General features: G+C 35.1%; 13 protein-coding genes and 1 long non-coding RNA gene across 21 annotated transcripts; 8 read left to right on the top strand and 6 right to left on the bottom strand.

Annotated features, from left to right (window-relative positions):
• Positions 1-5,201: 5,201 nt before the first annotated feature.
• On the bottom strand, positions 5,202-12,205 carry nubpl (nucleotide binding protein-like). Its single transcript, XM_051133531.1, has 11 exons — positions 11,902-12,205; positions 11,643-11,790; positions 11,493-11,527; positions 11,291-11,381; positions 11,116-11,155; positions 8,587-8,677; positions 8,225-8,318; positions 7,829-7,914; positions 7,538-7,658; positions 7,269-7,351; positions 5,202-5,905 (listed from the first exon to the last, which is right to left on the bottom strand). Exons 1-11 carry the CDS (start codon positions 12,031-12,033, stop codon positions 5,843-5,845), a joined length of 984 nt encoding a protein of 327 aa, XP_050989488.1. The 5' UTR covers positions 12,034-12,205; the 3' UTR covers positions 5,202-5,842.
• A 16-nt stretch (positions 12,206-12,221) lies between these two features.
• On the top strand, positions 12,222-13,207 carry dtd2 (D-aminoacyl-tRNA deacylase 2). Its single transcript, XM_051133536.1, has 3 exons — positions 12,222-12,476; positions 12,568-12,637; positions 12,739-13,207. Exons 1-3 carry the CDS (start codon positions 12,363-12,365, stop codon positions 13,059-13,061), a joined length of 507 nt encoding a protein of 168 aa, XP_050989493.1. The 5' UTR covers positions 12,222-12,362; the 3' UTR covers positions 13,062-13,207.
• A 3,326-nt stretch (positions 13,208-16,533) lies between these two features.
• Positions 16,534-26,774, top strand: pomt2 (protein-O-mannosyltransferase 2). The gene is made up of 21 exons (XM_051133516.1): positions 16,534-17,035; positions 17,122-17,206; positions 17,329-17,433; positions 18,342-18,450; positions 18,537-18,645; positions 18,741-18,900; positions 19,484-19,590; positions 19,696-19,778; positions 19,881-19,990; positions 21,599-21,665; positions 21,741-21,801; positions 21,884-21,962; positions 22,252-22,403; positions 22,486-22,577; positions 22,678-22,754; positions 22,872-22,943; positions 24,242-24,301; positions 24,383-24,488; positions 24,568-24,708; positions 26,148-26,259; positions 26,466-26,774. Exons 1-21 carry the CDS (start codon positions 16,764-16,766, stop codon positions 26,569-26,571), a joined length of 2,265 nt encoding a protein of 754 aa, XP_050989473.1. The 5' UTR covers positions 16,534-16,763; the 3' UTR covers positions 26,572-26,774.
• A 533-nt stretch (positions 26,775-27,307) lies between these two features.
• Positions 27,308-44,433, top strand: lin52 (lin-52 DREAM MuvB core complex component). 2 transcript variants are annotated; one of them, XM_051133538.1, is made up of 6 exons: positions 27,308-27,378; positions 28,013-28,087; positions 29,224-29,261; positions 29,345-29,411; positions 29,617-29,700; positions 44,052-44,433. In XM_051133538.1, exons 1-6 carry the CDS (start codon positions 27,360-27,362, stop codon positions 44,105-44,107), a joined length of 339 nt encoding a protein of 112 aa, XP_050989495.1. In that variant the 5' UTR covers positions 27,308-27,359; the 3' UTR covers positions 44,108-44,433. The 2 variants fall into 2 exon arrangements, with proteins under 2 accessions (XP_050989495.1, XP_050989496.1); XM_051133539.1 differs by lacking the exon at positions 27,308-27,378 and adding an exon at positions 27,414-27,635.
• Positions 44,434-44,553: 120 nt separating this feature from the next.
• On the top strand, positions 44,554-60,250 carry vsx2 (visual system homeobox 2). Of its 3 annotated transcripts, XM_051133527.1 has the most exons (7): positions 44,554-45,035; positions 51,264-51,321; positions 53,095-53,712; positions 54,081-54,165; positions 54,837-54,960; positions 57,468-57,648; positions 59,261-60,250. In XM_051133527.1, the coding sequence occupies exons 3-7, from the start codon at positions 53,292-53,294 to the stop codon at positions 59,629-59,631; spliced, it is 1,182 nt and encodes a 393-aa protein (XP_050989484.1). In that variant the 5' UTR covers positions 44,554-45,035; positions 51,264-51,321; positions 53,095-53,291; the 3' UTR covers positions 59,632-60,250. The 3 variants fall into 3 exon arrangements, with proteins under 3 accessions (XP_050989484.1, XP_050989486.1, XP_050989483.1); XM_051133529.1 differs by lacking the exons at positions 44,554-45,035; positions 51,264-51,321 and having other exon boundaries at positions 52,435-53,712; positions 59,324-60,250; XM_051133526.1 differs by lacking the exons at positions 44,554-45,035; positions 51,264-51,321 and having other exon boundaries at positions 52,435-53,712.
• A 5,209-nt stretch (positions 60,251-65,459) lies between these two features.
• znf839 (zinc finger protein 839) lies at positions 65,460-74,640 on the top strand. Its single transcript, XM_051133515.1, has 7 exons — positions 65,460-66,534; positions 67,376-68,263; positions 68,357-68,539; positions 70,484-70,576; positions 70,827-70,973; positions 71,061-71,195; positions 73,274-74,640. The coding sequence occupies exons 1-7, from the start codon at positions 65,710-65,712 to the stop codon at positions 73,943-73,945; spliced, it is 2,943 nt and encodes a 980-aa protein (XP_050989472.1). The 5' UTR covers positions 65,460-65,709; the 3' UTR covers positions 73,946-74,640.
• Positions 74,641-74,754: 114 nt separating this feature from the next.
• cinp (cyclin-dependent kinase 2 interacting protein) lies at positions 74,755-77,855 on the bottom strand. The gene is made up of 4 exons (XM_051133535.1): positions 77,426-77,855; positions 77,189-77,321; positions 76,976-77,105; positions 74,755-75,214 (listed from the first exon to the last, which is right to left on the bottom strand). Exons 1-4 carry the CDS (start codon positions 77,590-77,592, stop codon positions 75,012-75,014), a joined length of 633 nt encoding a protein of 210 aa, XP_050989492.1. The 5' UTR covers positions 77,593-77,855; the 3' UTR covers positions 74,755-75,011.
• LOC127179807 (uncharacterized) lies at positions 76,960-80,210 on the top strand. Of its 2 annotated transcripts, none has more exons than XR_007829558.1 (3): positions 76,960-77,095; positions 77,255-77,361; positions 80,075-80,210. It is a non-coding gene; the product is annotated as an uncharacterized LOC127179807 (long non-coding RNA). The 2 variants fall into 2 exon arrangements; XR_007829557.1 differs by having other exon boundaries at positions 77,255-77,339; positions 80,075-80,207.
• A 1,390-nt stretch (positions 80,211-81,600) lies between these two features.
• Positions 81,601-84,067, bottom strand: LOC127179796 (serine/threonine-protein kinase pim-1). The gene is made up of 6 exons (XM_051133522.1): positions 83,639-84,067; positions 82,933-83,148; positions 82,640-82,785; positions 82,154-82,532; positions 81,836-82,012; positions 81,601-81,719 (listed from the first exon to the last, which is right to left on the bottom strand). The coding sequence occupies exons 1-6, from the start codon at positions 83,985-83,987 to the stop codon at positions 81,613-81,615; spliced, it is 1,374 nt and encodes a 457-aa protein (XP_050989479.1). The 5' UTR covers positions 83,988-84,067; the 3' UTR covers positions 81,601-81,612.
• A 401-nt stretch (positions 84,068-84,468) lies between these two features.
• Positions 84,469-89,327, bottom strand: adprs (ADP-ribosylserine hydrolase). The gene is made up of 6 exons (XM_051133530.1): positions 88,845-89,327; positions 88,439-88,535; positions 88,152-88,359; positions 87,126-87,313; positions 86,168-86,268; positions 84,469-85,006 (listed from the first exon to the last, which is right to left on the bottom strand). The coding sequence occupies exons 1-6, from the start codon at positions 89,017-89,019 to the stop codon at positions 84,630-84,632; spliced, it is 1,146 nt and encodes a 381-aa protein (XP_050989487.1). The 5' UTR covers positions 89,020-89,327; the 3' UTR covers positions 84,469-84,629.
• A 363-nt stretch (positions 89,328-89,690) lies between these two features.
• Positions 89,691-92,657, top strand: haus2 (HAUS augmin like complex subunit 2). Its single transcript, XM_051133540.1, has 7 exons — positions 89,691-89,741; positions 90,320-90,425; positions 90,511-90,606; positions 90,931-91,000; positions 91,081-91,213; positions 91,329-91,437; positions 92,222-92,657. The coding sequence occupies exons 2-7, from the start codon at positions 90,339-90,341 to the stop codon at positions 92,336-92,338; spliced, it is 612 nt and encodes a 203-aa protein (XP_050989497.1). The 5' UTR covers positions 89,691-89,741; positions 90,320-90,338; the 3' UTR covers positions 92,339-92,657.
• Positions 92,658-93,155: 498 nt separating this feature from the next.
• Positions 93,156-102,911, bottom strand: heatr4 (HEAT repeat containing 4). 4 transcript variants are annotated; one of them, XM_051133521.1, is made up of 15 exons: positions 102,785-102,911; positions 102,228-102,569; positions 102,034-102,131; positions 101,463-101,635; positions 100,728-100,877; positions 99,085-99,228; positions 98,709-98,885; positions 98,394-98,563; positions 95,760-95,864; positions 95,544-95,662; positions 95,289-95,469; positions 95,121-95,190; positions 94,127-94,316; positions 93,953-94,031; positions 93,156-93,301 (listed from the first exon to the last, which is right to left on the bottom strand). In XM_051133521.1, the coding sequence occupies exons 2-15, from the start codon at positions 102,537-102,539 to the stop codon at positions 93,209-93,211; spliced, it is 2,061 nt and encodes a 686-aa protein (XP_050989478.1). In that variant the 5' UTR covers positions 102,540-102,569; positions 102,785-102,911; the 3' UTR covers positions 93,156-93,208. The 4 variants fall into 4 exon arrangements, with proteins under 4 accessions (XP_050989478.1, XP_050989474.1, XP_050989477.1 ...); XM_051133517.1 differs by having other exon boundaries at positions 102,034-102,569; XM_051133520.1 differs by having other exon boundaries at positions 98,394-98,548; positions 102,034-102,569.
• Positions 102,912-104,087: 1,176 nt separating this feature from the next.
• On the bottom strand, positions 104,088-110,901 carry si:dkey-13p1.4 (transmembrane protein 151B). The gene is made up of 2 exons (XM_051132709.1): positions 110,605-110,901; positions 104,088-107,400 (listed from the first exon to the last, which is right to left on the bottom strand). The coding sequence occupies exons 1-2, from the start codon at positions 110,707-110,709 to the stop codon at positions 105,847-105,849; spliced, it is 1,659 nt and encodes a 552-aa protein (XP_050988666.1). The 5' UTR covers positions 110,710-110,901; the 3' UTR covers positions 104,088-105,846.
• A 1,474-nt stretch (positions 110,902-112,375) lies between these two features.
• On the top strand, positions 112,376-136,738 carry rpap1 (RNA polymerase II associated protein 1). Its single transcript, XM_051134047.1, has 24 exons — positions 112,376-112,879; positions 113,000-113,148; positions 113,231-113,323; positions 113,403-113,589; positions 114,359-114,517; positions 115,923-116,147; positions 116,767-116,882; positions 116,976-117,074; positions 117,246-117,347; positions 120,899-121,066; positions 121,148-121,327; positions 121,407-121,541; positions 123,311-123,481; positions 123,776-123,933; positions 124,076-124,246; positions 126,263-126,458; positions 127,069-127,178; positions 128,360-128,555; positions 128,634-128,780; positions 129,639-129,781; positions 131,955-132,717; positions 134,539-134,715; positions 136,197-136,253; positions 136,387-136,738. Exons 1-24 carry the CDS (start codon positions 112,705-112,707, stop codon positions 136,528-136,530), a joined length of 4,221 nt encoding a protein of 1,406 aa, XP_050990004.1. The 5' UTR covers positions 112,376-112,704; the 3' UTR covers positions 136,531-136,738.
• Positions 136,739-137,299: the final 561 nt, after the last annotated feature.

The raw sequence follows: 137,299 nt of genomic DNA, 5'->3' as shown, positions 1-137,299 counted from the left end.
GCATCGGGCCTCATAATGCGTCTGTCCGTGCCTCCTTTAAATCTCACCCTCTCTCTTTTTTACATCATGAATTATTTACCTTCCCCCCACCCCCAAATCTCCTTCCAACACCCCTCAGATCTGCAGATTCACTGTCAGCTGTGCTCAGAGTCTTGCTGAGAAGCCCTGGTGTCCACACCCTTTGTGTGAAGCCTGATTGTGCAAGATAAGCCTAGTCATCTCTATGAATTTAATGTAATCTAAAATAGCCAAATGCTTAGGTAAATGTTTGATACATAAAGGGTATTCCTTACGTTCTGTTATTTATTTCTTAATATTTTTTAATCACTATCTAAAACATCGTTTTATACAGCTAATATTGCCTAAAGAGGTGTTCCCAAAGTTTATTGTGAAGAATACCAATGCTAGCGAGTTAATGCACCTCATAGACGCCTCCTTGAGCATACATCGCCCCCCTCCCGTTCCCCTGCGCTGCAGTGCAATTGGAACCAGCTGCTGCTGCTATTTACCCTGAGCAGCAGCAGCACAGCTACATTGCCATGGTTATGGATCCACGCTTGGGATTGTGGGAAGGGCTAGGTTTCCGGGTCACTGAAGACGAGGCTTCAGGAGAGAGATATCATGCAAATAACTACAGCCACATGCTTAATATTGTCAGAACATCTCTCTGATCGTAAAGTCTGGAGCTTAAAAATGCTGTTTTTAGCTAGGGTTAAAAAATTAATAAGTGCTGAATGGGTAAGACTCCAGAATTCACGTAAATGCTTCCTATGAGAGTATAGAAATGAACTTCAGTGGGTAGTTATTTTGTTACTTTAGTTAAGCTGACACAAAAAAAATAAATCTATTTATTGAATAAATAAAATCTTGCTATGCAAGAGATATACATATATCTCTTGCATAGCAGTTAATATTTACTGTATTTTTTTTTCTTTTTTATTAGAGCTGTCAGTTTAACATGTTAACTTAATTAGTTATGAAAAAATAACACAATTAAAATATTTTAAAGGAGAAGTCCACTTCCAAAAGAAAAATTCACATATAATGTACTCACCCCCTTGTCATCCAAGATGTTCATCTCTTTCTTTCTTCAGTCGTAAAGAAATTATGTTTTTTGAGGAAAACAGTTCAGGATTTTTCTCCATATAATGGACTGATATGGTGCCCCAACTTTGAACTTCCAAAATGCAGTTTAAATGCAGCTTCGAACGGTCCCAGCCAAAAAAAAATTCTAGCATAACGATCGGTTATCTTCTTCCTCAGCTGGGATCGTTTACAACCGCATTTGGGATCGTTTGAAGCCGCATTTAAACTGCATTTTGGAAGTTCAAACTCGGGGCACCATAGCAGTCCATTATATGGAGAAAAATGCTGAAATGTTTTTCTCAAAAAAACATAATTTCTTTACAACTGAAGAAAGAAAGACATGAACATCTTGGATGACAAGGGGGTGAATAAATTGTTTTGGAAGTGGACTTTAATGCAGTTAATGCATTATACATATGTATATTCAATTTACACTCAGAAATTGCTGGAAACATTCAAGTAAAATTAAAAAATACACAAAATGTTTAAAGTAGAAAGACTGAGTTTATGAAAGATTAGTACTTGTTAATAAGCACTGTTATTTAATATCAGTGAGATACTGTTATAGTTTGTATTAATATTTTGAATGTTATGTTTACATTTTCTGTTTTCCATTTTATTTTAGTTATATCTATATATCTATACCTATCTATCTATCTATCTATCTATCTATCTATATATATATATATATAATAATTTTAAAATGACTTATATCTATCTATCTATCTATCTATATATATATATATAGATAGATAGATATAAGTAATTTTAAAATTAGAGCAATATGCAGTGTTATTTAGTATCATTGAGATACTGTTATAGTTTTTATTAATATTTTAAATGTTTTTACTTTTATTGTTTTTGTCATTTTTAGTACTTTTGTGTGTTTGTGTATATATATATATATATATATATATATATAAATAATAAAATAATAAAGTGTAGTAGTACGTAGTGTTATTTAGTATTGAGATACTGTTATAGTATCAGAGAGATACTATAGTTTTTGTTAATATTGTGAATGTTTTTATTTTATATTTTCTGTTTTTATTTAATTTTAGTTACAGTTTTACTATTTGTGTGTGTGTGTGTGTGTGTATATATATATATATATATATATATATATATATACACACATACATATACGTGCATACACACATTTATCAAGTTAAAATAAATTACAAAAACAAATAGGAAACTAGCTGAAGTAAAACTTTTATTTCAGTTAAAGTTTATTTTATTCAAAGTAATGAAAATGCTTTTATGTTATTTTACTTTTAGTTTCAGTTTTAATTAAGTATAAAACCCTTGGTATTATGTACCATTAAGGTAATGTTAGTGTAAGGTAAGGTAACAAAGGTACAAAATTTAAGGTACTGCCACACTGACAAACTGTCATGCCCCTAAAGGTCCAATTTTTGCATATTTTTTTCTAAAAGTGTTCTGATGTTTCTCAGAATCAGGTCTCAAGATATTGCATTAATGAAGATTTATTATACATGGCAACAGTACACTGTAGCTGCTTTGAAAAACCTTGGCCCCAAAAGGCATGTACCTTACATAATTTTAATCAATTATACATAAATATCTTCTATTATAGATGTGCAGATCACCACTTCAGCCAATTTACAGGCATAACGCCAATACTTAAACCATGAAGACTTCATCATGTACTAAATATAATAAGATGCAGAAATTACAACATATAGTTACATAATTATTTATGTAATTAGCAATAATAATAGCTGATCGTTTGATCAGCATCTGATTGAAAACTGTACTGTTCCATGTTAAACAATGTAACTAGGAAGATTTATTTTTAGAGATAATGATTTCTCACTAAATGTCTTTTGTTTGCACCTCAGCTTTTCTTATTAACACTATCTGCTCATGAATCAAAGATGACAGAAATAAGACTGCCCTCTGTCCTCCTGGGCTGCACAGCTACCCCATTTAATTATTGATTTTTTTTCCATAGCCTTAGGAAGTAGAAGCTATAAGCCACATTTACCACATGGGGCAAAGTCTGCATTTATAATGCCACTGAGAACGCCACAAGGACACTGTTTTAGAAATCTATTTCTGGCCAGGTGGGAATTACCTGAAACGTGCTCAATCATGTTGCTTGATAAGTAATCTGAGTATGCCCATGTTATGCAGTCTCTCACAAGGAGATAAGGTTTTATGAGAGGAAGTCATCTGATCTAGGATTTATGAATGGTCGTCTTCTGACGTTTGTGAAATTCCCTTTCTGGGACAAATATCCCAGGCAGAATTGTGGTGAATTCTACATCTCTATATGAATAGATGTTTATTTTGCTGTTTGCACCTCAATGACACGCTCATGGGAGTCTGAGTCACACCACTGCGCTCAATGACATCAGTCAAGGCACGTTATCGGGATAACGCTTTCTTTATCGTGAAAACAAAGAGAAAATAAATAACACCAAATGCGAAACTGTCCAAATTCAGCTGAGGTCATTGTACAGCTGAAACCCCGGGGTCGGTCTTCTGGGAACAGTTAAGCAATTGAGACTAAAAGAAAGCAAAATAGCTTCATTGCGGTGATGAATCACAGACTGGTCTGTCTGGCCTGTGTTACACTGGGGTGGACTGAATACGGCTGTTTCAGCTGAGTCAAGGGAGCTGTGAAAATATGCAGGAAGTGACCCTGTTTTTCTCATCCCGTGAAAACTTCATCCCGCTTCTCCTATTGGACCGGGACCATTTATCTAAATTAAGTGTAGTTAAGTAACAAAAGAGTCCAATCATGCTGCTGTCAAAAGAGGAAAATTTGTCACCTTTAAGTGAAAGACATCGCTATAAATCAAAGCAAAATAAGATCTATGCAAACATTTGCACTGCCATCAAGTGGGCAATATCTGTAATGAACATCTTTATGTAGGGCCCGTTTTATTTTTCCCCAAAATCCGTTTTTTTCTCTGTTTTAATTTTTCTGGATTCCGTTTTTTTCTGTTTTAATTTGTCTCCACTCCTTTTTAATGGTTCAATTACATTTTATTATTCAAAGAGCATGTCTAATAAATCATGAAACTTATACAATTTCACATCAATAAGGGTTTAACAAAAATTATGTTGTATTTTTTCCTCCCCATATGTTTTATTGTTATCAAATTCTGTATTTTAGCATATCTAATTATTTGAATGCATACTTAATTTATTCAAATTTATTCTTAAAATAGCCTTAAGAAAGGTTTTTCACCCTCAGAAATTCTGTGTTGTGTATTCAAAATGTTCTGGTTATCAAATGAAGGTATAAAACATTAATTTCATTTATCTTTTAATTATTGAAAATTAAGCAAACTTTTTTTTTTGGCAAACAAAGGGGAATTTATTATTAAAATTAAAACATGGAAGAATGATTATACCCTAAAAAATAATGTTTGTTTCATTTTAGTAGTAGTAGTAATAGTAGTAATATATATCTGGCACAATGTCTTTAAGTTAAACCGGACTTTTATTTTTACGGGTTGCCGTGTCTACCTTTCTAATATAATGCTAGTTTTCCTAAAAATGGAACGGTCAAATGTTCATGAAGTGACTCTAAGTAGATATTGTTCATGTATTTATGTCCTCATTTAGACCACAGATGCTGAAATCACTGCAAAACCGCTCGTCTGCTCCATTCATTAAAACAGAGACACGCAGAACATGCAGGATTCACATTTAAATGGTATTTTTGCGGCGTAATATTTACAGACACTAGTCCATATTGCGGTTTGACTTAAGTGTAATGACCTACTTTTGATTAATTCATTCAAACGTTAACAAATTCCGTGACATTCCGCGTTATTCTGTAAATTCCGTTTTTATGACTGTATTCCGCATCGCGGAAATCATAGGGCCCTATTTACGTTGAAAGAAAGAGTTGAAGTGAAATCAATGATATTGACTGAAGCCACACTAAATCTAACCTTTGACCCAGTTCATTTATGGTAAACATCTTGTTGGTCTTTTGTGGTAGGGAAAGATTTACCTTAGGTTACATTAGGCCACTGATAATATGATCAGAATTGCAGTTTCATTATTTCCTAACTTATTTCCTAAATAGCTATGTAATGAAAGACAAACTGTTTAAAATCAGAATGATTTATTAATATTTGTTATTTTAAACTCTAAATAACATGAACAGTATGTCAGTGCATAAATAAAGAACATAAATTATATTACCCTAATGGGTATCTGATACCAGTTTAAATGGGTGAACAAGTTGATTAGGAAACAGCGAAAACAATACTGATATTTTCTTCAGGTCAGCAAAACTACATTAAAGGGATAGTTCACCCAAAATTTGTATTCTGTCATTAATTACTCACCCTCATGTCGTTCCAAGCCCGTAAGACCTTCATCATCTTCAGAACACAAGTTAAGATGCGTTATGGTACTCTTTTAAATGCGCATCGAAGACTGACACAGAAGAGAAGATATTGTTGAATAATGTCGTTTTTTTTCTTCGTGCACAAAAAGCATTCTCATAGCTTCATAAAAATACGGTTGAAAATTATGTCACATGGACTATTTTAACGATATCCTTACTACCTTTCTAGGCCTTGATTGTGGTAGTCATGTTGCTGTCTATGCAGGGTCAGAAGGCTCTTGGATTTCATTAAAAATATCTTAATTTGTGTTTTGAAGATGAACGAAGCTCTTACGGTTTTGGAGCGACATGAAGGTGAGTAATTAATGACAGAATTTTCATTTTTGGGAGAACTATCCCTTTAAATGTGGACATCATCTATTTTGAATGTGCCGCTAGTTGGCGTACTACTGCTGCTGCAACTCTTCTGTAAGCCTCAGCCTGCAAAACAGACAAATATGCATGAGTATATTAGTAAATGATTTCATAAATGTTATTTTAGATCAGTTCTATAAACTTTTGTTAATTGTATTCATCTGAAACTCTGTCTGATTGAAGACTGCATGTCTACATGACTATTTAGAAATAACCAAATTTTAGCATAGCTAGAAAGTCGCAAGGAGCATTTAAATTATAAAATAAAAAATAAAATATATTACAATAAATAAACAATATTTACTTTCCCATTATGTGATATATTATAATCTAATATTATATAAGTGTATAATATACAATACATATAATATATTTTATATTTTAAATTTATCAGCACATGCTACAGAGTGGTTTAAGTAATATAATAACATAAAAATTATATTAAAAGTATATTACAGTATCATATATATATATATATATATATATATATATAAATTAAATATACAATATTTGCATTTCAATTTTGAAATTTATGAACAGATGCTACCAAAGTAATATCACATTTTTGCACCCAAAGATCCTTAAAGGAGAAGTTCACTTCCGAAATGAAAATTTCCTGATAATTTACTCACCCCCATGTCATCCAAGATGTTCATGTCTTTTTTTGTTCAGTCGCAAAGAAATTACATTTTTCCAGGAAAACATTACAGAATTTTTCCCCATATAATGGATTTCAATGGGGACCAATGGGTTGAAGGTCCAAACTGCAGTTTCAATGCAGCTTCAAAGTGCTCTACACGATCCCAGCCAAAGAATAAGGGTCTTATCTAGCGCAACGATCTGTCATTTTCTAAAAAAAACATCCTTTTTAACCATAAATGCTCATCTTGCACTAGCTCAGTGATGCTCATTTGCATCTTCACGAATTACATAATCATGTTGGAAAGGTCAACATTTTTGTAAAGGGCGTTTGACTTTCTTTAAACATTTGTTTGTAAACACTAGGTCGGTACTTCCGCCTACGTCATTATTTTACATAATGCATGAGGTCAAGCTAGTGCAAGATTAGCATTTGTGATTGAAAAGCATCTAAATTTTGTTTTTTTAGAAAAACACAGATTATTTCACTAGATAAGACCCTTATTCCTTGGCTGGGATCATGTAGAGCCCTTTGAAGCAACATTAAAACTGCAATTTGGGCCTTCAATCTGTTGGCTCCCATTATAGTCCATTATATGGAGAAAATTCCTGCAATGTTTTCCTCAAAAACCTTAATTTCGTTTTGATAGTAGACAGAAAGGCATGAACATTTTGGATGACATGGGGGTGAGTAAATTACCAGGAAATTTTCATTCTGGAAGTGAACTAATCTTTTACCATAATGGAAAACAATCAAAAGCAACACAGGAATCCAGCATGATTCACTTACTTCTGGACTATCTGGGGATGACACAACCACGGGCTGTCCCTTATCTGACGTCTCCCTAATGTTGAGATGAAGAGGAATGTCCCCTGGAGTGAGAAAAGAAAAACCTTATGTTCTCACAGATTGTCCGATCCACTTGAATTAAATCTAGTTACATACAGTGTGACTTCATAATATGCATTACATCTGGTAAATATCACATTTTTTTAAAACTGTGCTTAAATACTAAAACAGTCGGTTATAATGTAATACTTCATACAAAATTGCCTTACCGAGCATCTCAACACCAAGGGTCCGAGCCAGCTCTTTAGCCCCATCTGAGCCAAAAATGTGTGTTTGATGACTGCACTTGGGACAATGGAAAACACTCATGTTTTGAACCAGACCCAGCACCTGAAAGAGCAAAAAAAAGTCTTAAATGTATATTTATAAAACAAAAAAGATAGTGATACCAATTAGATAATTTCTGTCAGCAAGAACAGCAAGTAAACTCCGTTATTCTCCACAAAAAAATAATGACAAGTTAGAGCTGGAGCCTTTAAACACAAAAGCAAATGCTTTACCGGAACGTTAACCTTTCTGAACATCTCAGCACCTCTTCGTGCATCTAGCAAGGCAATGTCTTGAGGCGTAGACACGATTACAGCGCCTGAAAGACAAAATGGACATACGTTTAGACATAAGTGGTGTATAAACCTATCAAAAAGTACTTGCGTTATGTTTAAGAGCGGTAAAAAACATTTCATAATGAATGTTTTGAATACTAGGAAATTAATGCATCCAATTCTCTCCCACCTGATACAATAAATGACAATTAAAGCTTAAATGACAATTTGAATTGGAAAAATCCATGGTGCCGTGTTGTGACTGACATTAGGTAGAATGCTTCTTTCAGACTGCAACTGATGCTAAAAAAAGGCAGGCAGACCATAAATCAGCTGTAAAATTTGTTTATTTACCTGCTATAGGAATATTCTGAGTAATAGACAGTTGGACATCTCCAGTTCCAGGTGGCATATCAATCACAAGGTAATCCAGATTCCCCCAATCTACCTGCATGGAAAAAGTCATTATAGTAGTGCAAGAAATGACAATGTTGCGTAAATTGGATTATTTTCTTAGACTGTGGAAAATGACACAATTTTATATGTAATCGGGGTACAGAATAATTTATGCACTACTACTCAAAATGTGCCGGCGGATGGAAATCAAACTTGAACTTGAAGAAATCACATCTATTTGTGTGTGTGACATTTGGGGAAAAATTGATATGTGACAAAATCCTATTATCAACAGCAATTTCCAAATCCAAATTACACACCTGTCTAATAAGTTTCTCAATAGCTGACATCACCATCAGACCCCTCCACACAATAGGTGCAACCTCTTCAACCAGAAAGCCCATTGACATACTGCAGAGGTCAGAGAAGCAAAAAGTAGGACTTTAAAGCATTTAAAAATTCAATTGTATAAAAGAAAAACAAAACTAACATGCAAAAGTTTGAGGTCAGTAAAATTTTTCAAAAGAAATAAACACACTACCAGTCAAAAGTTTATCCAAAGTAGAGTGAAAACAGTAATATTGTAAAATAATTTTACTAGTTAAAATAACTGCTTTCTATTTGAATCCATTATAAAATGTAATTTGTTTCTGTGATCAAAGCTACATTTTCAGCATCATTACTCCAGTCTTCGGTGTCACATGATCCTTCAAAAATTATTCTAATATGCTGATCTGCTGTTCAAGAAACATTTATTATTATTATTATTATTCATTTGTTAAGTCTGATATCATACGTCAGCTCTTCAGTGACTTCCGGGTCCAAACGCTCTATCATATGACACAAGAAAACAACAAACGGTGCTAATTATACACTCACAATGTGATATAATGCTAACAAAAATTAACTCCATACCAAAATCCCAGATAGCCAGATGATGAAAATATAAATATAAATAAATCAAAAAAATAATTTGTGTTGGAGACGCTGTGAGCACGGAGACTGTAGTGTACACAGTACATTTGAAAACGTTTACCTTAAATGTTTAATATGAATAAACAGTGCTCATAAGCGGCTGCTGAGACCCAGAAACAACATTCGTTGTTGTTACGTCACCACTTAACAAGCCCATTGTTATCAATATTTAAAACAGCTGCGTACATTTTTTTTTTCCAGGATTCTTTGCTGAATAGAAAGCTTCAAAGATCAGCATTTATCTGAAATAAAAAGATTTTGTAACATTATACACTGTACCATTCAAAAGCTTGGAGTCAGTATTTGTTTCTATACTTCTATGTAGCAAGGATGGTTTAAATTGATCAAAAGTAATAATAAAGACATTTATAATGTTACAAAGGATTTCTATTTCAGATAAATGATGTTCTTCTGAACTTTATATTCATCAAAGAAACCTGAAAAAATTCTACTCAGCTGTTTTCAACATAATACATTTTTTTTTTGAGCAGCAAATCAGAATATTCAAATGATTTCTGAAGGATCGTGTGACTGGAGTAATGATGCTAAAAATTCAGCTTTGAAATGCACAGGAATAAATTACATTTTACAATATATTCAAATAGAAAGCAGTTACTTTAAATAGTAAAAATATTTCAAAATTTGACTGTTTTGCTGTATTTTGGATTAAATAAATGCAGGCTTGATGAGCAGAAGAGAATTCTTTAAAAAACATTACAAATCTTACTGTTCAAAAACTTTTTTGACTGGTAGTGTACTTTAAAGACATTTGTGTTACAGAAGATTCCTCCTGCAAATAAATGACTTTTTTTGCCTCTTCTGAACTCTTAATTCAAAGACATCCTGACAACATGATAATAAGAAATGTTTCTTGAGCAGGAAATTAACATATTAGAATGATTTCCAGTGTTGGGGGTAATGCATTACAAGTAACACGGGTTACGTAATCTTATTACTTTTTTTAAGTAACTAATAAAGTAACGCATTACTTTTGAATTTCTAAGAAAATATCTGAGTTATTTTTCAAATAAGTAATGCCGGTTACTTTTTCCCCCATTTATTGATTGACAAGTCTCCTGTCAGGAAATTGGGAGTAAACATGATGTTACTGTATTCTAGACTAAATGTGAACATGCATTAATTTATCTCACTCACAAAAAACAGATTCAGTATTCCTCAAAATTAATAAAAACAGTGAAATGCAAACACAGAATATGACGCAACCCTGCAATAATTAAATATGTTAAATAAAACAAATATTATGAACTTAATCCCGTTTTATTAACCAGGGTCTTTACTGCTGACCTTCAATGATGCAATTCAGCCACACTAATAAGCAAAATTTACTTTAGATAAACTAACATTTGTGCTTCATTTTTTATAGCTGAAGAGCGATATCCTGCATAAATGTACTTTTCTTTCAGCCTAAGATGAATTCATTTCACTTTAGGTGTAAAAGGGCTTTTACATTAGAATTGTTTTATATTAAAAAGAAAGAAGCAAGCCCTGCCCAGATATAAAAAGTAACGCAACGCATTACTTTCCATAACAAGTAACGTTATTAGTTACTTTTTCAGGGAGTAACACAAAATTGTAATGCATTATTTTTAGAAGTAACTTTCCCCAACACTGATGACTTCTGAAGGATTATATGTCACTGAAAACTGGAGTAATGATGCTTTACCATAAATCACATGTTAAATTACCGTTTTTCTGTATTTTTGATCAAATACACAGTGCCTTGGTAAGTATAAAAGATTTTTAAATACATTTTGAAAATCTTACCAACCCCAAAACAAAACAAAAACATTAGAACAGCAGACTAAATAAAATAACACTCTTGCACTAGAACTATTAGTCAGGCATGCACTTACCAAGGAATTCCAAAATTCACAAGCGGTTTCATTAAGTTCTCTGAAAATAAAGAAAAAAAAATGATATGACCGACAAACTAATTTTCTTAGAAAATTATATATTAAACATATATTAATTATATATTATAAAAAACATATATTTTGTTTACAAAGCAAATGTGGCCATAAAACGTACTGTCTGTTAATTCAGGGTTTCCTTTTAGATTCATTAACTTTGGAATGGAGGGACCATAGACATCAGCATCTAGAAGACCCACTGATTTACTCTACATGCAACAGTGGTATAAAAAAAGATATTACTGATGACAAATCATCTAATAAGTGAAATAATTAGTGGTTTCAATACAATGTTTGAGATAGGTTTATTTGAATGTCACCTGATCATTAGCCGTAAGTCCAAGAGCAAGATTCACTGTGAAGACATGAGTGTTTCAGACAAATATTGGCAGCTGATCAAAGAATAAAACTGATTGGAGGTTATTGTACCATGAAAAAACAAAGGTCAATGAATGCAAAAGACAACAGACCTGCTGTTGTGGACTTTCCCACCCCTCCTTTCCCTGATGCAACAACAATGACCTTTTTGACTCCAGCTATGGGCTTCTGTTTTGGCAAACCTCGTGCCATGTGCTGCCTCTGTCTCTCCTGTAGAGCTCGGTCACCAGCGCCTGACGTCTAAACAGCAAAAAGTAGGATAATATGCATCAGCAACACTGACTAGCCTGTAATGTCGTTGGGTTTATCTATACAGAATTAATAATTAGGGCACCTGTGAGATTGACTTACCTTGAAGCGGATTTCATGTCTGTTTTGATGTAATGGAACAAATCTGGCAGGCAAATACGGTGTGCCTATAATATTTGAGGAGAATGTATATATTTGCAAAAGCTTTTTGTAGCTGTCGTGTAATTTAACCATTTTATAAACTTCCAAAGACGAGATCTCAGACTATGTCACGAGCAAAACAAAGTTTCCATGTGACACTCGTCACACTATTTCGTTTAATATAAGATTGCAAAAACAGTGCAGTTTTTCAAAACATAGTTGGCATGAGCTGTCGCGAAGTAGCGTCGGACTGTCGTCGACTGTTGATGACGTATAATGTTTGGATTTACACGCGGAAACGGAACCTTGTGTAGTTCCATAGTTCATTTGTATAACCAATGAGTTCGTGAAGTTCATTCAGAATAGACGTGTAATTCGGAATTAAATTGATCGCTCGGCAGTTTTCGGCTTATTTCGTAGCGATGTCTGAGAGAGCAGATAACGACATGAAAGCGCGAGTGGTTCTCCAGCAATGTTTGCATGCACGACTGCAGGTCAAACCTCCAGATGCTGACAGTGAAGCTGAATGGGTTGAGGTATCGAAAAATAATTAAATAATTACTATTAACCACTATTCCATTTTTGTCCAAATACTGACCTGTCCGGTGTATTATCCTTATTATTCAGATTAATAGAGGAATGGTTATCTACATCTGCTTTTTCAAAGGTGCAACGGAAGATATAATTCCCAAAATGGGTATGCAATTTCTCCTTAAAACACACTGTATGCAGGAGTTGTGAAATGTAATATAAAAATGTATTTAATAAGAGTTTAATTTACATTTTTTCCCCACACAGTGAACACACTGCTGAACATGAAGCTTTGTGAGACAGAATCTGGAAAGTACACCTCAGTCCTTCAGCTACCTGGAAGTGTTCTCATAGTACCTCAAGCTACGCTTGGAGGAAAACCTAAAGGGAAAGGGATGCAGTACCATGGCAACATTGGGAAAGACGAAGGCTTGAAGCTCTACGACAGCTTTGTGTCTCATTGTCAGAAAGAACTCTCAGCCTGCAAAAACAGCGACACTGTTACAGAGGTCAAACATGGAACGTATGGAAACAGACAAGTCCTGAAGCTGGATACAAATGGACCTTATACTCATCTAATGGAGTTTTAAGAATTATGACATTTTCATGTGTTTGTAAATCAGTAATATATGGGTGTATGAAGGACATTGGCCTATATGGATTATTCAGAAGTTTAAAAAAGTCTGATAATACACATTTATAGCTCCACTCCTTATTAAAATATATGTAATGCATACACTTGGTGTCTGGTTCTGTTTTCGTGTTACGTTGTATTGTGATTCTTCTGTATTTTTTTGAATATATACTATCAGTCAAAAGTTTTTGAACAGTAAGATTTTTAATGTTTTTAAAGAATTCTCTTCTGCTCACCAGGCCTGCATTGATTTAATCCAAAAAACAGCAAAATCAGTAATACTGTGAAATATTTTTACTGTATAAAATAACTGCTTTCTATTTGAATATATTAAAAATGTAGTTTATTCCTGTGATCAAAGCTAAAGCATCATTACTCCAGCCTTATCACATGATCCTTCAGAAATCATTCTAATATGCTGGTTTGCTGTTTATTATTATTACACTGTGCGCAGAATTATTAGGCATGCTGATATTCTGGTCATATTTTTTTTCCAAACACATTTTACCAATTCCAAACCCCATCAGTCTTAATAACTACTGTTAATTTTGTATTTAATCATTTGTAAGTGATATATAACTGTCCGTGAAGGCTGGAAGTGAAAAACTCCTTATATTCAGGTGTGCATAATTATTAGGCATGTTTTCTTTTACAGATAAAATGAGTCAAAAAAGAGATTTAACCCAGACTGAAAAGTCCAAATGATTAAATGCCCATGAAAGAATGCAATACTAATGCATTACAAGAATTTGCAAAGTTAAGGCTTGACCATTGGACAGCGAAATGTTTGTTGAGTCTGCATGGTCAGAAAAAACAGGTGGAGAAGAAAAGATGCATGTTAACTGCAAAAGAATTAGGAATTAAGGTGAAGAATTAGGGGTGACACCATCAGGAACCGTTTAGTCTCCAGCGCCACCATTTTCCAGAACTGCAACCTACCTGGAGTCTTCAGAAGTACAATGTGTCAGGTTCTCAGAGACTTTGCTTGGTAAAAAATCCTAGTTTTTTTTTGTTTTTTTTTTTTTTTTTTATAGGCTTTATAGACAGATAAGTTGAGAGTGACTCTTGAAGGGCAAGCATCACATTCTCTTGTACCTCTGATTCAAGAATTTATCTTCCAAAATCTGGCAGTAAGTTTTGGGAGTTCATGTTTAGTCTCCTATCCTGAAAAGTCTGACTTGCAGAGATGGACTAAAATGAACTCCCAAAACTTACTGCCAGATTTTGGAAGATAAATTCTTGAATCAGAGGTACAAGAGAATGTGATGCTTGCCCTTCAAGAGTCACTCTCAACTTATCTGTCTATAAAGCCTATAAAAAAAACTGTCTTCTTATTAAGTCAGGGACATTTTTTAGGATTTTTTACCAAGCAAAGTCTCTGAGAACCTGACACATTGCACTTCTGAAGACTCCAGGTAGGTTGCAGTTCTGGAAAATGGTGGCGCTGGAGACTAAACGGTTCCTGATGGTGTCACACCTAATTCTTCACCTTAATTCCTAATTCTTTTGCAGTTAACATGCATCTTTTCTTCTCCACCTGTTTTTTCTGACCATGCAGACTCAACAAACGTTTCGCTGTCCAATGGTCAAGCCTTAACTTTGCAAATTCTTGTAATGCATTAGTATTGCATTCTTCTCATGGGCATTTAATAATTTGGACTTTTCAGTCTGGGTTAAATCTCTTTTTTGACTCATTTTATCTGTAAAAGAAAACATGCCTAATAATTATGCACACCTGAATATAAGGAGTTTTTCACTTCCAGCCTTCACGGACAGTTATATATCACTTACAAATGATTAAATACAAAATTAATAGTAGTTATTAAGATTGTTGTGGTTTGGAATTGGTAAAATGTGCTTGGGAAAAAAATATGACCAGATTATCAGCATGCCTAATAATTATGCACGCAGTGTATTATTGTTATCAGTATTTAAAACAGTACTTTTTCAGGATTCTTTGATGAATAGAAAGATGCAAAGATCAGCATTAATCTAAAATAAAAAGCTTTTGTAACATCATACACTATACCAGAAAAGCTTCGTCAGCATATATATTTTTGTCTGGGAAAGAAATTATAGAAATCAATACTTCTATTTAGCAAGGATGCTTGAAATTGATCAAAAGTGATGATTAAGACATTTATGATGTCACAAAAGATTTCTATTTCAGATAAATGCTGTTCTTCTGCACTTTCTGTTCATCAAAGAAACCTGAAAAAAATCTACTCAGCTGTTTTTTAACATAAAAAATGTTTTGAGCAGCAAATCAGAATATTAGAATGATTTCTGAAGAACATCACAGGAGTAATGATGTTAAAAATGTAGCTTTAAAATCACATGAATAAATTACATTTTAAAATATATTCAAATAGAAAACAGTTGCGATCTAAAATAGTCCATAAATCAGCTGTAATATTTGTTTATTTGGCTGGTTTTCAAATATAGTTGGACATCTCCAGGTCCAGATAATCCAGATTTACCCAATACCCATATAAAAAGTCATTACAGTAAAGGTAAAATAATGTTGCATGAATTGAATCTTTTCATTTGGACTGCAGAAAATTATACAAATTTTATTATTAGTAGTAAATTACAGTTTTTTACACGCACACACTAATATATACACTACCGTTCAAAAGTTTGGGGTCAGTAAGACTTGTAATAGTCTTTAAAGAAGTCTCTTATGCTCATCAAGGCTGCATTTATTTGATTAAAAATATAGAAAAAAAACAGTAATATTGCAAAATGATTTTACAATATAAAATAATGTTTTTTATTTTAACATACTTTAAAATAGAATTTATTCCTGTGATGAAAAGCTGAATTTTTATCAGCTGTTACTCCAGTCTAAAGTGTCACATGATCCTTCAGAAATCATTCTAATATGTGGATTTATTATTAGAATGATCAATGTTGGATAATATCAACAGTTGTGCTGCCAAATATTTTTTGGAACCTGTAATTTTTTTTTTCAGGATTCTTTCATGAATAACAATTTTAAAAAGTAGTGTTTATTCAAAATATAAATATTTTATAACAATGTAAATTATTTATTATTAACTTTTAATAAACTTTTAATTATTAACTTAATACATCCTTGGTGAATAAAAGTATTAATTTCTTAAAAAAAAAAAGAAAGAAACAATAAAAATGTACTGACCCCAAACTTTTGAAAGGTAGTGTAAACCTAAAGAAATTGCGCTTTAAAAACAGACCTGCTATTTATAAAAACATTATGCAAACATAAAAAGCCTATTTTAATATCAGAACCTCACAAATCTTTCTCGACGTGTGGTTTTGCTCATCCATATTGATCTGTGAATGCCACGCCACGCATTGGATTCTCTGTGCCCGCATGTTCTTCTCCTGTCCAGCAGGTGACAGTAAAGTGCAGACATTTCCAATATCTCCCAAACCAACAATCCAGAACAGTTTATGGACAAGCACAACAAACGTGAGCTGGAAAGCGTTAGGATCCATGCAGTAATGAGCAAGACACGTTCTCACTCAGTGACATGTCAGCACGGCCAGACTGCAAGGGTTTAAATCCTGCACGGATTAATGTTTTATCAACTAAACTGTGCCACTGAAGGAACTGTCTTTATAGTGGATTCGCTACTTTGATAATGACTCATTGTCTTTATTAAGAAAGCTGCTAATGGACGGCAGACAGAAGGAGCATTACACTCAAAGACAAGACACATCAGCTCTCAGACATCGAAAAACATGTAAGACAATCGAGGGGGCTGAGTGCCTCTCTCAGCCTTCTATTGAGGCTTCTAACGGGGCGAATAAAAGGATCCCCAAACGAGGAGGACACCTCAGTTCTCCTTCCAGAGATGATCATGTGTCAGTTTTTACTCTGGTCCTGGTGCTTGTGCTTTCTGTGTCTACACGCTTTTACAAAATCAGTGAACCTGCACATGTATGGTGAGTCCAGTATTAGATGTGAAATTGTGATTGTATCCCACCCTAGTATCAATGCACGATTAATAAACATTATGGTCCATTTGCAGCTGGGATGAGACTCATTTTGGAAAAATGGGAAGCTATTACATTAATCGCACCTTCTTCTTTGATGTCCATCCACCACTTGGAAAGGTATGGGTTTCAGTGCATCTCTACAACCCTGCTTAGTTGTAATATAATGTGAGTTATTTTGTTAGTTTTTGTGTCGTTTGTAGTGTGTGACTCAAAAGGATGCTTTTACATTCCTCACTCAGATGCTGATCGGCCTTGCTGGATACCTGACGGGCTACGATGGGACCTTTCCGTTTATAAAACCAGGGGACAAATATGAGCACCACAACTATTGGGGGATGAGAGCGGTAAATCCCAGTTCATTTGATTCATATCATTAAGAGTTCGTTTTAAATTTTAATGTAATTTCAGTTATATAATAATTGCAGTTTATTCTTTAAAATTGTTATATATTGTTTTTGTATTTGAATTTAAATTGTAGACATTTTAAAACTTAAAAAACCCTAAACCTACAGACCCAAATATTTAAATGGTAGTGTATAATAATTATTCTATTAAAATATTTAATATATACACTGCCATTCAAAAGTTTGGGATCGGTACGATTTTTAATTTTTTAAAGAAGTTTCTTATGCTCATCAATGCTGTGCTCAATACAGAAGAAAAAACATTAATATTGTGAAATATTGCAATTTATTATAACAGTTTTCTATTTTATTATATAACATAAAATATATTTTTTTTGTTAAATTTTCCACATCATTACTCTAGTCTTCTTGTTTTTTTTTTTATATATTTTTTTAGTTATTATCAGCATATTAGAATGATTTCTAAATGATTATGTGTAACTGAAATAATGGTTGGTGTAATGGCTGCTGAAAAGTTTTTCATCAGAGGAATTAATTATATTTTAAGATATATCAAAATAGAACATTTTAAATTCTAATGATATTTCACGTTATTAATGTTTTTTCTGTATTTATGATCAAATAAATGCAGACTTTGTGAGCAGAAGAGACTTCTTTAAAAAACAAAAAATCTTACTGATCCCAAAGATTTGAATGTTAGTATATTTATTTATTTATTTATTTATTTATTTTTAAATACATTTTTTATTCAAATATAATACATTAGCATGGGCATCATACACCAAAATGCAAAATTCTTTAAAATACTTTTTTATTTTATGTTTTTTTTTTTTTGCATTGCTATTCTATCATTCTTTACTCCCTGTGATGAATTCCTTTGTGTTTAGTTTTGTGCAGCTCTTGGTTCCTGTCTTCCTCCTTTTGCCTTCCTTATTGTTCTGGAGTTGTCACACTCTACACCAGCAGCTCTCATCGCAGCCTCTCTGCTTGTCTTTGGTGAGTGTGGTAGTGATCAATTACATAGATCTTACCTGTATACAGTGAGACTTTTACTATCTGAATCAACTGAATCTATTTTACAGACACTGGCTGCATCACCCTGTCTCAGTACATACTCCTGGATCCCATTCTAATGTTTTTCATCATGGGCTCTGTTCTGTGCATGGTCAAATTCAACACACAGAGACTCAGGTAGAGGAATCTGAAGCATCTCTCTGTGTAGCTTTACGATTTGAGTTTTGTGTATCTAATATCTAATATAGTGCAATTTTCTTTCTTGTCTTTAGGCCTTTCAGCTTCTCCTGGTGGTTCTGGCTGCTTCTGACGGGGGTCTGCCTCTCTGGGTCTCTGGGGGTCAAGTTTGTAGGGCTGTTTGTCATTCTCTTGGTGGGAATTAACACGGCGTTTGATCTGTGGAGCCTGCTTGGGGACGTCAGCTTGTCTCTGGTATAAATGAGAACCTGTTGCAAGATTGAGTTTAGTCCTAAATATATACACTATTCAAAAGTTTGGGATCAGTCAGGTTTTTGAAAGAAGTCTCTTGTGTTCATCAAAGACTGCATTTATTTGATCAAAAATACAGTGCAAACGGTAATACTGTGAAATATTACAAATTAAAATAACTGTTTACTGTGTGAATATATCATAAAATGTAATTTCTGTAATGTCAAAGCCCAGCAGAGTTTATTCCAGTCTTCAGTGTCACATGATCCTTCAGAAATTATTCTAATATGCTGGTGTGCTGCTCAATAAACATCACTTATTATTATTATTATTATTATTATTATTATTATTATTATTATTATTACTAATGTTGGAAACAACTGTGCTTTTGTGGAAACCATAATACTTCGAATTTTTTAATTTTTATTTATTTGAAATAAATAATATCTTTTGTAAAATTGTAAAAGTCTTCACTGTCACTTGATCAATTTAATGCATCCTTGCTGAGAAAAAAAATCGTACTGATTTCAAATTTTTGAACATTAGTGCATGTTGTGAATGAAAATATTTTCTCGTTTTTCACTAGGTGGATTTTGGGAAGCATTTATTAGCTCGAGTTTTCGGGTTGATAATGCTCCCATTGTTCCTGTACACTACAATATTTGCCGTCCACTTCATTGTCTTAAACAGAAGGTATGTTGAAGCCAATATTAATGTTCTGTTCTGTTATTAAAGCAATTAATTGGTCATTAATGCAATAAAATAAAATGTTAAAGCTTTGTTCTTTTCGATACACAGCGGTCCTGGGGATGGTTTCTTCAGCTCTGCTTTCCAGTCTCGCTTGATTGGAAACAATCTGCACAATGCCTCCATGCCAGAGTGTAAGAACCACTTGAGCTCAATATTTGGCATTTTTACTGCTCATGTTTCTTTTATTACTTTTTTTACTTTTTTGGGGGGCTTGTGCTCCTCTTTCCATACAGATCTGGCATATGGCTCTGTCATAACTGTGAAGAATCTGCGAATAGCAGGAGGGTATCTGCACTCTCACTGGCACCTTTACCCAGAAGGGGTTGGAGCTCACCAGCAGCAGGTAAGTTCACTCGCATTTACTCTTAACTGACAGCTAGTCTCAGCCTCAGGTGATGAGCGCTTCACGATAAAAAAAAAAAAAAAACTAAAGCTGTATTTTCAAATGTATGTGAAATATTCATAGTTCACTGCACAAAAACTTTAAAATACGTTCAAGAATTTTAGACACTAGTCTGTTATTATATTTTCAAGTAACTAGTAACACATTACTTTTAATTTACAAGAAAATATCAACACCAGTTACTTTGTTTGTTTTTTTTAATTTATTGCCTGACAGCTCTCTTGTCCCCATGTTGAGAGAAATCAGGAGTAAATGCAGAGGCATTGTGTGCACTGCATAAATATGATGTTACTGTAGTTCTAGACTAAATGTGAACATGCATTAATTTATCTCACAAATTCAGTATTCCTCAAAATGAATAAAAACAGTGAAATGCAAACCTGCAAAATGATGCAAACTTGCAATAGGCCTAATTAAATATGTTAAATAACACAGATGTCCTTTATGTATTTAATGCCATTTTATTAACCAATATCTTTGCTGCTGATCTTTGATGATCCAATTCAACCATACTAATCAAAAATTCCTTTAGATAAACTAACATTAACACTTTCTTCTCCTGCGTTTTACTGTATAGACATGATTTTTTTTTTCCTTCAGCCTTAGGTGTATTCACTTCACTTTTGGTGTGAAAGGGCTTTTACATTTGCCAAAAATACCACTTTTTTATTTTTTTATTAAAAACAAGCAAACCCTGCCCAGATTTAAAAAGGAACACAAAAGTAATGTAATGCATTACTTTTCATAATCAGTAACTAAGTAAGGTAATTAGTTACTTTTCTATGGAGTAACGCAATGTTGTAATGCATTACTTTTAAAAGTAATTTTAAAAGTTGCTTTACCTGTCAGTCATATAGCATCTTTGGTAGGCCTTGGCCATTCAAATCAGCCAAGGTTCCCAGACCTTCTGCTACAAGAGACGAAGGCTAATGATACACTAGACAACTTTTTTGAGCAATTTTGACAGGCAGCTTTTTTTAAACAGTATTGCTTGGGCATTTTACCACTGAGAATGGGTAATAAATTTATATCTGGATAATTTAGATCAGCTGGTTGCCCTTTGAAGGCAACATTTCCCAAAGTTACCAGGCAGAACTGCTCAAAAAGTTGCCTTGTGTATCATCAGCCTAACAGACAGATAGACAACAGTACTATAGTAACAATATCTGGAAGCTTTCAAGATGAAAAACTGGGGTAAGTAAGAAAATATTAGGCAGCACACTGTTATCACTGTCAACACTGATGAAGATGATAATAAAGAACTGTTTCCTGAGAAGCAAATCATCATATTAAAATGATTTCTGAAGGATCATGTGACAAATGGCTTCTGAAAATGTAGCTTTGGCATCACAGGAGTAAATTACATTTTAAAATAGAATAAAACTGTTCTTTTAAATTATAATAATATCTCACAGTATCACCGTTTTTACTGATTACATAAATGCAGCCTTGGTGCTATAGTAGTGTATCTATAAGTGATATGTGACTTGAATTTCGTATTTATTTATTCTGTTAGGTGATTGCTGTTTTCAATTTTACCTCCTATAGGTTACAGCCTATTTGCACAAAGATTATAACAACCTGTGGTTAGTCAAGAGACCAGACAACTCTGACGGTGAGTTCTTGTACATGTTTGCATTATATTTCTAGATACACACTGCACAAGAATCAATAACACCTGTTCTCTAAGATCTCACAGGGCCAGCAGAACTGGTACGACATGGTGACATAATTCGACTGGAACACAAAGAGTACGTATCAGGTCTTTGTAAAAGTAACATAATAATGATTGAAAAGAATGACATGAACTGTTAGTTTGATTTTCTTCATCAGAACTACAAGAAATCTTCATAGTCATTTCCATGAAGCCCCACTGACCAAAAAACACCTGCAGGTTACCGGTTACGGCATTGTGAGTACTGTAGTTTTTTTTTTTTTAACTAGTTGTTACCATTCATTCATTCATTATAATGTTTTGGCATGTCCCACTATGTCCCAGTATCAGTTGATTAGGTGGGTTTTTGTTCTGTCAGCATTGATTTAGCTTTGTTTTGATTTATTTTTAATTTTTTGATTGACTCATTGCCAGTAAAAAGATGACCTTGTACTTCTAGATGACCTCAACATAACTTTAAACCCCCAAATGAATGTTGATGATTTTTATATAGCATATGTCAAACAATAATGGCTTTTCATTTCAGAATGGAAGTGGAGACGTGAATGACTTGTGGCAGGTGGAGGTTTGTGGAGGGAAGAAAGGAGATCCGGTGAAGGTGCTGCGTAGTAAAGTGCGTTTTCTCCATCGCTCTACAGGCTGCGTGCTCTGCTCCTCTGGAAAGACCCTTCCCAAATGGTGAGAGTGTTTATTCAGCAAAAACCTCAGATCTGGTCTGTAGTGCATAACACACAGAAAACTGGATTTTACTCTTTTCCAGGGGATGGGAGCAAGTGGAGGTCACATGTAGCCCATATGTCAAAGAGACCCCCAACACACAGTGGAACATTGAGGATCACGTCAACCCTAAACGTGTGTTCATATAGCTACTTTTTAAAAATACAGTAATAGGCAGAAATGTGCTATTGGATGGGTTTTATTTAACTGTTTGTGCATCTTTTTATGTCTGCAGTGCCCAACATCAGTCTTGCAGTGCTCAAACCAACTTTCCTGGAGATCCTCTGGGAGTCTCATATTGTGATGATCAGGGTAAGATCCTTCTAAAGGAAAATCTACCCCTTAAATCATTGTTTTTGCATCAGAATGGGTTATGAATTAAACTATATGGGGTTAAGTTTAGTAAAACTTTTAATTATTTTTGTTTAGGGAAACAGTGGTTTGAAGCCTAAAGACAATGAGATGAACTCTAAGCCCTGGCACTGGCCCATCAACTATCAGGTATGTTGTGTAAAAAGTGTTAGTTTAAAGAAAACCACTATTTTGTTACTTTTCTATTATTGATATATTATTGTAATATTTATTAATATTTTGAAACAGCTTTATTTTTTTCATTTTTTTCATTTTTTGCTTTTAGTTTTAGTAGTTTCATGTGCTTTTGTCATTTGTACTAAATGTTTATATTAGATGTATATTATATAAAAGTTTTATTTTTAGTAATTTCAGCGCTTTACCTCATTTCAAATTTATTTCAGATTTTATTTCTATTGAAAAATTCTAATTAAAATGTTTTCTATTAATTGAGTTTTATAGACCAATTTAGAGTAGACATCACAGTGACGTCACTTGCAGCTGCGTGCACATAGTGGTTGCAGAAAAACACTAGTAACAAGTCGAGGTAAATGGGTAAAATTCATGGAATAAGAGGAAAAAAATATTTTTGAATGCAAATTATTTTTATGGAATACTGTCGTCAAAGATGTAATTTGAAGCTAAACGCAGACATTTAAACGGATATACTATGGATTAAAACTGCTATGGTTACTCTACTTTTTAAAGCATAAATTTGATTTAAACAATAGATCTACATAATATTCACATATGCTCTTCATAGGGGACGTATTGTATTAGCCCTTCAGTTACAGCATGAAATATTATTTAAACCTATTACTATTAACATTTTACATAACATTTATTTTATCTCATAATTCTGGCTTTTTTTTTCTCATAAATGCAAGTTTATATCTCATAATTCGAGCTTTATAATTTGATTTAACTCAAAAACCGTAAGTTTGGAAGGGATATAAACTTTGAGCCAAGGGGAAAAGAGAGAATGACGAGTTGTTTTTCCTTATTAGAATTGTGAGATATAATCTTGGAATTGTGAGAATAAAGTCAGAGTTTTGAAATATCAAATCAAATTTACCTTTTTTTTTATTCTTTTATTCCGTGGCTCCATTGACTGTTGACTTAATCCGCCTAGAAATACGTCATCCTTATTTCGGATCTGTAAGACTACCCACTATCTAACATCAATTTCGTTGAATAACAGTGCTTATTGCTGGGTGACAAGCTCTTGTAATATGCAGAGAACATTTTGAAAATGACATCTAATCAATATAATCTATAATCTTTTTAAATCTAACTATTTTGTACTGTATCCATGTAATTCTCTAGCGGTAAAGACTATCTCTCCAGGGTTTTCTGCAACCGTGATGCGCGCTCATCCCAAATGTTTACAAACCGAACATTTAGTTTACACTAACAAACATCTCATTATTATTAATTTTTCATAATAGGGTTTGAGGTTTTCTGGTGTGAATGAGACCGAGTACCGTGTTTATCTTCTCGGAAACCCTGTAAGTGTCTGAGTTTTTTATTTCCTCTGTTTTCTAAGATCTCTTGTCGTATCATTACTGAAGATCATATTTAATCCTTAGGTCATCTGGTGGCTGAATCTCTTGAGTCTGGCTCTGTTTGTTTTAATGCTGACTGTGGCGTCTTTAGCAACACAGAGAGGAGTGAAGATGGAGGGAATGAGAAAAGGTAAGCAGCACTACATATTGTGCAGTACTTAAAAAGAGCCAATTAGAAGCAGTCTAAAACAGCTGATGTTGTCTTTCAGTGCACTGTCGCACTCTCATGGAGGGTGGTGGGATGCTGCTTTTGGGTTGGCTCTTACACTACCTCCCGTTCTACATAATGGGTCGCATACTCTACTACCACCATTATTTTCCTGCCATGTTGTTCAGCAGTATGCTCACAGGTACGACAGCAAACAAGAAAACCAAAGTCATCCTCTATTCAAAGATATTCTATCAAACTGTTTTTCTATGGATTTCATTTTCCAGTGCATTTGTCTAATAGTTTATGCTGCAGTCAGAGTTGCCATCTTGTAATTATAATATTGTTAAAGGAATAGTTTGCCCAAAAATAAACATTTGCTGAAAATGTATTCACCTTCAGGCCATCCAAGATATAGATATGGAGAAATTTACACTGACATTTGCTCACCAGTGGATCCTCTGCAGTGAATGGGTCCCATCAGAATGAGTCAAAACAGCTGAAAACATTTAGAATTGTTTTTTGACTGCTGTCACTTGCTTGATCTGTGCATATTTCTCTCGTGATATAGTCAAGATGACTTTTTCAGTAGAAAAAGCAATTTTATGGATAGAGGACTTGTATTTTAGCTGGACGTTGGAATGGTTTGAAGTTAAAAACATCTTAAAGTGATAGTTCATTAAAAAATTAAGCAATTAACCCATGATTTACTCACACTCAAGCTATCATAGGTGCGTATAACTTTCTTTTTTCTGATGACTACAATCGAAGTTATATTAAAAAAATGTCCTGGCTCTTCCAGACTTTATAATGGCAGTGGATGGCTGTTGTCCAATAAAGTGCATCCCTCTATCATAAAAAATGTTCCACATCTCTGGGGGGTTAAAAAAGGCTTTCTGAAGCAAATCGATGCGTATCAGTAACACCTTATTTTTTTTTTTTTTTTTAAGGTTCATTAGTTAACTACATTAGTTAACATGAACTAAGAATGAACAATACTTCTACAGTGTTTATTAATCTTAATGTTAATTTCACCATTTACTAATGCATTATTAAACAGGAATACATAGTGTAATAAATGTATTGTTCATTGTTCAGTTATGTTAGTTAATAAATTAACTAATGTTAACAAATGACACCTTTTTTGTAAAGTGTTAATGTAATCTTAAAACTAATCTCCTCACAGCATTTCTATAATCTGTAATCAGGGGTTTCTAAAATTTGGCTTTATTATATTAATAAAGATGGATGAGTGCACACTTTAACACTTTATCAACAGCCATTCACTGCCATTATAAAGCTTGGAAGAGCCAGGACATTTATAATATAACTCTGAACTATCCCTTTAATTAATTTGTTTCTTATAAACATGCAGCTTTTTGTTTCCCAAGACATTGATGGACTGCAGTTGTGTGGATTACTGGTGAATCATAGTGATGTTTTTATCAGTTATTTGGACTCTCATTCTAACGGCACCCATTCACTACAGATGATCCAGTGCTATGGATATGGATAAATATTCCAAATCTGTTCCAAAAAAATATAAAACCATCTACAAGTTGTACATTTTGCAGCATTAATAAGCCTATTAATATACAACATTATCTGAATTGACACATTTATTTACCTTCTTTATTTAAGGTATAACTCTGGACATCTTCCTCCAGAATTTACAGCTTCTCTTTAGTTCGTCCATATCCCATCATCTTGTGAGGGGAGGACAGTGTATACTTCTGTTGGGGTTCATCTACAGGTAAAGATCTACAATATTTAAATGTAGTTGTTTTTCCACTCACCTCATTTTTTTATGCCTTTATTATTTTTAATTCTACATCATTTCTTGTTGGAAATGAATAAAGTATATTCATTTTATCTAATGCCAAAAATGTGCAAATGTTCTGTGTCAAATTCAGTACAGTTCTAGCATTGATCTCACACTTGAATTTCTGCTTGTTTCAGCTTTTATCTCTTCCACCCTCTCTCCTATGGCATGAGGGGGCCGCTGGCACATGACCCTGCCTCCTCCATGGCTGGCCTCAAGTGGATGGAATCCTGGGAATTTTAGACAATTTTAGACAGTTTTGAAGTGTCCAGGATTTCATAATGTGTTTTTAACCATTTCAGATGTTACATGTTGACTAGCTCATTTCATTGCGGAAGGACAACCTTGATTCTTCTGTTAGGCTGTGATGAAACTTTTAAAATAGTATTTTAAAGTTATAATGTTTTACAGTTGTGTATTTTACAATAAAGTTTGATGGTGTTTAACTGCTGTATCTGGACTGAACTAAATTAACAAAAGTGCCTTTCAGGTTTCAGATTTAAAGATGCTAAATGATGTATAAAAGATCCACTCCTTCAGCTGTGTTTTGTACATTTCGTTTGTTTCTACAATCACAATAAAGTGGCTTTGTTTTAGCCACAAATGACTTTATCCATAAGCAGAAATATCTGTTGATCTCAAACAGTCTTTCAATGTCTGGTCCTTTGTCTCTAAATTTTACATATTAAAGAATATCACTGCAGATATTAACTTTATACACTAAAATGTTGATAAAGCATAAAATTGTGGTCTATTTGTAATAATTCCCTTTCGCTATATTAATGTGTAGCTTGAACATCTCAGGTTTTTCTGATGTATCTTCTTAAATATAACATATTTAACTCAGACTATTTAAAAACTGTAATCAATTTTACTAAACGAGCACCACGTTAAACATGATGTTTGTTCTCAAGTGAGCTGAAAGTCATTTGTTGATGTTGCGACATCTCTCACAACGCGAGAGGGCGGGGTTATAGATATTCACGGCTTTCAGCCATTGGCTGCTTCGAATCACGTGCGTTGTTGTCAAGATGGCGTCTCCGAATGGAGGTAAATTTTAATTCCTCTTTTCCCTGGTAACATTAGTTGTTATTGTACTAGTGCGACGGGCCGATTAAACCTTATAAACTGTTATCCTGGTCAACATATCCTCTTAAATAATTGACGAATTCAGTTTCAGAAAAGGCTTAGTCTTCGGAATAGCGTCATAAAATTGTTTGGATTTCATTAGCAAGCTACGTGTCAAGCGATTTACTATAGTAAATATTATACGTATTTGTATTATGCAGCGGTTATGCGGAATAAAGGTTCGTTTTGTATCTTGCTTTTATATTTAATTATGTATTTTTGTTTATTTTTAACAAGCATTGCTATCTAATGCAGCTAGCTCAGCTGGATCACAACAATACAAACAGCTGAGTAAACAACGTAACCTCCCCCTCTAATGTGACTTGTCAAAACATTACTTGTATACTCGATATTATGTCCTGCATAACAAAATTATCATTTCTATTAAAGTTACAGCGTTTAAACTTACCCGAATTATAATTGCACTTAAATCTATTGTCTAAATGTAATTAATGTTTATTGATTTTTTCAAAAAATTGTTGCTGATCTAATTTGTCTAAACCAGTGTTATAATGAAGAGTATATTTATTTGTTTGTTTATTTGTAATATATTTAGGTGAAGACTTTGAATCCTCTCTGCTAAGTTTTGAAAAGCTTGACCGAGCTTCACCTGACCTGTGGCCGGAGCAGTGTAAGTTTGAGTGTCTAATATTATGGATCTTGACTAAAATAATATTTTATGAGATGTAACATTCCCAGGTGATTCCACATATGACCCAAAGTGACTTTGGTTGAAAAATACATTAACAGTCAAAAGTTTTTGAACAGTAAGATTTTTAATGTTGTTTTTTTTTTTTATAAAGAAGTCTCTTCTGTTCGCTGAGCCTGAATTTGTTTTATCCAACATACAGCAAAACAGTACAATTTTGAAAGATTTTTACTATTTAAAGTAACTGTTTTTTATTTAGATATATTTTAAAAAGTCATTTATTTCTATGATTTCAAAGCTGAATTTTTAGCATCATTACTCCAGTCGCATGATCCTTCAGAAATCATTCTAATATTCTGATTTGCTGCTCCAAAACTATTTTTTATTATGTTGAAAACAGCATTAGAATTTTTTCAGGTTTGTTTGATGAATATGAAGTTCAGAAGAACAGCATTTATTTGAAATAGAAATCTTTTGTAACATTATAAATGTCTTTATCATCACTTTTGGTCATTTTAAAGCATCCTTGCTAAATAAAAGTATTAATTACTATAATTTCTTCCATAAATAAATAAATATACAGATTCCAAGCTTTTGAATGGTATAGTGTATAATGCCACAAAAGCTTTTTATTTCAGATAAATGCTGACGTAGGATCGTTCTGTTTATCAAAGAATCCTGGAAAAAAAAAAGTACTCAGCTGTTTTAAATATTGATAATAATAATAAAAGAATGTTTTTTTTAACAGCAAATCAGCATATTAAAATGATTTATGAAGGATCATGTGACACTGAAGACTGGAGTAATGATGCTGAAATGTAGCTTTGATCACAGGAATAAATTACATTTTAAAGTGTATTCAAACAGAAAGCAGTTATTTTAAGAAGTAAAAATATTTTACAATATTACTGCTTTTGCTGTATGTTGGATCAAATAAATACAGGCTTGGTGGGCAGAAGAGACGTCTTTAAAAAACACTAAAAATCTTTCTGTTCAAAAACGTTCGACTGGTAGTGTAAACATTTTTAAACGTTTTTATTTTGGCCTACATATTTTTTTCTAATATACTGTTGAATGTTGTTTTTAAAATCCCATGTACTTCTTTGACATTCTAACAGTACCAGGTGTCTCTGAATTTGCTGCATCCTTTAAAAATGTGAGTAAAGAATCAACACATAAATTAAAAGTTAATTAGTTTGCATTCAGATATGAAATTGAGACCTATGTTTGTTATTCCAGCCTATCACAAATTCTCCACCCAAGTGGATGGCTGAACTGGAGTCAGAAGATATTGAAATGTTGAAAGGTCTGTTGCCTTTTTAATAAAACCAAAACAACTTATATTAAGCTTCTTGATGCATATAATTTAGCATTTTTGTGAGTACCTATCTAACAAATGCTTAGTTCAATTAAAAAGCTTAATATGTTTAGATGAATTGCAATGTCAATTTCCAATTTTTATTGGCGCTACAATTATTAATCTTATGTTTGTTGTTGTTGTTTTTAATTAGAATTAGGAAGTTTAACCACAGCAAATCTGATGGAGAAGGTGAAGGGACTGCAGAATCTGGCTTATCAGTTGGGTTTGGAGGAATGTAAGTAATCTTAGTTTCTTAGAAACGTTTATTCTGTCTGTGCACTGTTAATGAAGTGCCTTGTAGGTTTTGTAAAGCCTCCACTAGATGGCGATATTAGCAAAGAAGAAAAACTTTTACAAAGGCAACAATGCATTTCTTTCCTGCTGTTTTATGAGTTTTTTTTTTTTAAACATATAACATATTATCTAGCACCTAAATCCTTCTGAAACTTACCAGAAAATGACTTCCTTATTTATATATAATTTTTTAAAAGTTCATTTATTTTAGTTGGAAAGGCTTAAATAAATCCCCACTCTATATTTAAACAGAACTGGCTTGTTGCCCAGTAGCTCCAAAATGTTATATCATAGAATTGCTAGATGTCATATTAATCCATACTGGCAGGATTACAGAAAGGATAAGTATTTCTATGACTTTCTAGATGAAAATGGGCATCAAATGTAGAAATATTGTACAGTTTGAAAGTAATGCAGACCATGTCTGAACACTTATGTCAAATACATTACATTTTTTCTTCTGACATTATGACCTTTTCGTGGCATGTTTAAAATCATCCCTCAGCAAGTTTCCTTTCAATGAGAAACCTAAAGTGAATTCAGGTAAAATCTCATACTTAAAACTATATCAGTTTTAAAAAAAAATTAAATGTCTTACTGACCCGTTTCATTTGAGTACATTTTTTAAATTAAATTGATATTTTAATACAACATTTCATGTTTCTACATACCATTTAATATTAAAACATCTGAATTTCTGTGCCAACTCTCACTTTTAGGTACAGCTTCCATGTTGCTTTTGCTATGTAAAAATATCATTTTTTACAAATAGAAAGACATAACCTAAGTCTGTTCTGTCTGCATTTAATATCTTTGACTTTGCACTCAGGAGGCTTTCTAGCAGTGTAATAACTCAACCTAGACATCTCCACCCTCCTGTTATTTTGTCCTCTGCTTGTTCATGATGTAGCTTGTTCCCTTCTGTAGGAATAAGAACATGCTCCAAGACATTTATTCTTTTTAACAGGAGTAAGAAAATTAATTTCCAATGCTGAAAGCAGGTCCTCTCCATTAATATATATCCTGTGCACCACAAAACTGTGATTTAGTGTGAGTTTGATTTCACATTTGTTTGTTGTATGTCTTTGGCTATACCCACCCACTGGTTACCTTAGTCTCTGGTCAGACTGGGTGCTGTAATGTGGAAAATATACTGGTGAAGTGATGAGAGGTTGCCTTGTGAGTTCACTGCTGATTTGTTAAATATCCATCAAGAGCGCATGATTAAAGTAAGCTCGTTCAACCAAGATTATGCCAAACATAATTTGTCACAGTTCTATGCCATTGAGCGAAATAATAGTTAGAAATAGTCAGCTGCATGAGCTCCACAAGTTTAGCATAAAACCAAATGCTTGTGTTTTCAAGCATAATTTGAGAATGATCCAAAAAGCATTGGAAACAATCTGACCGTCAGTTTGGTGTTCACATGATAAGTGTATTTCTGAAATCTGAAATATGTCATATTAATTTTTCCTGTTCAAAAGTTTGGAGCTAGTAAGATTTTTTTAAAAGAAATTAATACTTCACCAAGGACAAATTAAATTGATCTTTGTTCAATTGATATTTGTAATTTCAAATATTTAGATTTTTTAAACTCCTCAAAAAAAAATCCTGAAAAAAATGTATCATGGTTTTTTTTTAAAAAAAATAATAATAATAAAATAAAATTAAGCAGCAAAACTCTGTTTCTTAGGCAGAAAGTCGGCATATTAGAATGATTTTTGAAAGATCATGTGACACTAAAGACAGGAGTTAATGATGCTGAAAATTCAGCTTCGAACCACATAAATAAATTATATTTTAAAATATACACTACCAGTCAGAAGTTTTTGAACAGTAAGATTTTTTATGTTTTTTAAATATGCCTCTTCTGCTCACCAAGCCTGCATTTATTTGATCCAAAATACAGAAAACAACAAAACAATTTTGAAATATTTTTACTGTTTAAAATAACTGCTTTCTATTTGAATATATTTTAAAATGTAATTTATTCCTGTGATCAAATCTAAATTTTCAACATCATTATTCCAGTCGTCAGTGTCACATGATCCTTCAGAAATCATACTAATATGCTGATCTGCTGTTCAAGAAACTTTATTATTATTATTTTTATTATTATTATCAATATTTAAAACAATATGATTCTTTGATGAATAGAAAATCCAAAGTATAATTTTTTTCAATTTTTTTTAAATATATAATATCTATATATTCATTATAGAAATTAATCTATTTCTTTAGCAACGATGCTTTAAATTAATCAAAAGTAATGATAAAGACATTTAGAATGTTACAAAAGATTTCTGTTTCCGATAAATGCTGTTCTTCTGAACTTTCTATTCATGAAAGAAACCTGAAAAAAATTCTACTCACCTGTTTTCAACATAATAATAATAATGAAAATGTTTTTTGAGCAGCATAACATAATATAAGAATGAGTTCAGAAGGATCATGTGACTGGAGTAATGATGCTAAAAATTCAGCTTTGAAATCACAGGAATAAATTACATTTTAAAATATATTCAAATAGAAAACGGTTATTTTAAGTAGTAAAAAATAATAAGTTTTTGCTGTACTTTGGATCAAATAAATACAGACTTGGTGAGCAGAAGAGACTTAAAAATCTTAGTGTGCAAAAACTTTTGACTGCTAGTGTATTGAGGTAGAGAACTGTTTTTAAATTACAGGAATATTTCACAATATTACTGTTTTTACCACAGCCTTGCTGAGCCTAAGAGACTTTAAAAAAATCATACCAAACCACAAAGGTTTGAACTGTTTAAATGATAAAATCCCAGATTAACAATATGGTTTCAGGGTTTTAGACCGTCTGTACACATTTGCAAACTATTTTAAGATACGTAACATGAACTTGGCTAGCTGTACTCCGCTGTGTGTTTACATCAATTCATTATATTCCAGAATTACGTTCTGCATCATCACATTGTTCAGTATTTCAATATGGTAAAGGTATTTTAAATAAGCGTACTGGTATGTAAAGCCTCTGCACTGAGGAGACAGATATGAAATTACAATTATCATTCGGCTCAGAGCAGCATTTAACGCGGCGCCCTTTAATGTGGTGTGGTTTAATTTTCTCCCTTCTCCTAGCTGTCAGGGGAAGCCTTGTAAATCTGAGCTACTTTTTCATCATGTTTCTTTCTCTCTTCAGCGCCTTTAAACGAGCTGACGAGAGGTAGTGTTAGGAGACGGGAGGGTGAGGAGGAGGAAAAAGATTTACTGCACCTTTGGCACGACGGCCATTAAAGTCTTGATCTGGTTAATGGGGATAATGCAATCAGGCAGTGAAAACTCACCCCAAAGGCAAGGTTATCAGCCACACATTTGTTTTATATATTTATTTCGACCTTCGCCTCGGGCACATGCAGATGCCGAGCTTCCAGATGCATTAGCCGCATACGTTTGGGGTGGAAAAATATGATCAACAGCAGCATAAATTAAGCTTTGATTAATCGTGGACTTACGTTAAGGTTAAATAACTGTATATTAAGTATCTTAATGGCTTGATTCTGAGTGGAGCAGCACATTTTCATCTGTAAGTGCTACATGAGGGTGCGTCCATAGGCAGATAAGGAGATCATGTGCATGTGTGTGTATTTATTTGTGTGTGTGAGCGTGACATGTGCCACACCGGTCTCCTTGGGGACGTTTCCCCCTCCTCTTCTAGCTGAGTGACGCTGATCAGGGTCGTTGTGGGAGGGCCTGACGCGTGCCTACCCCTCCAGCCCCCCACCAGTACCCATCTGCTCCAGGCCGTGATGAATGCTGCTGTCGGGGGGCTGCTGAGCATGGTCATCAGGCCCCTCCGCTCCCACAGGACCAGTCACTACACTGATAAGTACTGTTATTGAAGGTAATTGAATGGAGAGTGCTCCTTGGGGACAGCCAGGCCTCAGGCGATGCTGATGATACCTCCGGTTCCACTGCGGCGGCTTGCGCAGATGATGTAACACACTTGTTTCTACTTGAGTAATTTTGGGGGTGTTTTTTTAAATGGGGCGTCAAGTAATCTGGAAATATCTTGTTGGTCTAACAAGATTGCTGCTGTATTTTTATGTGTTTGGTAGGAAAATATGCAACAGGATAATATGAGCTGATTAAATTATGACTACTTAGTTTTCAAAACTCCCTAACCCTAAGAATTGAACATGAATAATATCTCAAATCATGCAGCTTGTTGAGGAGAGGTGTGTATTACTTTACAATTTTGGCAATGTACCAAAAACCTCTTAAACATCTTTGCAGTTGTATAGCAAAACACTGGCAACCACCCTAGTATCATGATGGCAAGTTTTGTACAGTAAAGCAGTACTCGCATAAATCTAGTTAGTCTAATATGTTCTTGGACGGATAACTAGTAGTAACTAGTTACAGTAATAATATGTGACATTAGTTTACTCTGGCATTACATGGCTTGCCCATCCACATCCTCTGATCCTGATTTAAATTGTATTACTATTCATCTTATTTTTCCCGTATGTGCGGGTGTAGCCATTTGTAAATTTTATGGGTCTGGCTTCCTGTCTCATCCGTGTCCAGCTATTTTTAGCTGTACAAAACAGCTCGTTTTGCTGAATAATACTGTAAATTGGTGTATTGTTTTAATGTATTATCTTAATTATGAGCACACTGGTTGTTAATGCAAACAGTTTTACAGTATTGGAGTCTCGCCCATAGGCTTATTTCCGTGTTGAGGAAAAAGGCTTTTTTAAATATGAAGCATTTCCTTATGAACCTTGGTGATTTATTTTGATTAAAAAAGGTCATGAAATATAATCATAAATGGGTAGTAGATAACATATAGCTACAATTAGCCTCAAGCTACACATGATATTTGTTGCCAGCAAGTAATGCGTAAAGTAATAATATATACTTTTGAGAGGAGTATCCAGTAGCAAGTAATAAATTACATTTTTTGAGTAAGGAGCCCAACACCGGCTACGATAGGAGCACATATGGGTTAAAGACAAATAAGAGTGTCCACGACAGTCATTTAAAAATCTAATTTAATACATACAATTAGAGTTGTCAAAAGGTACCAGGTTCGGTACTTTTGGTACTGAAATTTTCACTCAAATTCTGAATTTTACAGTAGCCAGGAGGTGACACAAAGAAAAGGAGATACAAAATTACAATGAATTAGGAAAAAACTAAAATAAAAAATAAATAAATAATGATGATAAAAAAAAAGAAAATTACGTAAAAACATGAAAATGTTTACATACATTAATACATTTAACAGCTTTCTTGTTTGTCAGATTGTAAATAGATTTTAGGTTGATGATGATAATAATAATAATAATAATAATAATACAAATAAAAATAATACAATAATAATTTTTTTAAATTAAAATGTTTTTAAAATTTCAGTACCGTAAGTACCGAACCCAGTACCTTTTGACAACCCTATATGCAATAGTATAATGTGCCAAGTTTTTTAAATGCACTGTTTGTATTTATCATGGTTTTATATGGTTTTGGAAAACGTTGTGTACCATTTTCAAGAAATTACTCTAGAAATGTCATGTGGTGTAACTATGAAGTAAAATATAATATTTCAAGTATTAAGTGATATATATTTATATTGTACAAGCAATCAAACACGTTTCATTTTGTGCCGCGTCGTGTTTAGGGGTGTGAAATTGTCACCACAATAACAGGCTGGTGTGTAAAACTATCTGACATATTTTAAAGATTCTATGCTGTGAACTTTTTCACATACTTTTTAAAAAAAAATCCAGCATTACTTGATCCTGATACACGCTCGTCGTCACAGTTGTAAACACTACAGCTTTCTTATTTCGTGAGTGGGTTTGGCGCCACGGCATTTTTGTTTCCAGGTAGAACGTTAAAGAATGCGACACGTGTCTCCCGGAAATCATGTATAATCTAACCAATTAGATAACGACTTCGAAATTCCTGAAGCATTTCTGAAGTGTGCCGTATGCATCAGACGTTCAGCCAGCAGTCCATGGACTACATGTGAGTGTGAATTATGTACAGTATAAATAATGAATTATCAATGTTTTTGGGGAGTTGCACCACATGACATTTTACATTTTACAACCTGATCTAGCCTTGCCTTGTAATAAAAGGCCAAATTATCTGATATTTTAGTGACGTATTGACCTTGACATGCAAACCCCAAGGTTTCAGCATTTTGGTCATACCACTTATAAACAAATTTGGGAATTTTAGAAGCTTTGTTAAAATATTTCCCTAATAAATAATACTAAAATATTATGCCAATCTGTTTGCTTAATTGATTTTTTTTTAAAGAATTTCGGTCTTTTAAACCTTTTTCCTTTATTAAAGTATATCATTTATATCATATATCAAGTTTTATCATTTTTGACAACCTTAAAGGCATAGTTCACCCAAAAATGGGAATTCTGTTGTTAATTACTCACCCTCATCTTGTTCCAAACCTGTAAGACCATTTATCTTCAGAACACAAATTAAGATATTTTTGCTGTAATCTGAGAGCTTTCTGACCCTGCATAGACAGCAGTGCAACAAATACATTCAAGACCCAGAAAGGTAGTAAGGACATAAATAGTGCATGTGACATCAGTCGTTCAGCCATAAGTTTATGAAGCTACTAGAATACGTTTTGTGTGCAAAAAACACAAAAATAACATCTTTATTCAACAATTTCTTCTGTTTTGGTACTCCTGTGAATGCATGTCAAAGACACTAAAAATAAAACAATTAAATTCATAATCATGTTTTTTGAGGAGTTGCACCACATGACAATTTACATTTTACAACCTGATCTAGCCTTGCCTTGTAATAAGCGACTTATTGAACTTGACATGTAGTCATGAGGGTCTTCAGAGGTCCTCTCTATGATGTAATTTCCTTTTTTCCCCCTACATGTTTCTGCATTTTGGACATACCACTTTTTTTCTCTCTCTCTCTTTTTTGGCAGACTAAAGTTATATATCATTTTAAAAAGTTTTCAAGTTTTAGAAATGTAGAAGCTTTGTTAAAATATGTTGCTTAAGAAATAATACTAAAAGATTATTCCAAACTATTTTAATATTAGTTTTTTTTTTTCAGTCTTTTAAATATTTTCCTTCATTAAAACATCTGGAGAGTTATCTTAAAGAGATAGTTGACCCAAAAAAGAAATCCTGTCATTAATTACTCACCCTCTTTTTGTTCCAAACCTGTAAGACCTTTGTTCATCTTCACGACACAAATTAAGATATTTTTGATGTAATCTGAGAGCTTTCCGACCCTGCATAGACAGCAATTCAACAAACACATTCAAGACCCAGAAAGGTAGTAAGGACATCAATAAAATAGTCCATGTGACATCAGTAGTTCAACCATAATGTTATAAAGCTACTAGAATACTTTTGTGTGCAAAGAAAACTAAAATACCGACTTTATTCAACAATTTCTTCTGTTTTGGGATTCTTGAGAATGTGCATCAAAGACTGACGCTAAAAATAAAACAATGAAAATGTCTAAAATAAAAAATTAAAATGAATTTAAATTTCGAAATTAAAATAAACATGCACATATTCAAGTAGATGTATGTATAAAATTTGAACAAACTAATAGATCCTTACAAAAAGGGTGTCATGTCACTGACCCCATAAATGGTGCTGCATATAGGAGGAAAACTGGTGCAGGTGCACCATGTTAAAAGTTAAAGATTCCCAATTAGAAACAAAACTCTGGCTTGTAACATCCAAGAACGTCCTGCTGTTCAATCTGTTCTTGCACCCAGTATGAAGGTCACACCCGTCCAGCGCTAATGGCCCCAATGTTCACTGCCTCCTCCCCTAGATCAATCTCTTCTCTATTAAGCGGAGTGTGTCGCTGAATATGATTGCAGTGATGCTACCCTACCGTAGTAATGTGCTTCCATCAATCCATCAGAGACACCCGACCGCAGGGGCAAGCAGTTATGAAGTGCTGCTAGATGACAGGCTGAGCTGGGGGAAAGCTCTCCTCGACTTTACTCTCCTCTGTCTTCCTGTCCTCTCATCGTCCCCTCCCCTCACACACTATTCCTGCTTTTTTATGCCTGGCTGGAGTAGGGAATGTTTGTGGAGTCGCATTCAAAATACAATCCTTAATTTTTCCTATTTAATTCATTTTGACCCTGACTTGCTATGATACACAGATGCATTTGAGCTCGGCTTAAATTTGGACCAGCACAGTGGGAGAGTGGAGGAAATTCAACTCGCTCTCCCTTCTCTGTCCTAGCCAGCACCTCTGTCAACAGATCGGAAATGACACCTTATTTCCATAAATACATTAGGAATTCATTGGATTTTCTTTCCCAGCTAATCATAGCGCCTGTGTGAAACCTTTTAGGGTTTTTAATGAATGAATTTTGACTGATTGCCTATTAATAAGGACACCTCTTGAACAGGGATAGGCTGTGGCAGGGCTGGCTGGCGTCCGTGAGCGCGTGTGTGTAATGATTCGTGGTGTCAAGCGGTTGGAGGGAGGGGTGAGAAGAGGAGAGCTCTCGGCTGGGACATTAAGAGGAAGCAGTGGCTCCCTTGGGAAATCACTCACCATGTCTGCATCTTAAATATCTCTGTGAAGTATCAATAAGTAGGTAATTGAATTTTGAACACAAACATGAGCATCAGGTGTATGTGTTCCAACGCCGGGACGAGAGGGTGGGTTTGTGTGCGAGCGTGTGTCTGTCCTCCCCCGTCCCATGAGGTTTAGGCAGCGAGAATGGATGTTAAATCTATTAAATAAAGATTACTCCCCGTAATAGCCAAGTGGCAGTTTCAGATGCGCAACAGGGGCACGATTAGTGTGTTTGACTTCTAATGAAAGTGAATTGGGGCAGTCAGGTTTTGGAGAGAATTCAGTTTAAGGTCCAGGGATTCATTTTCTCCTCGGGCTTAAAAACAAACCGCCTCGTCTCTAAATGTGCTTTAATGGCCTCTAAAAGATGCTTAAATCTCCCAAGATAAAGGAGCATTCATTACTGTTGAACTGCATTGATTTTATAACAGAAAAGTTTAATGATAACACATAATTGATCATATTTCATGTAATGTGGTGTTTATATAATAATGTTGTTGTTGTTGTGTGTGTGTGTATAAATTGTGGCTGTCATGTCATTTTACATCTATAATGTTAAATTTATATTATTATATTATATTATATTATATATCTATTTATAATATTAATATATAAATAATGACATACATATGCAGGAAATTTCAAATAAATTAATGATTGTATTTAATTGTTCAATTTTATAATATTTTGTAGTAATATTTAAAACATGATGCATGAATATACTAAAGTTAAAACGTATAGCTGTCATGTCATTTTACATTTGTCTTAATATTATATAAATATATTAATCTACTTATATTATTAATATAGTAATAATATGTATATAATATTAAGTCCGTAAATAACATGTACATTAAATTATACATGGATTAATGATTGTATTTAATTGTTACATGTTAGATTATAATAATATTTAACACATGACACATTATATATATATATATATATATATATATATGTTAATATATGTATATATATATGTTAATAATTATAGCTATTATGTCATTTTACATCTGTAACGTTAAACCAATCATGTGAATATTACATATATCTTATGTATTAAATATTTTTCTTATGTAAACTTAACATGTAAAATTAATATATTTATGAATGCCATTATTAATTTATTAATAATATAAATAGATTATATTATAATCTATATTATAATCTATTTATATTATATATACACACACACACACACACATATATTTTAACTAAATTACATTAGTTGAAAACTATCACTGTCAAAGTATTCATCTTAATATTATATTAATTTATTTATGTTATTAATTTATTAATAATGACATACATAAACATACATATACATATATTATACATACACTACCGTTCAAAAGTTTGGGGTCAGTACATTTTTATTGTTTCTTTTTTTTTTTTTTTTTTTTTTTTTTAATTAATACTTTTATTCACCAAGGATGTATTAAGTTAATAATTAAAAGTTTATTAAAAGTTAATAATAAATAATTTACATTGTTATAAAATATTTATATTTTGAATAAACACTGTACTTTTTAAAATTGTTATTCATGAAAGAATCCTGAAAAAAAAAAAAATCACAGGTTCCAAAAAATATTTGGCAGCACAACTGTTGATATTATCCAACATTGATCATTCTAATAATAAATCAGCATATTAGAATGATTTCTGAAGGATCATGTGACACTTAAGACTGGAGTAACAGCTGATAAAAATTCAGCTTTTCATCACAGGAATAAATTCTATTTTAAAGTATGTTAAAATAAAAAACATTATTTTATATTGTAAAAACATTTTGCAATATTACTGTTTTTTTTTTCTATATTTTTAATCAAATAAATGCAGCCTTGATGAGCATAAGAGACTTCTTTAAAGACTATTACAAGTCTTACTGACCCCAAACTTTTGAACGGTAGTGTATATTGATATACAATTGTTCTATTTTATATTATAAAAATATATATTTATAATATATATATTAGAAAATATATGCATTTTATATATATATATATACACACACACACACTCGCATTTCATGTACATATTAACATAAACACATAAACATTAAAATACATGCATAGATGTGTATATATTTATCATTTAATAAAAATAGCAAAATATTTTAATCGCATATAAACAAAACATTATTTTAACGCAACCAAACATTACATCACAGTTTGTAGCGATTTATTTTGCTCATGTATCGGCTCATTTGCGTTACACTTATTTTGCCTATTAACTCATCATGAGCATATTTGCTTCATTCAAATATTAATGAGTGTACATACAACATCACAAAGATAATATGGCCTCTGGAATCCATAATATGCCATTTAGTATGGATGTCACCGGCAACAAGCTGCTGATTAACTAAGTACAGAATTAGTAATTGACCTTTCTAATCAACTAAACAAATCTCTAACTCCTGCTAATCAGTATTGATCTGCCCCGTCCAGTGACAGCACCAGCTTTGTGCGTGTGTGTAAATGCTCATACTTGTCTCTGTGTGTGTGTGTATGTGTGTGTTTGAGCGAGGCTAGCTGGCAGGACCCTCTACACTCCCCTTTTTAATCTAACTCACTCAATGCAAATCATTTCCCTTCTGCTCTGACGGGAATTGAGGATAAATGGAAATCTAATTAATGAGTGGATCAGAGGGGTGCACTCTGGTGAAGGGGTCTCATGGGAGAATGCTTAGCCAGACAGACTCCTGTATTGTTTTGGACAGAAAATGTGAGGGAGATTGGGAGAGGGGTAGTAAGAGTTAGAGTGGGGTTGTTAGTTCAGCTATGACGAAGCTCTTTCCCCCTGTTTGTGCACCCCTCCAGAAACCAGTGGCCCGTTTAACAAAGCGTTAGCCGCCCTATCGTTGACATTAGACCTGGGATTAAGACACACGTTTACTTACGGAAAGCACTTAAGGCACTAATCTCTCACAGTGAGACTGCAGTGTGAATGCTTAATGACTGTGTTATCTTACAATGCTTGTTGTGTTTCACTTATTATGTTGATATGTGTTGTATTAATACACTAAAGATTAGGATTCTTTTTAAGATTTACTCAGAGCTTTCTCAGGGATCTGATGGTCAGGAGTCAAATGGTCAAATGGTATCTAACCTATGCCATAGAAAATAGAAGTATTATTTTGGGTGTTTGTAATCTTTAATTAATGTACAATGCATTTTTAATGTATAGTGCGTTTCTGTGTGGTTGTTCTGCTTGTCTAGTTAGTTGTGCTTGATTTACACTTGTAAACTAGTTACGATACACACCATTTAAAGTGTGTGTGTGAAGTCAATTAAAAGAAGAATATTAAAATATTAGTAAGGTCTGTAGTGTAATATCTTAAAAACAATAAAATAATAATAAAATTAAAAATATTTTCATAAAATAATATAAATTTTAAATATATTACATTTAATCTTAAATAGAATAAATAATATACATTTTAAATATGTTATACATTAAAATATATATATATTTTAAAATGTATTTATTTATACATTTTAATGCATGCTAATAAATTTATATATTTTCTGTTGTGGGGTCAGTGAGATTATTTTTTTTTATTTACTAAGAAACATTTATACTTTTATACAGCAAGCTTACATTAAATTGCATTAAAAAGTGACAGTAATAGCCTGTTTTCGCCACTGAATTTTACTTACTTTGTGAGTTATATAACTTATAAAGTCACAACTGTGTGATGTAAACTTGCAATTGCAAGTTTATATTTCACAAATTCTAAGAAAAAAGTCAGAATTGTAAGATTAAAAACTCACAATTCTGACTTATTTCTCACGATTGCGTGTTATAAAGTCAGAATTGCGAGATATAAACGAACAATTTTGACTTATTTCTCAGAGTTGCACAATGTAAACTTGCAATTGTGAGAAGTAAAGTCAGAATTGGTTGATATCTCGCGATTCTGACTTTTCTCGCAATTCTGGCTTTTTTCTCAGAATTGTGAGATATGAACTAAAGTGAGATATGAATAAAGTCCAATTCTGAGGGGAAAAAAGACATGTTCACAGAATTGCAGGTTTATATCTCATAATTCTGACTTCATAATTGCGTGATATAAACTCACAATTGTGAGAAATGTAGTGAGAATTGTAAGATATAAACTCACAATTCTGATTTATTTCTTGCAATTGCGTGTTATAAAGTCAAAATTGCAAGATATAAGCTAACAATTTTGACCTTTTTCTCAGAATCGCATGATATAAACTTGAATTTGTGAGAAATAAAGTCAGAAATTGAAGATAAAACAATTTTTTTTTCTTGCAAATGTGAGTTGATATCTCTCAATTCTGACTTTCTTGCAATTCTGATTTTATATGAACTCAAGTTATAAAGACAAAAAAAGACTGATATGCTCTCAGAATTGCGAGTTTATATCTCACAATTCTGACTTAATAATTGCATGATATAAACTCACAATTGCAAGAAATAAAGTTCGAATTGTAAGATAAAAAAAAATCACATTTTTGATTTTTTTTTTTTTTGGCAAATGCATGTTATAAAGTCAGAATTGCAAATATACAGAACATGAACTCGCAATTCTGAGAAAAAGAACAACTCAGAATTGCGAGTTTGTATCACACAATTTTGAGAAAAAAAATCTGATTTGTAAGATAAATTTGCAATTACCTGTTGTTTTTTTTTAGTGGCGGAAACGGGCTTCCATAGTAATGACGTTTATGATTTTACAAAAGATTTCAATTTCAAACAGATCCTTCAAAAAAATCCTGCAAAAAAAAAAAAAAAAAGAAAACATTTATCATGCTTCCCACAAAAATATTAAGGACAGCACAACTGTTTTCAACATTGATAATAGTAAGAAATATTTCTTAAGTACCAGATCAGCATATTAATTATTTCTTCAGGATCATGTGACTCTGACGACTGGAGTAATTATGCTGAGAATTCAGCTCTTCCATCATAGGAATAAACTGCATTTTAAAATACTGTATATTGACAGAAAACAATTTTTAAATTGTAATAATATTTCACAGTATTACAGCTTTTACTGCATTTTTAATCAATTAAATGCAGCCTTGGTGAGCGTAAGAGACTTCTCTCAAAAATTTGTTCTGTTCAGTTTTATCACCTTACATTGTATAATTTTTTTTTAATCCAATGTTTTTAATATTTGAACCAAATAAATATGAACTGACGATATGAACCTTATTAAACAATCTGAATCCAGGTAGCATCATGTTTAATCCGATGATAGACAGCTGAAGGTGAATCTACTGACACCTGCGCCTGTCATTAAGATGCCACACAGGCCAGCTCATCTAAATTACAATCCGCCACATTATTTCATTAGCTGCCGCCCAACACCGTGGCTTACCCTGTCCCTCACGCCCATCACTTCCCGCCTGAAAAAACGCACCCAGCAGCTCATCAGTTCCTGTGTCAGCCTGACCGCAGGAGGGGTCATATAGCTGTTACACCTCCATTTCTAAACCCTCAAGAGAGTGTGCTGTAGATTATGTAGATGGAGCTTTGAGAACGAAGATGAAAAAATGACTTCATTAGAACAACTTTAATGATGTGCATTATATTTATTTCAATAATTACTCTGGTTCACACTTTCCCTGATTAAAATGTGCCATGGAAAGTTACTTTATCTGTGTCTGAGAAGGTTTGGAGACTGTTTCTGATATTACAATAACTTACTGAACTTTTAATTTCCTTTTCCAGCTCGAGAAATGACAAGAGGGAAATTCCTGAACATCTTGGAGAGACCCAAAAAATGAAGACCCAGATGGTGACCTTTGACCCGTCGAGTCAGCTACCAGTTGATTGTGAGCTTGTAAGGCAGAAAAAAACAGTAGCATGATACGCTAAATTTAAAATGCTTTCACTAATGTTCGACTGATTTGAGGTCAGAACATCATAACACCACATCGTTTTTGTATATACATTTGCAGATGCTGAGTAGAAAGGGTAGGATAGTGGTGTGCTTTTCAATAAATGTTCATAAATGTATTTATTTTTCACTCTACAGTTTAATACAACTTCAATTGTTTATTAAAAATACAGTGTTGTTTAAATAAAGTACAATTGGTTGTACTCTTGTCTACATGCACCTCCTAGATCTTTTTTCCAACATTTTACAGACGCTTTTGGTATCAGCTAGTTTAGCTTTGCTTCATATTGGCTATCCAGTGACGTTTCCTAAAACTAGCTTCCATGAAACAATGAGGGAGTTCATGAAGTAGCATTCAAACTTTTAATTAGGGCAATAACTTCATGCCTGTGCCACTCCGTCGACTGCTCCATTAACGTCCCTCTTTTGCTCCGGACATGTAAAAGGCTTTGACATGAGAGTGCTTCCACACCAGTGCAAGGCCATTTTTTCTATTTAATGGGAATTGGAAGTTTTGAAGGCCTCCAGCACAAAACATTGCGTAAAAATAATATTGCTCATTGTCATCCCCGTTAACAAGAGTTGACATAATTACTAGGGCCATTTCTTCTCTAATTAGCACACTTCCAGGGACATTGGCGCAAACGGTCCGGGAGAAAAGGGAATCAGACAGGCATGCTGAACGGCAAACAAAGAACGCTCTGGCGAGCGTAATTAGGTGAGACAGTGGCCAGGACTGTTCTCGGCTGGAGATGTCGTAGAGGCTTCGGCTGCGGTTGGCGAGTGTTCGCTCCTGCTCCCACCAATTCTTAGAGGTACGCCTCTCTCCCCCCGGTGCCTAATAAGCCCCTAATTGTCTTTCTGATTCACATGGAACAAGGAAGCCGCTGAGTTAAACCCTGCAAAGCTACTGCTGGTGTCTGATCCCACTCTGGAGGACCCAGATTTGCCCCTCATTTTTTTTAACTGTCTAAACAAGCTTTTTTGTTGCGAGTTCAACCCTGTGGTGCTTTTCAACCACCTATGACCAGAAATGTTTACGTTTTGATTTTTTAATGATTAACTTACTCAGAGGGTTCAAAACGCATTGGTATGGAAGCCCGAGTTTACTTCTTGCAATTCAGATTTTTTTTTTCAGAATTGCATTGATATAAACTCAAATCAGACTTTTTTTTTTCAGAATTGCATTATATATACTCGCAATTGCGAGTTATAAAGTCAGAATTGGTATATACTCAGAATTCTTTTTTCTCAGAATTGCGAGTTGTATTTCGCAATTATGATTTTTTTCTCAGAATCACGTTTATATCTTACAATTCTGACTTTATAACACGCAATTGCGAGTTAAGTCAGAATTGTGATTCACAATTCTCACAATTCTGAGAACATATCAGTCTTTTTTCCCCCTCAGAATTGGACTTTATATCTCGCAATTGTGAGTTTATCATGCAACTCTAACTTTAATATTCACAATTGCGAGTTTATATCTTACAATTCTGAGAAAAAAGTCAAAACTGTGAGAAAAAAATCTGAACTGTGAATTTTTTTTGATCCCACAATTCTGACTTTATTTCTCGCAATTGCAAATTTATATCTCACAATTCTGAGAACAAAGTGAGAATAGCAAGAAAAAGTCAGAATTGCGAAATACAAAACGCAGTTGCGAGAAAAGTCAGTATTGTCAGTTTTTATCTTGCAATTGCAAGTTTGTCTAAAATTCTGAGAAAAAAGTCAGAATTGCGAGATAAAAACTCGCAATAGCGAGAAAAAAGTCAGAATTGACTTTACTTCTTGCAATTGTGAGTTTATATCTCACAATTCTGAGAATAAAGTGAGAATAGCAAGAAAAAGTCAGAATTGCGAGTTTTTATTTATTTTTATTCTGACTTTATTTCTCAATTCTGAGGAAAAAAAATCTGAATTGTGAGACTATAACTCGCAATTGCGAGTGTATATCGCATTTCTGACTGTATAACTCATAATTCTATTTCAGTTGCAAGAAAAAAGTCAGAATTGTGTTTTTATCTTACAATTCTGCCTTATTTCTTGCAATTGTGAGTTTATCTCACAATCCTGAAAAGGGTCAGAATTGCACATTTGTATCATCCAATTTTGAGAAAAAAAAAGTCATTTTAATTTTTTATTCAGTGGCGGAAATTGACTTCCATACATTGGAAACAAAACGTTTTGTGGCCACCATATATAGGAAATCTAAAAAAAAAAATACGGAGAATTTTTGAAGTTCAGTCCGCAAATCAGCTACAATGCTGGAAAAAAAAATGAACAGCAGTGAACTTATGAGCAAACAACTTTAAGTAATATTAACAACATGTACCTAGGGTTAGGTTTTAGGTTATGGTTAATTGCATGGAATTGACCTTTCACATGGAGTTTGATTGACAGGCGATCTGACCAATCATAATGCTGAATCCACCATTTTGTCTGACAGACATCAGACAGGAGAGTAGATTAATGTTGGTAGATTAACATCGACTTAAACTTGAAAAATGGTGTGCACTGATTTCTTTCTGTGGTTGAAATAAAATACCTGAGATAAACTGATGTTCTTTCATGCATAATTCATGATTTATGTGTCACCACACAGTGAAGAGCCACAAAACTGTATTTATTGTTTGAATTTCTCAAAAAATGCCACATTTGAAAGCTGCCTCTTTGCTTCACAATGTATTTTTCACTGTGTGAGAGCATGATGTACGGTATGACAGCGGCATGGCTTTTCAGACATAGCAAAAATAAACTAAGGGGGGGGTGGGTCTTTGAAAAGGGTCAATTATGCTTAATTTATGATTGTTATTATTATAAGTAGACTTGTTACACCGTAACAAGGTCACCAAAATAAACTCTTACCAAATTTTGAGTAACAAAATGCATTTAGGTTTGGCTGTAATAATTGAAGTGAGCTTTTAACTTTTTTAACTTTTTGGCAAGTAGTCTCACATACTAGCTGAATGAGGGTATATGTTCTCTGTCCTGTTGTTGATCTATTAATAGTCTACTTCGTAGACTTCATGAAGTTTGACAGGACTTTGCACTTGTTGGTTCTGTACAATTGCGTCTGTTACACTTTGTTGCCCTCATACATTGTGACAGTAGTGATGTGCAGTGTCTGTTGTGAGCGGACCGCTCGGTAAACTGACATCACGGAAGCCGCGGTTCACATAATGGCACCCGCCAGTAGTCGCGGCCTGTCAAATAGGTCCTGTCCAGACATCCTCCTTAAGATGAGGGTCATTCCCCACAGAGGGTCTGTCTCCAGAAACACCAGCACAGCCATAAACAACCTGTCGCCCTGACCTCGACGGGCCTTGCTGCCCTAACAAACGTCAATCCGATGTGCCCTCAGGCCTTTAATTAGCTGTCAATTAGTGCAAATTAATCAACTCCTCGCCTAATTAAGCAATGCCGGCAGGCAGCTTCCAAACACGCTATTGTGGGAGCTGTATGAGAAAACTGGAGCTAGCAAACTCTCTCCTCATCAGGGGGTCATCGCGCCTTTGGCGGTTCACGAGGGGAAAAAACTCTACAGTTTCCATTTTTTCCACCTACTCAGCACAAGGTGTTTGCCATTATCAGACTGCTGTCTTCAGTATCCGTGCTGAAAATCCTTAGTCTCAGGGAAAGGAGTTTCTCAGTAGCCTTAGCAGAAACTTTAGGTGTTTAATCTAGACAATTTTTTTTTTACTTTGCAAAATAAGTTATATTTTGATTTTGCTTTGTTAAAGGAATACAAGTCCAATACAAATTAAGCTTAGTGGATGGCGTTTGTGGCATTTTTTTGAGTTTTTTTTTAAAGTTTTGTCATTTTTACTGTTGCTTTAGGAACAAAATACAAACTTAAAAGGTTATAGAAAAGGTTAAGTGACTTGACTTTTTCATCTTAACCTGGAATATTCCTTTAAACCTATATTATCGTTCAAAAGTTTGAGGTTGGTAAGATTTTTTTTATGTATTTGAAAGTTTGAAAGTCTCTTATGCCAATCCAAAATAGTGGCTTATTTGTACGAATTTATACGACCATGGATAATTTTGTATGATTTGTCTAGACCCCAGTGACGGGTAGGTTTAATGGTGGGGTTAGGGGTAGGTAATTCATAAAATTTATACAAACTGGGAAACTTGTAAAATATGTACGATTTAGCAAAAATCACAAGTGAGGTCATATTTTACAAGGTGGCTAATTTGTACGAATTTGTATGACCTCACTCGTACAATTTTGTACATTTGTTTAGACCCTAGTGACAGGTAGGTTTAGGGTTAGGGGTAGGTAATTTGTACAAATTTATTCAAATTGGGGAACTTATAAAATACATACAATTTAGCAAAAATCATACGCATTCGTATGAGTGAGGTTATTTATTTGTACAAATTCATATGACCTCACTTACGATTTTGTCTAAACCCCAGTGACGGGTAGGTATAGGGGCTAGGGGTAGGTCATTCGTATGAGTTCATACAAATTCGTAAAATACGTACGATTTAGCAAAAATCATACGCATTCATAGGAGTGAGGTCGTATTTTAAGAGGTGGCTAATTTGTACGACCTCACTCGTACAATATTGTATGATTTGTCTAGACTCCAGTGACAGGTAGGTTTAGGGGCGGGGTCAGGGGTAGGTCATTTGTACTCATTCATACGAATTGGGGAACGTATAAAATATGTATGATTTAGCAGAAAACGACGTAGCAAAAATCTGATGCATTCATATGAGTACGGTCATACAAATTTGTTTGGAAATTGACTCCAGTGACGGGTAGGTTTAGGGGCGGGGTTAGGGGTAGGTCATTCTTACAAATTCATACGCATTCATAAAATACGTACGATTTAGCAAAAATCATACGCATTCATATGAGTGAGGTCATATTTTATTAGTTGGCTAAATTGTACGAATTTGTATGACCTCACTCATACAATTTTGTACAGTTTGTCTAGACTCCAGTGACGGGTAGGTTTAGGGGCGGGGTCAGGGGTAGGTTATTTGTACGAATTCATACGAATTGGGGAATGCGTAAAATACATATGATTTAGCAAAAATCGACGTAGCAAACATCGGATGCATGCATATGAGTATGGTCATACAAATTTGTATGAAAAGTGAACCTAGTGGCGGGTAGGTTTAGGGGCGGGGTTAGGGGTATACAAATTCATACGAATTGGGTAACTAGCAAAATACATACGATTTAGCAGAAACCATACTAATTCATACGACTGAGCTCGTATTTTACAAGGTGGCTAACTTGTATGAATTTGTGCAACCTTACTCATATGATTTTTTACAATTTGTCTAGACTCGGTAGACGGGTAGGGTTAAGGGTAGGTCACTGGTACAAATTCATACGAATTGGGAAACTCAAATCAATTTAGCAAAAATCGGACACGAATATGGCTGTAAGAATTTGTATGGAAACGTATATATTTTTTCAGGATTATTTGATGAATAGAGAGTTCAAAAGACATTATAAATGTCTTTACTGTCACTTTTGTTCAGTTTAATGCGTCTTCACTGAATAAAAGTATTGATTTCTTGAACATTTTACCTACACAAAAGTTTTGAACAGTACTTTTTAGTAATATATTTCTTGTTAGGTTTGTTCAAAAATGTTTCAATATAACTGCCCCATGAAAACGTAAAACAAACCCAAATATGTCATTAAATAAGAGAGGAAGCAATTTGAAAAGTCTTTTCAGGCACAGTATCGATTGTTTTCAGTTTGAAAATGAATGATTGTTATAAAGGTTAACAATAAACAATATGCGGTCTAATATCAGAGGTTCTGGATGAAGGGGAACATGAGTGGGGCTTGGGGGTTTAGTTGGGAGACACTCCTCTATGCTGCAGACAGCGTGTGTGCTTGGTGTACAAAAAACAAAATGCAACATTAAAAACAATTCATCACTTCCAATACATTGCAAATACAGAATTATGACCAGAAGAGCACAAGCGATTCTTCATTTAGATTGCTTGGCATGAGAAGATCAAGCACCAGCAATCTGTGTAGGGGCCGGACTAATGCAATACAATGTCCCTATAATACAGCCCCATCCCAAAGCTCATTACCTTGCGGTGACCTTCCGGCAGCAAAAGTTCTGCATAAAGACAAATAGCCGTCAAGCATTTCAGTATAAGAGAGCTCTTTATTTGTATTCATCACGTTATGCTGTAATTGTTATAAGTTTGGACAAACTCTCATTTTAGCAGCTTTGAAAAAGTACACAAGGGTTGTGTCCCATATTTTTCGCAGAGGTCAAGGCAGCGGTGTAATTTGCCATCCATCTGTTTGACTAACGCAATCGCTTTTTCAGTATCTCAACTGCTTACTTTGTGTTGTATGGCGGATTTCACTTAAAATAAGTAGGCAATAGGCCCACGGGGGACCGAATATTCAGAGAGGAGGGGGGAAACAAATTTTGCAACAGCTGTTTGCCTTTTAATCTGCCACCATCAGATCTTCCAGTCTTTGATAGGCCACCCAATCTACACGAATGACTGAACTAAATCTTTCCTTAATCTACAGCCTTATTAGTTTGTCCTCTTATGCATGTAAATCAGGATGCAGTCATTTTCATATGTAGATGGATTATTAAAAGCCATGGAGGGAGAGTGGGGTTTTTTTCCCCTCTCACAATAAACAACAAAGCCCGGCACAGATTACAGCTGAAGCGGTGGCTACGAGAGGGCAGGAAGCAGTTTGTAATTGACAGGCTGCTTTGACAGAGCGCAAGCCTTGTGAATAGATGGGTTTATCTAGACGGGGTGATGTGTCATTAGCATATCTTGATAACATTGATTTCTTCATTACCCTTAATGAAATTTCCACTTAATGGCTTCTAATTAGTTTCAACTGGTGCTTGTGTAATTGCAGCTGTAATATTTTGCTCAGCGGCGCGGGGTTTAATGCTTTGAAACTCTTGCATGAAGTTTTATTCTCTTGCACTGCTTATGCATTTGTTGTCTAAATTTGCAGATCACTCGTTTGCTATATTCCTATATGTGATTAAACTTTACTTTTGTGCCACTGCCAGTTTTGATGATCATCTCATGTAATTGCCATGGAGCCAGGCCAACAAAGAATTAGCATGGGTGGGTAATTGAATAATGTCCCATAAGGCCACAAATCACATGGTTTTTCTGTGTTTTAAACAGGATTAGTGCACCTTTATTAGTAAAATTTGAGGTATGGTTATTATCAGCCCACTTCAGCCTGATAAAAATATGTCCAAGTGTTGGGTGTAGCTATTAATTAGCCGGAAATGCTACAGATCGGACGCTGTCTCGCGGGAGCGCACGCTCGGGGTCTGACGCCACGCGTCTGACGTTCTGCCGGTGTCGTATGAATCATGACGTTTATTTATGCATCAGCACATGGCACTTTGATAAGATTGGTGTTATCTCTGTCTCCATCAACGGCTCGCTGCTCATTTCCATAAATTATCTCCCAGTAATTATCTGTCCAGATGTCCAAATTGTGCCACAAATTATCTGCGAAACGAATCAAAATCCCACTGTAATTTAGTAATAGCTGATTAGACCTCGGTGTATTAAAGAAACTTGGATGTAATTAGAATAAGCTATATTTTGCAGTCTGTTCAAATGGGTACAGCTCAATATGCAACAGTTCTGATGAAAGTGTATAGAATAATAAAAAAAAAAAAGGAAAACATACAAATTTACCTGGACTTTCCCTCTTAAATAACCTTTACCCTTTAAAATTATATATGATAAACTCTCATGAGCATGTATTATTGTGAACTAATAATTTTGGGCACCAGCTTTTCCTGTTAGCCCTCTGCTTTCAGTTGACCAAGATTAATTAAATATCAATTTAATATTAAAATTTAACCAGGTCATGCTATACATGCGTTATGTTAAGCTGATTTATCAGAATTTCTTTTAATAATTTTACGGTGTGATATGACCTAAATATAACCAGTTTTTTCGTTTTCTGAATTATTATTATTAATCTTATTTTTTTATCTTTATTTTATTTATTTATTTATTGAACGAAAAAAAACAGGAAACTGGTCCCCAGAGATTTTTTTAAAAAATTTGAATAATAAAAAAACGAAATGTCTCATGAAAAAGCTGAAATTCTTGAAAATGGAATGTTGCAAGTAGTTTTCCATAATATTTTATTACTGTAACTTAAACAGTAAAGCAATTTCGTCTTAAAATTGTAAAAATTGTTTTTATTTATTTATTTAATGAAAAATGCGTTTTGTTTAGATGGAATACCGCTCATAAACATTATCAAATTAATTTGCAAATATATAGTCTAAGGACGTGACACGTATTTTCTTGTTACTAATCTCACACATCTTAATTTGATTGACCCATTTATCTTCTCCATTATTTAGAGCCTATGACTGAAGCCGTTTATTTTAAGCCTAAAAAGGGTTTTAGCTTTGGTAAAAATGAATTTATAGCGATTTACAAGAAGTATGAATTCTTCAATACACAACAGGAATTCTTTAAACTAGCTGCAATCTAGTTACAAACATTCGATCTTATGATTGAATTATTTATTAGTTTTATAAGACAGATTATTTATAAAATAAGTACTTTGTCAGCTTGGCTTAGTTTTGTTTGTTTAGTGATGGTATAATTTTATACATTTTGATTAGTTTTAGGCAATGCTACCTCGCAGTAATTGTAATTAATTTCCTGTGAATCTCTTTATTTGTATATAATAGACCTATCACGAAGCCTAAAAACAGAAAACATTTTAGTATCAAAGATTATTATTACTTAAATTGTGATCTCATTTTATTTGCTAATTTTGGTTAAATGTCTGATTGACACATAATTGCAAGCAAAATGTGATGTGAATGAAATGACATGATACATGATAAACAGGCAGGGCAGCATCCTGTATCCTCTGGAATTCTAAAGCACTTACTCGCCGCTGATTGGCTGTTGAGTTTTGACCCTTGTTGGGATGGACCTGTTGGATAAAAGGAGAATTTCTAGAGGGATCATGCGTATTGCGCCGTGGATGCCTGTGCACAAGGGACCGACTCGTATGCGAAGAAGGGAATAGTCTCAGAGGCACCATGACAGGAAAGGATGGGGCTGTTTTGTCGGAAAGTTTGAACAAATCAAAATCAGCGTGTGCCGCTGAGAACGGGGGAAATAACAATCCACATCTGTCAAAGAGCAGCACCACACATCCGCCCAAATGCACGGGCTTCGGCATCCAGGAGATCCTGGGACTAAATAAAGAGCCGTCCTCGGCTCCGCGGAGCACGCTGGACTCGTTCCCTGCCGGGGCGCACCTTCTAGCCAGCAGGTCGATGCTCGGTCCGGCTGGTGTTGGTGTTGGGGTCGGGATGGGATTAATTGGCCCTGGAGGTATTCCGTCGTTCTACAGCCAGCCCGCGTTTCTTGAGGTGCTGTCAGACGCGCAGAACGTCCATCTACAGCCGCTCAACAGGACAGTGGGACCGCTGGAAACGAACCAGTCCGCCAGCTCAGGTATACAGGCCTGCGACATTCACGTTCAAGGCCCGCTCGGGGTTTGTCCTTGTGCACTGTAGTATTTGTTAACGGAGGGGGAGAAGGCCTAAATAATAATCTACATTTTATGCTATTCTGTTTCTATTCGTATAAATATTATCAAGATTGAAATGTCCCCCAAAAAAAGCCTCCAACCTGTTGCCCGTTTTATTTAAATTGTATTATTTATGATTCATTGTTACACTTTTCTTTCAAATCCTACGTGATTATTCATCGTCAAATTTGCTTTTAAAATGGCTATAACTATTGCAAAACGAAAAATATTTCACATTTGAAAAATAAAAATGTCTCAGCCATTTTGAATAACGTTTCCCCCGATGTTACAGATTCAGAGGATGTCTCTTCAAGTGAAAGGAAATTATCAAAGTCTTCACTGAGCCAGAGCAAGAAGAGAAAAAAGAGACGACACAGGTACGTTTAATGCTATTAAAACGAATATAAAATGACAGTAAAAACGACAGTAATTTGTAGAAATATTTTATTAAATATCCGAAACCTCAAAAGGAACGTGTTAAATTATTCTCGTTCTCTAAAACGTTTGCCTCGATGGTTTGGCAATCATGGCCAGTTTGAAATCAACTGGAAAATAACATTTGAGAAACAAACGAACTGCGCCTAGGATGCCCAAGATCCCTGTCCGTTTTTTAAAGAGCTAATTATGGATATTTTTTTTTTCGTAATGAGTTAATTAATGGTTCTTAGGGTTAAATGCAGTGAGGAAAAAAAACATTTCTTTATAATAATAATAGCAATAATTGTCGTTGTAATTTGTGTTTTTAGATTGTTATATTTTTGGAGGCACTTAGCTACTTTTGTACAGGAAAGATTTGTTTAAATAAAATGTAAAATACGTTATACTAATACAGTATATTAATACATTCATGATTTTTAGCATCTTAAATTCTCAGTTCTACAAAGTAATATAATGCAATGAAATAATACACAATTGTTTTTACATTTTAAAATCTAAAAGAAAACATTTGCGGGTGGACCATTCGATTTGAGTAGTTATTGAAATACATTTTATGCGTGATGTTTTCAATATTGGTTTCCTAAGACAAATAAATGTTGTTCTTTTGTAGAACAATATTTACATCTTACCAGCTGGAAGAACTGGAAAAGGCATTTAACGAAGCTCATTATCCGGATGTGTACGCCAGAGAAATGCTGGCCATGAAAACCGAGCTGCCCGAGGACAGAATACAGGTAGGGAACGAACATTCAAGTATTTAGACTCGCCTTTCGATTTAAACGAGAAAATAAAAAGTGCTCTCTCCGACCAATCTTTTTTTTTTTTTTTTTTAAGCCAAAACTAATTCTGTAGTATGCGCTTGTATCCTTTTTCTGTTACAGGCTATTTCATTTGTTGTTATTACTGTACAAAATAAAGTTAAAATATTTTTGGTCTTTATTTTATTTTGGGTTTACATTAAGACTTTCCTGTAAAATTCCTCGAATTACGTCTGTTTCTTTTGTGTGTGTGTGTGTGTATTTCCTGTTATCAGCATGTTTTTAATTATTTACAACTGAAAATTAAGACTAAGAACAAGAAAATCGTACAGGACTAATATAATATAAAATGCAATAAAATAATTCCATTTTGGATTGTAATTTAACAAGGGAAAAAACTATGCCAAATCGGACCTCATTTCTCTCTTATTGTGTTACACACTGTAAATATAAGGCACAAATTGAGGTTTCTCAGATGCCTTCGGAGAACCTCTAACTTCCTCAGGTATGCTCAGATGTGTGGACTATTCAGGGAACTTTGTCCCACAATAACCTTTCCTCTATGAATCAGTGGTTAGACTCCGTGCCAGAACTTGTTTGGTTCCTCAGAGAACTGACCTTCTAGAAAGGGCGCCTATAGGTCCTCAGGGTTCAGTGTGGTGATCTGAACATTGTGCAAATGAAGAAAATGGTTAAGTATCATTTCCGTTTGCACTGACCCTGTGTTGTGGTGGATTAATTTAATCGGCTAGTGATTTGTGGTTTAAGGCTTAATCGTTAATTTCTTGATGTCAAATGCAGAAGGTGAATATCATTGGTGCGAATTTTGGGAGTCTCAGTTGCTAATTATGCATTTTTAGATAAGTTAATATTTATTTTCATATGTAAGAATATGTTTCCAAATGGTTTTTAAACGTTCCAAGAATAACGTAAGTTAACCAAGTTTGTCAAAGCGAGTATTTTCGTGAGTTCAGTCGATAAAGCATGACAAATATTAGAATATCACTTGATTATAAATGTACACATCCCAAATAACGCAAATAAAGATGTATCAGATAGGTATAATTGTGCCAAATTACAAATGGGCGCAGAAATGCTGCCTTGAAATTACCTATGTTTAATGTAATCATTTGGAAGATGTTTAATCCTTGTAAAAAAATGCCAAAATTCTTTTAAAATAGTCGACCACCCTAAAAGTCATTGTACAGTTCACACACTGACTATATCGATCAAGTGCAGCATCCCACTTGGACAGATAATATCTCATCAGCCTCAGTTGGATGTGAAACAATTTGTTCTCTGTGTGTGTGTGTGTGTGTGTGTGTGTGTGAGTGAGAGTGAGAGAGAGAGAGAAAGGCGCTAACGACCTAATCAAGCAATCAAGGCGGAAGAAGATTACTGTGTGACCTGAACCATCCATCTGCTGGCACGCCTTTTAATTTCCTTCTCATTACGGTGGCTCTCGGTGAATAAATAATAAGGAAATAAATAAATAATTCTATTTCAATCCAAAGTAAAATTAACATCTAATTTTCTCATCGAGTGTAATTAGTTAAATGAGAAAAGCTCGCCGTGTTCCAGCGGAAGGGATGTGGCGAGATGTGGGGAGTTCAAATGAAATAACTACATTGAATTTATTAGCACGGGTCAATGGCGCTGCTCTCTCGGGTCCTGCTCGTTTAATTTCCCGTGATATTTGCCCGCCTGTCCACCATCGATTGGGCTCGAAATTAACTTATTTTTCAATCAGCTTGTGCGTGCCCTTGGGGTCGTCTCTCATCGCTGTCTCCACCCGCTTTCTTTTGAGCGCCCGATAACCAATTTCTCCTCAAAAAGTATCTTGCATGAAATGAGGGCTATCATCATCGGCATTACCAGAAAAGATTGGAAAATGGTTTTGATAATTTCTTATCCAATGTCTGGCCTCTCTGGACCCGGGAGCCCCTCCTCCTCTCATCCGTCAGCTCTGCTAGCAGCTAGAATTAGTGAAGGGCAAGTGCTGGTTAAGCGCTGAGAGGAGAAGAGAGCAACCGCGGTGCGTCATGACAGAACTCAACCGCGGGCGTCGCGTCGTTTAGCTGAAATCGACGCTATGGTGTCTGCCTGCGTAAACTGTTCGCTCGATAATACGACGGGAGGACCACATATGACATTAGCCAGTTGAGAGATGTCACTGGTTAAGCATAAAACTGAGTAGCTTTTCATTGGCACACACTGAAATATGTAAATTACATATTTGTTATTCTATGTTTACAAGTTTGATTAGCTTTTACAGAGTAATTAAGAGAGTTACTTCATCCAGAACTTAAAATTATGCCATTATTTACTCACCTTCATGTTGTTTCAAATCTGTATGATTATCTTTTTTCCATTACACTAACACTAATGTTTGACAACGTCACCTTGTCACTATGCCAAATACATCCCAAGAAGACCATATTTGCATATTTACCAACATGCAAATCACATTTGATTGTGGACAGGTGTGGTTCCAAAATCGGAGGGCCAAGTGGAGAAAGCGGGAGAAGTGTTGGGGTCGTAGCAGCGTGATGGCCGAATACGGGCTCTACGGTGCCATGGTGCGTCACTCCATCCCTCTGCCTGAGTCCATACTGAAGTCTGCTAAAGATGGCATCATGGACTCCTGTGCTCCCTGGCTTCTAGGTATGACAGAACATATGAAAACTAATTGTTTGTATCATAATGATAATTTATTTCAATAACAATAATAATAATAATAATTATTATTATTATTTTATTTACTAATTTAAAGAACAAATGGACCTTCATTCATCATCATGGTCATAACTAAAGATACAATTTTTATACATTTTTATAAATTATATATTTTTTTAATTAAATGACCAGAATATTTTCATATATAGACTAAATCTTGTCCCTTCTAATAATTTAGAGAATTGCTTATACTTGCTTATAAATACTGTATTTCATTTGTCACCAAGCAGTGCTCAATTTCAGCAAATTATATGAATGAACATGAGTAGTAGTGATGTAGTATATCTACATCATGTCTCCAAGTTGCCAAAGTGCCTAACCAGTACAAGCTTGTATGTAAACATGCTGTAAATTAAGCAATTTGATTACACATTCTCAGTTGATAACTTAAGTATTATATTTTTATGCACTAGATATCTCACGGAAATGTTTTACATAGGATTTTCCTGCTGTTTAGAGCAAAAGTTTGCTGTATTACAATAATATAAGAAACAGAAAGTAAAAAAAGTGTAGTCATATAATTATATTGCTTAATTAAATAAATAAATTAATTATATACTTCTCATTTTATGTTAAAATAAAATATTAAAAATAAATAAATATGTCAATTTTTAACCAGTAACATTTTATAACTATCGCCTCTCATTGGCTACCTGTAAATAAATAGATTAATAACAATGCATTTACTTACATTATTAAATTATAATGATAACACTTTACAATAAGGCATAATGGTAACACTTTACAGTAAGGTTCATTAGTTAACATGAACTAAGAATGAACAATACTTCTACAGCATTTATTAGTCTTAGTTGCTGTTAATTTCAGCATTGATTATTAAAATCACAAGTTGTGTTTGTTAATATTAGTTAACAAACTAACATGCAAACTAACATGAACAAACGATAAACGACTGTATTTTTATTGATTAACATTAACAAAGGTTAATAAATACTGTAATAAATGCATTATTCATTTTTTGTTCATGTTAGTGAATACATTACTTAATGCTGACAAATTACGCCAGTATTATTTTACAATAAGGTAAACACTAAATAATATGAACAAAAATGAACAATACATTTATTACTATTTATTAATCTTAATTAATGTTAATGTTAGTTCATAAAAATACAGTCGTTTATTGTTTGTTCATGTTAGTTCACAGTGCATTAATAATGTTAACAAACACAACTTGTGATTTTAATAATGCATTAGTAAATGCTGAAAATAACATAACTAAGACTAATAAACGCTGTAGAAGTATTGTTCATTCTTAGTTCATGTTAACTAGTTAACTAACACTTGTAAAATGATTATCTGACTATCACCTCTCATTGGCTACCTGTAAATAAATAGATAAATAACAATGAATTTACTTACATAAATTATAATAACAAACTATAAAAAGAATAGTGTATATTTTACATTTATTCATCCTTTATTTAACCATTTATTTTTGATGCAATTCGTGACTCTCATGGCTCGGATTAGTCATATTTTGTTACTAAATCTAAAATCTGTCTCTTGCTATTTCCAGTTCAAGATGGTTTTCCTACCACCAGCTGCTTTTCTAAACACGAATACCCACCATTCTTTGCAGGGATGCACAAGAAGTCCTTGGAGACTGCTGCGGTCCAACCAAATGAGAAGTCAGATGTCACTCAGAAACCGACCAATCCCAAGCCGGATGAGGCCGAGCCTGAGGAAAGGAGGACAGAGTCGCCCATGTCCAAAGAGGAACTGAGGGAGAACAGCATTGCTGTTCTCAGGGCAAAAGCACAGGAGCACAGTGCCAAAGTGCTGGGAACGGTTTCCTCTGACAGACTAGAGCACAAAATGGAGACGTCGGCGACGGAGGAGAAGTCCAGCGAACAGTCAGACGCAAAAGAAGAGGAAAAGAGCTCTTAGATTATGCACTGTAATTCCTCCCTTCATAATGACAGAAAACATAGGCTTGGTGTGAAAATATCTGAGCTGTTTTTTCTGCACTGACGACACTGGACTTTTGATTGATTCTCAATGTTCCTCTGCATTTTATTTCACTTTAGCAAGGTCAAAAGCATTTAGAAATTTCCGGTATTTTAATAGCAGCATCAGTCCATCATGCCAGTGATTAAGAGCTTTTTTTTCCTCAAATATAGGCTTACAAAAATTCCAGCCATATGAATAAGGCCCAGTTTATCATGTTGGCAGCCTCCTAAGTGCTGTTTGCAAAATTGCTCAATAACCATATATATTTGGATATTTATGATCTCATTTCAACATTAATAAAATTGTCATCAGAAAGTAACAAGTCAAGAACATACCAGAGCTTTGAAAGAACAAAATTTAAGTGCGTTTCTTTTCAGTTTTGTACAGTACCCCATCTTCAATCTCTCAGTGGTTAAAAGTTGTAATAGAGTGTATTGCTGTATATATTGTAAATTAAGATAGCCTGCTACAGTATTGTTTGAACTATACATTAATGTACTGTAGTCTTATTATGTGCTTTTTTCGTAACATGTAAAATGCAATACAAATTATTAAAAAAAAAAGATGAACAATGCTAACCTGTTTTACATCAAGTGCATCAATCTACTTGAGAAAATCATATGAGGTATCATATATGATGCTAATAATGCTTTTAGAACGAATTAAAATCCAGACTTGTGCTAAAATCTTTTTCTTAGATGCATTTTGCAATGCACTGAAATAAACTGATGTAGAAACTTAGAAATTACTAGTAGAAATTACTAGTAAATTTAACTAACAAAGGAAAGTAACGCATTGAATTAAGTTAAAATACTACTGAAATAGTATTTACTTGTAAATGTACTCCGATATTTGTTTTATTTTTATAATTAATGATTCATATTTTTATCCGCCTTATTTTTCAACACGGAAGTAAGCCGTTTTCTATGAATAAATGTGCGCAACTTCCGGTTCACTAGCCATTGTAGGGAAATCGCGAGAAGAATAATAAATTACAGTACGAGGTAAAACTGCACTACAAACCACTGCGTACATAAATAAGATAATATATTAAAATAATATTACAAGACATGCCCGTTTTCAATATCAAGCAGCAAAACGAGTTTTGTACAGCTAAACTTAGCTGGACGCGGATGAGACCGGAAGCCTCGCACATAAAGTTTACAAATGGCCGCGCCCGCTTTTACGGGAAAAATAAGGTAGATACTGTGCTTCGGTCTGTGGCGCCTAGAATAACAATCGTTTTTATGTTGTGTGGCATTGAGTGTAATCCGACACAGTTGAGAGGCCTCAATCTGGGCAGATTAAACAGCAGGAGCGAGGCATAACAGACATATGGGAGAAAGCATGAAAGCAGCCCTAGATAAGGTGCTCTCACTGAGGCTAGTTCTCCTGAATTAATATCCTTTATCTTTCATGTATTTTCTATCTATCTATCTATCTATCTATCTATCTATCTATCTATCTATATCTGAATGAATAAGGATTACAGTCATTCTATCTCATATTAGCAGTCTTGGATGCCTTACAATTAAAAAATCCTCACATAACAGGATAAAGAAAAGCTTGGTAATTATGTTACAACTGTACATAATTAAATATTAGCCATTAGGATGACCATGTTAAACCTAATGAATAAAAATATATAGGTCTCTGTCTGACTAATCCGTAAATTGTGAAATCAATCAGGATTTGCCCTGATTAAGCGTCCAAAAGGATGTTGCACACTCTCTCTATTTCATCTGGGTTGTTGATCCTTTCTGTGCCCTTATTATCAAGGCCTGTCAACAGATTATTGATACACACTGTTAATTCAATCCTAATTTAATTTACTTAGTGTCTGCGTAATTAATTAGTTGACATCTGGGGTGATAAGGCTAGGCTTACGTGGCAACGGAATATACTGTATCTCTATCCGCTTTCCTGACATCTCTGTCACCCGGTGATCCTGTCAGGCATATTAGCCTTTTACATTTCCCTACATGGCTCAAGATATGGTTTAATAAATGAAATGTTGTTTAAAACCTTCTGTTATGCCATAAAGCGTGTTTTAACCAACATTTATTTAGGCCTAGCCATTTATTGAAAGACTCGGTAAAGCTGTTTCTTTGTCTCAGACTTATTAAAGCTCAGGCTTCAGGCACTCTCACTGAATCCTGAATAACACTAAAGTACTTTCTAATCCCACAATGTCACTAATGGTGGCCATTAGAGGCCCGACTGAGGGACGAACTGGACTTTATCTGTGATATGAAGATTATCAGAGTTAAGATCATTTATCTGGCGGCAAATCCGTTCTGTCTTTAGAGTGATTTCTTAATCAGATTGTGATGATCACCAAGCTGCTGGGACGATAAGTAACGCAGGTAATTAGAATATCTTAAAAATGGTGTGAAATGAAAAAATGATATTCACTTTGATAGTATCCATGTAAAATACATCAGTCATATACATAGATTTTGATATCAAACTGATTTGAATTATTAATTGACTTCTGTATCCTCCAATCTTTTCAGCTGACTCAATGACTTAATGCCCCCTGACTAATTTTATAGTTTAATATAAATACTAAATGATATATAATCTATAATTCGGCTAAATAAATTCATGTTGTCATTTTATATATAATTTATATATAATTTAAATAATATTATTCACTCATATTATTTGAAAACTCTGAGAATTATAAATACACTGAAAATGATTTATATTGAACAGAACATTGCTGAGATTCTAAACTCTTCATGCTTTACGCTTTATAATCTAAATCTGATTCTTTAGGCATTCATATGTGCTTAAAATGTAGAAAAAAATGGTCGAAAGAAAAATTCTCTTAAGTCTGTTTGTCTGAATTGCATTCTTATGTATATGCTAAATATTGCAGGCATAAAAATGTTTGTTCAGTGGATTTGATCATTATTATATTATATATATAGTTGCTCTATTTTAAGGCATTTTGGCTTATTAAAATAATGGCAATATTGTGACTGTAGCGTTTGTATAGCATTATGACAAAAGAGAGACCGTAAAATGTGGATTGAGGAATGAAAAAGTGGTCCCTTCCTGCCCCCTGCTGGACATTTGCTGTAATTTTTGGGCCATTCTACAGAATTGGTACAAACTGCTGTCCCACAACCAAAAAAGCACATTTAAAAAGCAGTTAAGTATCTTAGATGGTTACTAAGATCATTTTATTATCTATTGAAACCCACAATGATATTTAAAATATCAGTAAGCTTAATATATATATAAAATCATCTTTTTTTGGGTACTTTCAATTTGGAGAATTGAAAAAAATTTTTTTTTTAAGTGAATTTAAAAAATATATATTTTATATTTTCTTTGGAAATAATAACACTTCATGTAAAAAAAAAAAAAAAAAAAATGTGTCCCATATTTTTGGTTACTACTAAAACAGTGTATGTTTTAGCCCATTGGCTGAGACTGATTTTAACTACACCCCTACATTTATCATCAGGAAATATTCATGTGACACTCTCCATCATCATAACTGCGTAGACCCCATCAATTTAAGGTAAATGTGTTCAAAAGTCTGAAAAATCTGTATGTAACTTTAAAGAATGTCACTGATCATTTTTCTATAATTAAACACACTTTTTTGGGAGTTATCGCATAACATTTAAATTTTATATGTGAACAACTGTTCAGAACTGTGCTAGCTAACCATGTGCTGATTAGCATCTTTGAGCTAGTTTTTATTTAGATAAAAGTAAGTCAGTCTAACTCTTCTTATTAAATTATATATTACTGAGTTTCGGTAGTGACAAATTTGAGGAGAGGACAAATATTCCAAAACCTTCTAAAAATACAATATGAGAATTAACTGCACAATTAGAAATGTGTACATGGGATATTATACAGTGTGCATACAGTACATACAAAATTTGTGGGAAAAGATGCATTTTTTCAAGGTGTTTCCAACTTTGAAACAATTCTGTGGAATGGCCCATACAGGTAATTTACCTGAATTTGCTTCATAAACCCACCAATAGTACATTAATGTTGAGTTTGTTCATTTGAATTCACCCATTTTTTTTTTATGTATTCAATTTGTTCACTAACAATGCCCAACAGTATTATATAGGCATTGCAAAAAATAATTCTGTCCTTATTTACAACTGATCTCATATTATGTACTGAGTTCTACATTATTACAAGCAAGTTTATTTTATTATCATATATTGAATCATTATTGGGTAAGGTTTCTCATTAATATGGGTAAAGTTATTACAATTATCTACACTGCCATTCAAAAGTTTAGGATTTTGAATGTTTTTAAAGAAGTCTCTTATGCTCATCCAAGCTACATTTATTTGATCAAAAATACAGAAAAAAAGCTGTAATATTGTGAAATATTATTACGATGTAAAATAAAGTTTTTGTTTTAATATACATTAAAATGTAATTTATTCCTGTGATTAAATCTGAATTTTCAGCATCATTAATTCAGTCTTCAGTGTCACATGATCTTTCAGAAATCATTCTAATATGCTGATTTATTATCAGTGCTGGAAAAAGTTATGGTGCTTAATATTTTTTTGGAATCTGTGATATTTTTTTCCGGATTCTTTGATAAATAAAAAATTAAAAAGAAGAACATTTATTTAAAATAGAATTCTTTTGTAAGAATATACACTATTGTTCAAAAATGTGGGGTCAGTAAATTTTTATTATTTATGTTTTTGAAAGAAATGTATACTTTTATTCAGCAAAGATGTGTTAAATTGCTAAAAGATTTACATTGTTTAAAAAGATTTCTATTTTAAATAAATGCTGCTCTTTTTAACAGCTTATTCATCAAAGATTCAGAAGATTCCAGATAATTCTAATAATAAATCAGCATATTAGAATGATTTCTGAAGGATCATGTGACACATAAGACGGGAGTAATGGCTGATGAAAATTCACTTTGGATCACAGGAATAAAGTGTACTGTAAAGTATATTAAAATAGAAACCATTATTTTATATTGTAATAACATTTTGCAGTTTTACTTTTTTTTCCCCTGTATTTTTGATCAAATAAATGCAGCCTTGATGAGCATAAGAGACTTCTTAAAAAAAAACATTACAAGTCTTACTGATCCCAAACTTTTGAACAGCAGTCTATCTATTTATCTATCTATCTGTCTGTCTATCTATCTATCTGTCTGTCTATCTATCTATCTATCTGTCTGTCTATCTATCTGTCTGTCTATCCATCTATCTGTCTGTCAATCTATCTGTCTGTCAATCTATCCGTCTGTCTATCTATCTGTCTGTCTGTCTGTCTATTATTCTATTTATCAGCACTGATATTTTGAATGAAAAGAGCCTTGAATTACATTCATATAATTGTAATTTTATTTGTGAAATGTGTAAAATACACACTATTCATACAATGACAGAATAATACAGAAGTTTTCGTACATGACATGTTATGAAATGTCAAAGTGATAGGAATTAACCAGAAAAATACAAGAATTTTTAAAAATATGTCTCACAATGTAGTACTTTTTAACTCAAATTGTGTTTTTTCATCAGTAAATATACATTTTTTATAATAATAGACTTTTCGACCAAATAAAATAACATTTTCCTTGAGGAGTGTGTTCACACCTAAACAATGTTTTTTCTTCCTTAAATTTATAAAAATAGTTTGTGAATGCAGCAGGACAGTATAAACGTTACCCGTGTGAAAAGAGCCCTTATTAAAAAAAAACGAGAGAACGGCGCGCTAAAAGCGGAAATGACGTATTTTGTTGTTACCCATCCTCCGTGCTATCGTCATTGGTGGCATGGACGGGAAAACCAATTGCCTGGCTACCGTTACCTTCGCGAGCGTCTGTAGATTATAACAGTTTTCCACATTCGAAATGTTTTCCACCGGGCCTTGAATCAATCCCACAAATATTACTCACATCTTGAGCATTAATCGTCTGCAAGCAAACTGCCGCTTCTCGCGCTCTTGTGAGGATTCCTACGTCAGCTAACAAGTTTTGCTCCTGTAAACAAAATGGCGGACAATGAAGACGATAATAATTCAGCGTCCAAATCTGCAGCAGCGAAAATGGAAAACCTCGACGCGAGCGGGTCTCTCCCGCAGCCCGAGACGACACAAACCGCAGCCGAAGCGGGAAATAATCAAGAAGACGCAAGCAAGACGCCGTCCGCCGCAGAAGGGGGCGTTGATCAAGGCCTCGCCGAGTTAATGCACACCGAGTCGGCGGTGGATGTCAGAGTTGTGGACGGTAATGTTACCCAGGAGGTGATCGGGCAAATCGTGAGCGGTGAAGTGATAACTGATCCGAATATCATAACGTCTTACGTTCACGCCACCGCAGAGGCAGGTATGACTGCTGAATGCACCACTGTAAGCGGTGAAGTCTTAAACGCTCTTGCACCGACGACCACCATCATTTACGTGCAGCCCGACGGCAGCTTTGTGGAGAGCTCAGGGTTATCGGCCGAGGAGCAGCAGCAGTTAATCGAGCAATTGGCGAAACAACAATTGGTCCATGTGGCAGGTACTGAGACAGTTGTGAAACCCTCCACTTCCCCTATTGTGGACGTGCAGCAGGTTATAGTGAGTAAAGCACAGGTCATTGCCCAGGCCGAGCCGGCTACAAGTCATACAACGACCCCAAAAATATTGCAGAGGACTGTCACGACGCAGCCGACGTCCTACATTGCGCTGGACTCCAGTAACTTGCAGTTGGCGACAGCGATCCAGCCGCAGCCGGTCAGTATCGTGCAGAACGCGTCGCAGCAGCTGCAGAGCGTCGCCAAACAAGTCGCGCTGCAGCAGTCGCAGAATGGAGCCCACACGACCACCCAGAAGGTATCATAGTGTCTTTAAGTTACAGTAATTGTATTACGAGACAGTTCGCATTTTTACAGGGCAGAATGGCAATGAAGGGTTTTCTCTTTCTTTTTTCCTCAACCTACTTCATGCGCGTATGTTAACTTGTTAATGTTAAGCATTTGCCTCTTTCTTCTGTACTTTTTTCTGCATTTTCTTTCCTTCTCTCTGTACTTGCTTCCATGTGTGCTTCCTTCTGGAGATACTTCCTTCTGTACTTACTTGCTTTTCCCACGTTTTCTTCTGTTTCCTCTCTTCCCTTTGTACCTTTTTCTTCTCTACAGTTTTTTCTTACTTAAGTAATTCCTTCCCTATTACACACATTTCCTTATGTATTTTGTTTTGTATGTTCTTTCTTCCACAAGTATTTTCTTCTGTACTTCTTCCATTCCTTTTGTAGTTCATTTCTTCTGCACAGATTTCTTTCCATACGTCCTCCTTTCTTCCAGAAGCATTTCCATCTGTTCTGAACAGATTTTCTTCCATTTGTGCATGTTCTTCCATGACTATTTGCTTCTGTAGGACACTATACATAAAGAAATTAAACAAATTGTCAAGTATTATTGATCATATATCTTAACTATGGTCACAACAAACTGTTTTTTTTTTTTTTTTTTTTTAAAAAGAAACCAGTTTTTTCATTTTACAGTATTATTATGCCAAACGCATCCTTTTAACATTTGTTTAGTATCCTGCATGCTTTCAGGCAGATAATCTGTATATGCATTAGCTGATTTTAGCTTTGACTGTAATAGCAAATTATTTACCTATTTATCTACAAAGTTAATGTTGTTTTTTTTGCACACCTTGAATTATTTAGGCAGCTGAGCCCATCCAAATTCAAGTTCAGGCACCTCTGAAGCAAGATAATAAACAACGGCAGGCAACTCCAATAACAATTTTACAGCCGCAGAATCTGTCAGCCAGTCAGCCGCTGGTGAAGGTTTCAACCGTAGGAACATTAAGCACCCCACAGATCATCCACATCACCCCTGTGCCTGGACAGCAGCAATATTTCTTACAAAACCCAAACGATCCTCCTATTCAGCTTCTCCTTCAGAAACCAGCTCCTGTTGTTAGCACCATTTCTGTCCCCATTAGCAAGGTACACGTCCCTGCACCCGCCACAGTCAAGAGTCCACCAGCCAAGCCAATAGTTCCTCCCCCAAAGATCCTAGTGCCGTCTCCGAAAGTTTCATCACCTCCAGCCAAGGTAACAATTCCATCCAAAGTCATTACTGTAGAAACAAAAACTGCTACTCCAGCCGTTGAAAAGGAGACGCAGAAAGTTAAAAATCGCCAGAAGAAACCTCAGAAAATCCAGACCAGATCTGGTCGGGTGTCCAGACCACCTAAGCACAAGGTGAAAGACTACAAGTTCATTAAGAACGAGGACTTGGCGGAAAGCCACCAGTCAGATTCAGATGACTACTCTGAGATAAGTGTGGAGGATGAGGAAGGTGAGGAAGGCAAGAAGAAGACCTCCGACGTGACACTCAACCTCCGTGACAAAGCCTTTAAATGTGATACCTGTGAGAAATCGTATATTGGTGTTGCCGGTTTGAACAGACACTATAAACTAAATCCCACACATGATAAGAACCCAACACCACCTCAAGCAGAAGACCTCTCCAAAACTAGAGACGAACAACCTTCGGGAACGGAAGTCACCGATACTAGTCAAGTTAAAACACTCAACACTCAAAAAGTAAGATGACTTGTTTTGCTTGCTTGATTTTAGTTTTCAGATCATTATAAAATGGATCTGATTGATCAGATAATTGCATATAAAATATTTCAGGTTCAAGAAATTGGGAAGGTAGAACCTAGGAGACCTGGGCGGCCCAGGGGACCAGGACGGCCTGGTCGTCCTAGGAGGCCCGGGCGGCCACCTAAAAGAGGACGACCAGGACGGCCACCCAAGTACCCCAGAGGAATGAGCTTGGAGCAGCAAGCACAAAGACAGAGGAATCGACTAAAAGAAGTAAGATATGGTTTGCTATACTTCTGTTTGGTTAGTATGTGTGCTATTCAGACATTTACTATTCAGTTATGGGATCATGTATGGTTTCACAAAAATGATTTGTTATAGTGACTTCTTGTAGTGATACAAGCCAAATTAATTACTCACTCTCATGTCTTTCCAAACCTGTAAGACCTTCGTTCAGCTTCAGAACACAAATTTAGATATTTTTGATGAAATCCGAGAGCTTTCTGACTCTGCATAGACGGCAGTGCAACTGACATGTTCAAGGCCCAGAAAGGTAGTAAGGACATCATTAAAGTAGTTTGTGTGACATCAGTGGTTCAACCAAAATGTTATGAAGCTATGAGAACACAAAGAAAACAAAAATAAAAGAATTTATTTAATAATTTCTCCTTTTCTTTGTCAGTCTTCATTGCACATTCACAAAAGTAACAACACATTTGTGTGCATTCCTCTGCTTGTAAACAAGGCACAGTACATTCTGGTTGTACGTTGTGATACTTTCGTGAATGAATAAGAAATTGTTGAATAAAGTCATTAAGGTTGAACCACTGATGTTACATGGACTATGTCTATACTACCTTTCTGGGCCTTGAACCTGTCAGTTGCAGGTGAGAAAGCTCTTGGATTTCATCAAAAATATCTTAATTTGTGCTCCAAAGATGAACGAAGGTCTTTCGGGTTCGGATCGACTTGAGGGTGAGTAATTAATGACAGAATTTAAATTTTTCGGTGACTATCTCTTTGAGCTTTAGTTGTCGTTTTGGTGGTCAAATAAAATGACATGGTCGGTATTACAATTTTGCTTATCTTATAATTGACATAGAAATGGTGCTGAATCTGAAAAGTGTTGTTTTTTTTTTTTTTTTTTTTTTTTTTGTACAAATTTTTAAAAATCCTATAATTTATGTCCAGGTTTATATTAGATTTTAAATCATAGTCTGTGTGGACCAAGGTCAGAAATTAACAAGGGCTTGTGGCCAAAATGGCACTAAAATGAACAAACATGGCCCTTAAATTCAAGACAAGGGGGCAAAAAATGCCCCTGCACAATTAAACAATATATTAAGGCTGTTGCAATTATAAATGAAATGTGAAAATTAATGAAAAGTGTCAATTCATGAAATTATTTTCCGATTTGCTCAGGCTGTATCAGATTGCTTTTATGTGCCGTTTTGTGCAGCGTTGAACCTTATAACCAATCAAACACGTTTATTAAACACATTAGCCAATCAGAGGCACTTAGATTAGTCCATGCTGAAAACGCCTAATTTGAACACACATCTAAAATAATGATTTTTGTCATAATATTGCAGCCCTATGAGCTCCTGTTTTTTACATGTATAATTTAGATACTATTTTAAACAGTCTATTGTTATTGACAGCAGTTTAAATGATTAAAGTAATTGGGTAAATTTAAGTATTTCACATTAAAGACAACATATGGTTTTTATAAATTGCCCTAAGATATGTAAAATATGCCCCTGGAAATCATTTCAAGGGAGCAAATATGGCCCCTTAATGGAAAAGTTCATTTCTGACCCTGGTGTAGACTGATAATTTAAAATCTCACTGTGTTTTTAGTTAGAACTGACACTTTTGAATCTAAATTATTTTTTTTTCAATGATTTTTAATATAAATTGTAATAAGTAATTGTTAATAATCGATTAAAAATAAATGAAATATTATTTAAAATAATTAAATGTTTGTTTCCCCCAACTATTTTACTTGCATATCACCTACCCCAGACCGTGAACCTGAAATGTATTGGGCTGAAGGTCATTTCTTACTTTAATCAATTAAATGAAAACTGTTATTACAAAAATATGTTATAATGTGGTGGTAAATATTCTCATTACCGCAGAAACAATCCCAGCAGTGCAGTTAATTAAATCACTGATACTAACAGCAAGTACTTAATATCTTTCATCTTTCTTCAGTTTATTAAACAGTATGATGATGAAGATCTCATGGAGATTGTTCTTCCACGTCTGGCCAGAGTCATGACTGTATGGGAGTTTGTGCTGATGAAGGTATGTTTACACATTCTAAAATGGGATATATTTTTTTACAGTTTTGTCTAGTCGTGTCCATTTCTCACAGTGTGTGTTAGGGTGTACTCACACTAGGCACGGTTGACTTGAACTGAGCCTGAGCACGATTGTCCCCACTCCCTTGCTGGCCTGCACTCACATTGCACTTTAAATTCCGGGCCGGAGCATGCTTCCTTCAAGTGCTATTGGAATTATCGTAAATATGTTTACATTGTACTTGTTCCTATAGGTGGAAAAGGGCTACCCATCAAAGCAACAGTTCCCGAGCGTGTACCATGAATTTGAAGAACTACACAGCCAGGTGAAGAAGATGGCCCTGGAATATTTGCACACTTCACCAGCCTCCCGGCCAGCTATAGAGGTCAACAACATGGGAGTAAGTAAACGCAAGACATGTAGCCACTAAAGCTTTGTGATCAAACCTGAGTATGTAACTTTTTTTTTTTTTTTTTGGTAATTCCAGGTTTTACAATCTTTGGGTATAACTGATCCCAATGCACTAAAACTCCTAACTTCCTCTGAAGGACAACAAAGTCAAAAGACAAATCAGTCTGAACCACGAGCAAATCAGGCCACCAAGAGCCTACGGAGTATTGAGGTACGTTCTGAGCAAATATCATTCCAGTGAAGACTCCTTTATGCAAGTAGCACACATTGCTCAGCTGCAATATCAGAATTATATAATTCTATTTAGTAGTTAGTCATTTAAAGGAATAGTTCACTTCTAGAATGAACATTTTCTAATAACTTACTCACCCCTCATGTCTTCAAAGATGCTCATGTGTTTCTTTCAGTTGAAAAGAAATTCAGGTTTTTGAGGAAACAATCCAGGATTTTTTTTTTCCATATAGTGGACTTTAATGGGGATCAATGGGATAAAGGTCCAAATTTGCTGCTTCAAAGGGCTATAAACGGTCCCAAATGAGAAATAAGGGTCTTACGTAGTGACACGACTGGTCATTTTCTAAAAAAACCAAAAAAACAAATGTATATAATTTTTAACCAAAATGCTCGTCTCGCAGTAGTTTGACTTCATGCATTCCATAATCACTCATGTGTGACGTAGATGGAAATATCAACCCAGTGTTTACAAAGCAAACATGCAAATAAAGTCAAACATCCTTCACAAAAAAAGGTAAAACAACAATGTCGGATCATTTAGAAGTTAGGGTTAGGAGGAGAAAATGAGATGGGAGTTTTTCGCCCTACCCTAACTTTTTTAAATGAAGTACACAGACGAAGAACCGCTCATGATTTTTTCAATGTGATTACATAACACGTGAAGACATGCATGTGCAACGCAGAGCTAGTGCAAGATGAGCATTTGTGGTTAAAAAGTATACAAATTTTAAATTTAAGAAAATGACCTATCGTTTCACTAGATAAGACCATTATTCCTCAGTTGGGATTGTGTAGAGTCCTTTGTAGCTGCATTGAAACAGCAGTTTGGACCTTCGGCTCACTGATCCCCATTGAAGTCCACCATATGGAGAAAAATCCTGGAATGTTTTCCTCAAAAATACTTTTGTTTGTGACTGAAGAAAGAAAGACATGAACATCTTGGATGACATGGGGGCGAGTAAATTATCAGGAAATTTTCATTCTCGATGTAAACAACTTCAATGCAGTCTGAAGTAGCTCTTTTCTATTTAAGTACAATTTAGAATGTAATTCATTCCTGTGATGCAAAACTGATTTTAGCAGCCATTACTCACATCTTCAGTGTCACATGATCTTTCAGAAATCATTCTAATCATTCTGATTTGCTGCTGAAGAAACATTTTGTCTTATTAGCTGAAGACTTTTGTGCTTTAAATGAAATGTTTTGTAACATTGTTAACACTTTTGCATCTTTATTGTTAATTTTGATCAATTTAATCTGTCCTTGCTGAATGAAAGTATTCTTGTCTGCACTCTTACTGACCACAAACTTTGAGTATTTTAAGTTAACCTTGACAGTCCTGTTTAGTTTATTACACTCTTAAAATTTCAATGGACTTTTGATTTTTAGACACTCTTACTAATTTTATCATGATTTGCTCCTTTTGGGTTTTGAAACTGCAACCTTTCATTTATCTAGATCATATTAATTACCACTCCATTTAGAGCCATTGTGTATGGAAGCCCGTTTCCGCCACTGAATAAAAAATAAAGTTAATCGCAACTTTTTATCTCACAATTCTGACTTTTCTCACAATTTCGCGTTTACATCTCGCAATTCTGACCTTTTTTTCTCAGAACTGTGAGATATAAACGCACAATGCAAGTTGTAAAGTCACATTTAAGGATATAAACTCAAAATTGTGTGAAATAAAGTCAGAATTGCGAGATATAACTCATATTTCTGACTTTTTTTCCTCGCAATTGCGAGTTATAATGTCCAGTTCTGAGGAGAAAAAAAGATTGATATTCACAGAATTGCAAGTTTGTCACGCAATTGTGCCTTTATTTCTGAGAATTGCGAGTTTGTATCATGCAATTCTGAGGAAAAAAAAGTCAGAATTGTGAGATTACAAGTTGCAATAACTTTTTTTTTTTTTTTTTTATACAATTTTTTTTTTTATTCAGTGGTGGAAACAGGCTTCCAGAGTTGTGAGCTCTATTCATCATAATTTTATGTGAACAAAACAGTTTAGTGAATACAGTAATAATATTTTCTCCTCATGTAATTCTTAGAATGCCAAAATGCTGCCTCCTGCGAAAAGGTTCAAAATAGAAAACTGCAACGAAGAAACCAACGGCTATCAAGTCAATCAGAATGGCATCCAGAAGGACGAGAGTGTTGATGGCTCTATGCTGCGGAAGCCTCAGGTGGTGCTGACCAGACTGGAGAACTTGACTTCTGTAGATCTAACCTCCGAAGATGCTACAGAGATCGCTGAAAGCGTCATCCCGGAGAGGACAGAGGAAGAACCCATGGAGACGGAAGTGCCTTCTTCGGATTCAGAAGCCACAAAAACCGCAGAAGATCCAGAGATCTCCAAGGTTCTGAACAACAACAGCACAGTCGTAGTCGATATCGTCGATCAGATGCAACAGCTAGAAGAAGCTCTGAGCACAGACTCAGAGTTAAAGAACTCGCAAGAACCTGCTCAACAAGAGATTCAAGACGGTCAGACTGATGCTGTTGAAGATCCCGAGGTCAGTCAGGTGGTCCAACAAGAATCTCCAGTTATTATCCAGACAGCTGAGGGGCTTGTCATGCAGAGCGCAGAAGAGTTAGCCGCTAAAGGCATAGTCATCGTCAACGGGCCCGATGGCACCATGATGCACATCGAGGCACCTGAAGGCGTTCCTTTAGAGACCGTTCATGCCCTGCTAGGCATTGAAACTGAACGAAAGACCTAACGGAGTCACATCCTCACTTCCTGTCCATTATTCACACCATACATACGTTCTATCTGTGTCATGGTGTTTTTTCAATGAACTTTTATTGCATTCTTTGTAAATTTGTATAAAAACAGTATTATTATATATTAGTGTTTTTTCTGTTTATACAAAACGAAGTCATTGTTCATTTCAAATTTTAGAGGACGTTCACTTATGTTGGCATATCTTAACTTGGTTTTGGAGTCCGTGACTATGTAGCTGCGTGATGACATGGTGGGAAATACTTGTGACAACACACTAAATTGTGGAGGGATTGCTGGAAACTGATTCTTTCACAACATGCACAGATGGGAGAAAAGAAAATACTATCTGCCAAAACCAAGTTATGGACTCCAGCAAGGTTCAGTAAAAGCTGTGGTAAGACTTTTGTGATTACTGTGTCCACTTAGTTGGCCATCCAGTGAAACCTGTACATAACCGTTCCTTTATGTTAGAAAGGCAGGCTGTAGTTATAATACAGTTTCAATTGGTACCCCATGGCATTTTATTTATTCAAACATTTTTTGTTTGAAAATGAACCCTTAGACTGAAAAATGGTCGATCCCTGAAGGTTTGACCTTAAAACATGGTATTTTAAGATGTCTTGTATAGAGGATGTTTCAGTTTTGATACCTGGCCACTCCAAACAGTAAAAAAAAAAAAAAAAAAAAAAATGCTCTAGATTTGTAAAACAAACGGCGAAGACTTGAGGTGCTTATAATCTTAGCCTGCAGCCTCAGATGTTCCATTGTTTTTGTTATTTAGTAGTTTGTCTAGTGCAAAAGTCATTTGAAAAGTTGTTGCACTATTTTATTACTTTTTATATAATATCTGGTTTACTGTGTTTTTGAAACATCTCAGCATTTTTAATACAAAGGGACATGTTCAAATATGACATTAAAACTTTTGTGAGTGAGTTTATGGAGTTAAGACTTTGTATGGTACAAGGAAGTTATACAGTATAAAAAACAGCATATTTTCAAGTAATGTTGTGATATGCTTTGAATTTGTTTACAAAGTCCTTATGCATAGACTCCAGACTGAATCACAAAGGTCTGTGACCTGTTTCCAATAGCAAACTCTCTAGTAGCAGTTTCCCACTGTCCTCAATGTAGGGTTGATACAACCACGATGACAGGTAGACCATGGAAAGATCAGCATTGGCAGTGTGGGCCAGTTCTTGTAATATAGTCGTCTTCAGTGCAAACTCCTGTTTGTATGACTCATAAAGCTTGGAAGATACTTCAACTGTCAAAAGAAACAAAGGTCAATAACACAGGACATGAGTGATTATGGGATAATGACATTTAAAACATTTTTATTGAGGCTTTCGTGTATTTTAGGTACCAGTTATTGGAAAATAATATACAGGTGAAGTCAAAAAGTTTACATACACCTTGCAGAATCTGCAACATGTTAATTATTTTACCAAAATAAGAGGGAAATGCATGTTATTTTTTATTAAGTACTGACCTGAATAAGTTATTTCACATAAAAGATGTTTACATATAGTCCAAAAGAGAAAATAATGGTTGAATTTATAAAAATCATCCTGTTCAAAAATGTACATACACTTGATTCTTAATACTGTGTTGTTTACTGAAAGTTGTTCAGGAGTCCTTTGTTTGTCCTGATCAGTTAAACTGCCCGCTGTTCTTCAGAAAAATCCTTCAGGTCCCACAGATTCTGTTTTTTTTTTTTTTTTTTTTTTTTTAGCATTTTTGTGTATTTGAACCCTTTCTAACAATGACTGTATGATTTTGAGATCCATCTTTTCACACTGAGAACAACTGAGAGACTCATGCAACTATTACAGAAGGTTCAAACAATGCATTAAAAGCCAGAGGGCGAAAACCTTTTGAATTTTAAGATCAGGGTAAATGTAACTTATTTTGTCTTCTGGGAAACAAAAACTATCTTCTGTAATTTCTGAAGGGCAGTACTACATAAAAAAAAAAATCAGATATTTAGGCAAAATAAGAAAAATGTACACATCTTCATTCTGTTCAAAAGTTTTCACCTCTTCACCTTTAATGCTACATGTTTCCTTCTGGAGCATCAATGAGTGTTTGAACCTTCTGTAATAATTGCATATGAGTCCCTCAGTTGTCCTCAGTGTGAAACGATTGATCTCAAAATCATACATTCAATGCTGGAAACGGTTCATATACATAAAAATGCTGAAAAACCAAAGAATTTGTGGGACCTGAAGGATTTTTCTGAAGAACAGCAGGCAGTTTAACTGTTCAGGACAAACAAGGGACTCATGAACAACTATCACTAAAAACACAGCTGTGGATCATTCAGGGAACAACACAGTATTAAGAATCAAGTGTATGTAAACTTTTGAACAGGGTCATTTTTATAAATTCAACTATTTTCTCTGGTGGACAATATATATGTCTTTAAGTGAAATATCTTATTCAGGTCAGTACTAAAAAAATAAGACTTAAACTGTATAATTATACTTATTATGGATGTAATACATTTATGTATCACCATCAGGCCATTGGAACAGATTTGGAGAGATTTAGCATTACATCACTTGCTCATTAATGGATCCTTTGCAGTGAATGGGTGCCATCAGAATCAGAGTCTGAACAGCTGATAATAAAATAACAATCCACAAAAGTCCAGACGATTAATTAATGTCTTCTGAAATGAGTAGTGAAAAGTATTTTTATCAGCTGTTTCGACTCCCATTCTGAGATAACTATTGTTGAGCAAGTAATGCCAAAATTCTCCAAATCTGTTAAAATTAAGAAACAAACTAATTTACATCAAATGGCCTGAGTGTGTGTAAATTTGCAGCAATGTTTCATTTCGTGGCTGAACTAATTCTTAAAAGGGTCACATCTTCAGGGAAAGCAGATGAATGCTTAAATTAGGAAGTATTCATATTCATAGTACCAAATCAATTTAGACATACCAATCACAGATCAAATTAACATTAACAGAAAATGGGATAGTCGGGGACTTTGGATATAATTGATCATTTCTGTCTCTTACCGAACTGCTGTGTGGACCACGTGTGAAACAGCGGTGCTGCTCTTCCTTTCTCTCCAAACTGGAACGCTTCTAACTCACAGATCCCGCGCTCAGCATGGACCATCTTCTCCATCTTTGACAGTATGTTTGCCTTTGGCGAAACAATTTAGACTAACGTTAGATAAAAATGTTAAGCTAACAAAAATCGAGTATATGCTAATGCTTGCTCTGTACCATTTTATGCACAACATCTTGTAACTTCACACATTCTTCCTCAAGTTCTTGGTTGCTCTGTTTCAGATTCTCTGAAAAGTCTCCAGCTGCCAAACCGCCTCCTTCCATCACAACATCAGCCTCAATATCTGATCTGGGAACAGACGTGGAGGTACAGGCACAAATTAATAAATGTACGCGTTAGAATTGTACTAATTTTACTATACAGTATAATTTATATTTATATATTAAACTTACTTTTTGCTCAGTCCCAGATTAACAATTTTAGTGGCAATCGTGGATCCCTCGTCATTTAATCGCTCCCATTTCAGGATGAGATTATGCCAGTCCGCAGCATCGTCCTTTAATTTCCTAGCACTTCCAGTCAAATTGCCCTTTTTTCCTGGGGTTGTGCACTCCGACATTGTGGATTTAATAGTGCTTACTTTAATGTTTATGTGCACAGTGTAATAACAACAGCTGAATTAGGTTGTTGCGCTTTTTCTCATCCCGCAACTTAATTAAGAACAACTGACCTATTTGCAAATGTACATATTTCTTCCCAAAAAGCTGTATAGATGTCATTTATTCCATTCCTTCACAAATATTTTAGTTCATCACAAGCTCACGTGTTTCTTCGACTCTCGCTCTACTTCTGCTGTTTCATACTATGACAATTGCAAAGCCTGTTAGTGCCACCTAATGAAACAGATGTGTCATTACATGGATGACTGAGGGGGCTTCTGTCAGCAGTCAGCTTTTGGTGTTCTACACTTTTTGCTTTTTTGAATTTTGATCATTAGTGTGTACAGTCCTAGTTTTGATGTTTCATAGTTGCACTCATATAGGGCTGGGAGTCGATTCCAAAAAGAATCGACTCCCAGGAATCGAGAGTCGGTTCCAAAGTTTGGAATCGATCCCATCAAGGGGAATCGACTCTCCATTCATAGCCGTTTTCAGTTCAGCAAAGCTTATCTATGGGCGCCTCTCAAACGCAAGGCTGCATATCTCGGCTGTTGTCATCAAACGTCGCTGAACATCGATTCACGAAAATAAACTGAATGAAGAGTCGGTACTGAGCACGTCTGAGTTTGAGGATGAGGCCTTGCTCGCTAATAGTGATTAGAAATCTGATTCGTTTCCACGAAAAGGTTCTTTCGAATAGATTGTTTTAATGTACCTACTCAAAAACGATTCAAAAGTTACGTAGGGTGAAACGGCCTTAAAATGAAACAGAATAGATCATGGCATGATCGAGGTTCTTGATTCTGTTTCCATCTTAAATAAAATTCTGTGATAATTCTGAAAGAAAACGCCGAAAGCGCATCTGATTTGACAGATAAACCACGAGCTCTTATATCAGTGTTGTTGTTCTGGTGATTTTGTTTCAGTGTAGCCTACAGTTTGTTAATTTTGCACAAAGCAAACCATTGAAGTACACATCATTCCAAAATGTTCGGAATCGAACAGCCCTACTCATAGTATAGCTTTGCAGACTTCTACTTGAAGAGTCTCTTTTGAGTTTTGGTTTCAAATTAAAATCTCACATCCATAAAAGTAAAAATTATTTTGCACTGTCTCTCAGGACATTCACAGCCTTGTCTGTCATTAGTGTTACTGATGTTTATAATTTGAAGATATGATGATGAAGATGTGACCAATCAAAGATGTTCCCCAGCATTAGAGAATCTGTTTGACGAATTACATTCAGTCTAGCACCCCTTTACGTTTGCATTAAAGGCATTTACTGCACAGAAGCTATTTACTGTGCAGACCTTTATACTTCCTTCTGAGGGTTAAAGCTTTAACATTAAGTCTTAAGATGCCTGTTGTTTTCTTGCAGTCTCTTTATCTACATTTCTCTAAAATTAAAATGTATGTTAATGCACTGTAGAAAGACGTTTAGAATGAAACGCTAAAAACAACCACTTTATCCTGAAGGCACATTGTTATACTGTATTGTACAGTTCTGTAAAAATGGTAGCTTGATGGTTGGACAGGCTATTTCTGTCATTTATAGATTTTGTATTTGCAATAAATTCAGAAACAGTTTATGTAAGAAATAAACTTTATTTGAAATTGTAGCCAGTTGAAACATTAACCCAAATTAGTGCAAAACTGGATTCATTAACAGCATTGAAGCAGAATAGTAGAAAGACTGGTTAAAGAAGAAGTCCACTTCCAGAATAACAATTTACAGATAATGTACTCACCCCCCTTGTCATCCAAGATGTTCATGTCGTTCTTTCTTCAGTCTTTTGAGGAAAACATTTCAGGATTTTCCCCATTTAATGGACTGTTATGGTGCCCCGAGTTTGAATTGCCAAAATGTAGTTTAAATGCGGTTTCAAACAATCCCAAATGCGGTTGTAAACGATCCCAACCGAGGAAGAAGGGTCTTATCTGGTGAAACGATCGGTTATTTTCATAAAGATAATACAATTTATATACTTTTTAATGTCAAACTCTCGTCTTGTCTTGCTCTGCCTGAACTCTGTGTATTCTGGCTCAAGACAGTTAGGGTATGTCGAAAAACTCAGACCATATTTTCTCCCTCAACTTCAAAATCGTCCTATATCGTTGTTTTACCTTTTTCGCTAAGGGTGTTTGATCTTCTTTGCACGCTCACTTTGCAAAGACTGGGTCAGTACTTCTGCAGCGATGTAGGATGATTTTTAAATAATTTTTGAAGTTGAGGGAGCCATTTATTTTTTTTCAAATTACATGCTAATTCTTTGGGCTTCAAATAGTAAACTGAGGGCCACACTAGTGTAGTGTAACCCCACTCTGAGTTACTTACCTGGTATTACTTACTTAACGAGTTTATTATTCAAATGAACATTCAACAAAGTGATGAATAACACTTTTCCATGTTTTGTTTATTTTCACATTGTGTTTTTAATGTAGCACACAGGTGCAATATAGAGGAACCACCCCTAGGAGCGTCATTAGCAGGAACCTCAGGGGACCAGTGAGGTTGAGAGAGGAGCTCTGGGATTGCAGCAGCCTTGGACACCAGCTCTGACTGAGACTAAGACAGGAAACTGGACCAGCCTTTTCTGCAATTTCTTTGGCAGACGTGGCTTGAACCTCTGCACCATCATGTGAGGAACCTTTGTGGTGGACATGACGTCCTACAATGTGACCCGGTCCGTTATGTCAGGTTTGACTGGAGCTGTAACAGGCTGGGACAGGGACCTGTTACATGACCTCTTTGACCTCAGCATTCAGGAACCTTTAGGAATGCCTTTGCTGTGATTTCTGGAGCGTCCCTGACAGGATCTTTGGGACCCGGTTGCTTTGGCAGGAACTTTTGGAGCGTCAATGTGAGGGACCTCTGTGACCAGCGAAGGGCATCCTGAGACTTTCATCCACTGTGGGGCCTCAGCAGGTTCTGGAGTAGCAGTGACAAGAACCTTTGTGGTGGCCTTCACAGGGATTTCTCAAGTGGTCCTGACAGGGTCTCTGGGCCCAAGTCAGCCAAGAAAGGGAGTTCTGTGGCTGAGGTCATGATTGCAACCTCTGATGACACTGATCTCTGGGACCTGGAGGCCAGTGGCAGGAACCTCTGGGGTGCCAGGGCAGGCTTGAGAAGGAGCTCTGAGTGACCCCGTTGTTAAATATATGATTGGATGGTGTAGTACTTAACTAACTAAACCTAAGAAACTAAAAAAAATACACATCCCTAGGCGAGTAGTTCCGCAAGACGCAAGAACTACTGCCTCAAGCCAAGGCGCAAGACGCTTCCAAGGCTTGCCAGCCCCGCAAGACGCTAAAGCTGGAGGGATGTGGGACTAACTTAACTAAAACTAAACAAACTAAAAAAAACACACACATCCCTAGGCGAGTAGTTCCGCAAGACGCTAAAACTACTGCCTCAAGCCAAGGCGCCAAACGCTACCAAGGCTTGCCAGCCCCGCAAGACGCTAAGGCTGGAGGGATGTGGGACTAACTGAACTAAAACTAAACGAACTATGTACAACACACATCCCTAGGCAAATAGTTCCGCCAGACGCAAGAACTACTGCCTCAAGCCAAGGTGCCAGACGCTACCAAGGCTTGCCAGCCCCGCAAGACGCTAAGGCTGGAGGGATGGTGGAACTAACTAAAACTAAACTAACTATTTACAATATGTACACATCCCTAGGCGAGTAGTTCCGCAAGACGCAAGAACTACTGCCACAAGCCAAGGTGCCAGACGCAACCAAGGCTTGCCAGCCCCGCAAGACGCTAGGGCTGGAGGGATGGAGGGGCCACTCATGTCAGCCCGCCAGACGCAGGGCTGACCCTCTTTTCCAAGACTTACAGGTGGACCTGAAACACAATGTATGAGCATTGACTATACTGTTGGAGCAGGTCTTGAAGAGTAACAAAAGGAAGCTGGTGTCCATGCTGAGAGAATCAAACCAAACCAACAAAGAGGCAACAAATGATCACATGTTAGCTTATCTTAGACTTAGTACCTCGAACCAGTCTTGGATCAGCAACTCCTCCAGAGGAAACCTCTTTTTTGGGTTGCTCTGCAGGCATCCTCGAATGAAATGACAGCACTCTGTGTAGAAAGATGGAAAAGATAACCTTAGAAAATTAAGAAACTTAGAAAATTTTCTGTGATAACCCCTATTTTTTCTATTTTATCATCCTTCTCTGCTGTAATGATTATCTCACCATACGAGTAGCCTGGTTGGAACCAGACATCGGCGTCCATCAAGCTGATGTCGCTGCTGTCCGGGAAAAGGCTGGTGATCATGGCGAACAGCAGCACGCCGAGCGACCACACCGTTGCCTCTTTCCCGTAGTACTCGCCCTTCTCATAGTACTCGGGAGGGCAGTACTGTGCTGTCCCTGAAGGCAAGAGTTTGTCACGTTACTCTGAATGAAATGGCTTTAATTTTAACATCACAATGTGAACAATTCTGATTAAGACATGGTGTAACTAGTCACTAGAGTTTAAGTCCCAAACTACATGTTTGAAAGAACACATACCAGCATAGGTGTTGTAAGCAGAGCTTTTCAGGAGGTCTCCACACCCAAAATCGATCAATTTGACCTCCATTGTCTCCGTGTTGACAAGGAGATTTGGCATTTTGATGTCCCGGTGGAACACCCCCCGGGAGCAACACACGGTGGCGGCGTCAATCACCTGCCGCATGAAATGACGCGCCAAGTCCTCACTAAAGAGGTCACCGTGGTACTGCCAAAACACGTCCATGTCGACGCAGGGTGAGGGCCGCTCTAGGACCATGATGTACTGGTCTAGATGGTCCTGCCAGTCCAGCAGCTCTATGATGTGGTCACAACTGGGGCCTTGATTGGCCTTGATTGTTAGGGCCACCTCTAAAGGCACTGGTCTGGGATGGTCAGGCTAGACAAACAACAGTTTTTTTTTTTTTGATGGACAGATGGAAGTGGTTTCTCAAATAAGGATTTAGTGACTGAGAGAAGATGAAACAGAGAGTGCAGTCTACTTACAAGGCTGATGTACGGCATGTTCTCCGTCTTGGCTGTGATTTTCACAGCCACCGGAAGGCCGTCTTTGCACCGGGCCCCCTCAAAGACGGAGCCGAATCCACCTTCCCCCATCTTTTTGCCAATGGCGTATTTCCAGCAAATGTGGTCTGTTAAAACAGAATTATTTTTAATTTTTATTATTTAATCCAGCTGTGTTCTGTGTTCTGCAGCGACATGCTTATTCTAAAACTATTTTAGCATGGCTTCTAATTATCATAGAATTATTACACTTTGGATTTTGATAGTAAACTTACCTTTGATCCTCGTGATCTCATTACCGTCCAGCTGTCTCAGCAGATGTGATGCACTCACACCTGCTGACGGACAAACTGGACTGTTCAGATCTTGAGGGTCGTCGCCCCCCATTTGCTGGTCCACGGCATTGGCGTCGACTCCTGGACCGCTGGAAGGAGGGTCCTGATGATCATTGTCCTCTACAGTACAGACAATGTCCTGTAGAGAAATCTGATCTAAAGAGAAGAATATCATCCAAAAGCTTGTTTTAATAATATCAACTAAATACTGCATACTCATATTATTTCTTCATTTAGGGGTACTTTTAAATAACTATCACTACACAGAAAAAAACACACCTGTGGATCATTCAAGTAACAGTATTAAGAATCAACCGTATGTAAACTTTTGAACAGTCATTTTTATAAATTCAACTAATTCAACTATTATTTTCTCTTGTGGACAACGTCTATCATGCGAAATATCTTATTCAGGTCAGTACTAAATAAAAAAAATAACGCATTTTCTATGATCCCTCTTATTTTGGTGAAATAATTAACATTTTGGAGATTCTACAAGGTGTATGTAAACTTTTGACCTCAACTGTATATTACGACAAATAAAGTATAAGAAAGCAATTTTTGTAATGTGTGTTTTTTAAATATTGTATGGAAATGATTAAGACTTTTTGTTTTGATGTACTTGTGGTGAAAACATGTAATTTACCATCAGAACACCTCCTGGATGGTCCGTCTTCAGCGTCCTGGTCCACCTCACCCTGCTCCACCGGCTCATCCTCAGCTCTGGTGGATTTTTGGCGAGGAAAACAACAGAAAAGAGAGGCAAACCTCCCGAACCTCCTCTTTTTCAGCCTCTTTTTCTTCGTTTTCTCTCGCCCTTTCTCCTGTCCGCCTCCTCCGGCTACCTCACCGATATCCACAGGCGTCTCGTCGAGACGAGGATGGACCTCCGCCTTGTGGTCGGTGGGTGTAACTGGTGTACGGGGATTGACCCCGTTCACACAGTCGTTACCACCTTCCTCCACCTTTTTTCTGCGAGAAACTCGCTGTCCCATTTTCAACAACACACGCTAAAAACGCTATCAACAACTGTAAAAACCGCTGATGATAACTACTCCGTAACTCGCCACAAAGTGAACAGGTGAGTTTCTTGCTTTTATAGTCCCGACCAACGTTCTAAAACTCATTATGATGTCGGACTGAGCTGAGAGCTGGAGATTCTAACCTAGAACGTTTAAACAATAACAATAAAAAGTATCTAATGATAAATACTACATTTAAGTACACAGTTAAAAAATAATAATACAAATAAAATGTATTTAAAAATAATTTTCTCATACATACACTACCAAAAGATTTTTAATGTTTTTAAAGGAGTCTCTTCTGCTCACCAAGCCTATACTTTAACCTTTTATTTATTATTTCTGTTTTAAAGCGTATCTTTTATTGTAATTATACAATTAAATTATAATTAAATTAGAAAAAAATGTGTTAAATGTGGAAAAAAAAAGGACACAACAAGATTATTACCAATAAAATGGTACCATTTTGTTCTTTTTATTGTAAACATTTTCCACAAGAAGTTTCACATTTTTATAAACATAGATGATGGTATATTAGCAAGTGCATTTGACACTGTGTGCCAGGTAACGTTTCACTTATGTGTGCCGGCATGTTGCATATGGCCGTGTCGTGGGTCAGTCAGTTTTTGTAGTGTGCTGATCACTGGTGTGTGTGTGCGGTTGATTGTTCTCGTAGCTTGATGTCCCCCTGTCCTCTTCAGACTGTGGAAGGCAGTAAAGATCGTACAAACGTCTCGCTAAATCATCTGCCTCCTCCACCCCTTCGCAGCTCTTCTGCCAGCTCTGGGGAATGGAGTCAATGCCATAGTGAGCCCCTGCGATTGCCCCTGCCATGCAAGCAATGGTGTCAGTGTCACCACCCAGAGCCAAGCTGTAGGCTATTGTCCTCTCCAGTCCTCGGAATTTCTCTGGCAATCCAGCCCGGGGCTCCAAACAATGCAGCACGCAGAAGATAGCGGTGGGCACAGACTGTAAGGCAGCGATGCCATTCCCTGATACAAAGAAAGAGTGTCAGCTAGTGCTGAGCGATATACTGGTTCAAACAGTAAACCGGTTTGAATACTGGTACAAGTGGCTAAGCAAAGTAGACATGGTCATGAATTGGGAGGGGATCCCTGTTGACTGCATACACTTATGACAAATGGTTGGAAAACTTTTAGAACTATTAATAACACAAAACTAATTCTTTAACTGGTCAAAAAAACAACTGTAAATGGCCATTAACAAAAGTCAGAGATGATGAAGACGAACGCAAAGAGGAGAAAATACTGTAGCAGGCAGATCAAAATCACTGTTTAGCATGCGTGAAATACTGAAAGAAAATCCTAAATACTGAATTGGGGGTGGGGGTTTATATAATTGTCTTTCTGAAAGGAACTGACTGTCTTCAGAAAAGTTTAGTTGGTATTTTCTCCATGTAATGCCTATTAATGTAGTATTTAAAAGCACAGCACTGCTTTGTTTACAGCAATAACCAAGAAAATGCTGTATCGCTGCTGTTCCATAAGTGCCACCTACTGTCAGTGAGTGAATCTGCATTCTCATTCAGCCTGCCTGCTGTTTTTGTTGCATGCACTTATGTTTTAAGTATCATAATATCACAAAGATAAGGTCAGACCATTCTGTTTTTATGCTTTGCTAATTTACATCAAAAACTACACATTGTTTTGGGTCATGAATAAAATCAGTATAGTCAAGTCCACGGATTTCCCACAGAACTGGGCTACTTTAACACTCTTGCCGTGGGCTGTTCATCATGTCTGTGGGTTTAAGCAACCCTAATAAAGTGATATTTATCCCCTGGAATGTGAATTTCACCAGGGGAACCCACCAAAAAACATGTATTTTACCCCTAGTTATGGGCTAGTTATGAGTTACAATTGGGCGGGTTTTGTTGTGAAAACTTGGCAACGCTGATTGAAATGCAGAGGTTCTGCAATTGTTTCATGCATTCTTATAAATAATAGATTCATATAAAGGCACAGTCAGGGAAAAAACTGTGATAAACTGTGAAACCCGCCAGACTCTACAGACAAACGGTGATACAGATTTTTGGTCAAACTGCCCAGCCACTATTGTGAACTTCACAAAAAGCAGCAAAATGCCTTTATGAATGAACAGATTAATGCAAATCAATAGTAATTGATACTAACCCAGTTCAGATATGACCTCCTCAATGCTCACGCTGTTTCTGTCCATAAGTTCTTTCACTCTGTGCAATCGAGAGCAATATGGGAACTCTGATAAATTGAGTCTGTGGAATAAAACACAGTAGCTTATAATCCATAGACAGTACTATAATAACTCTTCTTAAATGGACTGTTCACCCAAAAATAAAAAAATCAGTCAGAATTTACTGTCCTATCTTCTATGGGACTAAAAAGATGACATTTTGTAAAATATGTTTTTTTTTTTTTTGGTCCATAAAATAAAAGTCAGTGGGGTTCGAAGTCATTAGGACAGTGTTATTTTAGTATTATTTATATACCATTATAGTATTTATTAGAGCTGTCAGAAATAATTACTTTGGTAAACAAGTAATCTGTCGATTATTCTGATAATTAATAAAAATAGACCTAAGCGAACAATAGCCTTTAAAATTACTTAAAATATATATATAATAACAATTGGACAATAGTAATTAGTTCAAATAAAGTATCAAAATCAAGAAATCATATTGTTTTATTAAACAAAACTGTTAAAATACATAATGTTTTAAACAAATGAGCTAATGTACATTACGCATTACAACAAATAACTGCAGAGGGCACCAATGGCCTGGCCAGCCTGTTTAATATTGACTAGACAACATTTAATTCAAATATCCACTTAATCTTTCATTTTTCTTTACGACAGAAATGCTACAGCTACTGTAATTTCTTGAATATGTGGACATCAAAATGTGTAAGTGGTTTTGAGCTTTTACTTTGAAATTATGATGAACAGTTAGCATAATGAGAAAAATAATGATGTATTCTCCTGTGCTGGCTTGGGTTTATAAATTATATAGCTGATGACATCTAATGACATGAGGGTGAGTTTAATTTTTAAGTAAACTATCCCTTTAAGAAACATACAGCTGAAATTTGTTCTATCCATGACTTCACTTACGCTTTAGCATCATGCTGGGCTGTTTCATCTTTTTCCATCTCTTCCATTTCTGATATCAGTTTGTTGATGAATTCTTTTGGCAGAGCCAAAGCGCCTTGGAGAGACAGATGGACAGCAAGGGCCTGCAATGCCGCCCCATTGTAGCCCAAAGAGCATGAGTGTGTCAACATAGCGCCAAGCCGTGAGTACTGCCAAAAGCAAATAGAAGGACAGAATGTTAGCCTGGGACAGTCCAAATTAGCCTTTCAAATTAAGAATTTAAACAGTGGTTCTCAACCTCTCTCATTCGAAGAGCCCCTACTGTCAAGCACAACATTCAAAGCCCCCCTTCCAACCAATATACATTAAGATATTTTTGCATTCTGCATTTTGTTTATGAAATATATTAATAATAATTGATTAATTTAAATATGTTTAATATGTTTAAATATGTAAACAGTGCCACTGAACTGAATGAATGAATGATATTTTGTTGATTACTCCTGCTGAAAATGGTCAATTATTGTCATGTTTTGGGCTTTACTAGTCGACCGGAAAAAACATTTGGAGTTCTATAGACTGCCAAAAGTTATAACAAATCAAGGAGAAGAGTGTAAAAAGAGTGTCTGAGGAACAAAAGGCGTTTGTGGTTGCCCAAACTAAACCAGAATTTCCAGAGAAAGAATCTTGACAACATTTGTGTGTTGTTATCATTTCCAGTCATGTAGGTAAAATATTAAACTAATATCTTGATTAATACTGTTTGTATGTATCTTTACCACCAATTAACTTTAGTTTGTCAAAATACTGCACCCTTTCCTACTTACTAAGTCCTTCTCTATATGATTTAGCAGCTTCCACAATTTTTCTCCATGGTCCAGACAGCATAAATTATCAGAACAACATATTCAGTAGTGCATTAACCGTGCAATCCATGCTGTTGTTTACATCCGAGTATCGCCATTATGGCCATGCATCCATGTAACTGACCAAATCTCACTTCAGTAAGTCTAAAAGCTTAGATTCGACAGTCAGGTGGCCGATTACCTTGCAGACATCAGCGCGACTTCTGAAGGCCAGGGCAAAGGGTGCCGCTCTCATGGCACCTCCATTCCCGAAAGAACCGCGACCGCCAAACTGAACCTGTGCCGGCTGGAAGACATCCTTCAGATGGGGAGAAGCAAGCTTCCGCAGTACCTGTATGACACCTGAGCCGTAACCTCGCCCCGGAGCAAAGTTAAACTCCTTTGCAAATCTAAAATCAAGTAAGATGAGCAGAAAAATCGAATACTTGCTTAAAATAACTCTTTTAGCTATTTCCAGTGATAACATACCTTCGAGCCATGTCATGTTCATCAAACGGCATCCTGGTGAGGAGTGATTCCGCAACGCAACGCATCATGGCCGTGTCATCACTGTACTGAAGAATTCCTGGGATGTTCAAAAAATGTTTAATTAAAAAGTGAGGTGTGGCATTTTTGTATAGTGAAAAAAACTGCCTGGTACAATGAACTCCCCTCATAATATTAAAGAATAAATATTATTGAAACCAAATATAGTACATTCATTCGAGGAAAAATTAACAGACTTGCAACACATGCAAAAGTGTAATATTTCAGACTGATAAGACTGACATGGCCTTCTGACACGGTAATACTATAGTAATCTCAAAAGATTACATACAAACTTAAGTAAACATGTTCATTGTATAATCTAATCGTAAAATATAGAAATGCTCACCTTCGCCCCGTGTATCATCATCCAGAGCGCTGAGATGCTGAAGGACTCGATCTAAAGGTACATCCACAGCGCCTTCAAACTCACCACCTATGCAGTCACCCAACACCGATCCGACCAAAGCGCCGCGGAACCGGGACAGCATCACGGGCGCTGCTATACGCGCCGCAGCAGACATTTCTCTCGCTGTATATTAATGTAAACACAAGCTGGACTCGGGAAATCGATTCAGACGGATCTAGCACAGTGACATCTGGGGTTTGTTATGCTGGAGGACTGTTGTCATTGTGTGACCCGCTTCTTACCGCAGCATGTCAAATATATACGCATCACGATTCATGAAAATATTCACAGATATAATAATTTCGATCGATTCGCTAAAGTTGCTATACCTGTTTCTATTTTAATGCTTTTATTTCGTTGTTTAATGACAGAATCGCTGCGCAGATCTGTGCAAACAGCAATGGCGCGCAGCTGTTGAACTAATCTGCTTTTATACGCTTACAGATTCAACAAATTCTAAATTCAGAAATGATTTAAATCATGCATATAAGACCGTCATAGATCATTTATATATAATTTGTTGTTTGGTCATAACTCAACTATAGTGTAGAATTATTGTTCTTTGTGGGTATTTGTGAATCTGCGGACCTGAGAATGTAGCGCAACGTTGGGAGTTACATTGCGCGTCACGCCACACTTTCTGTGATCTGTATATCATATGCGTATTATTGAGGTATTCAGACGAATATATGCATATATTCTCGATATCTACATATATTTTAACACGTTTGCGTAGTTGTGCTAGTGTTCAAGAAGGAAAGAGGCGGCAGATTGAAATAACAACAGACGTTTTATTTGTCAAAATCAGACGGATCGAGGACATCTCATTCAAGAACGGTAAGTAATACTGGACGCCTTGAAAAACAGTCACGCAGCAAAACGTCAGTATAGCATTTATATTAATATAACAGCAGCTAAGAGCAACAACTAAATTACTGAGTAAAATGCTTTAAGAGAGTTAAAACATGTTGAGATTCAATTTAATGTCTCCAACCGTGGACTAAGGAGCACTTTTTAAAGTCATATTTGATAGTTTTTGTCTTTGTTTGCAACACTTTTGGTTCCCATGGAAACTAACATATATTATACATATATACATATATTTCAATTCTGTTGCGACCGAAAGTTTCTCTGGAAAACAGAAGTGTTGTTGGCCAACCGTACCCCATTGATATATATATATATTTAATTCACACTTAAAGTTTTTAACCATTATACCACTGTTTCCTCTTAAAGGGCTCCGTGGGACCTATGTGTATATATATATATGTATATATATATATATATATATATATATATATGTATATATATATATGTGCCTTTAATAAACAAAATCAAGCCCTTACATGAAAATGCCTATAGATGAATAAACACCCTAATTTCGTAGGCTCCACTGTTTGTTTAATTGCCATCAGGTCTGGAAACACCCTTGTTATGAATCCCTGGGACCCCATTACTTATACAGTTACACCTGCTGCTAAGATTTTAGCCAGATGTGTAACATCAGGCATCATGACACAGGTAAACTAACATATGGTTAATTTTGAGGTAGATTATAAACTGTTATGGTGGATAATGTCATGCATTTGTGTTATGGATCATATAGGAGGAGCTTGATGCTCTCCCACGGGATTCAGAAGTCTTTTCCTCATCTTTACTTGAAGCTGAGCAGCTGAACAGAATTAAACATGATCTCGATCAGGTTGAAAACAAACTTAATATTTTTTATTTAAATTAATTTACAAACCTTAAAGGAATAGTTCACCCAAACATGAAAATCCTGTCATCATTTACCCACCCTCAAGCTGTTCCAAACTTGTATGAGTTTCTTCTGTTGAAAAGAAAGAAAATATTTTGTAGAATGCTGGTAACCAAACAGTTGACGGTAGATGTTGACATCTATAGTATGGTCAAGAAAGTCAATGGCTACCATCAACTTGAGGGTGAGTAAATAATGAAGGAATTTTCATTTTTTTATGAACCATAACTTGACATGATTTTCTTTTCTGTCATCCACTCATTCAAGACTAATTTAGATTTAGAGCTGCTGAAGCTAGAAAGAGACGGCGCAGATGTCACTCACACTCATTACCTCAGTAAGTGTTGCAAATGGAATCATGCACTTTTTTTTGCCGAATTTGTGTACTAAAGACTTTAATGACTGTTTCGTTCTAAGGTCAAAGGTTTGCTTCCTTGCAACAGTTCACTTCCCACCTTCAGGAAGTGTTGCGAGAACAGACAGTCCTACGAGAGAGACTCACAAAGCCACTGTGTCAGCAGAACCTGCCCATTCAGGCGGATCTTCACAGGTCAGATGCATTTAATATGCCACTCTATAAAAGTGTTTTTATTTGATGTTTTAAATTGTATTTTTTGTATTTAATTGCTAACAGTATTGATTACTGTTTACGACTTTGTGTATAGATATGTGGTAGAGCTCATGGGGATGGTGGTGGAGTTCATTCAGAACTTGGAAGTGAAAATTAAGATGGTTCAAGCAATTCCAACCACAGACAGTTACCTGAGTAATTTGGTAAGTGTGTATGTATAAACTGTATACACAGTTGAGGTCAAAAGTTTATATACACCTTGTGTAATCTGCAAAATGTTCATTATTTTACCAAAATAAGATTGATCATACAAAATGCATGTTATTTTTTATTTAGTAAGTTTACACACACTTGATTCTTAATACTGTGTTGTTACCTCAGTGATCCACAGCTGTTGATATGATATTTAGTCAAATAATGTGCACATCTTCATTGTTCAAAAGTTTACACCCCCTGGCTTTTAATGCATTGTTTTTCCTTCTGGAGCATCAGTGAGCATTTAAACCTTCTGTAATAGTTGCATATGAGTCCCTCAGTTGTCCTTAGTGGGACAAAATGGATCTCAAAATCATACAGTCATTGTTGTAAAGGGTTCAAATACACAAAAATGCTGAAAAACCAAAGAATTTGTGGGACCCGAAACATTTTTTTTTATGATAAACAGTGTGCAGTTTAACAGTTTAGGACACTCATGAACAACTATCACTAAACAAAAATCACAGCTGTGGATCATTCAGGTAACAACACAGTATTAAGAATCAAGCGTATGTAAACTTTTGAACGGGGTCATTTTTTATAAATTCAACTATATGTTTTTCTTGTGGACTGTATGTGTTTTTTTTATGTGAAATATCTTATTCAGGTCAGTACTAAATATGTGTTATCCTTTGAAACTGCTTTGTCTGTATGTGATTTTACTTTTATTCTAGCAAACCTGTCATGTAAATGCATATTCTAACTCTTATTTCTGTTGCTCCTCCCCATCAGAGCAATGCCAGAACTCAACTGCTGGCTCAGGTCACTGAAGTCGAGAACCTTTACAAGCAAGTTCTTAAGCAACGACACCATCTACAAACCGACATTAAAGACATGTCCAGTTCATAAAAAAATCCAGAATATTTAAATATAATGGCACCTTTTGTTCAGGATACTAGTGGATATTAAATTAATAAAAAGAACTAATTACAAGTTTGCTGACTGATTTAGTATACATTTTTACAGTTTTGTATTCTGTATACTGTATGTTCAAACTATGTAACATTCATATTTTGGTTCATTTGTCTCTATTTTGTGTACTTATTGGTTGCTGACAACTATCTTTGACACATTAGAGAAAACTGATTTGATTTTTTACTTCATGGATTATATACTGCAGCAATATGTAAATACATTAAGACGTATTTTGTGAAGTTTTTTTTTCTTTAGTGTGTTTATGTGAATAATAAATAAATGTTCTCCATTTGAAATAAAAAATCAGAGGGTTTCATTGTTGTTAACCAACATTGTGTATTTATGGTTTGTGCCCTACCTGTACTTTCCTTTCACTGATGCCTAAATATCCACCTTATTTTTCCTGTAAGAGCAGCTATTCTAATCCAGCTATTTTTAGCTGTACAAAACAACTGGTTTTGTTGCTTGATATTACAAATAGGTGTGTCTTATATTATTTTAATGTATTATCTTAATTATGAAAACACTAGTTTGTAGTGCAAACAGTTTTATGTTGTGTCGAAATTTCCACATAGCAGCTAATGAACAGGAAGTCTCGCCCATACGCTTACTTCCGCGCTGAATTAGGTGGATACCATCAGTGTAAAATAAGTAGTGAACATCTACATACCTGATTCATCAAAACAACTTTGGACATTATAAGCCTGCTGACTGATTGTCAGTGACTGCAGTGGATGATATTTAGGTGGAACAACTTAAAAGATTTGATTCTGGCTTTATAGTAGGACAAATGAAACCATGAATTCAGCACAATAATTCTTGCTGTTGCTGCTTTCCCCTCTCTTCCATTAAGAGCACTTTCTGTGTAATGATGTGTTTTGTACACAACAGCTCCACCTACAGAATAAGAGAGAAAGAGTAACATGGAGTTAGCGTGTGATGTGCAGATACTCATTTCTAGAGCAGTAGTTTTTAACCAGGGGGCCAAAGGATGTCTTGAAACTATTTAAATGAGTAAATTATTACTAATACATAAAACAAAAATAAAATAACCACCTTATTCTTCAATGTAGAAGTAAGCCTACGGGAATACCGAGAAGAATAACAACGTGCAGTAAACTGTAAAACTGTTTGCATGCAAACTAATGTGTTCGTGATTAAGATAATACATTCAAATAATATTGTAAGACATACCAATTTTCAATATCAAGCAGCAAAAAGAACTGTTTCGTACAGCTAAAAATATCTGGCCGCGAATGAGACCGGAAGTCACACCCATAAAATTTACAAATGACCACGCCCACTCTTATGGGAAAAATAAGGTGGATTTTTCCCTCCATCTTGCCCATTGTTTTTATTGAACAGTTTATTGAAGAACAGTTCTTGAAACAACTAAAATCACAAAATCAATTATGGTTAAATTGAATATTGTGTTGAGCAACGGTAGAATTTCAAAAGGTTGAGAACTGCTGTTCTAAAATGAAATGCATTAAATAAACCAGCAGCTTCTGTGCTTTAAGCCATGGTAACACACTAAAGTGCACTAACCTGGAGCTTTATCTCATGAATCTTGCTTTCGTTTCCCTTCAGACTGTATCCATGCTTTTTCAGGAGACTTTCAATATGCCTTAGTACAAAATATTGTTAGAATACATTCAGAAAATTGTTTTACTTATGATTTACTTACATAGTAATGATTGTGGCCTAATAACAAGTACACACCTTTGCACGTCAGCATTGGGTTCCAGTGCATAACGCTCCTGTAGGAAATGCTGTAACTCTGGGCCCTTTGCACCTAAAGTGCTCAGGGCCTTACAGGCAGCAATGCGCACACTGGGCTCCTCCTCATGGTGTACAGCCCACATCAGCAACTCCTGGAGAGCAGGGTTCATCCAACCTATTTGCCCTAAAGCTTAATTCATATAATAATAATTCCTTAATGTAATAATAAAAATGGTAACATTCATTTTTAGACACAAAATGACTACACATTAACTGTATTAAAGAAATAGCTCACTCAAAAAAGTTTGTTTCTTAATCAATACAGATTTGGAGAAACATAGCATTACCTCATTTGCTCACCAGTGGATCCTCTGCAGTGAATGGGTGCCGTCAGAATGAGAGTCCAAACAGCTAATAAAAACATCACAATAACTCACAAGACTTCAGTCCATCAATTATTTATTTATTTTTTTGCGAATTGAAAAGCTGCATGTTAGTATTAAACAAATCCATCATTAACATGCTTTCACTGTAAACCATCACTTCTGGTGAAAATACTAGTTCATAATTCATAATAACACCTCTTCCAGTGAAAAGGTTCCCTGTTGTCTTCTCACATCAAAATTCATTGAAATTTGTTTTGTAAACGGTGCTTGATCTGTGCATATTTCTCTCCTGATTCAGTTGAGATGATGTTTTCACTGGAGAAAGCAATATTATAAATAGAGGACTCATATTTTCACTGGAAGAAATGTTTTGGCTGCAATCATGTGGATTATTGTGATGTTTTTAACAGCTGTTTGAACTCTACTGACGGCACCCATTCACTGCAGAGGATTTATTTTTGAGCAAGTATTGTAATGCTAAATTTCTCCAAATCAGTTCTGATGAAGAAATAAACTCATTTATATCTTGTAAGGCCTTATAGTGAGTAGATTTTCAGCAGTTTTTCAATTTTTGGGTGAGCTCTTCCTTATTTAATTTACAAGCTTACCATTTATTGCTTCCACTTTCACCTCCCATAATGGATCATTCTGCATCAGGTAAATTAGCTGATCCAGGACCTGTGAACATGTTATATGTGAACATTTGGTCAGTCTTTTATTGTCCATATGCCATCAAAGATCTATTGTGCATCTGCACAGCTGCTTTACATCCTCACCAACTGGTCATCCATCATTAGAGATGCTGCAGTCAAGCAAGCTTGTTTGCGCACAGCCACAAAGTCATCATTAAAGCACCGCAGGAAAGTAGGCAGTAGCTTGGGTGTCATTATATTGAGCTGACCAATGAAGATCAGCGCTTCCACTCGCCAAGCAGTTGGACCCTCCTCCAGCTTTGTGCTGTTGAGATATTGTGTGTTAAGAGAGAACTGAATCCAAACCCTCTGATGTGTCTGTTGGGTAGAGATAGTCACCTCAGCTCACTGTGCATCTCGCTGGCCGCATCCATTTTACTCAGAGCCAGCGCTGCAGCGTGACGAACGGCAGAGCTCCAGTCGTTCCACATCATGTATATCAGTTTGTTGCAAAGATCCTGCATTAAAAGCAATTCCAGTATTTTCTACAATCATTAGAGAAATTAGATATGAATACAGCTGTCTGAAATGTGCTGAAGAATTACATTATGATACCTTGTTTAGTGGACTTCTGAGCTGTGCAATGCTAGTACAGGCCTGAACTCGTGTTCTCCAGTTAGCGCTGTTTAACTCTTCTGCCAGAAGAGAGCGCACTAGTGTCTGGATAGGATACACCATGCAAAGGTTTGAGTAGAAAGATTTTTTTAAAAAGAAATTAATACTTTTATTCAGCAAGGATGCATTAAATTGTTTCAAAATGCTAGGAAGGACACTTATAATGGCACTTTAAAAATATATATATATTTCAAATAAAAGCTGTTCTTTTGAACTTTCTATTCGTTAAAGAATTCTAAAAAATCATGGTTTCTGCAAAAAAATATTAAGTGGTAACACAGATAATAAGAAACATTTCTTGATCAGCATATTAGAATGATTTCTGAAGGATCATGTGACACTGAAGTATTTCACTGAAGGACAAAAAATAGAATTGTGAGTTTATATCAAAATTCTAAGGGAAAAAATCTTAATCGTGAGCAGACTTTAACGCTTTGCTCTAGACTTTAACATTGTCCGTCATTTTGATGGACAGGGTCTTAAAGGGGTCATCGGATGCCTATTTTCCACAAGTTGACATGTTTATTCAGGGTCTTAATGAAAAGTCTATAATATACTTTGGTTAAAAATTCTCAATGGTTGTATAATACAACACCCTTTTTACCTTGCCAAAATAAGCTCTGCAAAAATCATCTCATTCTGGTCGAGGCTGCTTTAAATGCAAATGAGCTCTGCAAGCTGCTAAACTTGCTAACTAGCACATTAGTAGAAACGGTGATCGCAAAGATTCATAAAAAAAAACCCTTATACTCACTTCTGCTGTAAGTGAAGCTGGATCATGAGTAATTTGTGTGAACATAGACGGATATATGTAGATCGGGAGGTGCGTTCCCTTCACAAACAAACGTAATCCACTGCATCTTCAGCGGCTCAGATGTCGGGAGTAAATGACGACCACTACGTACATTATCACATCCAGCAACACAAAACCTCAATCGCTCAATCTGAGATATTCTTGTCTAACTTACATCCCTGCTACGGCATCAAAACAAAGAGGGTGGACTGTTACAGCTGATCTGAGGTAAAACACTCATGTCAATCAACCATCATGGGAGCGGCCTCTGTCGGTGTGATGGCACACCGACGGGCATCTGAAAATGGCTCGATTTGAAAAAGGGGATATTATTTTTACAGATTACTTAAAAACCACTGCATGGATTTTTATCATTATAGGGTAGATTTGTACATACACTGCCAACACACATTAATGTTCAAACAACATGTAAAAGTGAACTTAGCATCCGATTACCCCTTTAAAAATTCTGTCATAAACTATTATTACCCCTCATTTTAATTTTCATATTTTAATTAGAATAACACATTTATTTTTGTTCACATTTTCATTTTTTAATCATGAAGCTACAGGATACTACAGTGTTCGATTTCTCGATTTTAATGAACCACTATTGTTTCTTAAATTACAATCCATCTTTTGGTCTATGCTGTTTTCAGTTCATGAAAGAACAGTACAGTGCGTCTTCCTTCCAATAAATAGCAAAAAGCTAGGCTTTGTGTTACTTTTGATATGAAACAAAGTCTCAGATTCATTTCATTAGGAAATTCAAGCAATAAATACCATTTGGTGCTTTTTAATATGGTGCGATAGATCGTTGTAGCTTCTGTTTACTCGCCTGTGCGTAATCAAACGCAAAGGAAAACATTTGTGACAGTTTCTTTTTTGTCCTGGATCCCTTGATCTGCTGCCCTACTGGAGTGCACTCACCGCCAACTGAACAGGGGTGGGATTGCAGCTACAATTTACAATTTACAATTTCCTCAGTGTAATCTGTCAAAATGATGGACCACCTTCAGATTTTTTCATCACTGATAAAAAAAAAAAATAGTCAATGATGGTCAATTATAATAATTATAATTGCAATTGCGAATTTATATCATAATTCTGAGGAAAAAAATCTGAATTGTGACATATAAACTCGAAATTCTGAGAAAATATCAGTTTTTTTTTTCCTCAGGACTGGACTGTATAACTAGCAATTGCGATCTTGCAATTTTGACTTTATAACTCACAACTGAGTTTGTCACGCAATTCTGAGGAAAAATCTGAATTGTGAGATATAAACTTAAAATTCTGAGAAAATATCAGTTTTTTTTTTCCTCAGGACTGGACTTTATAACTAGCAAGTTTGTATCATGCAATTCTGAGATAAAAATTAGCAATTACCTTTTTTATTTATTTTTTTTCAGTGGCGGAAAGGGCCTTCAATACTTCAGTGTCACATGATCCTTCAGAAATCATTCTAATATGCTGACCAAGAAATGTTTTTTATATTATCTGTGTTGCCACTTAATATTTTTTGGGTGAAAGCATTATTATTTGAGAATTCTTTAACAAATAGAAAGTTCAAAAGAACAGCTTTTTTAAAAAAAGTGCCATTATAAATGTCCTTACTGGCATTTTAAATCGATTTAATGCATCCTTGCTGAATAAAAGTTTACATCATGCAATTCTGAGAAAAAAAATCAGAATTGTGAGATATAAACTTTAAAGAAAATATGAGTTTTTGTTATAAACAATGTAATCTTTTATTAAAAAAGCACTGAGAAGTCACTTACAGTCTTGCTGCTGATGCTGGAGAGAAGCATCATAGACTGCTCGTGATCTGAAGGAGCGTCTCTGAGAAAGTGCTGTGACAGGAGTCTCTGTATGACAGCTTGACTCGTATCACCGTCTATCGCCAAGCACTGTGCCGCCACCCAGCTGTCTGCACCTGTGCCAGAAGGGTCTGAGTCATAACATATGATAGTCGTTTTAAATCAACATTTAAATAGAACAGGCTGCTTTACCTGTGACATTAATGTTTGTTAACAACCAATGTTGTTTTAATAGACATATTTTTAGGTTTCAGTCATTGATATCCTTCTACAGACCTTGCTTCAAAGTGCTTCGTAATATGTCTCTGGCATGTGCATTAGGTGTCCTCATGGCACACTGACACACTGCAGCAGCCATCTGAACTCTCTTCACTGGGTCATCAAGCGCTGAGACAATGAGAGCCTTTAGCTCCTGAGGATCTGCCTTCAATTTGCACCCCTTACCATGTTGACCTGAACAAAGAAGCAATTAGCTGTCACTTTTTGAGTAATATTATATACTATTGTTTAATCAAAAATACAGTAAAAACACTAATATTGTGATTTTTTTTTTTTGAATATCTTTTAAAATGTCGATTTAAAATGCATTCCTGTGATGACAAATCTCTATTTTGTATGCATTGAAAAATGTGTTTTTAGCTGTCAGATTAACCTGCTTTGCCAGGGTCAAGCTCTTCTTGTGGTCTATTAACAGCTTCCAATGCACAAGTTATGATAGCCTCCAGCCGCACTGGGAAATTAGGGTCACTAAGAGCCCTTTTTAGGCCTTCGATGGTCATTCTCTGCCAGGGCAACTCTAGATGAAACAGATAATGATTTTCCAAAAGGGGTTTCCATGTGAGCAATCAATGCAAAAGCAATAAATTGTATGCAGGTGCCCAAGGTGCTTTCCTGCAAATAACATACACTGGATATCTATAGTTCTGCTTCGTAGCTAACAAATCTCAGCTGACAATGTTTTTGGTAAGCGTATTACTTAATGGACTTCATAAAAGTGGAATTTATTTAAAGACTATGAATATACAGTTGAGGTCAAAAGTTTGCACCCCCTTTCAGAATCATTAAAAATGTTAATTATTTTACCGAAATAAGAGGGATCATACGAAATGCACGTTTTTGTGTATTAAGTACTGACCTGAATAAGGTATTTCACATAAAATATGTTAACATTTATAGTCCACAAGAGAAAACAATAGTTAACATACACTTGATTCTCAATACTGTATTGTTACCTGAATGATCCACAGCTGTGTTTTTTTTTTTTTTTTTTGCTTAGTGATAGTTGTTCATGATTCCATTGTTTGTCCTGAACGGTTAAACTGCCTGCTGTTCTTCAGAAAAATCCTTGAGGTCCCACAAATTCTTTGGTTTTCCAGCATTTTTGTGTATTTTAACCCTTTCCAACAATGACTGTATGATTTTGAGATCCATAATTTCACACTGAGGACAACTGAGCGACTCATATGCAACTATTACAGAAGGTTCAAACGCTCACTGATGCTTTAGAAGGAAAAACCATGCATTAAGATTCGGGGGGTGAAAACTTTTGAACAAAATGGAGATGCGTACATTTTTCTTATTTTGCCTAAATAATATATTTTTTTTCATTTAGTACTGCCCTTCAGAGACTACAGAAGATACTTACATGTTTGTCAGAAGACAAAAAAAGTTACATTTACCCTGATCTTCAAATTCAAAAAGTTTTCACCCCCCTGGCTCTTAATGCATTGTGGTTCCTTCTAGAGCATCAGTGAGCGTTTGAACCTTCTGTAATAGTTGCATGAGTCCCTCAGTTGTCCTCAGTGTAAAAAGATGAATCTCAAAATCATACAGTCATTGTTTGAAAGGGTTCAAATACAGAAAAATGCTGGAAAACCAAAAAAAGAATTTGTGGGACCTCAAGGATTTTTCTGAAGAACAGTGAGCAGTTTAACTGTTCAGGACAAACAAGGGACTCATAAACAACAATCACTAAACAAAAAAACACAGCTGTGGACCATTCAAGTAACAACACATTATTAAGAATCAAGGGGATGTTAACTTTTGAATGGGGTCATTTTTATAAATTCAACTATTATTTTCTCTTGTGGACTGTAAACATTTTATGTGAAATATCTTATTCAGGTCAGTACTAAATAAACGATAACATGCATTTTGTGTGATCCCTCTTATTTTAGTAAAATTAACAGTTTTAATGATTATGAAAAGGGGGATGCAAACTTTTGACCTCAATTGAACATTGATAATAAGGTATGCAGAGGTATGGCACGCAAAGCTGTGAAAAGAAATACCTACTGACGTTGCAGACATTCCTCCATTGATCAACTGCATAGCGAAGTGTGAAAAGTTCATCCACAGATTGTTCGAATGTCTCAGGATCCTGTCCGCTGAAGTCAGGAGATCTGAGACCCTGCTGTTTCGCTTTTACCATTCTACCAGTTCCTGCTAAAGCGAGTGGAAGACAGAAACAAATATTTGACCCACATATGAACCTTTAAATGTACTCAAAATTAAAAATTCTGCCATTAATTACTCACCCTCACATTGTTCCAAAACTTCTGAACACAAATTAAGATACTTTTGCACACACATGCATCATAGTACTGCCATGAATGGGCAATGAAAACTGACATGGAAATTGTTAAATAAAGGTATTATTTTAGCTTTCTATGCACACAGAAAGTATTCTCATAGCTTTGTAAAATTAAGGTTGAACCACTGATATCACATGGACTATTTTAATGATGTCCTTACTACCTTTCTGGGCCTTGAACGTGTCAGTTGCTTTCCTGTCTATGCAGGGTCAGAAAGCTCTCAGATTTCATCAAAAATATCTTAATTTGTGTTCTGAAGATAAACAAAGGTCTTACGGGTTTGGAACGACGTAAGGGTGAGTAATTAATGACAGAATTTTCATTTTTGGGTGAACTATCCCTTTAAGCTCTTCATGTCACAATGACATTTTTAACACTAACACTGTACTTCAACTGTAAGTAAATAGTCACATTCAAGATACATATGTAAGCCTACCTAAGAAGATCTCTTGTTCAGAGACGTTCTTTGCGACGGCACGTGGATTCAAGATATCCTGTAGCCGGGGGGCCTGTGGGATGTCAATGTGCTTGGCGGTCACAGCGGTTGCTGTCTTATTTAAGCGGTTCTGCACATCTGTGCTCACTGGAGAGAGCACATAACCTGGTATCCTGTTAAATAAAGACAGACACCACAAAAATCTATGTGGAATACAAGTGAGGCTTAAGTAAATGTATGCATTAAAGGAACAGTTTCCACAAAAATGAAAATTCTCTCATATACTCAGTCACATAAGCAAACCTGTAAGCATTTTTTTTCTATTGTGGACCACAAATAAAGGATAATACTGTCAACCAAACAGTTTCAGTTCCCATTGAGTAACATTGTATTTTTGGTTACCAACATTCTTCAAAACATTTTCTTCTACATTCCACAGAAGAAAGAAAGTCATGCAAGATTGGAACGACATGAGGTTGAGTAAATAATGATAGAATGTTCATTTTTTGGTAGACTATTTTATTAAGGATGATGAATTTAGAAACTATTTTGATGAAAGTAATAGTCTTACCGGTGTTGTTTTCTCAGCTGCAGCAGTTGACTCCTCTTATTTTGTGCAAACTCCTGCCACCTGCTGTTCTGGGCTTCCCAATCCTCTATAGAGGATTCCTTCAGACAGGTGTGCACATTTAACACCCTGAACGGTTTTGTTATTCTAAACACACCATACATCTTGCTTTGATCACTAAGATTTATAAAAGATACCTTAGTGTTCACTGCAGGAGCCTGTGTTAAAATTCTACCACCTTCTTGGTTTAAACAATTGATGTTGCAGTGTATTTCACCGTTCTCACGCCTCTTTATTTTCTTTAATGCGCTATCTGGTGCTAAGGGGCCTGTGGCATGAAAAAGCCGGCTAAAGTCAGCTTTTCTGTATGAAATGGCCCCCATCTCGTCCATAACATCTTTGGAGAAAGAAAGGATCTGGCTTGCATTATTCAGAAGCTGTTTGTACAGACGGTCCTCCCTGCGCTTGCTGTGGTGCTCTGGTCTCCATTTTGCATGCTGTAAATTCATGATTGTCGGTGAGGCCTTATGGGAAATTGTCTAAAAAAGGAAACGATGATCAAATAGAAATTGATTATTTGATTCTTAAAGCCTGCTGGCTTAAAAACAAAAGACAACTGGATGCTGTTTTAAACCACTACACAAGATAAACCCATTTAAAATGATAAAGGTAAGAAATACACCAATAGAAAGTAAAAAATAAATAATAAATAAATAAAAAAGTGCCACTATGGCTATTATGAGCAGTCACCTACCGTTAAATCACAGCACAGAGCTCACATTAAAAAGGTTTTATATTTCAAAGCAGTTTATATCAAACAAGAAAAGAAAAGCTGACCGCTGACAAAGATATAGTTACTACAGCTCTGGCACCACTTTAAATGTTGGCATAGCAACAGGACGCGTTTGTTTTGGCTGCTGTGGCTCCTTGACGTCAACTTATTAGGGGTGGAGATTTGATTCATCCCAGTGAGTCAAACATTGACTCGGTTCACCAAAAAGATTCATTCGCTAATTTATATTAGAAGCCAGTAGGTAGCGACATGTTACGGGTTTTATGTGTCATATGGACTGCATCTTTGCATCGTGAGTTTGGTTTGTTAATACAATAACAATCGCCTTAATAAATTTGAAATGTTTCAGTAACGTCCTTACATCGCTATAATTGTGTCATCATTCACTTACATGCATAAACTCCCCTCACTTCTTGTTATGAACGAGATTGGCTCAAAGATTAACGAAGGACATCATTCATTCCGTTAACTAGACTCACAAACCAGATGCCATCGTCCTATTCTTTGAAGGTAGGAAAACTATCGCTAAAAGATTTATTAAGCACAACATATATGAGTCAGAACAAATTAATGTAAAATATTTGTTTAATAGAGGGGATTTACACTTACATCACGAATTGGACAGTTACCCGGATGCGCAGCCATGATACTCGGATGTAAACAACAGCATGGACTGCATTGTCAGTACTACTGAATACGTTGTTCTGCTAATTTACGCTGTCTAAACCACGGAAAAAAGTGTGGCAGCTGCTAAATAATATAGAGAAGGACTTAGTAAGCAGAAAATGGCCCAATATTTTGACAAAGTAAGGTTAATAGATAGTAAAGAAGATATGTATGAGCAGTATTAATTAAGATATTAGTCTAATATTTTACCAACCTGGTTGGAAATGATAAGAACAAACACAAATGTTGTCAAAATTCTTGCCCTGGAAATCCTGGTTCAGTTTGGCCAACCACAAACACCTTTTGTTCCTCAGTTTTTTCCACTCTTATCCTTGATTTGTTATAACATTTGGCCATCTATAGTACTCCAGATTTTTTTAACTGGTCCAACCGATTAGTACAGCCCAAAACATAACAATAGTTGACTATTTTCACCAACAATAATCAGCAAAATATGTGAATTTTATTCCATTCAGTGGCATTGTTTATGTTAAGAGCCGCCAATATGGCCGATTGATGATGCGCCGTGAAAACACTATATGAATAAACAAATTAGAAAAGGTCGGGAGACATTTTCATGTTTTAGCATTGGAGCATTTTTATTCTGCACTATTTTTTTTAACAGTCACTGCCATTTCAACAGCATTTCTTGACTTTCTCACATCCATACTTTAAACAGTTAGGCCATAACATTTAGTTTAAAGGGGAATTGTTATATATGATGATTCTCTCTCATTTGATGAGCCAGTGTAAATTCAAATGTGATGTCTTCTGTTACAGAGACATGCACTAATGATACACCAAGGTGTGAAGAACCATATTGCTGTTTCTGGGAACCTTTTTAGAGGAAGAACTTCCAACAAGCTGCATACATATCCACTTGCTTCCTTGAAACAATGTGAGCAAATTGCCATGCAACCTTTGCTTATATAAATCAGGCATCAAAGACAATTCTTTGAGGCCAAAATATTCATTCAGTGGATTAGCATTAACAAATGTGACCCTGGACCGCAAAACCAGCCATAAGGGACTTTATTTTATTTTTTTTTTCAATTGAGATTTTTATAAAGTTTAATAAATAAGCTTTCAAGATCGAGATACAACTATTTGAATATCTCGAATCTGAGGGTGCAAAAAATCAAAATATTGAGAAAATTGCCTTTAAAATTGTCCAAATGAAGTTCTTAGCAATGTATATTACTATACTAGTAATTCCTATTTACGGTAGGAAATTTACAAAATATCTTCATGGAGCATGATCTTTAATATCCTAATGATTTTTGGCATATTTTTTTAAATACAATTTTGATCCATACAATGTATTGTTGGCTATTGCTACAAATATACCCGTGCTGACTGGTTTTGTGGTCCAGCGTCACAAATATAAAAATAAACATTTAACTGTAAAATAATAATAATGATCTTCTTCTTCATGTATATATGTATGTATATATATTGCTGCTTAAAAGTTTGTGAACCCTTTAGAATTTTCTATATTTCTGCGTAAATATGAACCAAAACATCATCAGATTTTCAAGTCCTGAAAGTAGACAAAGATGTTCCAATCAAACAAATGAGGCAAAGATATATACTTTGTCATCTGGAAAATGATCCAATATTACATATCTGTGAGTGGCAAAAGTATGTGAATCTCTACGATTAGCAGTTAATTTGAAGGCGAAATTAGAATCCATCTGTTAAGAGACATTTTCAATCAATGGGATGACTAACAGGACTTGTGTGAAAATTTGTCATATTTATGCAGTAATATAGAAAATATATACAGCAGAACTGTATATACATATATTCATGAATATAACTTGTTACCTATAATGTACTTTGAATTTATTTGATGTTTATTTCTTTAAAAACTATTTCACATTAGTAACAAAGTCAAATGGCAGCTTTTGAGTTTATTTTCTGTCTTTGTCCTTTGAGCAAGTCTGCAGTCATAACTCTTTCCTTCAGTGACCACAAACATTTATAACAAGCAATGCATGTTTCCGACTTAAATGTGATGTGTTTGTTGATAGATTTTCTTTTAAATTAATTTATTGAAGCTAACACATTTGTCAGCCAGCTGTTCGTAAACAGTATGAAGAGCTGGTTCTATTTATTGATAATTGCAATCCAGCCCTTTAATTGAAACCAAAATCTAAACAAAAAACTCTTCAGTGCTGCACTGAATAAGCCACATTTATAATTTTGCACATGTTAGCTGTTAGAGCAAGACTAAGTTCATGAGAATACACTTCATCAATTTGGCATCAAGCAATTCCTCATACTAATGAAACAGCCATCAAGTCCACTTTCTGCGTAGTGCAAATAATAATGTTTAACAAACTTTTAAAGCCACTTTAAACCGAAGTCTCCACACAACAGGAGCCTCTGCGAACGTAATATCTCCTCACCTCAGAGGAGTCCCCACAGCCCTCAGGTCGATGTACAATGAGGACTGGGAAGAAGCGAGCGTCTTGGTAGTTCGGCGGGCTGTCATTAAGTGCAAGCTGACTGGTGTAAGACCTGCAGCACTGCTCATCAGGACAACAACGCTCTGTAAGTGTACTACTGCGGCTCCTCCACAGTCCCATGGTGCGCCTGGAGCCATACATGCGGCACAGCGAGAAGTGCGAGGTGTCCAGAGACAAACGGGAGTGGAAGGTGTGGCGAGAGAAGATGGAGGAACAGCTTGAGCTGATAGTCGGCCGTCTTCGTCCGCCTTCGTGTTGGCAACAGTGCTCACAGTTCTGCACCAACGTCCCGTAACTCTGCGCTGAGCAGCTGTCCAACAGCAAGCGGTTGGAGGAAATACTGTCTCTGTGATTTGACCCCGAAGTTCCTAGGTTCATCAGCATGGCCTCCGAGTAGCTTGGTATAAGCTGGCGGTTTGAACGAATGTGCCATTCCAGCTCCGTACTGTCGATGGTTTCTACTCTCGGTAGGCCATAACGAGTGTTCCTCGTAGTGGCGTCGGCTTCTGGAGATGGGCTGTTGTTGCTATACTCAAGTCCAAAGAGTTTCTCAACTTGATAGTGCACAAACGCAGTCCGGTACTCGATTAGTACTCGCAGTGGCCAGGAGAGCATGAGGAGAGCCGCCAACCAGAAGGTGACCCGCGAGGTGTACCATGGCAATTGGTCGGGATCCACATAAGCAATGAGGTGCTCTTTGAAGTCAACGTTTTTCAGCAGCATGCCCTCACGGGCTTCCATGTAGTCATCCAGTCCCTCAATTTCCGAGAAGAACCTGGCACGTTGGTTGAGGTATGCATTTTCAGGTCCTGCTCCAGAGAAGCTGAAGCACTTTGAAAAATGCAACCGTGTTGCCGCGTGTGCCTCCAGCCCCCGCAAGTTGCGTGAAACATCTCTCATTCCACATCGACTGTAGTCGAACTCGCCCTCCGCCACATGCGTGTTAACACGCTCGTGATAGACCTGCGTAGTCGTGTAGGCATCTCCATTCCGGTAACGCGTTACTTGTCGAGTTCTGCGTACGAAATGGTAACTGATGGCTTTCCACCAGACGCACGGCCGGGCTTGGCGCATACGCAGAACCCTTTCGTACACACTCTCTATGTTGGCCTTGCACTGCAACTCGCTGCGGGCGCGACAGTGCCAGCACTCCATAAGGTAAACGGCGTAGAGCATGAGCAGGAAGGCCAAGGGGATGTACACGTAACCATCAGAGCAAGGGCTGTCGTGGTATATCATGGCACGGCCTCCTCCTCTCAGAGAGTTCATTGAGGCTGTGAGGGAAGTACTGGAGGAATCGAAGCTTAGCTTGGTGACCTGGGTGAGCTGACACCAGGCCACGGCACCTAGGCAGCTGTACATGAGCAGAGAAAGGAGAAGGCATCGCCAGTGCGTATCACGGCACATAGAGGCACTCAGGGACTGCTTTATTGGCCATTGCTACAAGGAATAATGAGAAAGAGAAACAGTAATCAGCCTATTGTAAGGCACACAGGCTTGTTGTGAATACTGTGAATAAGACAACAAGAGGTGATAAATACAAAACAAACAATGAGTGATTTAGCGTCACTTTTATGAGGCAATGATACTGGTGATTAAATGTCTTCAGATCAGAAATTAAGGTTTTTGAGGAAAAAATTCCAGGATTTTTCTCCATATAGTGGACTTCAATAGGGATCATTTGGTTGAAGGTCCAAATTGCAGTTTCAGTGCAGCTTCAAATGGCTCTACACGATCCCAGCCGAGGAATAAGTTCTTATCTAGTGAAACAATCTGTCATTTTCTAAAAACTATATATATATATATACTTTTTAACCACAAATGCTTGTCTTGCACTAGCTCTGCGATGCGTGTCTACAACTTAATGCATTACGTAATCATGTTAGAAAGGTTAAAAAAGTTTTAAAAAATTAGGCGAAAAACATTTTCTCTTCCAACTTCAAAATCATCTAACATCGTTGTTTTAGCTTTTTTGTAAAGGGCGTTTGACTTTCTTTGCACATTCGCTTTGTAAACACTGAGTCGGTACTTCCGCCTACGTCACGCATGAACTTTCAAACGTGACTATGTAATGTGTGAAGTTGTGAATGCAGATCTAGTGCAAGATGAGTATTTGTGGTGAAAAAGTATATATATATTATATTTATATTATATTTATTTTTTTTTTTTTTTGAAAATGGCCAATTGTTTTGTTAGATAAGACCCTTTTTCTTCAGATACACGATACTATCCTATATCGTCACAACCATAATCTTGGATAGGAGTGAGTAAATTATCACGAAATTTAAATTCTGGTGTGAACTAATCCTTTAAAGCTAAAAAGGGTTATGAAAACAAACAAAATTACTAAAAATAAAATGAAAACTGAGCTGTCTCAGATGTCCAGTGCATCTTATGCTCCTCTTAAATATCCTATTACATTCAATAGCTTAATGTACAACTCTAAAAATAATAAAATACATTTAAAATAAAATAAATTTTACATCTAAATAAAGGTTGCAATGGACATTGATTTGAGTCTAATTCAAATAAAGTGCAGACAACGCTCTGACAGTAAACCCTTAACATGACTAGAGTGATATAGATCTATGTGAGAAAGTGGGGCCTGACAAGACTGAGGATTTGTAGCAAACCCTCAGTTCAGACTTAATTACTTACAGTACGTCCTGGCACAAAGCCTTCAAATTATATCTATTAAACCAAGACATGCACTCGCTTGTTTCAGATAGTTGACCTGTATTAAACTGGTTAACCCTTTGACCATTTTACAGGTAATTCCATTTTTACAATGCTATCCCACAATTTCTGCCTTCTTTTCCGCATCGTGAAAATCATAGAGCGCTGTGTATCCAGGCAATGATATGGATGAAGCAAAACATGGTGAATGTCATTGCAACTTTGTCTTGAGTCTTCAATCAATGCCAGACAAAATCTATCAAATTGATTTTTTTGTATTCAAAACCTGCAGGAGAATAGCTCAGCAATGCTTTTGTGTGACTTGTACAAATCTTTGGCAATGCACAGAAGTTGTTCGTAAGCGGAAAATAACCTTTGCTCCTAATTCTGAGTTTGTGGGTTTGATTCTCACTCAAGGGTACTGAGCTACTGAATACGAATGATGATAAAAAATGTCAGCTATTATTGTGAGCTCACTGAATTAAACATACAAAGAGGCTGGTTTTATTAAACTTAACTGATCAAAAATTGAAGAAGTTCGTGTTTTGAGTATAAAATTGGCTCTGAGACTACGAGTTGAAAATGTATGGTGTTGTTGTCCAATAAGTGTGTGTACATTTCAGCAGCTAATACCACAGCTTCTGATATTTATAAGGGTTGAAAGGCTTTTAAAGAGGGGAGAGCGAGGTGCAACATCAATAATGGAAATCCCACATGAAAGAGAATACTGTGACAGAGCTAACAGTCAGCCATTCAAAAGCATACTGTAGAAACCTGTTTTATCCTCACGAAGTGAAACTTTGGACATAATATGGTTATGATCTGAGATGCCTAAGCAGATTACAGCTGAAACTTAGTAACAACTTCAAAGAATACCAAATGTGGTGCATTGATTTTGTTTTTCGGTTTATCTCAAAATAAATGAAGTTCAATTTAAAGCATCTGCTCATCTGATGATGCCTAGAAAAATGAATATGCAAACAACAAACATTCCTTCACCAATCTACTCCTCAATATATACTTCCCCCTCTTTGTTTTATTATAGAATAACATCTAAAAATACCAGATCAAATCGACGTACCAGTCTAAATGCAGTTTTCAGAGAAGATCAAATCACAGTTCTGAGTTCCAGCATGCAGGATTTGTGCGAAAGATGAGCTGAGGGACATTCACAGAACTGGCAGGCCATACCAGAAGGCTTCACAAGGCAATATGCACCAAAAAACATTAATATCAGAGATGCGGGTTGGAATCAGTATCGCTGGCAGGGTATTTAGTGTGACATATGAAAGGTTTTATCCAAAATACGGAGTCGAATATATCTACTCTAACTCCAAAGTGAGGGTGATTTTCAAGCTAACAGGCATATAATCTTTTTACCAGTGGGAATTCCATAATAAAGCTACAGCAGTGTATTTCAGAAGTGTTGATCAATGCACAAAATCGGCTGAGGGCTGTGAATATGACAGATTTAGAGATATACCTGATGTAAAATGCAAATGCACATCCCAATTTAAATCTGTTTGTCCTTCCTGGAGTGTTCTCAGATTTATTGTCATTGTAGAATGAAGTGTAGAGCATACAGCCTAAATCAGATTCAAACATTAGGTTTTCTAGTTATGATCTGCAGTCGGTGATCTCTGACTACTGCAAAGAACTCAAGAGTTTATATTATAGATGATTATGAATAACTTGTGCACTATAAAGTTTATGCATCAACTGGAAGCAGAGGCATTGCTTAAAAAACGTTACATTACATTTAACAGCTTCTTTTAAATAACAAAATATAAGTGAATTAACTATTACATTTTTAAACCTCCAGACATACCTTTACTCTGCCCAGCCTATTACTGGAACAAGTCAAAGCACACTAAGACAGTTCGAGTCTACAGGGGGTTATAATGCAGAAATCCCCTCTCCTCCATGATGACTATGGTACATCTAGTACTCATAAGACTCATCTCATACCTCTTCCAGCACATCGAGACTGGCCGGTGTCTCCGCGCCACCATCTGGGGTGCTCGGCGCTGTGTCCTCCGCAGTAGTATCAGTTTCCAGATCTAGAGACAACATCCTGCGGCAGGTGTAACATTGCAGTCAAATATGTTATCTGCAATACGCCGCTTTCTCAATGAAATACGCTTTAGGACGTTGTTTTGTCCGGCTGTGCTGTTGTTTGGGATGGATGCCAGGAACGCCGGGGATCCCGCTCTGGGTGTTCCCATTCAGGCAGACTGGGGGGGCGGAGACCGCGGGGAGACTGCGGAGGACGGAGGAAAAAAAAACGACAACTGCTCTCCAAAGTCTCATGGAGACCAAAGCTGATTCTTTGATTTGTGTTTATACTGAACTCACTGAACTACACGAGATGTGACCAGTACCTCAGAATAATTAGAGAAAAGATGTTCCTTGTTTTGCCATGTTTGTCATAGGGTCTGTGAAGACTACCAGTCAAATGTTTTTAAACAGTAAGATTTATAATGTTTATTTTTTAATGTTTTTTGTGGAATATTTTACTGTTTAAAATAACTGCTTTCTATTTGAATATATTTTAAAATGTACTTTATTCCTGTGATCTCAACTAAATATCGTTCAAAAGCTTAGTATCATTTTACTTTTTATTTTTTGGGAAAGAAATTATAGAAATGAATAATTTTATTTAGCAAGGATGCTTTCAATTGATCAAAAGTGATGATAAAGACATTTATAATGTTTCAAAATATTTCTATTTTATATCAGTGCTGTTCTTCTTAACATTCTATTCATCAAAGAAACCTGAAAAAATCGAATAAATAATAAAAAATGTTTTTTGAGCAGTAAATCAGAATATTAGGATGATTTATTTTATTTTTTAATGGGGTTTTTGTGTTTATTTAATAGGACAGTTGAGAGCAGACAGGAAAGCATTGGGTGAAGAGAGGGGGCTGGGACTGGCAAAGGGCCTCGAGACGGGAATCGAACTCGGGTCGCCGGCAGCACAGTTGCGCTATCGGTGCCGACTATTAGAATGACTTCAGAAGGATCATGTGACTGGAGTAATGATGCTAAAAATTCAGCTTTAAAATCACAGGAATAAATTACATTTTAAAATATATTCAAATAGAAAACAGCTATTTAAAAAATTCAAAATGCTACTGTTTATGCTGTACTTTGGATCAAATAAATGCAGGCTTAGTGAGCAGAAGAAACGTCTTTAAAAAACATTAAAAATCTTACTTTTTAAAAACTAACGTTAGTGTGTATTCAACACAAATGTAACTATTAACTAATTTCAGACTTACTACTTATATATTAATCCTTTTATAAGACAAAAATGCTTTTATTGAAGGTGATTTCCTGCTAATATATCAAGTTAATAGACAGATGAACTTCACTGATGATAAACATATATTTTGCAAAAGTGATCAGGAAATCCAGTGATACTAAGACATGGATTTTGAGACATTATGTCTGTAAAACTTTTCTTAACTATAATCATCATTTATGCCAAGCCTTAAATTATACATTTTTGTTTAATATTTTTAACATAATAAGAAAGGGGAAAATATAATAAGGCTCTAGTAATATAAATGAATGGAAAGTACAATAAAATACAAAATACAATACAGAAATATACAACAATTACAACAAAAATACAACTATTTGCGCTATTTTATGTTATACTGTAGTTATATATAGAATTGAATAACAGTGCAATGTGTTATTCATTTATTTTTAAAAAACGTAGAACGAAAAGGCTTTTATTTTGTAATAGCTTCACATAACCCGGAAATGAAGTCAGGTTTGTAAACGCTACATGTGTTTAGTGTCTATATTCAGCCAAATAGCAGATATATGACTGGGGCATAAACAATCGATTTACAATAAGGGAACATTTCCGTCATAACTGTGCTGATCACGGACTGACTATTAATAATATTATAAACTTGCTGGAAAGGTGCTTATTATCCTCTGCAAGCCAACAAGAAAACTTTAAGACTGTCAGTCAGTGAAGTACGAGATGAAGTGGCAAATTTGAGAGTCGCCTCCGAGCCATTAGACGCCTTTGTGTTAATTCGGGAGTTTGGGATGTTGCGGCGTCCCAAGCCCACAGACAATGAGGCGGATCTGCTCCGGGAGCAGCAGGAGCTTCTGGCGGCAGGCGCTCAGTCGTCTGTCACCGTAGTGAAGCGCCCTGATAAACGCAGAGGAGACGCTGAGGCACAGGAGGAGGGAAACCAGAGAGATGTTGTGACTATAGAAGGTAGGTTAAACATTTCTAAACTTTCTGTCAGTTATTGAATCACGTCTTCTATAAACAGATTTAATGATGAGGCTGATTTAGTTTTTATAAACCTTGTACTAAAATCATCTGCACCTTAAGATCTTCCAGATGAGCTTCCCACCTTGACCCCTGCACCTCCAAAGAAGTCACGCTTTAAACAGGAGCGAGTGCGTTTTGAAGATGAGGACCCAGAAGAGCAACTGGACAGACATGATACCCACATCAGTGCTGTCCTATCTAGAATCATTGTGAGTCACATTTATTACAGTGTATGTGTTGTTTGATTGAATGACAACATAATGCAATGCTTATTTGTTTGTGTTTCTATAGGAGAGGGACACGAGTGCCGTACCTGTCTCGCTCCCGTGCATCACAGGCTCTGCTTTCCCTAAAGTCTTGCGTAGATCTGTAATGGAAAGTGAGGTGAGAAAACATCACACGTGGACGAAATCCTTCCCAGCTTTTTCATTTCTCTAATGTTTGTGTTTCTCACTGCACCCAGGGGCTGGAAAGAGCTCCTAGAGGAAGAAAAAGTATTTTTGCACGCCAAATTGCAGCACAAAGGGCTAAGGAAGATGGTAAGCCTTTAAATGGATCAGAGACTAGAGAGCAGTCTTCTGCATCTAGACTTGTGAGCTTCTCACCAGTGGACAATATGGAGACTCAGCAACCTGAGTCAGATGTTGTGGGTAAGTGCTGTTATATTCAAGAAAGTTTTTAATGATAAAAATCCATGCAGTGGTTTTTAATTCATCTGTAAAAATAATATCCCCTTTTTCAAATCGAGCCATTCGTCACACTGATAGTTGATTGACATGAGCGTCTTACCTCAGATCAGCTGTAACAGTCCGACCTGCGTTGTTTTTGATGCCGGAGCAGGGATGTAAGTTAGACAAGAATATCTCTGATTGAGCGATTGAGGTGTTGTGTTGCTGGATGTGATAATGAACATAGCGGTCGTCATTTACTCCCGACATCTGAGAGATGAAGATGCAGTGTATTACGTTTGTTTGTGAAGGGAATGCGCCTCCTGATCTACATAAATGCGTCTATGTTCACGCGAATCATTTGTGATCCAGCTTCACTTACAGCAGAAGTGAGTGTAAGGGTTTTTTAATGAATCTCTGCAATTACCTTTCCTAATAACAATCTAGTTAGCAAGTTTAACAGCTAAATGCAGCTAAAGTAAACAGGCTCGTCACTCCACAGAGAGAAGAAAGGGGCGGGGCGAGCAGAGCTCATTTGCATTTAAAGGAACAATCAGAATGGGTTGATTTTTGTATAGCTCGTTTTGACAAAGTAAAAAGGGTGTTGTTTTACAGTTTTTTGAGAATTTTTAACCAAAGAATATTATAGACTTTTCATTAAGACCCTAAAGAATCATATCAACTTGTGGAAAATGGGCATCCGATGACCCATTTAAGCATGATGTATTTTCTGATTGGGTTTCTGTTACAGGTCGTGTTGGTGGCCCTGCGCTACTTACAGGTCAAGGACTTGGGATTGCAAATAGTGCCATGGAGACAATGAAAATCCATGAGGAGAATCAGGCAAAGTTGCAGGCGATGTCCCAGAGTGAGATACTGGAGGAACAGAGGAAACTGCTGGCACAGCTTGGTAAGCTCAGTATTTTCTGTTGACACTTCTAATGTCTAACATGAAACATCTTCAAATATGTATCAAACAATGTCATCTATGTGAACAGGAAAATAAATACTGTAAGCAAATGTATTTGTTAGTTTGTTGGAAATGTAATATATAATGTACACTAGTCTCTTCCTCTCACCAAGCCTGAATTTATTTGATCCAAAGTACAGCAAAAATAGTAAAATTGTGAATTAAAATAGTAAAAATAGCTTTCTATTTGAATATATTTCAAAAATGTAATTTATTCCTGTGATTTCAAAGCTGAAATGTTAGCATCATTACTCCAGGCACATTTGATTTGCTGCTCAAAAAACATTTTGAAACATGTTGAAAACATAAGCTGAAACAATATTTTTTCAGGTTTTTTTTGATGACAGGAATAAATTACATTTTAAAATATATTCTAAACTTTGAATAGTTATTTTAAATGGTAAAAATACTTCAAAATACTGTTTTGCTGTACTTTGGATCAAATAAATGCAGACTTGGTGAGCAGAAGAGACTTTAAAAAAACATTAAAAATCTTACTGTTCAAAAACTTTTGACTGGTAGTGTATTATTTGGTCCCTGTTCTTTTGAATTATTATAATGTGCAACTGTTTTATTTGCTAACCCATTCTAGCACAGTAATTTTATAAATTAGATTTTGATGCACACTAACACACTATGCACACTAACATTCAAAATTTTAGGGTAATTTTTAAAGAAAAGTTTTTTTTTTAATTAATAGTTTTATTGAGCAAGAATAGATTAAATTGAGTGACAATAAAGACATTTATAATATTAATGTTAATATTTCAAATAAACCACTTTACTTTTTATTTGTTAAAGAATTCTGAAAATATATATATCACAGTTTCCACAAAAATATTAAGCATATTGATAATAATAAGAAATATTTAAGCACCAAAGCAACATATTAGAATGCATTTTAAAGGATCATGTGACACTGGAGACAGTTATGGTTTCTGAAAATTCTGAAAATTTAAATTGTAATAAAATTTTACAATGTTAAAATTTTTTTGTGTATTTTCGAAGAAACAAATGCAGCACTGGTGAACATAAATCTTTTACAAAAACACATCAGAAAATCGTACCAACACCAAACTTTTTGATTGGTATATATTATTTATTTATTTATTTTGTTAGGAGATGTTCCATATTTAAATTATAGTTCATAATTTGACCTCCTGTGCTTGATTGGTGTTTCCTAAAATTTAACCACCCTTCGTTGACCATTTTGTTTGACCATATATTGTTTTATTTGTTGTAAGTCTTCAATTTTAGACTCTATTTTTTGCCCTATTTGTGGAACGTGCCATCTATAACAGTGACATTTTATTTACTTCAACCTCACGTTGTCATATTATGTCAGACCCTAGATTAGTGGACTTCGTGAGATCTCGGAAGGCACAGAGAACCCCGGGATCTGAGTCAGCATCCGGTCCTGTGCAAAGAGAAGACGTCCTGACTGAACCTCTGCCTAATAGCGCTTCTCCAGATCTAGACCACACAATAAAAGCTCGGGAATCTCAGAGGGATACGATGGAGGATGATGATGAAGATGAGAATCAGCTTGCAGTTCAACCTCCAATTACAAGTGAGTGAGTTCAGAGCTTGTTTAGCAAAAACAGATGAAATAATATACCACTGCGTTGCAAATAAATGTTATAAAGATGTTATTACACATGTTTGTGATGTATTTGACACATACTACTCAATATCACAGCATTGCTTTGGTTTCATGATGGGAACTGGTCTGTATGCATACAGCATTAGAAAGTAAAGCTAATGTACCGGATGTGGTCTTCTCAATCTTGTCAGCACAAGCTGGATGGTTTCCAATTCGTTATTCACCCTGAGCTTGGAACTGGCCACACATATTCAGGACTGTACACTTTGCAGATCTGTCCAGCTAAGCTGTGAGCCCAGCATGCTAAGGCAGATGCATCAATTTCAATTAGTCTGATTAGAGCCGAGTTAGCTAGAGCAAGCACCAATTTGTTTTAAGGTAATAGAGATAAGAGGAACTCATTGACGTTTATGGATGAAGCACATCAGGGGTTACTGTTCGGAGAACAGTTAGTCCGTCGTTGCACTGCCATCGGCATGTGGTACTGTGTATGTCAATAATCATGCACTAACTGAAAGTCTAGTGGTTTTGTTGCTCTCTATTACTATTAATCATTTATAATATTGGTGGTGTTTATTGTTTACAGAGGAAGAGCTGCCAGTCAAGCCTCAAAAGGAGTGGCTTCACATGGACAAGGTGGAGCCAGAAAAATTGGAATGGATAAGAGACCTTCCTGCACCCAGGAAGCAGAGCACCAAAAAGGTACAATCAAGTAAACTTAGAAAATGGCGTGAAATTTTATTGAATAATTATTCCGTGTTCTTGTTTTGCATTAATGCTTTATTACATTTTCAGGCTATGCAAGCACGTTTTGATTTTGCTGGCACTCTCATCCCACCCACCGAAGACTTGCCCACCCATTTAGGCCTGCACCACCATGGAGAGGAGCCAGAGGTGAGTGGGTTCAGTTAAATTCATCTGCTGGATTGTTTTTAGACTGGCAGCAAACTAGAAGTGATGCCAGTACTTTTTTTAAAAGGTGTTTGTATTAGTGAGATGTAGACGTGTGTAGATGTTGTATATGTGTAATACTAACTATAATTTTCTCTCTCTCCTCTTTTCCAGCTGGCTGGCTACTCGCTGCAAGAGCTTTTCCTCCTCTCTCGCAGTCAGCTGAACCAACAGCGCAATCTGGCCGTCAGCACTCTGGCTAATGTCCTCGCCAAAGTAAACAAACATTTAAAAGTTAAAACAAAAGTTTATTGAGTTGCTGTGAAAAGCTATTATATCGCCTGTAGATTTGAGCAAATGCTGGATCCTCTTAAATATGCACAACTCTCTGTCTGTCTGTCTGTGTGTCTATCTATCTATACCTGTTAGGTGTTAAACATTGGTGCAAATAGCAGTAAATTGACTGCTGCTTACCTTGGTAAATCATGTTGTAAACAATATAATTTTTTACTGTTGTTCAATGTTGTTCAGTGTTTAATTTAAGCTTTTTAGTGCCACAATAAAAAAAAAAACAATCTAAAATTACGATGATAAAGTCGTAATATTTTGAGAATAAAGTTGAAATTATGAGAATAAATTCGAAATGTTTCAAGAATTAAGTTAAAATGTTTTTAGAATAAAGTCGGAATTTCGAGAATACAGTCAAGATGGTTTGAGAATAAAGTTGAAATTTTGAAAATAAAGTCAAAATGTTTCAAGAATGAAGTCAAAATTTTAAGAATGAAGTCAAAATTATGAGAATAAAGTTGAAAATACGAGAATAAATTTGAAATGTTTTTAGAATAAAGTCAAAATTACGAGAATAAAGTTGAAAATACGAGAATAAATTCGAAATGTTTTGAGAATAAAGTCGAAATTTCAAGAATAAAGTCAAAATTTCGAGAATAAAGTCAAAATGTTTCGAGAATAAACTCGAAATTACGAGAATAAAGTCAAAAATACGAGAACGAATTCAAAATGTTTTGAGAATAAGGTTAAAATTTTAAGAATGAAGTCAAAATTATGAGAATAAAGTTGAAAATACGAGAATAAATTTGAAATGTTTTTAGAATAAAGTCAAAATTACGAGAATAAAGTTGAAAATACGAGAATAAATTCGAAATGTTTTGAGAATAAAGTCGAAATTTCAAGAATAAAGTCAAAATTTCGAGAATAAAGTCAAAATGTTTCGAGAATAAACTCGAAATTACGAGAATAAAGTCAAAAATACGAGAACGAATTCAAAATGTTTTGAGAATAAGGTTAAAATTTTAAGAATAAAGTCAAAATGTTTCGAGAATAAAGTTGAAATTATGAGAGTAATGTCAAAATGTTTTGTGAAGTCAAAATTTTGAGAATAAAGTAGAAATTTTGAGAATGAAGTCAAAATTACAAGAATAAAGTCAAAAATACAAGAATAAATTTGAAATGTTTTTAGAATAAAGTCAAAATTACGAGAATAAAGTTGCAAATACAAGAATAAATTTGAAATTTCAAGAATAAAGTCAAAATTTCAAGAATAAAGTCAAAATGTTTCGAGAATAAACTCGAAATTATGAGAATAAAGTCAAAAATACGAGAACGAATTCAAAATGTTTTGAGAATAAAGTTGAAATTTTAGGAATAAAGTCAAAATGTTTCGAGAATAAAGTTGAAATTATGAGAGTAAAGTCAAAATGTTTTGTGAAGTCAAAATTTTGAGAATAAAGTAGAAATTTTGAGAATGAAGTCAAAATTACAAGAATAAAGTCAAAAATACAAGAATAAATTTGAAATGTTTTTAGAATAAAGTCAAAATTACGAGAATAAAGTTGAAAATACAAGAATAAATTTGAAATTTCAAGAATAAAGTCAAAATTTCAAGAATAAAGTCAAAATGTTTCGAGAATAAACTCGAAATTATGAGAATAAAGTCAAAAATACGAGAACGAATTCAAAATGTTTTGAGAATAAGGTTGAAATTTTAAGAATAAAGTCAAAATGTTTCGAGAATAAAGTTGAAATTATGAGAGTAAAGTCAAAATGTTTTGTGAAGTCAAAATTTTGAGAATAAAGTCGCAATTTTGAGAATAAAGTAGAAATTTTGAGAATGAAGTCAAAATTACAAGAATAAAGTCGAAAATACAAGAATAAATTTGAAATGTTTTTAGAATAAAGTCAAAATTACGAGAATAAAGTTGAAAATACGAGAATAAATTCGAAATGTTTTGAGAATAAAGTCGAAATTTCAAGAATAAAGTCAAAATTTCGAGAATAAAGTCAAAATGTTTCGAGAATAAACTCGAAATTACGAGAATAAAGTCAAAAATACGAGAACGAATTCAAAATGTTTTGAGAATAAAGTTGAAATTTTAGGAATAAAGTCAAAATGTTTCGAGAATAAAGTTGAAATTATGAGAGTAAAGTCAAAATGTTTTGTGAAGTCAAAATTTTGAGAATAAAGTAGAAATTTTGAGAATGAAGTCAAAATTACAAGAATAAAGTCAAAAATACAAGAATAAATTTGAAATGTTTTTAGAATAAAGTCAAAATTACGAGAATAAAGTTGAAAATACAAGAATAAATTCGAAATTTCAAGAATAAAGTCAAAATTTCAAGAATAAAGTCAAAATGTTTCGAGAATAAACTCGAAATTACAAGAATAAAGTCAAAAATACGAGAACGAATTCAAAATGTTTTGAGAATAAAGTTGAAATTTTAGGAATAAAGTCAAAGTGTTTCGAGAATAAAGTTGAAATTATGAGAGTAAAGTCAAAATGTTTTGTGAAGTCAAAATTTTGAGAATAAAGTCGCAATTTTGAGAATAAAGTAGAAATTTTGAGAATGAAGTCAAAATTCGAAAATACAAGAATAAATTTGAAATGTTTTTAGAATAAAGTCAAAATTACGAGAATAAAGTTGAAAATACAAGAATAAATTTGAAATGTTTTTAGAATAAAGTAAAAATTACGAGAATAAAGTTGAAAATACAAGAATAAATTCGAAATGTTTTGAGAATAAAGTCGAAATTTCAAGAATAAAGTCAAAATGTTTTGAGAATAAAGTCAAAAATATGAGAACGAGTTCAAAATGTTTTGAGAATAAAGTTGAAATTTTAAGAATAAAGTCAAAATTACAAGAATGAAGTCAAAATGTTTCGTGATGAAGTCAAAATTACAAGAATGAAGTTGAAATTTTGAGAATAAAGTCAATGTTTTTTTGAATAAAGTCGAGAAAAAGAATGAAGAATTAATTCTCGAGATTAAAGTTTTGACTTTTTTCTCAAAATATTTTGACTTTATTCTCGAAACATTTCAATTTTATTCTCGTAATTTCGACTTTATTCTCAAAATATTTTAACTTTATTCTCGTAATATTTCGACTTTAAACTCAATCTTAGATTTTTTTTTTTTTTTTTTAAAGTGGCACTAAGACAGTCATATAATTAATAAAAAAAATTAATTGGAGTAGAAATATAATTATGTAATTGTAACTTAATTGTTATAAAAACTTCAATAAGTGTAATATAAGTGTTTGTATGCAAATCAATTCATTTTAACCTTCAATATTATAGTAATGTGTTACCAACTGACTCTCATGTATATTTTACAGCATTAGTTGAGAGATTTTATTTTTCCTTGAGAAAATTTGACATGTACTGTACTTTTAAATATTTTCAAATAATCAATATCAAATCAAATCGGAAATCGAATCGAATCGCAAGATTGTGAATCAGAATCAGATTGAATTGTTAAATTTGTGTCAAAACCCAGCCCTGATTAGCACTGTATGTTTGTGTCCTCCATCAGGCCCGTGCTGGTGAGTACATTTCCTCTCTGAAGGGCAGCGTCTTGTCTTCTTTATTGGATGCTGGACTCCTCTTTCTTCTGCGGTTCTCCCTGGATGACAGCGTGGAGGGTGTGATGTCAGCAGCGGTGCATGCCTTGCGAGCTCTGCTGGTTTCATCTGACGATGAAGTAAGAGACAGTCATCTCACATATCACTTATGCACTTTTGCCGATAAGTAACCACATCATTTGTGATTTATCTTATCCTAGGAGTGCATGGATAGTGCCTTCTCGTGGCTGCTCGGGATGGCAAGCTTTCCTTTACTGCCCACTGCTCAGGAGGATGAGGACGAGGATGATGAAGGCTTGGATGAAACCATGAAATTAACAGCTAAAGAGAAAGAAGAAAGGAAAACCGATCATGATGTTGCTAGGGAGGATGTTGTCAAGGTAACTGGGGTCTAAGATTGCAATGTTAGTTGCTGCTCTTAGTTATGCAGTATTACTGAAGTTTCTGTGTTGCCATCAGGGCTTTCTGAAGATGCAGGGTCTTCCTCGGTTGCGGTACATCCTAGAGGTGGTGCGGCCCTCACCCCGGGTTGTTCTTGATATTCTGGAGGTTCTGATCCGAATCGCTCACCACTCGACTGCTGCAGCAATACAGGTAGCTGAATTATTTTATTATGTGCTGTTGTCATTTTTATTAATTTATTGTTGTAAATATTATTTTACTTTCATACTGTACTTCAACCAATATTTCATATTTTTAATCTAATATCTTATGTTATGATATTAATTAATATTTTGGATTTTTTCTTTATATTTTCTATTTTCCAGTATTTTTAATTGTCATTTTAGTAACTTTTTTATGTGCTATTGTCATTTTTATTAATTTGTTTTAAATATTATTTTACTTTTAGCTTAGTAATTTTAGTACTTCAGCTTATTTATTTCAATGAGTTGCCAAGATAGCATTTCAATTTTTATTCAGTTTATTTTTAGTTTTTTTGTCTAATCTTATGTTATGGTATTTATTAATATTTTGGGTTTACTTTTATCTTTATGTTTTCTGTTTTTATTTAAATTTTCATTTTATTAACATTATCTGCTATTGTAATTTTTTTTTATTTTAAAAAAATATTATGTTACTTTTAGTTTTAGTAATTTTAGTACTTTAGCTTATTTTTTTTCAGTTAGTTGCCAAGGTAGCATTTTTTTTATCTAATATTTATTTTTTTATGTAATATGTTTTATGGTATTTATTAATAATATGGATTCACTTTTATTTTTATATTTTTAGTTTTCATTTTAATTTTCATTTTGGTAACTTTTATTATGTGCTATTGTCATTTTTTAAAATGTATTTTTAATCTTGTTTTGCTTCAGTTTTAGTAATTTTAGTGCTCCAACTTGTTTATTTCAGTTTGTTGCCAAGGCAACAATTAAAATTTTTTTATCCAATATTTCAATTTTTTTAATCTTATGTTGTAGTGTTTGTTAATATTTTAGGTTCAACATTATTTTTATATTTTTTAATTTTCATTTTAGTAACATTATTATGTGCTATTGTCATTTCTATTAATTTATTAATTTAATCATATATTTTTTAAATATTATTTTACTTTCAATTTTAGTCATTTTAGTTCTTCCACTTATGTATTTCAGTTGGTAACATTTCTATTTTCTAATGCAATATTTTGTCTTTTCTTTTTTTTTTAAATCTTGTATCTTATGTTATTAGTCTTTATTAATATTTTGGATTCGTTTTATTTTTATATTTTCAGTTTTGATTTTAATTTTTATTTTAGTAACATTATCATGTGCTACTGTCTTTTTCATTAATTTAAAAATATTATTTTGCTTTCAGTTTTAGTGATTTTAATTGTTCAACTTATTGCAGTTAGTAGCCAAGACAACATTTTAAATTGTTTATACAATATTTAAATTTTTTTAGTTTTACCTAATATCTAGTATATTTTAGGTTCACTTTTACCTTTATATTTTCATTTTTTTTTTTTATATTTTTATTTTAGTAACATTATTACATGCTTAATTTTTGAAAAATATTATTATAATTTCAGTTTCAGTAATTTTTTGTACTTCAACTTATTTATTTCAGTTAATAGCCAAGGCAAAATTTCTAACTTTTATCTAATATTTATATTTTTTTAATCTAATATTCATGTTGTTTTTTTTTTTTTAATTTCAGCTTTATTTTAATTACTGATGATTTTTAATAGTTTTAGTTTTAGTTTAAGTTAACAGAAATAACACTGTTCTGAACCCTCTGAACTTTGCTATTACCTTATAACCTGAACTTCAGTGCTACTTTGGGGTTTTTACTTTAGATTTGGGCTAATGACACAATTAACTTATTGTTTGCGCAAATTTCTGTTGTTTTTCATTAAAATTCAGACCTTTCTCTCCTGTCAGATCTTGGACTGTCCGCGGCTGATGAACACAGTGATTTCTGAGTTTCTCCCCTGTTCCTGGGCTCCTGCCAACTCACAGGCTCCTTCCTCTTTGTATGGGCTGCCTGTTGCCTTGGCGATGAAGCTGCTTCGTGTTTTAGCAAGTGCTGGAAGGCATGCTTGTGCTAGAATAGTAAGTATCCACTAAATTGTGTAGGCTAACGGTGTCAAGCACCCACTAATTGTAAATGATTATAATACTTACTGCAAGATTGACAGCTCTCTCACCCACTTTAGTAATTGACTATGGTCTATGATATGTACTGAAATATGTCTATATATATTGTCACTGAGGGCTATGCTCTTGTAATGTCAAATTTTGATACTTTGGTTAGACCCTTATAAAGTAAAACCTCCTTAAAATTATACATTTTAGTATATAGTACCTTAAAGTCAAACTAGGCCCTAATTGGTCTGCGTTTCTTAGCTGAACTCTCTAGGAGGCAAGGAGCTTTTGTCACGTTTTGTGGTTGTGGAGCCATCAGAGATGTTGTTGGAAGCAGGTGAAGCTCTTCGCTGCAGTACAGAGGCGCTGAGGCTGTTCGCAGTGGCTGCCAGCTACGGACAGGCTTGCAATCTGTACATGTGAGGATGATCACTTTCCCTTTCAAATGAAGACAAATAGCTGTGGTTGTTAAAAAACAGTGTAAACTGTGAAGGTACAAATGTTTGGGACTGCGCTCAAAGCATGTGGTTGTAGTGACGGTGAGTGTGTCCTTTATTTCAGGGACCTGTATCCTGTGCTGGTGAAGAGGTTGCAGGCTGGGAACCGGTTGTGTGCTTCATCTGAGGCTGTGTTGTTTCTGGAGCTGGACCGAATCAGAGCTCTGCTCGTGCTGCTGACTCAGGTCACTCAAACGGCAGGATGCCATGAAGAACTGCAGAGAGACCTAGTCAGGTGAGACTACATTTTGATCATGTGGTAGTTATAGCAAACCATGTGCAAATGTATTAAAAGTTGCACATTACATAAATAAAATAATGTAAAAATGTTAATAGAGTGTATGTATTTAATATAGAAACTTGTTTCCACCACTGAATAAAAAATAAAAAAGGCAACTGCGACCTTTTTTCTCACAGTTCTGACTTTTTGTCTCGAAATTGCGAGTTTACATCTGTGACTTTATTGTTTATACATCTTAATTCTGAGTTTATATCACACAGTTCTAAGAAAAAAAGTGAGACTTGTAAATTTATATCTTGCAATTCTGACTTTATAACTTGCAATTGTGAGTTTATGTCATGCAATTCTGAGAAAAAGTTTTCTTTTTCTCTCAAAAAGTTTTTGTCTTGCAGTTCTGACTTTATAACTCACTTTACTTGCTTGATTTATAACTTCATAAATCAGACTTTTTTCTCAGAATTGCAATTCTGAGAAATAAAGTCAGTTTATATCTTGTAATTCTATTTCTGAGTTTGTATAACTTTATAACTTGCAATTGCAAGTTTATATCATGCAATTCTGTGAAAAAAAGTCAGATTTGCGAGTTTGTATCATGCAATAAAAAGTCGCAGTAACCTTTTTTTTTTTTTATAAACCTGACTTTTTCTTAAAGAAACTCGCAATTCTCAGAAATACGTTTTGTAAAATTCCCTCAAATTTCGAGGGAATTCTGAGATATAAAGTCAGGATTACGAGATGTAGACTCAATTCTGACTTTTTTTTCTTAGAATTGCTAGATTATAACTTTTGTGACGTTATGTCACGCATTCTGAGAAAAAAAGTAGGCCTTTGAGTTTATATTAGGCAATAAAGTCGCAATAACCTTTTTTTATTTTTTACTCAGTGGCGGAAACGGGCATCCATAATTTAATTCTGCTTTTGATAATTTGAGAAAAAATTCAAATATATTAATATACACTACCAGTCAAAAGTTTTTTATGTTTTTGAAAGAAGTCACTTATTTTCACTGCATTTATTTGATCAAAAATATAGTAAAGCAATAATATTGTTCATTATTTCAATGAATAAGTTAAAAAAAAAACAGCATTTATTCAAACTAGAAGTCTTTTGTGAAATGATACGTCTTTACTATCATATTATTATTATTATTATTATTATTATTATTATTATTGTTATCATTTATTAGTGCTGGGCAAGGATACGTTTTGTGTACATAACATATGTATGTGTACTATGTATATTTATTATTTATATATAAAGACAAACACATGTAGTATATATTTTGAAAATATTTACATGTATTTACATGTATGTATTTATATTCATTTAATTTATGTAATATATATATATATATATATATATATATATATATATATATAAATATATTTAATATAAACAAAATTTTTCTTAAATATATACATGCATGTGTGTGTATTTATATATACATAATAACTATACACAGTACACACACATATATTATGTACACAAAAACGTTTATGCGATTAATCGCGATTAGTCTTTGCTCAGCACTATTATTTATTTATTTATTTAATTTATAAATACTATTAAATCAGTTAAACAGAACAGACTGTGGCGTATCACAATACTATTAAAACTGATGTTTATTTATCATATTTAATACGATTATTATAATTAATTCTTTATTAAAAATGAAAGAAAATATACTTTATTATTTTTAGCTATTTCATACATCCTGCTAGAACTTCCTGTTTCAGTTGTAAATGTCACCAGAAAATATAACCGCACTAATTAATTGATTTAATGCATTTTTAAAAAATAATTCAAAAGAGCTTTTGAACTGTTTTCTGTTTGATTAGATTTTACGGGTTGTCTGAAACCTTGAAACGCTTGGTAGGGTTGACATCTGTTAGAATGATTTCATTTACCATAATTTAAGTCTTGCTTATTATTAATATTATTATTGCAGTTTCATTTGTGTGCTTTAAATTTGAATATGGCCTTGAGCTGTTTCACTGTGTGTATTGACAGTGCTCAGGGTACAGAGTGTCCTCCACCTCCTCCGGTTGTGTGGAGTCATGTGACGGGTCTCCAGCCCACTGTCATTAGCTCTCTCAAGGGCTGCGTGAGAGCACTCGATGGCCCGGCTCAAATGTCAAGCGCTCTGATTCTGCTTCCATCCTACCTGCTCTACGTGGAGGCGTATTATTCACAGCTCTGCGTGCAAGTAGGTATTTATAAGAAAGAAATAAGAATCAAAGTCATTCACACCAGCATCCCCAAACAAGGTTATTTTAAAAACAGCCTGTTGTTCTAGAGGCGTGTAAAATAGGCATAACTAAAGTTTATATTTAGCCACTTTAAATACACAGTTTTTTTCTTTGCTTTGAAAAGTTTATCAATCAATGCATGAATGATACGTTAAACACTAGGAGCTCATCCCTCAGAGTCAAAGTGGCTTCTTTTAGATCCAAACTGCCCTTCAGTAAAGCTTCTGGTGTGATAAATGCCAAAATATGAAAGATTATTCCTTATTATTCAGTGCATTCAGTCAAATCCCTCAAGGCAAGATAATGCTGTTTGCACAAAATAGCTGCTGATAATGTATCTTCACAAAAAAGCATTTTTATGCTTTTCACACTGCTAGTAGAAATTGAGCGGCATTCACAGACTCGCATACTTTTTTCTCTCATGTTTATCCTTTTTGGATTATATCAAAGTTTAGTTGTGGTAACTGAAGCTCTTAGTGCAAATGGGCCTAAAAATTACAGATACTTTAAATAATTGCCATCCTTTGCATATGTAATGTGAATGGTCTGGTCTGATTCCTTTGTCAGAGCTCTTTCCAGCCAGTACAGTGTCTACAGGAACTCGAGTCACTAACTTCAGACGTGCTTCTGCCACTGATATCCCATCAGGCCATGCAAAATATAACCAGCAGCTTCAGGTAGAGTAAATTCTTACTGAGATTTCCTTAGATTTAACTGTTACTATATATCCTATGAATTTGTTTTTTTCTTTTTTTTTTAAACAAATCAGTTAATATCTTTTAGAAATCTGTTGACCAATATTATCTACATTAAGAGAATTAAATATATCTACAACAATATAATATAAAATGTGACCCTGGACCACAAAACCAGTCATAAGTAGCACGGGTATATTTGTAACAGTAGCCAACAATACATTAAATGGGTCAAAATGATCAATTTTTTTTATTCCAAAAATCATCAGGATATTAAGTAAAGATCATGTTCCATGAAGATGTTTTTTTAAATTTCCTACCGTAAATATATCAAAACTTATCTTTTGATTAGTAATATGCATTAAGAACTTTAAATGCGATTTTCTCAATATTTAGATTTTTTTTTTGCACCCTATGATTCCAGATGTTCAAATAGTCATTTCGTAACAAACCGTATATCATTGGAAAGCTTATTCAGCTTTCATATAAATCTCAATTTTTAAAAATTGAGTAATATTAATAAAGTAATAATCGTAACGAGATCTTTATGTAATATTAGTAAAACAGTAATGATTTTTTATAATTATAATGACTTTATTTGTGGTGTTACAGTGTACTTGAACAATAACATTACTAATATATGACTGTTAGTAGTAAAATATATTTCCTGAATAATACTGGAGGTGACTATAATTTTGTTAGAAGTTTTATTATTAATGCTGTCATTGACGCTCATATAGGAAGTAGCTAAATAAGGATCTGACTATGTTTATATTGTATGCTAGATCTAAGAATCCCACATATAGTGGAGTTATGTGGATTTTCTATTGTAATTTAAAGTCTATAGTGATCAAAAAGGATAGATAAAGTTTATTTGCAAAAACAGATAACTCAGTTTTTTTTATTATTTTCAAAAATCATGTTTTTTTTATTATGTTGTCATGTTTTTATTGTATTATTGTGTTAGTAAGTTGTATTTTTTTTAGATATTTTTACTTTATGTCAGAATAAGCCAACAGCAGTTTGATCAACTGGAATGCACAATGAAAAAACATGATTTTTGAAAATGGTTAAAAACGGAGTTTTCTGTTTTTGCAAATAAACTCTTCAGATATTGTATAATTGTAAAATGTTTGTTATTATGTTCTCTCTTCCTGCTGCAGGTCCAGCTCTATGATCTGTAACCCTTGGCTGAGTGCTGCTAGTGTGGAGGTCGTCCCTAGTCTGCCAGGTCTGGGCTGCTCGAGGCTGAAGACCTCCAGCACAATGGCAGGGCCCAACTCCCCTCTGCCTCTCCCTACGGCCCTCCTATACCTGCTGAACACCGTCACCTCCATCCACAAAGGCTTAATAAAGAAGGTAAATTCATTCTGATGGTAAATCTGAAAAATGCAAGGAGATACTTGGTAGTAAATTTCTTTCTCTGTCTCTCATCAGTTCAGTCCTCTCATCCTCTCAGACTCTGTATTGAGTTATCTGCGGTCTTGTATCGGCGCCATGCCCTCTGTTTCTCACATGAGTGCTTGGATTTTACGCCATGAGCACCACCTGCTGTATTTGCTGCTCAGACTGGCTCACAAGCTGGTAACTGCAACCTCTGCGTTTAAAGGAATAGTTTACCCAAAAATGAAGATTCTGTCTTTAATTACTCACCCTTATGTCGTTGCAAACCTGTAAGACCTTTGTTTATCTTTGAAACACAAATTAAGATGTTTTTTATGAAATCCGAGAGTTTCTATTCTTGCATAGACGGTAACACAACCAACATGTTCAAGGTACAGAAAGGTAGTAAGAACATCATTAAAATAGTCAATGTGACATCATTGGTTTAACTGGAATTTTCTAAAGTTACGAGAATGCATTTTGTGCACAAAGAAAACAAAAATAACGACTTTATTCAACAATTTCTTCTCTTTCGTATCAGTCAATATGCGTTCACAAGAGTACCACAACGTATGCGTGTGATGCTGCTGATGCAGGAGCCAGCGTTCTGATGTAGAACCGGATGCGCTGTGCCAGAGGTAGACGCACATATGCGCTGTGGTACTCTCATGAACGCGTCGAAGACTGATACGAAAAAGAAGAAATTGTTGAATAAAGTCATTTTTGTTTCCTTTGTGCACAAAAAGTATTCTCGTAGCTTCATAACATTATGGTTGAACCACTGATGTCACATGGAAAATTTTAATGATGTCTTTACTACCTTTCTGGGCCTTGAACGTGTCAGTTTGCTTTGCTGTCTATGCAGGAGCAGAAAGCTCCAAAAATACTGTTCTGAAGATGAATGAAGGTCTTACGGTTTTAAAACAACATGAGGGTGAGTAAATAATGACAATTTTCATTTTTTGGGTGAACTCAAATATGCTGGTTTTATCTGAAAAGCATTCTGTTAATGGAATGAATTGTAATGCCTGACTTTTATTGTAACTTAATTATTTTAAGGTTCCAGTTGACCCAGAGGTGGCCAAACACGCCACCTTGTTCCACCAAGTATCGCTGGCTCTAGTGTCCTGGCTGCTGCCTGGCAGTGAATATCTGGCTCATGAACTCATGTCTGTCATGACCTTCAGTCACAGCCTCCTTCCGTAAGTCTCTGATGTTTCCTGTACAGCTCTACATGGTATGAATACAATGACTAAAGAAACAAAATATTCACATTTTGTTATATAGTTGCCCCAAACGCATACATCCTTTTTAAGTCGTATTGGTGCAGAAATTTCTTAGCAGATGTTTTCTTTCCACTTTCATATTTGTAATCACTTATGTTTATTGTCATTAAAAATGTCACAATGCTTTGATTTCAATTTAAGAAAAAAAAGACTATGCAGTCCCCATTTTGTTTAACCTTAACTAATAGCAAGAGTTTAAGTGCCTTTAGATCAGAGGATCTCAAGGATGCAATTTTATTTAATAGATCTGAGTTTCATGTGATTTGTTAATGTCTTTTATTTTGCTTGTTGCTTTGATGTACAATGGTAAATAGTATTAATATTTTTGACCCTCCTTAGACATATGCCATGAGAACATTTTTTGTTAGCTGCACAATGATAAAAGCTAAAACTCAATAGGAGAGATTAACTGCACTAAGGGTCTCCCGCCTAAAATCTACTTTGGTCTAGGCTTGGTGTTTACATTTGTCCTCATATGTGACCCTGGACCACAAAACCAGTCATAAGTACGGGTATATTTGTAGCAATAGCCAATACGTTGTATGGGTCAAAATTATTGATTTTTCTTTATGCCAAAAACTAGGATATTAAGTAAAGATCATGTTCCATGAAGATATTTTGTAAATTTTCTTACCATAAATGTATCAAAACTTAATTTTTGATTTTTATAATATTCATTGCTAAGAACTTCATGTGGACAATTTTAAAGGCAATTTTCTCAATATTTTGATTTTTTTTTTGCACCCCCAGATTCCAGATTTAAATATTGAGAATATTGTCTTTTCCTAACAAACCATGCATCAATAGAAAGCTTGCTTATTCAGCTTTAAGATGATGTATAAAGCTCAATTAAAAAAAAAGACCCTTATGTCTGGTTTTGTGGTCCAGGGTCACATATTATTGTGTTAATCATGTTTGTTTTTGTTCATATGTTGCTCTTCAAGTGTTTCAGATTTTAAGTAAGAGTTTCTAAGATGCTATAAATGCTTTTATGGTTAATTTTTATTGTTGCAATATTTAAGAAAAAAAAAAAAGGAAAGAAAAAAGTGAATGTTGAAATCCTAGCTTTATTAAGCTGTAGTTTCACATCATACTCACAAGAGAGCAGCAAACTGCACTTTTCAGACAGGATGTAGTGGATCTTGGGATCTTTTGACAGTTGTTTCTGGTTTTAGTTGTTTCTTTTTTTATGTTATGTTTTTTTTTTAGTTCTTTTTTTTTGTATGTGACCCTGCACCACAAAACCACTTTTAAGTAGCACATGTATATTTGTAGCAATAGCCAACAATACATTGTATGGGTCAAAATTATTGACTTTTCTTAGGATAACGTTAGGATATTAAGTAAGATAATTTTCCATTAAGATATTTTGTAAATTTCCTACTGTGAATAAATCAAAACTTAATTTTTGATTAGTAATATGCATTGCTAAGAACTTCATTTGGACAACTTTAAAGGCGATTTTCTCAATATTTCGATTTTGTTTTGCACCCTCAGATTCCAGATTTTCAAATCTCCGCCAAATATTGTCCTAACAAACCATACATCAATGGAATATTTATTCAGCTTTCAGATGACGTATAAATCTCAATTTCTGGTTGACTGGTTTTGTGGTCTAGGGTCACATATTTATTGGGAAATGTATGTTATTTTTATTTATCTATGGTATTTTATTCTGTTTGTTTGTTTTTTTTAAATACACTATTGTTCAAAAAACATTTCTAAGACTGGAGTAATGACTGCTGAAAATTCAGCTTTGCCATCACAGGAATAATTACATTTTGACATATATTGAAATAAAATACCCTTATTTTAAGTTATAATAACATTTCTCAATATTACTGTTTTACTGTATTTTTGATCAAATAAATACCACCTTAGTCTTTAAAAGAGCTTTCAAAAACATAAAAAATCTTACTGATCCCAATTTAGGTAGTGCATGTTTGTTAATATTTTTTTAATTAGTTTTTTTTCTCATCACAATTTAAGCACTATATAACATTAATGTTTATGAGAATTATATTGTTTTTTTGCTGCTGTAATATGAACTATTTTTGTAGAGTAATATTTACTTTTTTCTTATTGTTAGGGAGGGTGTTCATGGTGAACCAGAGGTGGCTGCATTGGCTGAGTTGCAGCTTAAAGACAGGACTTCACCTGTCGTTGGTGCTTTGCTGCGTGACGCTCTCCATCATTTGCCCTCCATCCGTGGTTGTTACCTCACCCACCTTGCACATATGGAATCTTCTGTCCTTTCATCCCGTGACCGGTACCTTGGCCGATCGCCTTTTGTCAGCTCTCATCTCCTACCTGAACTTACCGGCCCCTCCCTGCCTTCTGATTGGCCCTTCTTACCGCTCATAAGTCTCTATGAGCGAATGGGGCTGTCAGGTGGTGGTGGGCATCAGGTTGAGTCTCTTCCAGTGGGGTCAGTGCAGACAGTCACTCACTGCCTTCAATGGGTGCTTGTTCTGGAGAGCTGGAGGGAGCAGGCGCTCACAGTGGTACCACCGGTGGCTAAGCTAGCCCGGTTAGCCTGTGTCTTTCTGTGCTCCAGTGACCTCTTTCTGGAACGGCCTGTGCAAGAGCTTACTTGGGCGCTGTTTCGAAGGCTGACGCGGCCAGCCCAGCTTGAGGCGTTGGATCTGGGCTCACCTCCACCGGGCCTGGCTTCTTTTCATGACCTATACTCGGCTTTGCTGGCACAGTATGAGGCTGTGTCATTCGGTGACCCGCTCTTTGGCTGCTTCATGCTTTTGCCTCTACAGCGGCGCTACAGTGTCACCATGAGGCTGGCTGTGTTTGGAGAACACGTGGGAATGCTGCGTTCGCTGGGGGTCTCGCTACAGCAGGTGAGGGGGTTCTTCTCGTCAAAGTTAGGAAACATGACTGTAGTTTTGTCTTTGCAGTTATGAGCATCTGGAGCTGTGATCCAATTCATTCGAAGTGCAGTTCACGGAGTCGTCAGTTGATTTGAGTATAGAAAGTCTAATTTAGTTCACCAGTTGATTTGTTTAGCAGCTACAAAATTATCTGAGTTTTCACAATTTATTCTGTTCTTTTGCTGTTAAAGGCGTAGTTCACTCAAAAATGAAAATTATACCATGATTTACTCACCCTCAAGCCATCCTAGTTGTATATGACTTTCTTCTTTCAGACGAATACAGTCAGTTATATTAAAAAATGTCCTGGCTTCTCTAAGCTTTATAATGGTAGTGAATGGGTGTTGAGATTTTGAAATCCAATAAAGTGCATCCATCCATTATAAAAATACTCCATATGGTTTTAGGGGGTTAATAAAGGCCTTCTGAAGTGAATTGATGCGCTTGTGTAAAATAAAATATCCGGAGAGCAAAACAAAACACTGATCACAAATTAGATACTATATGAGGATTCATAAAGAAGAATGTTGGAGGATTTCGATATGTCCTACGCCACTCTCGCGAACCACATACAACAGTTGGATATTTTTCTTACACAAATGCATCAATTCACTTCAGAAGGCCTTTATTAACTCCTGGAGCCATGTAGAGTACTTTTCATGTTGGATGGATGCACTTTATTGCACTTCAAGATCTAAACACCCATCCACTGGCATTATAAAGCTTGGAAGAGCCAGGACGTTTGTTAACATAACTCTGATTGTATTCATCTGAGAGAAGAAAGTCATATACACCTAGGATAGCTTAAGGGGGAGTAAATCGTGGGGTAATTTTCATTTTTGGGTGAACTATCCCTTTAAAATAAAATTAGGCAATATTTCTTTTGATGCACTTTTTTGCCATTAACATTCCTAAAATAGTAGGCAGTAGTCAGACTGCTGACCCTTATAAATACTGAATAGTGTAAAAAGGGATAGTTTACCCAACGCTGAAAATTCAGTCATCATTTACTTATCATTTACTCATTACAAACCATTACTCCCTGTTCCAAAGACTTTTGTTCGTCTTCAAAATAAACCTATTTTGTGTCCATTGCACCAACACTTTGATTCTTTAAGTTCATAAAGAAATCATAAAAGCAATCCATTTGAATTGAGCAGCTTATTCCAAGTCTTCTGAAGAGACATGTTCGCTTAAAGCAGATATAAACATCGACCAACAGACATACACAGAGCACATCAGATATGGTAAACATAAGTTAAAACTAGGGGTTTAACGATAATATCACAATATAAAGTCCACAATACAATGTTATTGTAATGTTTAAAAAAAAAAAAAAAAAAAAAGACAAATGGAGACTTGGGAAAAAAATGAAAATTTTGTACATTTTAAAGTTAAATTATTCTATCTAATAGCTTTGAAGCATGAAAACAGACTTGATGAAAGGATAAAGCCATATTGCGCTTTCGGTTTTAGCTCGTTTGACAGTTACTCTGCCAGAGCATAATTGCACAAAACACTTTAAAGACCTTTTATGGTAGAATAATAAGCTTAGATGTATTTTAAAAAGTACACTTTTTGCCTGAAGACCTTTTGCTATCACGATACCACGATATCGATAACACCATTACATCCCTACTTAAAACTGCTTGCTTGATGCATAAGAAACAGTGAGGTTTGTTGTATGGTTTTGGAACAGCATGAGTAAATGATGAGGTTTTTCATTTTGGGCTGATTTAGTAGCCTAGTTTTAGTAGTTTCTCTGATTTATACGATGCTTGTCCTTTACAGCTGCCTATTCCACTGGAGAAGTTCACGTCCCCCATGGAGGACTCTCTGCCTCTGTTGCGGCTGTATTTTCGAGCACTAGTAACAGGAGCTCTGAAGAGGAACTGGTGTCCTGTACTTTATGTGGTAGCTGTTGCCCACCTCAATGAATTTATATTCTCCCAGGATGCAGTGACAGAGGTAAATGACCTATTATTTTAGTATTATTATAGCATTCATATTTTAATTATTAGTGTGAATTAGTTTTAAGTTTTTTGGAACGCATCCAGTTTCTTTTACTCTAGTTTAAGCACTCCAGTCAGCCTTTGTCTCTTTTCTTAGCTTTATTTTTTTTCTTTATTTTTTCCCAGTTTTAGTCATTTTATCACTACAGCTTGTAGTACAACCTATGTTTCAGTTACTTGCCAAGGCAAAATTTCACATTTTACCTTGTTTTACTTCTAATATTCATATTTTATTCCATTTCAGGTCCACTTCCAGGAACAAAAATAGACAGATAATGTACTCACCCCTTGTCATCCAAAATGTTCATGTCTTTCTTTCTGCAGTCATAGAAATTATGTTCTGTTCTTCATATAATGGATTGATAAGGTGCCCCAATTTTTAACTTCCAAAATACAGTTTAAGTGCAGCTTCAAATGATCCCAAATGCAGTTGTAAATTATCCCAGCCGAGGAAGATGGCTCTTATCTAGCGCAATCGGTTATTTTTATTAAAAAAATACAATTGAAATACTTTTTGATCTCAAATGCTCGTCTTGTCTTGCTGTTCCAGAACTCTGTATTCTGGCTCAAGACAGTTAGGGTATGTCGAAAAACACCAATCGTATTTTCTCCCTCAGCTTTGAAAATTATTTCAAAATCATCCTACATCGCTGCAGAAGTACCAACCCAGTCTATGCAAAGTGAACATACAAAGTAGATTAAACACCCTTAACCAAAATGGTAAAACAGCCATATAGGATGATTTTGAAGTTGAGGGAGAACATGAGATGGGAGTTTTTCGACATACCCTAACTGTCATGAACCGGAACAAAAACAGTCCAGGCAGAGTAAAACAAGATGAGCGCTTGACATTAACAAGTATATAAATTGTATTATTTTTATGAAAATAACCAATCGTTTCGCTAGATAAGACCCTTCTTCCTCGACTGGGATCGTTTACAACAGCATTTGGGATCATTTGAAGCCGCATTTAAACTGCATTTTGGAAGTTCAAATCGGGGCACCATAGCAGTCCATTATATGGAGAAAAATCCTGAAATGTTTCCCTCAAAAAACATCTTGGATGACAAGGGGGTGAGTACACTATATGTGAATCTTTGTTTTGGAAGTGGACTTCTCCTTTAATGTGAGGACAATGCCAAAATTTAGGTTATGCAATTTATGGCCACAGAGCAAATGCACTTTATGCAGATTCACTGGTGTGATTGGTCTCCTGATACAGTATACGATACTACAGTCTAGTTGACATTTGAGGCTTCATTTTCTCCAGGGAAACTATAATTTATGACAGCAAGCGCTCTGTCACACATTCCCAAATGGAGTGGTTGGGTTTGAAATATGTCTGTAGTGTGAAGCAAGAGTGATCGATGGTCTCTTCGATTGTCTTATTCTGTCATTTTACTGAGTTATGACCGGTTTGACTTACACGCTCTGTAGGAGGTGGAGGCTGCACGTCGGAGCCTGCTGAGAAAGACCTACTACCTGACAGATGAGGTACCATTACCTTAAAGAGACATTCCATTTCCTGGATCTGCTTTTATCTCCACTATATGTCTCTCTTGATGTTCTCACCATTCATGGTTTTGTGTATCTTTCAGTGACATGTCTGGTTTCTTTGTTTCTCCAGGTGTTAAGGAACCACCTGCTTTTGTTTCGGCTGCCCCAGCAGAATTCAGAGCTGGGTTTCAGCACCTATGAACAGCTGCCCCCCATTCGTGCCCGCAGGTTGGAAACCATTGTGGCAACAGAAGTACAGGGCGGAGAAAGGTGAAAAAGGAAAAATCCTGGTCCTACAGCTTCCTAGGTGATTTGTAAAATAGCATTTTTGACTTGTTAGGAACAAATGGCAACTCTAGACTTCAAAATAAAAGATTTCTCATGGATATGGTGTGGTTACTTATGTCCGTAGTGTTTTTTTTAAGATTTATAACTCTATCCGGATAGTATTTATTTGAAATGACTTAAGATAATTCCATCATTTACAGGGTTTAGTCAGTTGTTTTATTTCCACCCAAATCTGAAATGTGAGGGTTTTTTCTCTCTCCATCCACAAAATTCCCAGCCAAATTGTACTGTTTTTGGACAACCACCAGGGTCGTGTGGTCATTTAAAAGCAGGAATTAATCTAAAAGTCATTTTAGAAATCTTTTTTGACCACTGCTAAGTGCTCTATGGTTGCTTTGCACGGTAATGTGTGTATTTTTGTTACAATGGAGGCTTTTGTGACAAATGTTTGAAATTATGTACACCAATAGTTGAGCCGCCTCTGAACCGCATTTAGTGGGGGCTCTTAAAATAACAAAGCAGAGCCAAAATAGGGCATTACACTATTGAACAAGTCCAAATGCAGCAACATTTTTTATAGATACACATACTATCTATATAAAATGAATTACATATGTTCTTATTCTAGTACGTTTTATCACTAATCAGTTTCGTTTTACAAACGTCACTGATGAACAGTTGCTGTCCAAATAGTGCTTATGATTACAACAAATAATGACCGAAAAATGAGCAACTTCCTTAACATAAATATTAGC

The sequence above is a fragment of the Labeo rohita genome, chromosome 17 (assembly GCF_022985175.1).
Source record: "Labeo rohita strain BAU-BD-2019 chromosome 17, IGBB_LRoh.1.0, whole genome shotgun sequence".
Classification (NCBI taxonomy): Eukaryota; Metazoa; Chordata; class Actinopteri; order Cypriniformes; family Cyprinidae; genus Labeo; species Labeo rohita.
This window is presented reverse-complemented; position numbering and strand designations above follow the sequence as displayed.

What these genes read in the sequence shown, in the direction of transcription:
- heatr4 (XM_051133517.1), bottom strand. Translation starts at nt 102,539, where the DNA reads ATGAATTTACAGCATGCAAAATGGAGACCAGAGCACCACAGCAAGCGC. An exon ending in CCAGCATCAGCAGCAAGACT is followed by an intron (nt 95,865 to 98,393) that starts GTAAGTGACTTC and finishes TATCCTATCCAG; the next exon opens with ACACTAGTGCGCTCTCTTCT. An exon ending in TAATGATGGATGACCAGTTG is followed by an intron (nt 95,191 to 95,288) that starts GTGAGGATGTAA and finishes ACATGTTCACAG; the next exon opens with GTCCTGGATCAGCTAATTTA.
- lin52 (XM_051133538.1), top strand. An exon ending in TTGCTGCATCCTTTAAAAAT is followed by an intron (nt 29,262 to 29,344) that starts GTGAGTAAAGAA and finishes TTGTTATTCCAG; the next exon opens with CCTATCACAAATTCTCCACC. An exon ending in TCAGTTGGGTTTGGAGGAAT is followed by an intron (nt 29,701 to 44,051) that starts GTAAGTAATCTT and finishes TTCCTTTTCCAG; the next exon opens with CTCGAGAAATGACAAGAGGG.
- cinp (XM_051133535.1), bottom strand. Translation starts at nt 77,592, where the DNA reads ATGTCGGAGTGCACAACCCCAGGAAAAAAGGGCAATTTGACTGGAAGT. An exon ending in AATCTGGGACTGAGCAAAAA is followed by an intron (nt 77,322 to 77,425) that starts GTAAGTTTAATA and finishes GTCTGTTCCCAG; the next exon opens with ATCAGATATTGAGGCTGATG. An exon ending in AAGATGTTGTGCATAAAATG is followed by an intron (nt 77,106 to 77,188) that starts GTACAGAGCAAG and finishes GTTTCGCCAAAG; the next exon opens with GCAAACATACTGTCAAAGAT.
- rpap1 (XM_051134047.1), top strand. Translation starts at nt 112,705, where the DNA reads ATGTTGCGGCGTCCCAAGCCCACAGACAATGAGGCGGATCTGCTCCGG. An exon ending in CGACTGCTGCAGCAATACAG is followed by an intron (nt 121,542 to 123,310) that starts GTAGCTGAATTA and finishes CTCTCCTGTCAG; the next exon opens with ATCTTGGACTGTCCGCGGCT. An exon ending in ACAAAGGCTTAATAAAGAAG is followed by an intron (nt 128,556 to 128,633) that starts GTAAATTCATTC and finishes GTCTCTCATCAG; the next exon opens with TTCAGTCCTCTCATCCTCTC.
- znf839 (XM_051133515.1), top strand. Translation starts at nt 65,710, where the DNA reads ATGGCGGACAATGAAGACGATAATAATTCAGCGTCCAAATCTGCAGCA. An exon ending in AGAGGAATCGACTAAAAGAA is followed by an intron (nt 68,540 to 70,483) that starts GTAAGATATGGT and finishes ATCTTTCTTCAG; the next exon opens with TTTATTAAACAGTATGATGA. An exon ending in AGAGCCTACGGAGTATTGAG is followed by an intron (nt 71,196 to 73,273) that starts GTACGTTCTGAG and finishes TGTAATTCTTAG; the next exon opens with AATGCCAAAATGCTGCCTCC.
- si:dkey-13p1.4 (XM_051132709.1), bottom strand. Translation starts at nt 110,709, where the DNA reads ATGTTGTCTCTAGATCTGGAAACTGATACTACTGCGGAGGACACAGCG. An exon ending in GTCTCGATGTGCTGGAAGAG is followed by an intron (nt 107,401 to 110,604) that starts GTATGAGATGAG and finishes TATTCCTTGTAG; the next exon opens with CAATGGCCAATAAAGCAGTC.
- LOC127179796 (XM_051133522.1), bottom strand. Translation starts at nt 83,987, where the DNA reads ATGGGACAGCGAGTTTCTCGCAGAAAAAAGGTGGAGGAAGGTGGTAAC. An exon ending in ATCCAGGAGGTGTTCTGATG is followed by an intron (nt 83,149 to 83,638) that starts GTAAATTACATG and finishes TCTTCTCTTTAG; the next exon opens with ATCAGATTTCTCTACAGGAC. An exon ending in TGAGATCACGAGGATCAAAG is followed by an intron (nt 82,786 to 82,932) that starts GTAAGTTTACTA and finishes CTGTTTTAACAG; the next exon opens with ACCACATTTGCTGGAAATAC.
- haus2 (XM_051133540.1), top strand. Translation starts at nt 90,339, where the DNA reads ATGAATCCCTGGGACCCCATTACTTATACAGTTACACCTGCTGCTAAG. An exon ending in CATCAGGCATCATGACACAG is followed by an intron (nt 90,426 to 90,510) that starts GTAAACTAACAT and finishes TGGATCATATAG; the next exon opens with GAGGAGCTTGATGCTCTCCC. An exon ending in CACTCACACTCATTACCTCA is followed by an intron (nt 91,001 to 91,080) that starts GTAAGTGTTGCA and finishes TTTCGTTCTAAG; the next exon opens with GTCAAAGGTTTGCTTCCTTG.
- dtd2 (XM_051133536.1), top strand. Translation starts at nt 12,363, where the DNA reads ATGTCTGAGAGAGCAGATAACGACATGAAAGCGCGAGTGGTTCTCCAG. An exon ending in GTGAAGCTGAATGGGTTGAG is followed by an intron (nt 12,477 to 12,567) that starts GTATCGAAAAAT and finishes CTTATTATTCAG; the next exon opens with ATTAATAGAGGAATGGTTAT. An exon ending in AGATATAATTCCCAAAATGG is followed by an intron (nt 12,638 to 12,738) that starts GTATGCAATTTC and finishes TTCCCCACACAG; the next exon opens with TGAACACACTGCTGAACATG.
- vsx2 (XM_051133527.1), top strand. Translation starts at nt 53,292, where the DNA reads ATGACAGGAAAGGATGGGGCTGTTTTGTCGGAAAGTTTGAACAAATCA. An exon ending in GAACCAGTCCGCCAGCTCAG is followed by an intron (nt 53,713 to 54,080) that starts GTATACAGGCCT and finishes CCGATGTTACAG; the next exon opens with ATTCAGAGGATGTCTCTTCA. An exon ending in AGAAAAAAGAGACGACACAG is followed by an intron (nt 54,166 to 54,836) that starts GTACGTTTAATG and finishes GTTCTTTTGTAG; the next exon opens with AACAATATTTACATCTTACC.
- adprs (XM_051133530.1), bottom strand. Translation starts at nt 89,019, where the DNA reads ATGTCTGCTGCGGCGCGTATAGCAGCGCCCGTGATGCTGTCCCGGTTC. An exon ending in GTCGCGCTGATGTCTGCAAG is followed by an intron (nt 87,314 to 88,151) that starts GTAATCGGCCAC and finishes TGCTTTTGGCAG; the next exon opens with TACTCACGGCTTGGCGCTAT. An exon ending in GGAGGTCATATCTGAACTGG is followed by an intron (nt 85,007 to 86,167) that starts GTTAGTATCAAT and finishes TCTTTGTATCAG; the next exon opens with GGAATGGCATCGCTGCCTTA.
- nubpl (XM_051133531.1), bottom strand. Translation starts at nt 12,033, where the DNA reads ATGGTTAAATTACACGACAGCTACAAAAAGCTTTTGCAAATATATACA. An exon ending in GACTTACGGCTAATGATCAG is followed by an intron (nt 11,382 to 11,492) that starts GTGACATTCAAA and finishes TGTTGCATGTAG; the next exon opens with AGTAAATCAGTGGGTCTTCT. An exon ending in CATCCCCAGATAGTCCAGAA is followed by an intron (nt 5,906 to 7,268) that starts GTAAGTGAATCA and finishes TCTGTTTTGCAG; the next exon opens with GCTGAGGCTTACAGAAGAGT.
- pomt2 (XM_051133516.1), top strand. Translation starts at nt 16,764, where the DNA reads ATGGACGGCAGACAGAAGGAGCATTACACTCAAAGACAAGACACATCA. An exon ending in ATTCGACTGGAACACAAAGA is followed by an intron (nt 21,802 to 21,883) that starts GTACGTATCAGG and finishes TTTCTTCATCAG; the next exon opens with AACTACAAGAAATCTTCATA. An exon ending in ACTGGCCCATCAACTATCAG is followed by an intron (nt 22,944 to 24,241) that starts GTATGTTGTGTA and finishes TTTTCATAATAG; the next exon opens with GGTTTGAGGTTTTCTGGTGT.